General features: G+C 36.6%; 6 protein-coding genes, 1 long non-coding RNA gene, 1 other non-coding gene and 1 pseudogene across 8 annotated transcripts; 5 read left to right on the plus strand and 4 right to left on the minus strand.

Annotated features, from left to right (window-relative positions):
- Positions 1–3,302: 3,302 nt before the first annotated feature.
- On the plus strand, positions 3,303–3,971 carry LOC113290777. The gene has a single exon (XM_026540361.1). The coding sequence runs from the start codon at positions 3,303–3,305 to the stop codon at positions 3,969–3,971; it is 669 nt and encodes a 222-aa protein (XP_026396146.1).
- Positions 3,972–21,113: 17,142 nt separating this feature from the next.
- On the plus strand, positions 21,114–22,189 carry LOC113285692. The gene is made up of 3 exons (XR_003328867.1): positions 21,114–21,244; positions 21,367–21,527; positions 21,967–22,189. It is a non-coding gene; the product is annotated as an uncharacterized LOC113285692 (long non-coding RNA).
- Positions 22,190–29,752: 7,563 nt separating this feature from the next.
- Positions 29,753–37,620, minus strand: LOC113287438. The gene is made up of 10 exons (XM_026536200.1): positions 36,768–37,620; positions 34,728–36,098; positions 33,743–33,969; positions 33,285–33,634; positions 33,045–33,194; positions 32,545–32,949; positions 30,955–32,160; positions 30,632–30,833; positions 30,130–30,460; positions 29,753–29,972 (listed from the first exon to the last, which is right to left on the minus strand). The coding sequence occupies exons 3-7, from the start codon at positions 33,807–33,809 to the stop codon at positions 31,582–31,584; spliced, it is 1,551 nt and encodes a 516-aa protein (XP_026391985.1). The 5' UTR covers positions 33,810–33,969; positions 34,728–36,098; positions 36,768–37,620; the 3' UTR covers positions 29,753–29,972; positions 30,130–30,460; positions 30,632–30,833; positions 30,955–31,581.
- A 23,045-nt stretch (positions 37,621–60,665) lies between these two features.
- Positions 60,666–60,765, plus strand: LOC113292097 (annotated as a pseudogene).
- A 9,755-nt stretch (positions 60,766–70,520) lies between these two features.
- LOC113287439 lies at positions 70,521–78,926 on the minus strand. The gene is made up of 2 exons (XM_026536201.1): positions 77,533–78,926; positions 70,521–76,664 (listed from the first exon to the last, which is right to left on the minus strand). The coding sequence occupies exon 2, from the start codon at positions 76,377–76,379 to the stop codon at positions 75,303–75,305; it is 1,077 nt and encodes a 358-aa protein (XP_026391986.1). The 5' UTR covers positions 76,380–76,664; positions 77,533–78,926; the 3' UTR covers positions 70,521–75,302.
- Positions 78,927–96,589: 17,663 nt separating this feature from the next.
- LOC113287440 (protein POLYCHOME-like) lies at positions 96,590–98,467 on the plus strand. Its single transcript, XM_026536202.1, has 3 exons — positions 96,590–96,701; positions 96,838–97,295; positions 98,041–98,467. Exons 2-3 carry the CDS (start codon positions 96,840–96,842, stop codon positions 98,422–98,424), a joined length of 840 nt encoding a protein of 279 aa, XP_026391987.1. The 5' UTR covers positions 96,590–96,701; positions 96,838–96,839; the 3' UTR covers positions 98,425–98,467.
- A 1,388-nt stretch (positions 98,468–99,855) lies between these two features.
- On the minus strand, positions 99,856–100,527 carry LOC113290778 (thaumatin-like protein). Its single transcript, XM_026540362.1, has one exon. It carries the CDS (start codon positions 100,525–100,527, stop codon positions 99,856–99,858), a length of 672 nt encoding a protein of 223 aa, XP_026396147.1.
- Positions 100,528–101,179: 652 nt separating this feature from the next.
- LOC113287441 (siroheme synthase-like) lies at positions 101,180–104,207 on the minus strand. The gene is made up of 5 exons (XM_026536203.1): positions 103,541–104,207; positions 103,225–103,302; positions 102,941–103,010; positions 102,570–102,847; positions 101,180–101,877 (listed from the first exon to the last, which is right to left on the minus strand). Exons 1-5 carry the CDS (start codon positions 104,108–104,110, stop codon positions 101,734–101,736), a joined length of 1,140 nt encoding a protein of 379 aa, XP_026391988.1. The 5' UTR covers positions 104,111–104,207; the 3' UTR covers positions 101,180–101,733.
- A 27,504-nt stretch (positions 104,208–131,711) lies between these two features.
- Positions 131,712–131,817, plus strand: LOC113292009. Its single transcript, XR_003331687.1, has one exon. It is a non-coding gene; the product is annotated as a small nucleolar RNA R71 (small nucleolar RNA).
- The last annotated feature ends 12,362 nt before the right edge of the window (positions 131,818–144,179 follow it).

Below are 144,179 nucleotides of genomic sequence, written 5' to 3' on the forward strand. Positions count from 1 at the left end.
CTTGATCCCCTTGTTCTCCTAACGTCTTCTAGCTTCTCGAGTACCTAACCAAGATTTATGTAGAGAGATTTAGTGAAAACCATAAACCACGGGGATTTATCTTAGAAACTAACCTTACTCGTGATGCCAGCTTGATACGTATGATCTCTATATCTTGGTAACTATTATTATAGAGGCGGAATTCAGAATAATAATAGACAGAAACTTAGAAAACAGAAAACAGAGTAGTAATTCGAAGAAATATATCTTCTCTAGATTATGAACAAGAAAACGGTTTACAATTCTCTCTTTGTTACGCTCACAATATCTCTAAACGGTAGTTAACCCTAAACTGTTTGCTAAAGCTTTCCTTTGACAATAACACGGGTATTTGTCTACAAGCTTTCTCTAGGTACATGTCTAGTTAACAACAAAACCTCCCTATTTATATACTTTTATCATACTCGGCCGACAAGGTCTTCTATCAGAAATTTATTTCCTAAACTAAGAGTGTCGCCTAAAACAAAATTCTTCCTAACTAGGAATTCTGCTCAAATAAGGTTTCTTCCCTCAACTTAGCTTGAGGTTTACTAGTTCCTAAGAGGAGTAGGGATACACATGTATCAATATCACATCGAATTGGAAAGGCAGTACTAATGTCTGTTCTTATCATAGATGTGCACCGATTTTGTGGAACTTGCACAGTAGTTTTCGGAAATTGATATCGAGAATAAGATTAAATATGAAACTTAATTTGTCTTTATTAAAAATTAAAACCCTATAGATCTTAATAGCATAAAATAAAGGCCTCACTTTATCTTAGCCTTCTCTTAAATATAGCCACACATTTATTAACTATAACCCAAAAAGTTTAAGTTCAAATGAAAATCCAGAAGTTAAAATAAAAAAATCAAACAAGTCCTAATTTTATACCACAATTAAACTTAAATCTCCCTCTTACTCAGCATAAAAAATAAACCCTAACTTTTTTCTTAATCATACTTAAAATCAATTATCATTCTTCTCTTAGGCCTTGTTTGGTAAAATTTATGATTATCTATTTATGATTATAAATAATCATAAATTGATAAATGATTTTGATATAATCATTTTTAAAATAAATTTTTCCAAACACTTTTTTCAAATAATTGATTATTTTAGAATGATAATCTCGAAAAGAAGAGGAAAGAAAAGTGATCTAGGAATTATTTTTAGTCATATGTAGTTTTTTTGTCTCTCTCTTGATAGTTTAGAGAAAATAAGAAGAAAAAAAATTCAATTTGAATAAATTTTCAAAACCACATTTTTATGTTTATGGAAATAATGGATTTTTCAATTATGATTAAAATAATCAATTATTATAATGGTTACCAAACACATATAAAATCCATTATAATCTGGGTAACGGATTATGGGATGATACTCCATTATTTTATTGGTTACCAAACAGCCCTTAGTATTCTCACAGATTAAACAATTATATATATACTCTAATCAGTATTTTCCCCCAAACAAAATAAACTCTAATTCTAATTTTCTCTAAAATAATTTTTCTTAATCATGATTACATTAAAATTGATCGGGGTGTATATTCTAATTGTTCTCTTAAAAATATCCACAACAATATCAATCAAAATGGAATTAACAAAGGGTTTTTTCTTTTCCTATAACCAAAACTCCATAAATATAACATAATCTATAAAAAAATCTCTAAGATAAATTTTTTTCCTTAATCATGATTACACAAAAATTGATTGAAGGTATTGATTATTCTTCAAAAACATTAATAATGTCAAATATCTTACATAAATTTAATTATATAATTAGCTTTTTGTTATTGTTGTTGATTTAGGAATTTAATGATTATCTTATTTTTTGGCTATATACAATAATTGTATATAATTTTATGGGCTATGTAGAATGATTATAAAGGTGTGTTTGATTAGCTTAAACACTTATTTTAGATGGATTATGGTTAATAATTGTGTGGGCTACGTTTAAGATAAACCTTATCTTAAAAATAAGATTAAAATTGAACTAATACGATTAAGATCTTAATAATGTTCTATTGAGGTGGCAGTGGTGGTGACAACGGCCATTATAGGTGATAGTTAGATTGGTGTTCGGTGGCTATTGGAAAAGAATGTGTGTTTTTATCACTCAGTTTAGATTATGTTTTTAGACTGTGTGGTATTTAGGAAAAATGTGGATGGACTTTAGGTAAAACCAAACATAATACTAAAGGCTAAAGGATAATTTAGACCAATCGTTACTGAGTCACTCCATAGCATATATCTTGGATGGGATAAATGGGTGTTGCGCCAACCCTTTCTCCTAATATAAGGAAGCCTATTATTGGGGCGTCACATTCCAATAAAGGGGCTTCATTTGGATTTCTAGTGATCAAAAGATTAGTTATGGGGTATTCTTGATTCAATATCAAATGTTGAAAATAACCTTCGACTAAAATCAAAACCTAAAATCTAAAAATAAAATCAAAACCTAATTCTCATTCAAAGATCTGCTCCTCCTCCTCTTCTTCTTCTTAACTTCCTCTCCTTCATCAACCATAAATCATTCCCTCATTTTTTTTCAATCAAAATCATTTCACCATCTTCGATCAATCGACGGTTTGAGAAACTTATAATCGTCGATTGAATCCTCTATTAAAGGTGCAGAAGAAGCATATTGATAGAAGTGATGGTAATCAACAAACCAATTGCATCTGAAATGGTTAGATTAATTGAAACCGTAGAAAAAATTAGGTTTCAGAACCAGTTACGGTTGGATTTTCCTCAAAAAAAACCCAACCGTAACTGTTTTACAGTTGGGTTCGTCCAAAAAAAACCTAGCCGTAATTGATTTACAGTTAGGTTCGATCATAAAAAACCCAGTCGTAACTGTTTTACAGTTGGGTTCGACAAAAAAAAACACCAACCGTAACTGATTTACAGTTGGGTTTGACCAAAAAACCCATTCGTAACTGTTTTACAGTTGGGTTTGACAAAAAAAAAATCAGTCGTAACTGATTTACAGTTGGGTTTTGATCAAAAAAACCCAGCCGTAACTGGTTTAAAATTGAGTTTTCCTAATTTTACCTAGTTACGGTTAGGAGTTCACTATCACCTAACCGTAAATTTGTATTACGGTTCCGAAAATGCTTACACTGCCAGACACATGGAAATATGATCCAAGCACCTCATACCCTGCTACGTAGCATAGTAATACCCTGGCCGTTCCATAGTTGGGGACTTGATCCCGTAGGACCGATCAACCCAACGTCCTCAAAGCGTCACAAATACATAATAAAAGTCACGGAGTACATGTCCAAGTGGGTTGAAGCAATACCCCTCAAAGATTACGCAGGAGCTACAATAGCCGCGTTTATCAAGGAGCACATCATATGCAGGTTCGACGCGCCCATGATAATTAGAGAAGATAACGCAAAGTCGTTTGTAAACAAGGACGTGATCGAATTGCTCCGTCAATACAACACAAAGCTGCACAGGTCAACTCCTTACTATCCCAAAGGGAATGGGCAGGCGGAAGCAACAAACAAAACGCTCATCCGCATTCTTAGCAGAAGAGTGCATGATCATCATAGAGAATGGCACGAGCAGCTGCCATTAGCATTCTGGGCATATAGGGTCTCAAAGCGCAGCTCCACAGGAGCATTACCTTATTCACTAGTCTATGGAGAAGATGCAATACTACCTGCAGAAATAACGATCCCGTCTGCAAGAAAACCAATGGCTAGCCACACTATGCCCGATGAAATAAGATGCTTCGCTCATTTATACACATTAGAGGATAGGAGAACACGGGCAGAGATATTCGCAGAAGATTATAGAAAGCGCGCAGCTAATTACCACAACCAGAGCGTTAAGGAAAGGACATTCAAGGTGGATGAGTTGGTCTTAAAAATCGCCTCTCACGTCCAAAGAAACGCCAGCGCTGGGAAGTTCGTTGCGAATTGGGAAGCCCCTTCATGATAAGGAAAGTGGCAGAAAGCGGATACTACAAGCTTAGATGTATGAACGGAACCAAAGTCAAAACACCTATCAATGGAAAGTGGCTGAAAATTTTTATGCATAAGTCACACCATGTAAACATTCATCCAGAGCAATAAAAGTAAGTTTGTGAAAATGGTGCATCTAAAAAAGGTCTCAGAGCAGCTAAAGGCGCCTGATTGACTGAAAAATTCACAAAAGGTCTCAGGCAGCCAAAGGCGCCTGATTGACTGACAAATTCACAAAAGGTCTCGGGTAGCCAAAGGCACCTGATTGACTGACAAATTCACAAAAGGTCTCAGGCAGTCAAAGGCGCCTGATTGACTGAAAAATTCATAAAAGGTCTCAGGCAGCCAAAGGCGCCTGATTGACTGACGAATTCACAAAAGGTCTCGGGTAGCCAAAGGCGCCATTGACTGACAAATTCACAAAAAGTCTCAGGCATCCAAAGGCGCCTGATTGACTAAAAAATTCACAAGAGGTCTCGGGTAGCCAGAGGCGCCTGATTGACTGACAAATTCATAAAAGGTCTCAGGCATCCAAAGGCACCCGATTGACTGACAAATTCACAAAAGATCTCAGGCAGCCAAAGGCGCCCGATTGACTGACAACCTTTCAATAAAAAAAAGGAGGTGGGTAGGCGCGTTTTACTAACGTCACCTCACCAACATCCTTTCAACAAAAAGGAGGGGGAGTAGGCGCGTTTTACTAACGCCCACCCCACCCAGTACCCATTCACTAAAGAGGGGGGAGTAGACGTGTTTTACTAACGCCCACACCACCCAAGACCCACTCATTAAAGAAGGTAGAGTAGGTGCGTTTTACTGACGCACACCCCATCCAAGATCCATTCACTAAACAGGGGGGGTGTAGGTAGGGGTGCAAATAATACCCGAAAATACTCGGCCTGCCTATACCCGCCTGAGCCTGCCTGTACCCGAATGAGCCCAAAGCCCGTTGCAACCCGTCACGGGCTGCTTGTCCTGGCCTGATTAGTTTTAATGGGAGGGCTCGGGTTTTTCCTAAAATTTAATAGCCGACCTGGTACCTGCCCGAACAACCCGGCCTGGTGTCTGTTTAAATTTTTAAAAGTTTTTGTTCTAATGTTAAAGCAAATTGTCATGTATTTTGGTTATATTTTTAATTAAAATTCTTATTTTCATTTCTATTTCACATTTAGAAGATTAATTATTTAAGTTCATTTTAACCTACAGTTCATTTAGTCTCCAAATTATAAATGGAAGATATATCAGTTATTACGGAATTTTGAAAACTTAAAAAACACGAAGCCTGTTTGGCCCGCCTGGCCTGGCCTGCTTATAGAATGGGCTTTGGGGAAGTTTCGGGCCTCAAAATAAGTGCTTCTACCTGGCCTTCCCGGCTTGACGGGATTTTTGGATAGTTGATTATGAGGCATGTTTGTCCTGGCCTGCAGTAGAAAATGAGTCGGGTTGCCCGGCCTGGCCCAATTTACACCCCTAAGTGTAGGAACGTTTTACTAACGCCCACCCCACCCAAGTCCCATTCACTAAAAAGGGGAAGTAGGCGCTTTTTACTAATGCCCACTCCACCAAGACCCATTCACTAAATAGGGGGAGTAGGCGCGTTTTACTAACGCCCACCCCACCCAAGACCCACTCACTAAAGAGGGGGGAGTAGGGCGTTTTACTAACGCCCACCCCACCCAAGACCCATTCACTAAAGAGGGGGAAGTAGGCGCGTTTTACTGACAACCACCCTACCCAAGTCGCATTCACTAAAAAGGAGGGAGTAGACGCGTTTACTAACGCCCACCCCACCAAGACCCATTCCCTAAAAAGCGGGGAGTATGCGCGTTTTACTAACGCCCACCCCACCAACATACTTTCAAACAAAAATAGGAGGGCGTAGGCGCGCTTTACTAACGCTCGCCTCAACCAACACCCTCTCAATAAAGAGACGGGGAAAAAAACGCGTTTTACTAGGGCGTCAACCCTCTTTTATCAGTGGTAACCCCCTCACAAAAGAGGGAGGGAGTATGCATACTATCCTCACACACAAAAAAGAAAAACGAGAAGAAAGAGGGAAGAAAACAACACTCCAACTCAAAAAAGAAAAACTATTCATACTGATTCAGAACAAACATAAAAGGATAATAAAGCACCAATAAAAAGACAACCCTACAGAAGGACACACAACCTAATCGTCCATTAATGCCCGATAACGAGCAATGTCCGCATCCAAAGATTCCACCATCAAACGCCCGTCATCACACTAAGCAGTAGACAAGCGAAGATCCTGGTCAACTTCATGCACTAAATGATGGATGTCCTGAATAAATTTACCCTTAGCCTTGGCTTCAAGAGCAAGCGAAAGAGTGTCATCATGATCATCGTACTCTTTACGAGCTTTATCCTGATGAATTAATCGAAGCGTCCACAACAAACCTGCTTCTTCTTTTAAGACTAATAAACGCGCCAATTCGTCCTCGAGATAGGGGTGAGGTACGAGCGTAGATGCAGCCGCCAAGGTCAGTTTGTACCCAAGAAGCGCTAAGGCTATATGATAAAAAACCCAGAGATGGTAATCGGAAATGGAACGATCTATGGTAGCCATCAGCATCACGGAATCCGCGAATAATTGATCAGCCGTGTCATGAGCGGTAGCAGCTTCGTCCAGCGCTCGTTGGATTTCTAATGGTGCGCGGCCCGATGGTTCAGCTTGCCGAGAAATCTGGCACGCCTCATGCTGAAGCCTGAAGTTCTCACGCTTGGAATCTTTATTTACCTCTCTTTGCTCACAAAGCGCCTCAATCTCATCCTTCACCGACGATAAACGCGCCAATTCTTTCCCCTTGAACATCGAAACCAGCGCGGGGACTGATGCCAAAGTTAATACGTATACGTGAAGGGAATGAGCCATCTAGGTTAGATTTTCAATGGAGGAGGGTAAAATTTGGAACGAACCGTTCAGAACCCGTAGCCGGATTAGAAATGCAAAACTACTTATATAGGGAGAGTGTCGTTGTGAATGACGCAGTAACTACCCTGTTTCCAACGCATGCCAAGACACATGGTGACTCAGAGTATAAAGTGATTTGACTACTGGGTCATTTGACAATTGACCCAATAGTCAGGGGACTAATGTTGATACATGAAAAATAATACCCCTTAACGGGTCTGGGTGCCCCCCCCCCCCACCCACAACCAAAGGGGAGGTAATCCAATGTAAGAAAGGGGGACTTGGGAATTAGGCCCAAATCCAATACAAAACACCCATGGAGCAAAAGGGATAAGGGAGGAATTAATACGAAAGGAGAGACCATATTAGAGAAGGGATGGCATTAGTAGTAATTAAAGGAGTTTAGGACACATGACATGATGTCATAAAAGGAAAGGGCTTTTGGAAAATCTATATAAGGAAGGACAAGGTACAATGGAAAGACAACTCTCTCTCTCTTACTATTCTTAGCAAAGTTAAGGTCATTTGGTTAGCTAGGATGGGTCGGACCTAACGAGAATTTGGGTGTTAACAGTTACCATTCAATTGTCAAAAATAGCTTCCTCCGTCGTCCTAGTTACCATTCATTATTATTAATGCTAATACAGAAAGGGAAGATTTGTCATACAAAAAATATTTGGTTAAGGGGCTTTTGGATTTACTATTTATAACCCGTTTTTGTCTTTATTCAGTATGCCCTGAAATTTTTTAGTATGCCTTAAAACAAGGTTCATATTTTAGACGTACTCTAATTTAACTAGAAAATATACAAAAGATAATGATAATATTGGGAGAAACTGGGATTCAGGATTTCACCATCAATCGAATTCAATAGGTACATATAATGATTTTTAACAATTATAACTCTTTTATGGACTCTATTTCTTTGCCAAAAGTAGATTTCTAATACATTAATCGTAAATTATAAGCATGATGTATCAAAAGCTCTTACGTCAAAGCATACACCATAAAACAAGATCACAACTAATTAATGTAAATCGTAAATCAATTAAAAGTAATGCAAAAAGTCAAAAGAATCAAATATAGTTACCATTAAATTGTAAAAAATTGCTTCTTCCGTCGTCCTAGTGATGGGGTTTAGCTCATAATGTCAAACACTCGCTCAAAATATAGATACATAGCTCAAAAAATGCTTGAGAAGAATAAATATAAGATAATTGATAACACATCGAATCTGCAACGTTTATAAGCATTGCAGAATCGACTATTACAGAGATGTACGGCAAAACATAAACGACCGTCTTAACTGCAGCTGAATAAGCGACACTTTCCGTGATGGACCTTGACAGGTGATAGGTGTCCTAAACGCCTTGATTTATTATCTATCGATTATGCTTTCTTTGATATTTTTCTTGTGAATTGTGTATTTTACGTTTACTTTTGAGTTTTATAGGCGTTTTAGAGTTATATGAAGCAAAAAAAGAGAAATATGAGCTTAATGCATCACATGGAGACATTGATTGTTGGCGGAATCAAAGCGGGAAATGACTCAAGTCTGTAATGTGTGAAAACATATTATTATAAGGGTAAACAGTCAGGGCATCCCGTATCTGAATCTCGGGTGCCTAAATCCAATTATACCCTGAACTTAAATTTAGGTCGACAACTCCTCCCCAGTCCCAATTTACAGGGGTGTATTGGATTAAGATTTACATGGATATTTAACAATCCTAAAAACTCCTAGGTACTCAATTAGGATATGTAAGGAAACATTAATTATCAATGATATTCAATTAGGATTGTTTTAGATTCCACAAATATCCTAGGTATTCAATTGGTTTAGGATTTCTTAGGATAGTTATGGGACATGATATATATGGATTCTTATGGATATTTATAGGCAAAATATGTATATTTTTATCTCATATCTTTCTTAACCCAAACCACGAGAGTTTCATGGATTCTTATGGACAATTTTTTTTATCACAACATGTTATGTTTTTCCACCACCACCACCACACATCATCGACCACCACCGCCACCACGTACCATCACCGTCACCGTCACCACCATCATCGCCACACACCAACACCACTACCGCCCACGCCCACCACCTCCCACCGCCGCCACCACCAACCATCGCCACCACCACCACACCACACATACCAACCACCACCTCCACCTCCACCCGTCACCTCAACCTTTTTTTCTTCTTAAGGGAATCATTATGACCTTGATTTTTTCAAATATATTACTAACTTTTAATATACTTCGATTTAAAAAAATCTAACTACTCCTAAGACATCTATTATAATCCAAAATCATATATCTATAAGAATCTTAAATATTCTTAAAAAAACATTATAAATCCACCAAATTCGGGTATAACTAATATCTAATTTTATCTAGATAAATCCTGATCCAATACACCCCCGTTATTCTCTTCCATGCTTAGATCTAGCGACTAGGAGGACTGAACCAAGGGTTACCGCCGGCTAGTAACGGGTTTTCGGTTGGCTGTAGAGATGAGACTATTTTCTGAAACCAAGTTGAAGAATTAATCAGTGTGTTGAGTTCTGCTGATAGATGGGTTGAATTATTGGAGGTATTTCATTTGAAATTGAAGAAGATGAGTTCCAGAACTTTTGAAGGTTGTTGTAATGAAGAATTAGAAGCTGAGATATTGGTTAGGTGTTGCAGGTACAATGACAATGGGTTATGGAAGCTGTGGTGGTCCTGTAGCTGTTGTAACTGATGATGCAGTGGAGAAATGGGTTGCTCTAGGTTGTTTTGAAATTGAAATTGGTGGATGTGATGGTTGTACGATTAGATACTACATATTGTTCAAGGATCTTTAAATCTACTTGCATGTATTAGGTTTTTCCATACAGGTTGTCGAACGACAAAGTTGGTGGTATACTTGGTACCCTCTCCTTTTCAAAAATCACCTATTTATAGACGACAGAGAAAGAACCGTTGGCGGTAGAGTTTCTACCGAACGATATAGACTAAATCAATGTTGAACCCTTTTCCCATAATAGCGTGGCTTGCCAAGACACCTGGTATAACAAATGGAATTGTTTGCTAATCTGCATAGGAACCCACCTCGGGTTGCAGATATAGGATTTAATGGGATTACATCCCATGATGGGAGCCTTTCATGATGGGTTCTTTTAACAAAAGCAGTCTCATTAAATATTTCAAATGAATAAGCGATTCAATTGATTCACCATAAATAAATACTGATTCAATCTTGAGATATGTATAATAGATCGAACTAGCTTTTTTTTGAACCTACATTTAGGAGATACCTCTACAAAATGAGAGATTACTAACTAAAAAAATGGAGTTATTATGAGGTAAAATGAAGACTGTTATTTATGTATTTTTAGTAATGGCTAAATTGTATTTATTTAACTAGTTGTTAATCATTTATATTAGTTGTTAGGTTATATTAGTCATTAGATTAGTGAAATAAACATATAAATTAGGGTTTGGGATTTCAGATTGTGTTAGTTTTTGGGTGAATAGAAAAAACTAACCTATTGTTTGATTAATTAAATACAAGACTACTGCACACGCGCGACGCGCGTGGTGAAATTATCGACCAATCCATACCGTTGAAGGCTAACTTGTTATTATGCAAAACCGAAAAAAAAATTCATTCATACAAAATTCAAAATCCCAATACAATAAAATACAGTATAATTAATTACTCCCTCCGTTCTTTTTTAATAGGTCAGTTTTTTATGAATAAAAGTTTCAAAAAAATATGTCAGTTTACTAATTGTGAAAGTCAAATGTTACTTTAATTTTTTGGGACCAATGTTCTCTTAACTTCTTTTGATGACAAGTGCCATGTGGACCACTTCACTTTACTTCTTTTGTTGACAAGTATTATGAGGACCATTTCACTTCACTTCTTTTATTGACAAGTGTCATGAGGACCACTTTCAATGATTGGTTCTCTTAATTTCCTTAAATTTCTCTAAAAACAAAAACAATAGGAAATGATATTAAGCATATTAACGAAGTCATTTATACTCACAATTATTTGTATATACCCTCTGATAACAAAAATGCAGAACGGGAGTCAGATAGGAGGATAAGCACTTGGTTTGTCTAATTACTTTAACACCCTCTTCCCCTCATTTATTTAGTGGGTGCTATTGTGAAAAACAAATAAAACATAGGGCAAATTTGGAATTAGAAAAGGTCCCCATTGATTTAGTTGCTCACGTCACGTGCAAATGGACTGGGGTCCATTTTGTAAACAAAGTTTTACTTATGGGTCGGCTTTTATAAACAAAGTCAGTTAAAATACCGATACACCCTCAATTTATGTAGGTATTGTGATGAATACAAATAAAATCCACGGACAAAAATGAAAAACACTTTTTGCAGCTTCATGTTACTGTTCATAGGTAGGTTCCCTTTATATATTAGAATAGATGACCAATTCTGATATACATGATCACTCAGTATTTCTATTGTTTGATTATATTGATCAGTTCTAATATGCATAATCTTTTTTTTTTTTTTTTTTTGATATTTTAATTCAATCAAAAGGAGTGTTTGTGCAGTCAAAAGAATTCTTATAGTTGGAGACGATCTAACCTTCGGTGTTTGGGCCCCAAGTGCGATACCATTAAAATGGACGCAATGACATCTCTTAACAGCTGTATTGTAATTATGGTTCCATTAGTTTTTTCTTTTCTTTTTTATATAAGAAAACAGAATGAGTGCCATGAAGAGCAACTAACTCTAGATTACATAACGGTGTTCAGATGGGCTAAGACTAGCACCATGTTAAACAGTCACAATCGGATAAGGGTTTGGATAACTTTTGATATAACTATTTAAATCTTTTTAATGGATGTGCCAATTGAGAAAACAATCCCACTAAAGTACATCGACCGGTATATACGGTACCAGTTGTCCATGGCAATCCATAAATTCATCTATTTTTTTTTTAAGAATAAGAAGACTCAAATCGAACACTAATTCTTCATCATGATAGAGAAAACAAAATCCAACATCAACATGAACCTCCACGTAAGTTCATAAATACAAACATTAAGAATTATGTTGAATTTTCCCTCTTTTTGGGTTTTGATATTGCGAAGCAAAAATTAAAGAAACGAGTTGATCACCTGTGCGATGCACCAGTCAGTGTCGCTTATGAAAGAAATTAATAAATATTAATTATATTCAGAGAATATGTGACCTTATAAAAGGTAATTAGGGTTGTTCATGGTCGGTTTTGGTTCGGTTTATAGCCAAACCAAAACCGAAACCAATACTATTGGTTTCTAAAAATCTAAACCAAACCAATCCATTAACCATTGGTTCGGTTTCCAAATGGTTCCAGTTGGTTTCGGTTTTTTCCAGTGGTTTTTGGTTAACCAATAATTATGTCAAATCAAAAAAAAATACACAAATTTACAGATAAAAAAATCGTAATTGCCGATAGTATTGGTTTACACAAATATACAGACAAAAAAAAATAATCAAGAATAGTTAAAGCTTACTCTAATTCTAGAGATCAAAAGAAGATATATAATATATCTTAATTTAGTTATTGACAAATAAAAAAGAAGGAAGACGGGAAGAAAAAAATCGAGTAGCAGCAGTTGTAGTTGGGGGTGGAGAAGGGAGGCGGCTGAGAGAAAGAGGGAGAGTATCATAATGAAATATTAGATTTAGGGTTTCTATTTATCCTCTAAATCAATGGGTAGAATCTAATACTTTTAAACCGACGGTAGAAACTAAGTTTAAAAATTAATCGGTTCCCCAATGGTTTTTGGTTCGGTTTTCAGGTCAAACCAAACCAAACCAGTAATGTCGGTTTTTCAACTTTTTTTACCAAACCAATCCAAATCTAAATGGTTTGGTTCGGTTTCTTTCTTATTGGTCTGGTTCGGTCGGTTTCCAACGGTTAACCGACACTATGTTCAGCCCTAAAGGTAATAAACATTCAATGAACTAATAAAAATTCAATGCGATATAAAAAATAATTAAAAAGTCATGGCTCTGCATAATAATATCTTCAGACCCTATAATATTGTTCCAACTTCACAAATAAATTAAAAGCTCTTTTGTACCGGCTTTTTTCTTTCATATTCTTTAAATTTCTGGAGCTCATGTTATTTATTTTTTCAATATATATTCTTACCACTTTTGGTTCATCACCCAACTATTTTATGCCTTTATTGCATCAGAAAAAGCGACATCGAGATTACAATGCATCTCAAAGAAAGTCTCATCATCCGCTTGATTTTCATCTCAAATAGCATAAATCTATAGAAAAGTTACATGATGATTATGGGAATTTATATCTACATAGTGTAATGAAATATTTTCTAGTTCGGTAAAATTAATTTTATACAATGGAATATTTTTGTCGTCTTTGCAACCATAGTGATACATGTTTTATTGGCAGGGACGGTCCTATGAATGGGCTAACCCGGACTATAGCCCGTCCCTGAATTTGGCCCAAAAAAATTTTAGTATACATATTTGACTGATTTTCGTACTCAGTCGTATGAATAAACTAAGTAGCCCATTTTATTTCACTGAGTTTGCCTGCTATTATTACTAACCCACTTGAGAAATATTAGTTGGAAGTTTACGGTGAAGCCCATTACCATTACAGTTTTCAATCGAATACCTGAATTTACTTATCCCATAAAAAGTTTAAAGGTTTTATGGTTTTATTCACAAATCTTAATCTCATTTGAGGATATATTGTTAATTGATAAAGAAATCCAAGCATCAAAATCTCATCTTTTGTAGTCAAAATTTTTTCCACCGCCTGCTTTAATGTAGGACATATGAGCCCCTACATGTCCCTCATATACACATATGAGTTTCCTGCATATAGGAAATTGGCCCTATCCTAAGTGAAATTTTGGGTCCGTCCCTGTTTATCGGTGAAGTGGAATCATACATTTCCCGCAACAGGGGCCCATATTTATTGCTAAAAATCAAACCAGAAAATGTCATGATTATCATATTTTGATCCTAAATTTCATAATGACATTTTTGAAATAATAAACGTATTTGTGCTCACTGTTACTCTTTATTGGTTGGTTTTTCTCAAAAGAACCACATAAATTAAGAAAAAATAATAGTACCCACTTATATTCTGTAGAGTAGAATCATATTGAGCGAAAATACTTCAATATGTTCAAGCTTTTTCCCGCATTCTAAATAATCTGACCTTTGAAGAAGCTATATTTGCTCCGCCTGTGATGTCTATTGAAAATGGATTTTTGAGTTTCTTCACATTGTCTTTGTCGCTCAAATAAGCATGCACTATGAAATTAAATAATTGTTATCAAGATTAAATAATTACTATATATTATCATACGTACAATTTATATTTATTTGGATTTTTGATTCACGTACCATGATAAAATTTGAATTATGTCAAAGAATCACGAACTAAAGTTAACAAACCATTGCATGACTTTTATAAATAGTATATTATTTTCATAAATCCATTATTCTAATAAAAAAATATTTTCAAACATTATCCGAGGGAAACTATTCCACAACGATATGGGATCAAGCAAACCGCCTTTTCTTAATCAAATTCTCTTAAATGACTCTAAGAGAATCACTTTCCCCCGTATAATCTCTATTTAGTTCCTTTTTAATATATACATGCTTCAAAAAAAAATTGTCTAAAAAATAACATTAAATAAAAAATCTTATAAAGTGCTTTTCAAAAAAAAAAACAAAGCAAAAAAATGTAATGAAGAGAAAAAAACACTCATGTTCATTATGAGAACTGTTGCATTGATTTCTTTTCTGCTAGTTTCTTGTTGTTCTTTTTAGCATGTTTTTATTCGAGATATTTTATAAAAGGTCGTAAAACATGCACTTGATGCATTAGGATCGGAGACTAACCGAAGACCGTTTGATTAAGCCGTTAGTTGACTTTTAATTAAGGTGAAGCTCACCTCCATTTACTGTCATGATAAACATACTCTTGCGTCATTTGTTGTTCATCAATTTTTTGTTCAATTCGAAAAGTCTCTGCGATACTCTCTACATTCTATGGAAGTACTTCATTCCACCCCTGACTCAATCTTAGCAACATCAACTGAACTCTTTTTAGTAATCTCTTGTTTCCCGTACTCATTACTAATTAAATCTATAAACTCATTAATCTTCTCACCGATATTATTCTTCCAACAGATTATCAAGTATATCATCATTGAGGTGGGTGAATCCGACCAATATACTAGCTTCATCTAGGTCTATATTATTAAGTTTTTTTTTTTTTTTGAAACTTAATCTGTATTGTTAATATTTGCATTTCCTTGGTATTTAGGGATTTTATCTTCTTCATCATGTAGCCTTTCTATTTGTGGTTGTTAATCTTCGATTCTTCATAGTTCAATTTTCCAAGTTCAATCTCTTCCAGACAAACTCTGGATATATTCCATCACCCACTTCATCTTCAACATCTACATGCCCTAAAATAAGAATCATTTCTTGATAATGGTTTCTACCCAATCGGAATCACGGATTCGTATTATATGCCCTTATATATTTGACTTGAATAAAAAAAATGAGTAATTTCATAAGTGGGTCGGATCTAACATACCAAGTTAAGTTATTAACAGGTGTTAGGGCACTATGTCCTTTAAAAATTTCTCCAGGGCAATTTGGTAAAAATTCAAACGGTCAAAAAAGGTCTTCGACCCTGATACATCAAGGGCATGTTCTACGATCCAGACCTTAATTAGCCCATAAAGTTGCAACCCTTTTACAAAAATATCTCTTGTTGTTCCTTTATAGACAACAAAATTTTCTTTTCTCCCATGAGAGTATGTTAAACTCGTGAATTATGAATTATATATGTACTGCTTTCATGTGAGTCATTAAACTATGCTCATTTATGCACTCTATGAAGGAACGCATGTTTCATTTGGGAGCGATAAAAAAATGGAATGAAGTGATTATATACAAATTTAGCAAGTGTATATATGTATGCGTATGTACCTAGAATTATAAGATGGACATCTTAAATATATTAAGGTGCGTCTAAATGTGCCGCTAAATTAAAGGATTAGCGATTCTTGAACATAATTATGACATCCTTAGCACCATGGACAACACAAGGTATTGATTGGAGATATTTAAACGTATCATGTTCTAAATTAATCAAAAGCTATCTAGAATACTTCGTAGTCGGATAATATGCGTTTTTCAAGCATACAAATTTTGTTTTTCTTCCTAGTACCTCCCTGGGGTTGGAAGGTATATTTTGTGAGCATAATTCTTATTTACGATTTCTTAGGCTAAGTTGTCTTACAACCTCTTAATTAGGTTGTGTAGTGTTACGCATGTTGAAAATTGATCATTCGAGACCAGTAGCTAGCAAGTTTTCTCGCTAATCTTACCCGTCAGTAACAGTATTACAGTACCACAAGATGCGGGCAAGTTCTTTTGGCCTGACTTCCTTCGACATTGTATTAAGGCAAGGGTACAAAATCGTCCATTGTTCATTACATGGAGTAATAACTAACAGCTTTGCCTCACTGCAGGTTTGGGACTTCTACCCGTTTTCTAGAGACCACTCTTGACATACGTGAACCTCTATATCTATGGAGTTACGTTCCAGAATAAGAAAATTCTCGGTCAGATAACAACCACTCCTTTACTTTTATACCTTAATGTGTATGGATCACATTAATGGGACTCCCATTGCACCATTTTTATTTTCATTACCGCGGATGAAATTTATGAAATCAACAAAAAAGAAATTTGCTTGATGAGGGTGTATTAATTGGTGTCACCAGAGTAGTTTAGGAAAAAGAAGTTAAGTTTTTTTATATGAAATGGAAAACAACACTCAATATTATATTAACTATAAATAAGATACAATATGGAAAAAAAATTACGTCTTCCTTAAGTTTTTTTTTTTTTTTTTTTTTTTTGTTTATTTTTTCTGAACTTTTTTCTAGTACATCTCACACCTTTGTAACTTACTAAAAATCTTTCAAAAAAGAAAAGGTACGGCCTACGGGTTATTAAGAACCGATTCATCCTTAACTATCCATCTTTTAATTCCAACTGACAAATCACGTGAAACTTGAATAACCTACAATCAGTAACTATAGTCATGACTCATGTTATAATCTAATAAAATATAAATACACAGTATGGATGACATGGTAATCAAGTAGTCAACCTAACAATGTATATCTTCCACCTACACTAAAGGTAATACAACACTGACACAACACCAAAACTGGATATAACTTAAGAAGACCTAAAATATGATACAATTTTATGTTTAAGTCCTTCGTGATGAATCAGGTGAAGGCATGGTCAATCCCTACCATTCATGGCAGTTTCGTCTAACAAACTTTTTTTTTTGAAGCATAACTTCTGTTTTTTGTTCATATTAATTAATCTTTTTATATTTGTCCACTTTTCACTTCTTTAAATGTAATTTAATCCCTATCACTCATCACTGCATAACTTTACCGACCAAAAAAAGAGAAACAAATTTAATCCCTATCACAGAAGATGAATATCGAGCACATGAGATATAGAAACAACAAAAGAGACTTAATAAAAACTTAAAGTTTAAAATCTTAGCCTAGAGAAATATTTTAGCATTTAGTGTCAATCGGTCACATATTTTGAGGATACCTGAATACCAAACAAAAGTAGTAAATCAGTCACCAAAACACCACCTGTAAGATAAAAACAAAGAAGAACAAAATAGTTGAAGAAAGAAGCAACGTGGAAAAATGATCAGTCCTTTGCTCGGATATGCTTTTTATACATAGGCCAAGCTCACAAACTCCAGTACGTAAAATCAGGAAATACATATTGAATACATACTCTTACATTGATAGTGTCCCTTGTACATGGAAAACTCATGGCCAGAAATGGTAGAGATACATACACAAAAGAAAAAAAAACATATTGAAAACTTACACTTACATTGATGGTGTCCCTTGTACATGGAAAACTCAATGCCAGAAATGGTAGAGATGCATACACAAAAAAAACCAGAGAATGGTGGTCAGTAAAAGTGGAGAACTTGAGCGAGAAAAAAAGAACTCGTGGATTATGAAAAATACCTGAATTACTGGCTTAAGAACATCATATCCAATACCAATACATGCACTACTATCATTTATAGCAGATCACGTCAAATCATAAATCAATTTTACTGCTCAATATATACATTCGATTTAACAATGCATCCACAAAATATGAAAAATAAAAAACTGTACAGTCTCAATAAATATTAACTAACCTGTAGAATGTTCAACAGTGTCCACTGATCCACTCTGGGATCCAAGACCACTTTCCTCTAATGTCCTTTTCCTCTTAAGAACCCCTGAAGTACAAAACAACAAATATAAATTTCACAGATTAGTTGTTAACTCACTCATAGCCATTAACAGATACAACTCCATCAAAAAGAATTAAACAGATAAATAAATTATGTACATAATCATCAGCGGAAATAACCTGGAATTGATTTTGTTTTGCAGTTACTTTCCAAAACTATATTTTTACGCCTGTGGCGATTCACCCAAGCTTGTTCTGGTTCACAACTTTGTTGTCCTGACAATGCTATCGATTGTGAACTTCATGTAGGCATTAAAAATAACAATAAAATCAACCAATGTTTTGGAACATGATCTTATTATGTGATCTCATTCGTTAAAACATGCATGTACCTGCATCCGTATTTTCGAGCAATCGACGTATTTTCTTGTTTCTTCTCTCAAGTATCACGTCCTTATTCTTCATACGATCCACCCTTGCCTGCACGGGAGTCGTTGGATCTGTATCTATAGTTGGTTTCACGGTTCAACCCACAGATTTTCTTGCTGCATGGATCATATGTAAAGGTAAACAACGATCATGTTTATAAACCCACAAAATATAAAAGCATGCAGATGCAACACATTCAACCATAAAAGGTCCACATTTTAATACCTGTATTTTTTCTCTTGCGCACTCCACTCCGAATGTTGGCATCCTCATCCATTACCAAGTCTAAAAAATCATTTTGTTTCAATATTACGAAATTCTAGATCGTTAAGAGTACGATTCTAGATTAAATTATCAAGCCATTATATGGAATCAAAAGGATCTTCAAATCCCGTTTGATACATATACACGATCAATTTGCGACTATTATTGAACATCGAAAAAAACATCGTGGTATTACAAATAATAGATCAAAAGTGATGAGTTTCTCACCGTGATGTAGCCTGGGGTTCACGATCCAAAAAATAAACATGTTTATGGAATCAAATCAATGAAACAATAAAGACTTTTATCATATGAAAACCCAAGAAAAAACAACCGGAATAGTGAGAAGAAAAAAAAGTATCACCGTGATGTAGCCTGAGTTGATGATCCAAAAGATAAAACTGTTTCTGGAATCAATGCAATGAAACAATAAAGACTTTTATCGCAAGAAAACCTCAGCAAAAACACTGGGAATTTGGCCTTATATAGTGAGCTACTAAACCCAAAAAATTCCAAAAAAAAAAGCTTCTTCTCAGGAAATAATATAGTATTTTGGTATTCACATTTATTTTGATATCATATTCCAATATTTTCTTCCTTGTTATTTTGATTTCCACATTTATTTTGGTATCTCTGTAAATTATATTCCCATTTTTTTTCCAAATTTATTTTGGTTCTCTGAAAATTATATTCCCATTTATTTTTTATTATTTTGGTATTTCTTTTGGTGCGTCTTTTTTTCTGCTTCCAATATTTTCTTCTTTGTTATTTTGATTTCCACATTTATTTTGGTATCTCTCAAAATTATATTCACATTTGTTTTTTCCACATTTATTTTGGTATTCTCAAACTTATATTCCCATTTATTATTTTTTTTATTTTTTGGTGCGTTTTTTTACTTCTTTGGAATGGTTTTGTATTTTTTTTATTTGTATAGGAATTCATTTTATTTTTTTGTTGTTGATAACGTTTTTCTTTTTTTGGAAATCATTTTCTACAAAAAAAAAAATAGAGTTTTTTCGAGCAACGTGGTTAATCGGAGATTCTGGTTGATTCTGGCCCCACCATTCTAAATTTCAGCCAATAGAATTTCGAGAAAATCTTTTGGTCCAACGAAATATTATTTGGCCAATTATATTCTATAAATTATTTACCTAAAATTATAAAATTTAAATAATCTAAAAAAATTACCAAACAAACATAAAAAAAAATATAACACTATCAAAAAATAGAAAATTTTTTTTGTTAAAATTAACTATGAAGTATTCATCGTGATTTCATCATAAATTTAAATCGATCATAAAAAAACTTAAATTTTTTTTTTCCAAAGTCCAGTGTCCAATAATATAATAAAACTCATCTATTTACAATTCCAGAATACCGATAATTAAAACCCCTATTTTAAAATCGCAGTTACCCGTACAAATGATATGAAATTATCGAATTATTGATCAAATTTATATCAACAATAAAAAGAAGAATACCTGAATGGTCGCCGTTAGATAAGGGGATCTTCTTTCTCCGGGGCTTATAAAAGGTTTTGTTTATCCTCTACAATTATAGAGAGCACAAAATCATTAAGAGGAAATCATGTTGATGGTGTTCGAACATAATAATCAAGCAAATAAGAAAACAAAAAAAAATAGTAATAAGATTGCGGAGAAAAAAAATGATTCATGCCATTTTTTCTGAATATTATCATTGCATAAAAATAACAAAAAAAAAGAAATTCTTAATAATTTCGATCCATAAAAATATTAAGAGAAAATTAAAGAAATTTCTATTTTCGGAAGCGTAGAAGTTATTTTGGAAAAATAACTCAACAAATAAATGTAGCAATTCGAAATATAGTGGACATTCAAAAATATAATATATTGTTTTATGTTTTTGCATGTAAAAATGGCAAAAAATATTGGATGCATGATATTTACGGTAAGATACCTTTGGTAAAAAGTTAAAGGTAGACCCGTGATTTTCATAATCTAAACTTGCCAAAAATAACACAACAGGTAAATGCAGCAGGCCGTAAAAATAAAAATCCTAAACTATATTTTTAGACATTTTATTATTTTTTATTTAAACCAAATCTTTTTATTGTGGGTAATATATCTATTTATATAAAGAATCGAGCATAAACAAATCCCATCGTTTAACGCCGCTTCTCTCTTCTAATGGTGTTTCGTATTTTATTTTTTCCTTTTTCCTGATTTTGTTATCTGATCCCGGTATGTTGTTGTTTTGTAGGTATCCCTAAACGTTGATCGGTATTGTAAATGCTTAATGTCATTTGAATGGTAAATCTCCTCACTTCAAATATTATTTGGCTTTCCTTTTCCCCTTTGTGAAACCGATAAATAATGATTTCATGCAGAGTTCAAGGAAGGAGATAAATTTTTATACCAAGTTTGTTTTGTAGATAAGATGGATGGCGACTTTAAAGTCATAAGAAAAATCTTTTGATGCACCACTGTAAGCGCAGTACTTGATCGTGATGAAATCATTTTTTAAAATGTTGCAACCGCAATTTTTGGTCGGGATGGAATCGTTTTTATTTTCCAGCTTCGATTAAAAAAGAAGGTAATATCAACATCATAATTTTTATTCTTCGTTTTTTTTTTTGTTTTTGTATAACACGTATAACTTACGGGTTTAACAAGGATTTGGAAAAGATCTTGATTCACTTATCCTGGAAAATTTAGGAAAAGGAAGTCAATTTCTTTAAATGAAGATCATCATTCCATCGAGGAGGGAGAAACTAAGTAATTAATAGTCCATTTTCTTTTTTATAACTATATGAGTTAATTATTGGTCAGAAACTTGAACAAATAAAAAAAATTCTCTCTAACTATTTGTATTTATGTCGGAGTATATTTGTCCCTATATTTTCCTTGTAGTGGTATACTGGAAAAGGTAAGTGCCGAATATTATACGGGAAAGCTGTCCCACTTGATGTTTTTTTTGTTAATTAACATTTTTACTTTGAGTAAGGGTCCTAAGTTAATTGTTCACTTTACAGATGACTGGCAAAGATAAGGATTTCAATTTTCAGATATATGGCAACTTCTGATTTGTTGAATGAGTTGTCTAAAGACGGATATAAAACGGATCATGATCTAGAGTTGAAGATTTCGATGACCGTTCAATAGAGAAATAAAAGGAAATCCCTCAAAAAGTTTGCATCCTTCCATAGTTTTGTTAGCATTTTTGTTCAATTTTCACTTAGTCATAGAATAATACAAAATCCGATCATATTTTTTCGATTGTATTCCTATACTTTTACATGATTTGTGTTCATCTAATTCAAGTTTAATCTCAATGAAAAAGTCGATTATGTATTTTTTTTATGTAAATGAAGTGTTATATATCATACGAAAGTAGCTTTTGTTGAGAAATCATCAAGCACATTCTTGTCAATTTAAGAAATAAGTTTTTGTCTGCATTTCAAAGCAAAAAATACCAAGCTTAAATACCTATCCAATACTTGATGTCTTCTAGATTTTTTTTTTATGGCTTACTGTTTGTTGTACCACGGGTATGGAAGAAAATCAGTTTTTGAGAATTATTTTAAGTACAATTAACGGAGGAGCTCAGGCAGTAATTACTACCCGGACATTTCTGTCCACTGAGAATGAGTTTCTCAATGCAGTAATCGCAGCCTCATATGGAGATTTGGTAAGAAATAAATTCAAAAAATAGTACGTCGCTCATGTTGTTATTCTCTCTCTTGAAGATGACAAGATCAATGAAATAAATAAACGCATCACGCCCCTGTTTCCAGGAGAAGGACGTGAATACCTGTGCAGGGATTATGTATATTTTACTGCTAATAGTTACACCGAAGAAGTTCAGTTGTATCATAAAGAATTTCTAAACAAGATTGTAAATGCGTACATGCCGCCTCATGAATTAAAATTAAAAACTGGACTGCCAATTATTCTCTTGAGTGGACTAACCATGGACCAAGACATTGTTGCGTGCACAAGGTTGATTATAACAGAGCTACTAGAACATGAAATTGTTGCAGAAGTGTTAACAGGAGCTGCAGTCGGGGAAGAAGTGGTGATAGGAAAAAGTGTGATGAAATCAAGGGACACCGCACCATTAACTAGATGTCAGTTTTCAGTGAAAATTTCCTTTGCAATGCACACTGACAGATGCAAGGCACAAATCTTACACAGTGTTGGGTTTTACTTGGAGAATGACAATCCGTCATACATTGGCTTTTCAAATACATCTAAGGAACCATCAAAACAAAAATCACTATCATCAGAAAGAATGATTTACCATATGAATACACCAAAACCATTGTCCATCAACACAATCCTGAAAATTTCGGGTCTATAGACCATAGTAAACGGGGATCCGTAGGAAAATTCTATATCATATAGAGAGCTCCTCTGGTTTTGAGGGACCAAACTCCTTGATTCGAACCTTTGCATGTCGGTATCAAAAACCGGTGCCTTGCCACTTGGTTATACTCCAAGTTAAGGTATGAATTCCATGAATCTTTCGGGACCGTTCAATTGTGAACCGATTTAAGAGGCCTTTGCACAGCGATTCTCGCCTTAGCTGGGTGAGGAATATCCTTTCTTAAAGGCTACGCTTTGATAGTCTCTTTCTTTATCGAGGAAAGAAGGAACTTCGGCGAAAGGCTACCCCTTAGTTTCATCTATTCACTTCGAGTGCCTACGACAGTGAAAAACTTGATTCCAGAGGATTGACATCGAAGTCAGAATGGAATCGTGTCTTTCCATCGGAGCGGCTTTCACAAATATGGATAATGTAAATCAGACCTTTAATTGCTGGGATTTAACCTTAGCCACCGACCTACAGTTATCCTTAAACTTCCGTGCTTGGTGGAGAAGAAGCGAAGAAAGGTCCAAACAGTGGCCTATGATGGGAATCATGAATAGAGTAAGATTATAATGATTTGGGTCCTTAATTAGAGTTTTGCTTTATGTTTAATTAGGAAAATGATTTTTGCTTTTATTTTTCTTAGAAATAGATTTGTTTAGAGATCACAAACAATTCCAACTTTGTTATAGTTTACCTTTTAGTAAATGTTATGGTTCCCTTTTAGTAAATGTCATATTTAGCCTTCTTTTATTCATTTTTTTTTTTACACACTTAGACGCATCGCAATTGCCAAACAATAATGCATCTCAGACGAACTTGCATTTCCCTGTTTTTTCAAGGACACACTTGCCTGCTTCTTTGATGAACATGCATTTCCCTCATGTGCCTTCACAAACACATTCCTCCTGAGATTTGCTTCTCTATCTATATCTGCATCGTATACATAAAACTGAGCAAACGTTGGACTTATAGTAGGAAAAAGAGATGAAGACTACAAAGAAAAAAAAAATTACACCATGTTATCCTTTATATATATAAACCAAATGTAAGCGATCTTTAACCCAAAAAATTCACATGATGAAACTAGAAAATCTTCGTAGTATAAACATGTACGAGTATCACTACCTACACGCAGTAATCAAAAACAACATCAAAAAATGGCAGAAAACAACAGATTCACAAAAGAAAAAACACAGAAGACTTGCGGAACAATATGAAAAGGAAAAGTATACCTATCTCTACCTTGAAGAACTTCACGACCAGAAAAAAAAAAAGAGACATACAAAGACGACAAAGAAACCATAGGCGAAAGGATGTGAATCTTCGATTTGATAAGAATGATATGGTTTTATTCAACCAAACAAAACAAGTTTAATAATCGGGAATACAACTAAGGAGCCATCAAAACCATACACGACAAAGAATGTTTGCTATTTTCGATCAATTCTTTGTTGGTTGATGAATCACCAATATTAAAATTTTATTATTATCAATAATTTTGGCCCTTTTTTGTTCATTTTATGTTCTTGCACACTTATTGGGATTATTATGGTTTTGTGATATATAATCTTATATAAAAAGAGAATTCAATATTTCACAAGAAATAAACAGACCCGCGCATTGCACGGGTGACAAACTAGTACTCCTAATGATTTTGAATTATTTTTATTGTACAGGATTCACTTCATTCACGCGTAACTCCCACAAATCAGGTATTTTATTTTAATCATTGATCTAATTATTTTTTTAATCAGGTTCATGCTTTTGTTTTTTTAGGTATTCAATACCAACAGAAAGTGTAAATGCAAGTATTTTTCTTTTACCCGTAGTTTGGAGATGTAATTAGGGGAATCTTATTACAAAAACTGTAAATGGACGTTGGACATTGGTTTATTTTTATTTATTTATATGATATTTTTTTAATGTTTATTTATTTATATGATTGATATTTTCTTAATCATATGATTGATTTATTTTTACGATGAAATCACGATAAACATTGCATATTTTATTTTATCATGATGAATCATTTTTTTTTGGTAATGTTTAAGTTGTTTATAGTATTTGTTTTGATATGTTTCTTAGATTAAATAATATTTAGTAATTTTAGGAAATTAATTTCCAAAATGTGATTTGTTAAATAATATTTCGCAGGTCCAAAAGATTTTCTTGAAATTCTATTGGCTGAAATTTAGAATGGTGAGGCCAGAATCAACCAGAAGCTCCAGTTAACCACGTCGCTCGAAAAAATTCTATTTTGATATAGAGAATGATGAGTGAAGGCGGTGGTTGGTGGGTAGAGATGGAGCAAAATAAGGTGGCGGAGGCGGAGATGGAGAAAAGAAATCTCGATTTGTAACTTAGGTTTTTTAGTTCGTGTAAGAATGAAATTAATATGGTAGTATTTCGCATATTTAAAAAACCATGTGGGTAGTAAATAGGATAATGGGGGTGGTAATTAATACGGGTGGTAAATAGGAAACATGTAGGTGATAAATAAGTAGAACCTTCTTCTTTTTTACATCAACCAAAAATAAAAACTTCATATTTGTATAAGGGACGAGATCCCTTAACAATTATATTCTTTTGACAAAACATTTTGACAAAATTTTCTAATCGTGAGATCCATATATCCAACGGTTTCTATATTGGACAACAAAACTAGTGACAAAACACCTAGGTGACCAACTTTGTGGTACAAAAAATCCAGTCATATTATTTTAATAAATTAAAACGGTTTCATTTAAAAGTGGCACAAAAACCCTAGGTCAAATAATAATGAGCAAATTTAGTTTTGTCTAAATTTGTAAACTGACCTTTGATATAAATTGAGTTGTTTCAAAGAATTTTGTGCGGAAGAAAACAGAAACTGAAAACCATAGCTCCAGTTCCGGCGAAATCAAAAAATGAAAACGAGATTTTCTTTCCGTCGAAATCAGATTCACATCTTCTTCTTAGTTTACAGATTCAGAGAAATATTTTCTTCGTTTTTTTAGTTACAGATCTTAATTCAAATAAGAAGAATCATCTTCTATTGATTTCGATTCAATTCATAGATTTTTTTTTTAGGTTAGAACTGAGTCAATAGGATACAGATTCATAGATTTGGTGTTTAATCAAAGAAGATTATAGAAATCGTATCAACTTCGTTTTAGATTAAGTTGTGTGTTATATTCTGATTATTCATCAACGAATCAATCACTTCGTATTGATCATCTTCTTCTTCAGTTTAAGCTCTGTGTAGTATTCGGATTATTCATTAAAGAATCAATCAACTTTTCAGGCATTCAATTTTCTTTTTTCTGTTGAATTTTGATTTTCTAGTGAATAAACTGAATTGATGATGTTCTTATGAATAAACTGAATTGATGATGTTCATATTTTTTTTTTGATAAATCACATTTTTTTTTATTGATTGAAAAGCAAAAGACAAGCCTTAAACTTTACAGGACTGACTCAAGAAGAAAAGCAAAAAATAAGTCTCGATGATGTTCATATGATTTCTTATGTTTTTATTGATGTTCGAATGAAGGATTCTATCTATTTGGAATGAACTTTTTTATGATTGTTATGAAATTCAAGTTGTTTTTCAATTCTGTTGTTGTTGTTGATATTCACATCTGGTGAAACTATTTTTGGTTTCATCATTTTTTCTGTAGATTATGGATTCTGTTCTCGTAGTTGTATGTCAGAAAGAAGATTGTTTAACTTTTCGTATTGGCCTCCAAGAGTCATTTGCTAATTTGAAGACTAGTATATGCTCAATTTGGTGTGAATTCTCTCCTCCTTCTATGGAGATTTTTCATATGGTTGATGATCAACAAAAGGTCATTGATTCTGATTTTGATCTTCAATCGTTGGCTCTATTTAGTCTGCATAATAAAGAAGGAACTATGGAGTTACATGTAAGTCACAAAGCTGAGTGTTCTGGCTCTATTATAGCTTTTGACCAGCCACGGAGTTCTGTAATTATACCTTTAGAGAAGCCACGAATTGATTATGATGTTCCAGATAAAATTAAGGAACCGTTGAAGTCTGCTCACTGGTTAAATCTTTTTGAGGGAGTTGAACAGTTGTTCCCGGAAGATGTTCAACAAATTCGTTGTGATTTACAAAAGTATCACGCAACATCCGGTTATGAATTCAAGATCTACAGGAATGAGAAGTTGAGGATTGGTGCATGTTGTGCTAATAATAAAGAGGAGAAATGTAACTGGCATTTATATGTTGTGTCTGTTGATGGTGTTGTATGAAGTCCTTTTATTATCAAGTAACTATATAATCAGCATACTTGTGTTGGTGGATTTGTTAACAGACCACGGATATCGAAGAAACTAATTAGTAGCTTTATTATTGATGAAATTAAACGGGATCCTAATAAGAAAACTAGGCTTATTATGGAACAATTTACGAGAGAATACGGTTTTGACATTAGTCGTTATTATGCATACTCAGGGAAGAAGCATGCACTGAATACCACATGGGGAGAGAATGAGAAATTTTTTATGTTCTTGAACTGGTATAAAAACAAGTTGATTGAAACAAATCCTGGATCTCACGTCGTTTTGGAAGTTGAAGAAAGGACTCAAAAATTTCAGAGGATGTTTATCTGTTTTAAAGCTTGTAGTCGTGGATTCAATTTCTGTCGTCATGTATTATTCGTTGATGCGGCCCACTTGAAAATCAAGTACCTTGGTCATATGAACGCATCAACAGGTCTAACCGGGAATGACGGTAAGGTTTTCATCATTTTCTCTTTTTGTTTCGTCATTTTTTTTCTCTGTTGGTTTCATCATTTTTATTTTTGGTTTCATCATATTTTTATTCTTGGTTTTCATTGTATGCTTGTGTTTTTCTTTTTGTTTATGTTACAGAAATATACCCTCTTTCTTATGTTGTGGTTTCATCGGAGAATGAAGCGAACTGGAAATGATTTTTGGAAAATTTGAAGGAAGTCCTTTCTCCTTTGCGACCAAAGCTTACTTTTGTGAGTGATCGAGGTATTGGATTGGTAACTCAAATTCCTGTTGTATCTCCTGAGGCTTTTCATGGTTGGTGCTACTGGCATATGGAATGCAATATCAATACATGTTTACCAAAGAATTGCAAGGTCTATAACAAATATGTATTGGACTGTTTAAGAAATGTGCATATGCTTCTACTCATAAATAATTTACAGAGAATTGGGTTAAGTTGAGGAAGGTTGAAAATCAGAAGTTACAAGACTATCTAAGTAGAGCTCCTGTTGATAAATGGGCAAGTTTTTCTTCAAGGGTAGACGATATGGTAGGTTGTGCTCAAATATTGCTGAGAGTTTCAATGGTTCGGTCATTGAAGATAGAGAGAAGCCTATAACTGTCATGTTTGATGAGATCAGGGTGAAGCTTATGGACCAAATGTGTAAACGTCGCGAGGACTCTGCTAATTAATTGGCGTCAAACTCTATGTCCAGAGTATGAAGCTCTGCTCCACGACAACAAGATGCATGGTTGTAACTACCCAGTCACCAAGTCGTCGGAATATGTGTTTGAAGTTCATGCTTCATTAACACAGATAGTCGATTTGAAAAGAAAAACATGTTCTTGCAATCGTTGGCGTATTGACGGTTTCTCGTGTGCCCATGTTGTCTGTTGTATCATGGTGAATGGAGAAGATCCTTACAAGTATGTTGAACACTACTTTACAGTAAAGTTCTATCGAGAATCATATAAACATGCAATCAATCATGTTCCCACAGTTGAAAAGCCCCTGACAGTGTCTCTGAAATCGATGGTTTTTTGGTCCGAATAATGGACCATAGCCAGGACGTCCATCGAAGAAGAAGAGGATTCCTAATACAGGTTCAGTTCCCAATAAAAAGATGAGAACCTGTGGTTCCTGGAAGGTTTTGACCACACATAATAAATGGACATGCCCTTCTCGTCAGATTTCATGAGAACTTGTATCGAATTTCACTTTTAGCTTCGTTTTTAGACTATAATTTCAGATTTCATGAGAACTTTGTTGTGTTTAACTTAATTTCAGATTTCAGTAGATTTTTGTTTTAGAAGTTAATGTGCTGAAGTGTTTTCATTCTATAATTTTTCAGAGAATAAACAAATTTGATCAGTCTTTTGTCAGATTTTCTGTAGGCATTTGGTGAAACCAAAATAGGTTTCATCTTATTTTTGGTGTAACCATTTTTGGTTTCACTATTTTTTTGCTTTCACTTTTCTTCTGCATCTTTGACAATACAGTAGATGATGTTGTCTATTGTTGATTGTTTGCGACTACATCGTACTTCCATAGACATAAGCTTTTAAGAGACTACGACTGAAATTAGACGAATTTTTGTTATATATAAATTGTAATTTGTCACCATTACAATTACTCGATAACCATTTCAAAAGTACTTAAATCTTCAACTAAAATTGAATGTGCAAGAAGAAATGTATATCATCATTACAATTACTCGATAACAATTTCAAAAGTAATTTAAACTTCAACTAAAACTGAATGTTCAAGAGGATGGGCACGACATGCGAGTATTATTCTATATTGTCAAGGAGTATCTTCAACGCCAACTTTGGTCTCATACTATGCACCTTTTCTTGTATATCATCTGTAGACATGTTTCCTTTCAAGAGGCTCTTCATGTAGTAGCAAACACGCAGGCTACAATTGTTCCTGAAAAACCAAAAAAATGTCTCAATTATTACAAGTGACTAGCTGAAATTGTTCTGACATTAAAACCAATTTGTAAAGCATTTTGGTTTCTAACTGTTTACAAGTGATGAAATGATTTCAAGCATATGTTAACTATAAACTTCCAAACATAACTTACCCCATTTGTTCACAACATTTAGGGTTGTGCATAGTGTATGGTGTTGGCTGACTTGTCTGCTCATCACGGGGGAGCTTTGCGTCGTGCTGTGCAAATGCTAATACTATGCGTTGTCTCATGATTTCAACACTTTTTCTGCATTCTTCTTCTGTGGAATCCAAGGAGTTGTAGTGATAAAATTCTCCGGTTTCCATATCAAAAGAAAGCAATGTCCAATGACATCTCCAATTTTTATCAGCAACGGAACGAACAAAAAATGCACGCTGTAATCCATGTTGTCGATGAAACCTTCTATTACAGCACCACACTTCTTTCCTAACGAGTGACATGTCTGAAACAAAATACGAGAAAACAGCTCCTTAATGAGTTACAGACATGCAAGTTTGATGAAACCAAACTTGGTTCCATCAAAATTAACCATATAAACAACATCATTTTTTGTGTTCCACAACTATGTTTTCTGCCAAAAAAATTACATTAGAGAATTTCAGAGTAAACTTACATAGGCAAATGTGCTTAGAAACACAGCTCTCTTGTACTTTGGAGAACCATCTTGTTTCAACTCGTTTTTTTTATGTTGTTTTGCAGCTTCAACATGTAGAACTCAATGATGTCTCCTGCGATGTCACCCTTTCTCATCAAATTATCCATCATCTTCCCCGATATCCGCTAATTGAAGATTTAAATGCTTCCACGTCGTTGACCTGTTAATTTTTTTTTTTTAAAAGCTAGTCAATGATGGATCAAAAAAGGAGAAACAATGCATAACTTGGAACAAAATTTTGTTGAAACCAGTCTTGGTTTCATCAGTTATTTCCCACTTACCTTTCATTGTTCTTTGTGAAAAAAGTGGTCACGACGGGTTTCTCTTTTCTGTTGAGTACCTTCAAGATCTTCAAGTTATCAACTGGTTTCAACTTCACCCCCTGGACTTCCTGCACCTCCTTGTTCTTCTTGCTCTTACGAGCTGTAACCTTTCTTATTTTCACAGTGGTGTAATCCTGCATTCACTTCTCCTTGTCCTTGCTCTTCGCTGTCACTCTGCGACAGTCCTAAATCGAATCCAGGTTGCTCATTTTCTAAATCAAGTAAATCCTTCGCTATTTTTATAGCTTAGTAGTAGTGTACGCTTCCAACATTTGGCTTTGACGAGGAACAACCTTTCTTATTGTATTCGGATTCCATTTTCCTAATAGCATCTTCGTCAATCACAAACTGAGTTTCGTTTTCTTCATATTCAATAATTTTCTTCGACAAAGAAGATTTCTTCATTTCAGATTCCACCCGCTCTGCCACCTTGATATACTCAATGGTATTTGGAGTCAACTAAGTACCCTCTCCTTCTTGTTCATCATTCTTGACTGGCTTCGACGAAGAAGCTTTCTTCATTTCAGATTCCACCTGTTCAGCCACCTTGATATCCTCAATGGTATTTGGAGTCAACTCGGTACCCTATCCTTGTTGTTCATCATCGGTGACTGGCTTCGACGAAGAAGCTTTCTTCATTTCAGATTCCACCTGTTCAGCCACCTTGATATCCTCAATGGTATTTGGAGTCAACTCAGTACCCTCTCTTTCTTGTTCATCATTGGTGACTGGCTTCGATAAAGAAGATATGACCTGTTCTTTTGCTTCCCCTTCTAGTTGTTTTAACAAATTTGTAAGGTCAACATCTGAAAAGACACTATCTAGAGTAATGGGATCTTCACCTTTTGCAGATTCGTGTTGATGTTCCGCATCTTGTTGTGTTTCTCCATGGGTTGAACCCTTTTCTGGTTGCATCAGAAAATCTGCAAGAGTTTGAGCAGCATCTTCTTGTGTTTTGGATGAAAACTTTTCTTGTCCCATCGTTGCATTGTCAAACACTTGAGCAGAATTTTCCCGTGTTTCAAAACTTGAAACCTTTTCTCCAAGCAGCAAAACCCCACCTTGTTCCATCACAGCATTGTCATCATGCAACGAAACTGTTTCTTGTTCTATCACGCGATCCACCACCGATGCATCTATCATGTTAACATCCCTTGTTATCACCTGCAATATTAAGATATCTAAGTCATTGTGTTTCAAAACCTAATTTTGTAAAAATCTAAAACTTAACTGGCCAATTCATCAAACAAATAATGAAACAAACATTAACTTGAAATGATGAAACCAAATCTGGCTACAACAAAAAAAATCTTGCAGAAATGGTACATAATACCACACAGTTTATGGAAGACTACCAATAAACTGAAATTTATGAAAGAAGTTAGAAATTTAAACTTTCTTGTCAATTTAACTCATACAAGTTTCTTGAATTTAAGAGTCAACAATGTTATTCATAGGCAATGAAACCCTTTCTGGTTCCATCAAAAAAGAATTTTCATAGCAAACAACGCACAAAGAAACTTAATAAAACTAGATCTAACATATTACCTCAACATCTTCTTCACGGTTCGAAACCGCTTCAGGTACTATTGGAACATTCGCTTGTTTTCTTTTACGTCTCAAATAAGTGCTTTGTACCGGTTGTTGTGCCCTGTCCTCGGCATCATATTTTGCTAGCTGTGATTCTTCTTCTTCGGAAAGAACATTTGGAGCATTGGTCCTAAACTTTTCAATCAAGGATCGTGCCCATTGGTATTTGGCTTTGTAGGAGTTATTAGCTTCACTGCTAGCACCAACATTTTCTTCAACTGGCGCAGGCACTTCATTTTCAGGCACTTCAGGTTCAACATAGTCTTCAACAACAATATCCACTTCATCTATGGGTTCAACCAAGTGCATTTCCTTTTCGTCATACTGAAGCAAGAATGATCCCTTTCGGTGAACAATATTCTCCTGCAGTACACAAGAAAAATTGGTTTCAGCTAAAAAATTTGATGAATCCAAAACTGGTTTCATCAAAAAAGTAAATCTTCTAAGTAAATATTTACCTCAGACCAAAGTTCTGTTTTTTCGAAAAGATCCTCGAAGTTAGACAATACTTGTTGGCAGATGTTGCTAAGGTTCCATCTAGCAAACCTCGGATACTTGTCTAGCCCATCCTTTCTTTGTGCGATCTTTGTCATCTCTGTCAACCAATACTGAAAAAAATAATCAATATTCAAATTAGTCATCAAAAACATTATAAAAATAGTTAACTTATGAATCAAAAAGAACAAATCTTAACTTACCAGCGGGTAGATGACGCAACCAACTACATTTTCTACGTCTTTTCTGTTTGTCATTAGCGAATCAAGTAGATAGTCATGAAAGACTTCCGGCCAACACACCTTATTCATATCAAACACCATGTACAAGTAATTTTCTGCCAGAGTTTGCCCACATTTGTTGGGGAAAAATACCGAAACCAAAAGGAACATGAAGAAAAACTTGACAAAGTCATCCGCTCTGGTTTCATCAGTTGCGGCTTCCAACATATGACGTTTAATATCGCCTTTGTTCGTCTTCTTATTTCCACTAAAATACTCAGGTACGAAGATGTTAACCTTTTTAACCATCTCTTCATCTATGTCGTCTGCTTCTACATGATTCACCATTTGTAGACCAAAAGTCACATCAAAATGTCCGGGAATAGTCCACAGAGTCATGTTCCTTGATCTAGTTATCCTGAAACAATATGGGCGCTTACCATTTTCAATTGAACTTAAAAACATCATTACTGCTTTTGTCTTTTTGATGAGCTCTTCTTCGTTCATTACGCCATCATAGAACGGCTCAAAGAAATACCATAATGGACATGATTTAAGAGCTTTCAAATGCAGTTGCTTGTTTTTTGTCAACACCTTAATTTCGCTGCTAGCTTGCACAAATGATGCAACGAACACCTGTACGGGTCTGTATCTCTTTTTTTACCTACTGTGAAACCAAAAGTAAACCATAGGAGAATAACAAATAAAAATGATGAAACCATAAGCATAACTGAAAAATGGTGAAACCATGAGATTACACTTGTAAATGATGAAACCATAAGCACGAACAAAGTGATGAAACCATAAGCATAATTTGAAAAGTGATGAAACCATAAGCACGAACAAAGTGATGAAACCATAAACATAATTGAAAAGTGATGAAACCATAAGCATAAGTTTACACTTGAAAAACGATGAAACCATAAGCACGGACAAAGTGATGAAACCATAAGCTTAATTTAAAAGTGATGAAACCATAAGCATAAGTTTACACTTGAAAAATGATAAAACCATAAGCACGAACAAAGTGATGAAACCCCAAATTTTGGTTTCATCAAGAAACAGAAAATGAAATGTAGTTTCATCACAAATCTGTTTACTCCAACAACAATAGAAATCTGTTTCTCACCATTAACTGAAGATGATGTAACTTAAATTTGGTTTCATCAAAAAGAAATAAGAAATAAACAAGGCCAACAAAATACACAAGAAATAAACACACCCAAAATTGAATTCCAACAGAAGAAAAATAAACACACCCAAAGGATCCAAAATTGAAATTAGTTTTCAATTGAAACCTAAACGAAACCTAAAACTAACAGATGAAACCTAAAATCAAACTGGAAACCCAAAAAATCAAATAAAACCTAAAACCCAAAAAATCTGGTTACATAAGCATTGAAGAATAATGGTAAAATTTCTTACCTTTTGGAGGTGGTTTCGCAGTTTTCATAAGCTTATCATCTTTCTTTTTCTCTTGTTGATTTTTTTTCTTCGCCATTTTTGTTGTTTTTAGACAATTTTGGTTAGAAAAATGAATGGAGTTAGGTCAGATTTTGCTTCAATGGTTGAAATACGTGACCATCGAAGAAGAGAAGAAGGTGAAATCGAGAATCTCGCTACGGGATAAAGGAGTTAGAGCAGATCTGAGAATTCTCTAGGTTGCTTTTGAAGGAGTTGCGGAAGAGAGCGGAGATTTTTGAGATTTTTGTCCGTTATGAAAATTTATAAAGCAATAAATTAGTGGAGGTGGTTTTGTCGGTTTCTTTTGAGTTGAATTGTAGTTTAGACGGTTTATGATATTTGGGATTTTTGTGTCATTTTTATTTGGACGGGATTTTTGTGGACGGGTTATAACCTAAAGGGGTTATAACCCGCGAGCTGATTGGACAATGTAACAATTAACTATATGTGTTCGGCTGTAAGCAGAGACAAGCCAACCGTGGTTGAGTGAATATAGGAAAGTAAATAGAGTGATGAGAAGTTTTAGGAATTGTAGAAAATCAATCATTGCTGTTTTCTCATCTTATGTTCCTGAACTCTGATTCCGGTCAAAGCAAAACCAAGTAAGGACAACCATACTAATAGCCCAGCGAAATAGATGCCTTAATCAAATCAGTAGTAATATAACTTATCTTCCGATGAATAAAAAGAACCAATTTTATGTTTCAGAAAAAAAAAAAAAAAAAACCAATTTCTAACAGAGAGATCGCCTCACAATAATACTTGCTAGAAAACCGTAGCAGAGAATAATTACCCAATTTTCTGAATGTTGAAATAACTCTGTTTCTCTCTCTCGCATTACTGCTTTACTCCTGCTTTACTAATAACAGTAGCTGTTGCTTTTGATTCTTCTAGCGGTAGTGGTAGTGGTGGCGGTGGACTAGGTTGCCCAGAGCCTACACAATCTCTGCATTTCCTGTCCACCCATCCTTCTATGTCATGCTCTCCTAAATGTTGTCCACCACATATTCGGGCAATGATACCTGCTATGACACCAACGATTGTTATGACTGCTAAAACAATCAGCAATGTCTATATAGACCGCTGTGTTGATGAAGGGCTACTTGTAACTTGAGTCAAGACTGCAACAGGAGGCGCCCCCACTAGCGGTGGTAATAACCTTTCATCTTCTAGCCTAACCACCATGTAGCACAGAAAAATAAGCATGGACTTGATGAAAGAAAACCCCTGGAAATCTACTTCATTCTTCTTCGCAAACTAAGAAGAAGGCATAAAGCTTAATCAAAAGTCATCATTGTGATGACAAGAAAGTCATCATTGTGATGGAAACCCCTGGACATAAAAAAAGTCATCATTGTGATGGAAACTTTATTATGAAAAGGCATAAAGCTTAATCATGAGTACATGTACACCAATACTCCATCGGATGCCCCCCTTCCTCCTATTCCCTTAAGATAGGGGGTATTACAGTCTATAGGCTCCGGGGAAGCGTTTATTTATGGATTTATGGAATGGTACATTTTTTCGTTTTTAATTTGATACAAACAGGATCAAGGAGACCCTGAAGCTTCAACAAATCTACTTGAAACCCTTCCGAAGCTAACCATACAACTCTAATGCCTATATGAATCTTCTGACATCATCAATACGTGGGTAAACAAAGTTTCATTTATACAATGGACCAAAGGAGTATCCCCTAAAAGCTTGGTTTTTATCAAAACTAGTTTCTCACCCGTGCTACGCACGGGTTTATTTTTTCTTCTCTAAAGTATTTTCGTTAGTTGGCAGAAAAGATTAAAAAATAATTTAATCTCATTAAAACCAAAACACACAATTAAAAAAAAAAAAAAACTCATAACGTTAGAAAAAACTAATAAATCATTCATAATCTAATAAAAATCAAAGGCTAAAAGTGCAACATCTTCAAAATGTTGACTAATATATTCCTTACTAATGTTTATATTCGTTACTAATATATGATTAGGATAATAGTAATTATACCATGATTATAAATTGACAGAAAATTATGTAACTCCGGTCTTTTTCCAATTTTTGGTACGCTTTGAATTTCAAGAGCACATCTGCCGGCATGCTTTGTCACTAAATAAAAGAAAACATCTCAGTAATTTCAAGAGCACATGTATCCATTAGTTAGTCAAGAAAACAAACTAACATCTCAGTGATAAATTCTCACCCATCAATGCATAGTCGCAAAAGAAATAAAAGAAAACAAAAATAAATAGAAGTTTTGAAGTTTTTCAAATAAAAAGGAAGTAAAAAGGAAGCAATTGTATACTAATTAAAAGCCAATGGATTAACTGGAGTAAAGTCTTCAGCAGAAATTCAATCGGAATACCCATCCCATTCAAGTATGTCACCTGCAGATAAGCTTTTGGAACAAAAAGAGAAAACATTTCAAACTACATATGAGGTATGTACTTCTGTTCAATGTTTTGAAACCGGACCGGTCATCAAACCAGTAAATTTACCGGATCAGGGTCAATTGATTTAACCAGTGGTTTAGTGGGTCAACATATATATATAAATTTAGCTAAGTGTAGTATGTATGGCAATACACATACTATGTATACCTAGACTATTGGATCTACACGTTTAAAGAGGGAAGCCTTAATTGTGGCAAGTATTCAAGGGCAAGGGTAACTTTGGACGTCTCATATCCAAATGCCATAATAACCTCCCAAACCTAGTATATCCTGTAGATTGCATTCTTAGTCGCATGTTCTCTACCTCTCTTTTCTTCCGCCTCTTTCTCCGTCTTTTCTTCCTTCAACGCAATCCATGATCTTCATCTTTATGTTAAAAATAATAGGCGTAACATCATCAAATCCATGCATCTTCTCTACAAAATGATGCGATTTTACATTTCATAGTAACATCAACTACACCGTATGTTCTAACCGATGAATCAAAGCATGTTGAATGAAGATCTACTATTTTGATTTATTTTTGGTCAATTTTGTAGCATCTTTCAACTGCCATCATTGTATACAAGTGTAGTTTATAGTTTTGGTTCATGTTAATTTTGTTACAGCAGTTAGGTTTGATTTATAAATTGAATGGTTCTTTCATTTGCTCTTATGAAAGTTCGAATTAATGATAATTTAAGTATGGTTCATGAATGGATACATTGGAGATCAATTTTTGATGTTTAGTAGAAATCATTTTTCGTTTTCTTTTTTGTTAATACTATTTAAAATATCCGGATCAAACCGGTTTCAAATCGGACTGGGTTAATGGGTTGTTGGTCTAACGGTCCGGTTCACCTTATTTACTGGTTTTTTAACATATTAGTGAGTCAGTATTGAACTGGACTGTTTTTATGACTGGTTCACTAATTTATCGGTCCAACCTGCTGGTCCGGTTCTTAAAACGCTTCTGTTATTATCATGAGAATTTTTGGAACATTTCTAATATAAGTGTTTGCCTTCACTTTTATGTATGCATCAACCATTGGATATTAGAAGTGGGCCGAAATCCCATTTGTTTGAATGATTTGGTTGAAAGCTTTCTTAAGCAAAGAGAATTTTTTCAGTCGGTCTCCATCTGTAATGATCACTTTTAATGGATTGGTTGCCCGTGAAGTAGCATGCAACAGTAGGAGAACAACCAAAACATATAAAAACTCTACTGAAATAGAAACCTTGCTAAGTCATCAAAGGTTCGAATTATTTATTTTATCTCTAAATGATAAGATGAAGATTCAGTTTATGCAACATTTTTTGAATTAATCAGTGTTTATCAGGGAGATGAAGATCAATGAGAAATTTATTTTAGTCACCAAAGGGTTATGCTCCTCAATGTTCGAGACACGGATCCTTCTTCAATTATTGTAATTGTTCTTCCTTTTTTTTACCATCAATATACCTTGAATAGAATGAACATTTTGTCATTGACTAAGACGCAAATCTTAAACCCCATTGATATTATTTCAGTTATAACATGTAACCAGTCATTAATTTCTACTGTCGAGAATAAAATCGATTTTTACAGATCGATCAGTTCCTACATAAGAAGGTTGTGTCGATCCTTAAACAAAGAAAAAAAATCATGATCTAGAATAACCAAAGCACAGTTAATCAGATTAACATGGTTAGTAGTGAGATTGATCAAACCTTTATTTTCTGATTTAGCAACAGGTGAAGCAACGACGATTTAAAATCTAGATAAAAAACAATATCCGTTTTGTGCATCATTTACACAAAAAACAACGACGATCTAAAACAAAAAACAATTATAGTGTTTGATTTGATATTGCAACAATATTTGCAAGAATGAGTTTATACCTTGATATTGTTTGACGTATGTCGCGGTTATAACAGGCGCTACAGTTCACGATCCGAGGATGCCTGAAAAACAAATACTGAAACAACAAAAGTAGATCATCAGCCGGAAAACCCCTAAATCGCAAGAAGAAAAGAACAAAGAAACCAACAAAATCGTAGAAGAGAGATGCAACAAAACAGGGGGTTCTGCCGTTTTGGGTTTTGCACGAATGCTTTATATAGAGACACCAAACCCACCAATTTCATAAAAACAACATGGTTTTGGAAATAATATTAATCAATATCTAACTATTTCCATAATATTTATATTTCTGGATAGAAAAATCTAATTATTGCAATTTTTTTGAAGCAATTATTACAACACACTTTTGACTAAAAAAAATATCTGAGTATTTTTTCATTTTTTCTATAAAAGAAGAGGCAAGAAAAAACCCTCAAACTGCATACATGTTTTGGGTCTGGTGATGCTGAGCAGTCTGCCAGAAATCCCTTGGTTTGCATTCAAACCATATAAGTCAGTTGCAACTGTTACATTGTTACCATGATGGTGTCTTAAACTAGAAGAAAAAACATTGTCAGAGATGTTTGGGATGATATTGATTACAGAAACTTGATCCCAGGACCTATCCAAATTACAGTCAATCAAGGTTGTGAGATCGTAAATCGCGGAGCACAATTTGTAAATCGAATCGCATATTAAAGCGTGAATCGAAGATTCACGGTAGATTATCAAATCGTTTGTGTTCTTGTAAATAATATTGAATTAAGCGGAGCGTTTAACAAAGTTCATATCTTTTAACAAAGTTTTGGTCGATGATCTTATATATAGCAATAAATTTCGATAAACATCAAAAACATCTAAGTGAAACATTGGTTATAGGCCCTGTTATGACTCAGGAGGTGAGAAGTTCGAACCTTAACCTTCGCATTTTTGAAAATCCACCTTTAACTTTTCAGTTTAGTCTCAAGAATCATAGTCAAAGTTGTTTGACTACACGATTTTGAAACAAAACGATTCAAATGCACGATTTAAATCGATATGGTGGAAAATGAATCGAATCGTACGATTCAAATCGTGAATCGTACGATTTTCAAAACCATGCAGTCAATGTTATATCTAGCTAGGTTTACTGCTAAGTAATTTTCCCTATCATTTGTTGTGCTCCACGTACCGATTTCAAAGAGTTCCTTTCCATCATAGTCTTGAGAGAAACGAGCTCCTATCTTCTCTGCATACATACTCCTGATCAGCTTTATTATTTGGCAGGAGTTGGATTCCAAGTTCATTCTGCCTCCTAGGTTCACTGCCCAATTGTAAGCATCCAGAGACGCTCTTTGTTTAACTTCATCATTCGAGCTTTGCCCAAGCACTACTCCTCTTTCTCCCCTGTATTTTCCTGTGTGGTCAGAAAGGATTAAACCCATTCCATGTATCCCTGAAGTAGAGTCTAGGAAAGTTGCCACGTTGATTTTCAAAGTGAATAGGATGGGTGGTTTCCTTCTCATTCCGAACTCAATGGGTTGTATTTCAGCTTCCTCTTTCGAATATAAGACATTCATGAGATTGAGGTGTTTCCTTTTGGTGGCAGCTTTCTGATAATTGATATAACAAATAATGTCTTTAGCAATTTTTCCAGCAAATGGTTTTTGCTTTTCGAAAGTCAAGTTACATCTGGCTTTCTAAATGTGCCATAAGACAATTATACACAATTCTGCCCATCCCATGGAATGAATTTTGTATCTTCTGATGCTTAGAAGATGAGTTAACAACTCATGAAAACCTTCCATATTATTGTAAATTTCATGTGGATCAAAATGTAGTTCTCTCCACACCTGTTGAACTAGAGGGAAATGTATGAACAAATGAGAAATGGATTCCCTCTGGAAGGTACATATTTTGCAGATTTTATCTATGTAATTCAAGTGTTTTCCCACTCTTTCTCCTGTTGGGAGGATTGAGTGAGCCGATTTCCAAAGGAAGACTTTTATGGATGGGGAGACTTCTAATTGCCAGATTGCAATCCAGTTTTTTGTCTCATGTCCAGTGTTTAATTACATTTCGAGTATCTTTTCATATTTAACAATTAATGTTTTTTCTTTATATAGAGTGAACAATATCAAGAAAAATAAAATATCGAGCATCTCCTCCATTTTTAGGAATAAAAATCATTATTGTTATTATTTTATTTTTAATAAAACTTTATGCTTTTGTTTTTGTTCTTCCATGCTCAATATTTTGTTGAATATGATGTTTTAGTATCTCCACGATTTTCTATTACTGAATTTGTATTTCGAATTTTTGTCAGGATCAACTATCAAGCTTTTTGAGGAAGAGATGCAAGCGTTGATCGGTAAATATGTACAACTTTATGTATTTTGATTTTAAAGTTTGATCAAATTTGTTTTAATTTGATGGAAATATAGTTGTAAATTCCAATCAGGGTGACTTTAATAATTAGTATTTTGGAATTGTAATTAGAGTTTATTTAGTTATAAGAAATGTAATTAAACACTGGACATTGGACTTTTTTTTTCTTTTATAATTTTATGTTCGATTTATTTTTATGATGATCATGATGGATGCATAGCTTGATATACTCTTATTTCAAATTATTATTTGGATCTTTTGGTATCCTTGTAGCCGAGAAATATATTATGTGGCTATTATTTTTCTCTTTTCCTAACATTAGGAGATTTTATTAGATTTTTCTGCTTCAGGAAATATTTTTATTGAATGTGACTGGTTGAAAATATATATTGTGGTTATAAAGATTTCTACTACAATTCTATTGGTCAAAATATTAAATGGCGGGCCAGAATCAACCCGGTGAATGAGACCGCTTTAAAAAACTGTGTTATTATATAGAGAATTCCCAAAAATCCCAAAAAAAAAAAAATCCCCCCAAAAAAAACTGTGTTATTATATAGAAAATTCCCAAGAAAATTTAAACATTTAGGAATAGATCATAACTTAAACATAATTAAATCAATGTACTCGCGCAATAGATTGCAAACTTTCTGAGAACACCTACTTTAAATTCACATAGGGTTGAGGAACACAACATAATTATTGAAATAAAAGACGTGCATGGACATATTCAAGGTTTCATTGTTCCAGGACTCTAGCTTGTAATATGACCAGATAACAGTAGGTAACAGTAACTACTTCGCTACCAATATAAAAAAAAGCTACTTCGCTGATTACTAGGAGAAACACTAACCGAGGATAGATCATTAGTTCGACTCTCTAACATATCAGTTTGGTCCATCTCATTATACGTCTAGCTCCTCCTCCATATCCGAGTTCCTTTCATCTTCGGGTTCGACATCAATATATTTGTACCACCTTGCAGAAAGCAAATAACAGATGAAATTAACAGCACTCAGTCCGACAAGGAGGAAGAAGAATCTGTCAACATGGCCTTCATTGAGATTGCCTGGAATTCAACCAGGCTTACTGTCTCCAGCTGTGACTCCCATTACTATGTTAATGATAAAGCTGCTGACGAAGTTCCCAGACGAGATAGAAGCCATGCATAGAGAGCTTCCGAAACTCTTGAGGCCGTCTGGAGCTTGACTGTTGAAGAATTCTAACTGACCAACATACATGAACACCTCGGATGCTCCAACTAACACATACTGAGGTATTTGCCAGAAAATGCTTAATGAACTAGACTCTTCTCCAGGATTTACACGTCTTAGCCTTTCTATCTCGGTGAATCCAGCAGCTAGCATAGCTAATAACCCGATAAGAAGCCCTACTCCCATTCTTTGGAGCTCAGAAAGCCCCTTAGGATTTCCAGTTAATTTACCAGTGACTGGCACGAGAAGCTCGTTATATATGAAAGTACAGAGCAGAACACTAACAATATCGAAGGCCGACATGCTTGCAGCACGGCTGTGAAAATTGCCAACTTTAGTGTTCATCACAGCTCCTTGTTCATCAAAGAGTGAGGCCATTTGAGTGAACACTGCAGAGTATATTATAGTCCACAGCCAGATAGGTAACAACTTCAGGAGTGCTAACCTCTTCCACTTGTGTTACTGTACAAAGTCTCCATGGATCCTGTTTAGCGTTTTCTACATTCTTGTCCTTCACTGTTATAGTTGCTGCCTTGTCAAACCACCTAAATAAATTAGAAAAAAAGTAAAAGAATATTAATCTCCAAACATTGGTCGGCTTGGAATGGGAGCCGCAGGCATTGGTCGGCTTGGAATGGGAGCCGCAGGCGTTGGTCGGCTTGGAATAGGGGCCGCAGACGTTGGTCGGCTTGGAATGGGAGCCGTCAGCATTGGTCGTCTTGAAATGGAGCTGCTTGCGTTGCTCGGCTTAGAGTGGAGCTAGCTTGAGTTCCTTGGAAGGATGACGACTGTTTTCAGTTCCGTGGAAGGATGACGACCGGCTTCAGTTTCATGAGATGATGGCAACTTTGTCTGAATTAGGGTTTGGCATGCCGAAACCCTAATGAGCGCCCTTTACTAGAATCGCTGTAGAATTCTCGTACGAACTCGAATTTTTACGGTCCGACCCTCCATTCTGAACGGAAAATAATTTTCTATCCTCCTTCGCGGGAATATTTAGGTTTTGAGCTCGTGAGGGAGGTGAAAACAGCTCGATAGTAAAATTCAGGAAGAATTGCGGGTTCGTGGAATGATGGAAGCTTGCTTTAGTTCCGTGGGAGGATGATGACATGCTTTGGGAAGATAGCAACTTGCTTCAGTTCCTTGGGAAGGTGACGACTGGCTTCGGGAAGATAACAACTTCCTTCAGTTCCCTGGGAAGGTGACGACATGCTTCGGGAAGGTAATGATAGACGCATTTATGTGTCTATTTTGTTCTCAATGTTCTGTATTGTTAGACTCGATTAAGTACTTATTGTGTTATTTTGTGTTCTTGTAGGAAATTTTAGAGAAATAAGCCCTTGCGGCGAAATGGGCTCAAAAAGCAGTGTTTTACACACCAGAGAAATGTACCGTAGGCACCCCATAAATGCACCGGAAGCGTCCCAGAAATGTCCCGGAGGAACCCAGAAAATTTACTATTTCCACCCCAATTGATATTCGCACCCCAGCACTCTGGATAAGGGGCACCTTCTTCAACAATTTGAATTTGTGTTTTTGGCGGGAAATGAAGTTTTCAACTGGCAGAATTTTTATTGTCAAAATGAATGGGTTAGAATGCGATTCAATCGCTTAAAATTGGCAGAAAGATGTGATTTGGCATAAGGAACAAAGTTTGGGTGGTGGTTTCGATCAAATTTGGATGGAATACGTGTTTTGATTCTCGAGTTCAAAACAGGGCAAGCATGCACTGGAGGATGATAATCACGCGTCATGGAGAGTTATGGACGTGTTCTGATGATGTGGAATGGCTCGAGCATCACTTTGGGTCGTGAAGAATCGATTTGGAGCGTGGAGGGAGGAAGTTTACGCAAGAAATTCCAAGTTTGGTAAGAAAATATTCGGAAAATATTGTTATTCACTGACCGCATAATGAAGAATTATATTGGAGTTATTGGCGAGATTTGGAGCTGTTGTTGGGTATAAATAGGCTCTTTGGGTCTACTAGAGGGGGTGTCGAGAGTTTTGGGAGTCGATAGGAGGGCCAGAGAAGCAGAAATCAAGAGTTTTCAGAACTCTGCTGCTGCTGATGATGATGATGAAGAACGTGAAGAACACGAAAAACGGACCTGCCAGAGCAGTCGTTCTTCAACTATAACAGCGACAGCGGAACGTGGGTCGTAGTTTTCCAACGACTACAGCACTTAAGAGATATCGTTCTTTGTAACGGGTTATGCAACGATTATAAACGTTGCAAACACCTGATTTTCACCATTTTCTCTCCGTTTCATCATTGTGAACATCTTTGAGCCATAATAAATTATTTTGAGAGCATTTTTACTATGATGAGTTAATTCCCTCGTAACCAAGGAAATGGAGGAAGCTATTCACGCAACATAAATGGGTAACTATTTCATTTAATTATATAATTCACCTAATCGCTGCTTTTGCAGAGTTTTAAATTGTTTGAATGATTGTCTTAATTATTTGTTATTCAGTTTGATAGGTTATGCTTGGTTTAATCTCTTGATAATCTATGCTTAAGGTTTACAAATAATGTTTGAGAATCTGTATGATTGATAGTGAATTAAAGATAAAAGAGGACTTCAGAATTGAATAGAGTTTTGAAATATTTATCATTCAATTTTGCATAATAGTGGAATCTAGTGTCTTGGTTACCTCTCGCACCCATTGTTAATAATTTTGTACATAATTTTATTAAATCTTTAAATTTAATCTTCACAAGTCCGAGAGTTTGAAACTCATTACTACAACCCCAGAAAATCTTAAAAATCAGGTAACAACTTTCTTCAGTTCCCTGGGAAGGTGACAACTGGCTTCAGGAAGATAACAACTTGCTTCAGTTCCCTGGGAAGGTGACGACTGGGTTCGGGAAGGTAACAACTTGCTTCAGAGTTTAGCATGCTGCAACCCTAATTAGCGCCCCTTACTAGAGTCGTTGTAGAATTCTCGTACGAACTCGGATTGTGATGGTCCGCACCTCCATTATGAACGGAAAAGAATTTTCGATCTCCCTTCGCGGTAATATTTAGGTTTTGAGCTCGTTCGGGAGGCGAAAACAGCTCGACAATAAAATTCAGGAAGAACTAAGGAGGGATGTTGTGGGCCCGAGGTGGTATAGTCGCGCCTAGTCATCCGTTTCATGGAGCAAGAAGGAATATTTATTTTGTTCAAACTCTAGAAACTCCGTCCGCATGAAAAGAGATATTGACCTTCTTCTGTTTTCTGTTGCTCGTCTGGATTCATGCTTTCGTCTGCAGTGTCTCTCCAGTGGATTCCAAAATTTATCAAACTCCATTGCATTCTTGAGAGGGATGGATGTGGTTGATTTTTCGGTCCATCCTTGATTTTAGGTTGTTCAGTGCCTGGACCCTCTGATTGTGATGACAATATGTTGTGGATGCTTGTATTGGTCGAAATCTTCCGGAGACACTGGATGAAATAGATGAGTTGGGAGACGTTTCGTTGGCGATGTGCTACTATCAAGTATTGGTTCCAAGTGGCATCCTTCGAACCATCTTCCGAATCTTAGACTATCGTATGGAATGGGATGTGGTGAGCAGTCCCCATTTATGCTTCTGTTAGATCCGATGGATTGGCCGAATATGTGAATGTATCTTTGTGGCGTGCATTTGGAGTCTTCGGTGCACATGTACGGCTTCATGTTGACAAATTCCTGCGGCTCGTAAAACTTCGACAATGATGATGTTGAAATCAGAAATAACCTGGTTGAGGGGAGTGAAAGCATCCCATGTTGGTAGTCCCCATGTGTAGCCTACTTTCATTGCACCGCTTTGAATCCACGTCCACGGGATTTGATATAATCTTATCGTACTCTTTTGGATGTGACGCTGGGGTGATCAGAATATCACATGATGAAATATCCTGGATAGTGAAGTGGTAGGAATGAGAGAGTTATGTTGTTTATCATGTCTCCCTCCGTTTCTTCAAGAAAATGTTTCAGCCGCGTCTCTGGGGTTATCTCATGAGTCTTTGATGGTCGTCGGGATGGACTGTGATGAGCAGTCCCCAGTCGCATTTTTCTTCAATTTCTGAAGTTGTTTTCCTCTGAGCAGGCTTGGGATCCTCCGCGTGATTGTAAATTTTTGAAGGCGTCTTCTGGACAGATAGGTGGTGATTTTCTTGCGCTACACCCTTGAAGAGTAGATGACCTTGTTGTGGATATGACCTTTTGGTTGAACGTGTCTTCTGAGCTTTGACAGTGAAGGGATTTCGTGTATATCCTCAGTCCCCAAGTATAGTTTACATGTTTCCATCTTGTATAGTCAGTGGGTTGACCATGATAAAGACATCACCATCGTGCGTTCGTACTGGTGATTTTGTTACTTCTTCCACGTGGAACTTTAAATATAGAGGAGTACAGGTTACTTTTGTAGTGATTACTGTTGTGGTGAAGCTCTGACTGGTATCAACAAATGAGCGGCAACAGTTCTTGGTATCATATGTAATCAGAAGAGACTACATTGTTGTGGTAACAAAGTAGGTTGGATGGAATTTTATGGGCATCCATTGAAGTAAAAGGATTGGATGGACGCGTAAGCGAGCAAACTGTCCATGATCACGAGTTTTGGCAAGATGGATCAAAAGGCGGTCATGACTACGAAGGTTGGCTGGCTGTGATCATGATCCCTGACATGGGGAGCGTGGTGGTACGACCCTTTGCAAGAAGAAACGGCGTTGAAGCAGCTTAGGCTCTTGGAAAGGATGTTGAAACTTAAGGAGCCAAACGTTGAAGCTTCGTCTTCGGATTCTGGAGCATCCTATGGAGAGAACGCTGAAGCGGAGCGGCTGTCGGAGCGAGCGTTGAAGCGGAGCCGCTGCTGGAAGACGTTGAAGTGAAGCGGTTGTTGGATCGAACGTTGAAGCGGAGCGGCTATGTTAATCAGTGTGCTGTCAAATTGGACACCCTTCAATCGAACAATGGTTAGGAGTCCCTAGTTCCATCTATCAGTCGTGATTTCCATGAGAGGTTGGGGTTTGGGAACGACTTCTCTGGTTGGAAACAACTGCTTCCATGATGCAGTTCGGTTGAGGGCTGCGAATATGTCTTGACGTTGTGCCTACAGAATCTCACATAAGTGTTTCATCATAGACTGCACGATTTTGTGGGCGAAGTCCCCAAAAATCATGCAGCTCCTGACAGGAAGGGAGTCTTTGTGAACTCAGGGGGGTTGCTTATTTTCTTTGCTTCGATTTTGGAGAAGTCGTTCCTGATCTTTACGTGTAATGAAATTAGATTGTTGATTCCCTTCTATTGGGCGTTCAAATGGCAACGCTGAAAGGATACAAGCTGCTGGCGCTGGAAAGATGCAAGCTGTTAGCGTTGGAAGGATGCAAGCTGCTGGCGCTGGAAAGATGCAAGTTGTTAGCGCTGGATCAGCTTGGAATGGACGCTGGCTTGGCGTGAACGCTGGCTTGGATTTGGTATGGTGCGGACTGTTGGCTGGGCATGGCGCGGACTGTTGGCTTGGCAAGGCATTGGCTTGGTACGGCGCTGGCTTGGCGTGGCGCGAACTTGTTCTTGCGGGCCCAGTTGCCTATTTTCATGCGTAGCTCAAATAGGAAATCATTTCCTTATTCATATTCCAAAAGAGTTATGCGTATGAAAGGGGTTGGCTCTCCTTTTTATCTCGTATCTTTGTTCTCACGTCCTGGTGTTTAGCGATAGCGTGGTAGCAATAAAGTGGGCAAGTGTATTCCATCTATGTACTCCAGCATTTCTCTTTCAATTTGTTTTCTTGTTTTGGGGTAAATCCTAGCCATAGGTATGCCTTCCATGAATCTGTAGAAATATTGTTCTTCTCTTCACATATCACTATAGTAGCGTCGGCTACCTCATGAATAGTGACTGGTAATCGTTATTATGCAAAGTAGGTACGTACGGGTAAGTGACTGATTCCACGAGGAACTGGGCGTTAGGGTTTCTCTGAGATCCAAAAGTTGCAGGCCAAGGTGACCGAAGGTCCTTCTGCGGACGTGGTCAAACAACAAGAGGCGGAGGTCGAAAGGCTGTCCAAAGAGTTGGAGCTGAAATAGGCGGTCCTCCAAATGACGAAGGACGCCTTCTTCGAGAAGAGCAAAACACCGTTGAACGGCTTCCTTTGAATGCACTTATGTCTTCTGAAATTCTTCTGTTTCGTTTTTTTTTTTTTTGTGAAAGGCAAATGAAACACCTGGCTTTATGGTTTTGATTTTCTGGATTTTTGGGTTGATAGACTAGTGTTACCTATGAGGGTTTTGGATTATTATTCGGGATGAACTGTTTTAGGATGATGCCGTTTTTGGTTATGATTGTAAGTGACACAAACATCCCAGGGAAGATATGGAACCGTGAACATTGTGTGTCGGTAGATGACATGGGATGAAACATAACATGGCTATCGGTTTTATCATTCCCGTGAAAACTTGAAATATTAAACCATGTATTTTGTCTAGGCAAGACTTACTCGGTTTTTTGGATCTGCTAACGAAAAATGAGTCAGGTGCAAGTCTGAGTTTTGTGAGAAGCACCGCAATCGTGGAAAGTCCCCAGTCGTCCCTGAGTCACTTGATAATCAAGTCGTCAATCCATGGGCGAATCGTTTGCTTTTAACCTCTGGGAAGTCCCCAGTCGCCTGTTGTCGTGTCATGACTGGTAATTGGGGCGTCTGGTAACTGAGTCGTCGATCCCTGAGCGGATCGTATTGGGCCGTCTGGTAGCTGATTCGTCGATTCCTGAGCGGATCGTTTGCCTCTACCGTCCTGATGTCTGGGTCGAAGTATGAGATCGAGGATTGAAAATTGACATTGTAACTGAAAGACCAATCTCCCACTGTGGTCGCCAATTGTTTGAGGGTGAAAACAGTTTCTGCTGGTTTCGGTAATTTCGTGTGATGTGGGTGAGAAACAAATCTAAACCTTAAACAATGTACTGCAAGGGAGTACTTTATATTCGAGAGATAAATTTGTACAAGTCCGGCGTAAACCAAGAAATGGCCGTTCCAGACTTGCTTCGGTCACAAAATGGAGGAGAAGGGTTGGTTTTGGGGAGGGAAGCAAAGAGAGTGTTGAGACCAGAATAGTTGATTCTGGAAGAGTAGTTGTTTTGTGACTTGTATAAGAAAGTGGGAAGCTAACAGATGGGAAGCTAGCAAACGTTTTCTGAGTGTTGTATGCTCCTGACCAGAACTTGTTGTTCGGTGGAAATAGGTAATGCCTATTTATACAAGTCGAAGTGAAACATACTCTGGTCTCATTAAGAAATGGAAAACGGGTGAGTAAATGGGAGGAGGTGGTAACCGGTAACGCTTGGAATTGATGTTCCATAAAAGAAAGCGTTTCACCATTACTCCCTGTATTTACTAACCGCCTCATCCTTATGACACTTTCTTATAACGGGCGTAGTGTACGCCGCATGCTGTAAACCGCCAAACTAATACCCAATGAGCATCCCCCAGTTTGTGACATGTGTTGATGTCTCGAGTGTTTTCGTGGAAAACATGTAACACGTTGTTGTTGTCTGGCAAGTTGAGTTTGGGAGACTTGCCGGCTCGGTGGTGACCTTCGAGAGTCGAGATTTTGCATCTTAAGAGGAAAAGTAGCCGTTGATTATTGCAACCCTTCGTTTGGTAGCCAGTAGCATGAAAGCATGATCCGTATGACTTTAATATGGCCTAGTTTAGGCGCGGCCAAAAGTTAGGGCCAAAGGTTGCCATGCGTTAGCTGGTAACCTTGGACGGCTAAGATCTGCACCTTAGATGAAAAAGTGGTCGTTGATTGTTGCAGGCCTTCGTTTTGGTAGCCGCATAGGGAAGGTCTTCATGGTATGGCGCAGCAAGGTGGTTGGCATGCCATTGGCACATGTGGCATGACATGCCTTGGCGCGGTTTGGCGTGGCCAAAACTAGGGTTTTTGGGCCAAAGGTTACCATGCGTTGTATGGCGACCTTGGACGGCTAGGATTTGCATTTAGGATTGAAGGGTGGCCGTTGATCGTCGCACGCCTTCGTTTTGGTAGCCGCATAGGGAAGGCCGGCATGGTATGGCGCGGCAAGGTGGTTGGCATGCCATTGGCACAAGTGGCATGCCATGCCTTGGCGCAGTTTGGCGTGGCCAAAACTAGGGTTTTGGGCCAAAGATTACCATGCGTTGTCTGGCGACCTTGGACGGCTAGGATTGAAAGGTGGCCGTTGATCGTCGCACGCCTTCGTTTTGGTAACCGCATAGGGAAGGCCGACATGGTATGGCGCGGCAAGGTGGTTGACATGCCATTGGCACATGTGGAATGGCATGCCTTAGTGAGTTTTGGCGTGGCCAAAACTAGAGTTTGTGGCCAAAGGTTACCATGCATTGTTTGGCGAACTTGGACGGATATGATTTGCATCCATGATGGAAGGGTGGTCGTTGATTGTCGCACGCCTTCGTTTTGGTAGCCGCATGGGGAAGGCCGGCATGGTAGGGCCAAGGGTTTGGCATGCCATTGGCGCATGGTGCGGCTAGCATGATTGGCATGCCTTGGCGCGGTAGACGTGGCTGGCATGGTTTTCCATTGGCACAATGATATGATTTGTAGATAGTGGTAAAAGTGGTTCGATTCTCAGACTTGTGAAGGATATTAATTAGACTTAAATCCTAATATTAAAATAGAAAACTCACTAAAAATTATAGCAAACTCAATCAAATATGATATCAATACTAAAAGAAACACTGAGGCTAAGATTCCACTATTTTCCAAGTTCAAAGTGATTAAACCAATACTTATATTTATGCAATTTTCTTGTTTAATTTGATTCTAAAATATTGCAACAAGTAGATTTTCAAAAGTAATAATTGTAAATACCAAGTAAGAAGCATCAAAAGTATTAAAACTAAGCATACTCCATCAAAATAGATCACAATCACTCAAATAAAAATCATATTCAATAATAGTTCAAGGCAAATAATCATATAATTATTGCGACTAAAAAGATAAAATAGAATATACCACTTTTTGTTGGAAAAATAGCTTCCTCTATCGCCTCAGCAATGTGGTTTAGCTCCTCATATTAATCATGATCTCAAAATATGTGTTTGTTGCTCAAAAGATGATTAAAAGAGTGAAAATTAAGAACACAGACTGTTTGCAACAGTGTATTGGTGTTGCAAAACAGCTGTTACAATGGAACTGTTACAGAAAAACTGTTGTTTTGTCGTTGATTTAAGACTGCCCTGAAATAAGACTGCCCTGAACAACTTAATGTTCTTCAGCTGTTAAACAGTGACACTTTTTTGCGACTGTCTACCGAGGGTCAATGTTCTTCACCTGTTCTTCTTCTTCAACAGCAGAAGCAGCAGAAACAGAGTTTGGTAAAGCTCTGATTTCTTCTTCTTTGCTCTCCTTAGGTTCCCAAACTCTCGACACCCCTTCCCAAACTCTCGACCCCTTCAGGCATACAATAGAATTTTCTAAATTGGAAGGGTACGCAAACACAGATCAAGGCTGACTCAACCAAATCAAACCTATTGATTTCTAGAAAACAAAAAGCATGATGGCTCCACTTAGATTGTTTCTAGACCAGCTTCTAATCCTTCGAACGGGAATTCGTTACAATTTAAGAAAACTCCTCTGGAATCAATCCGAGTTAACGTAAGTTGAATAGAGGCGAGGGAAGCTCGGTGGAGCTTTGATACCCAAGGCCTCACCGGTATTACAAGGCGGCGCAGTCACGCATTCAACTTACAGAAACCGTCAAGAACTTCGAAGTATGCTTAAAAGAGTAACCAATATTTTTCGAATGACTTTCTTGTTAAGCTCGTTACCCTTTCGGTCTCGTTCTAGTCAAAATTTTAGGCTTAGGTTCGCGTAGGTTACGTGTTCCTAAAGCGAGCAAGAAGAGAACGGTGATGAAATCCGAACCCTTATCTTGTATGGCCAGGCCTTGCCCTTTACTAGAAAAATAAATGTCTGTATTCAGTCCTCAACATATATGCATACGAAGGAGTCCAGTAACTCGCTGACAGGGGATTCGCGAGTGTTTAGAATCTTACCTCTCGTTCCAGACGGGGGATGAATCGGTTGTAATTGTCCTCCTTCTCTGCAAACAGTTTATATTTAAAGTACCCTTCCGTAGGGTGATAAAAAAAATAATGTCCCAAAGTCCAAAAATCCAAAAGTCCAAAAAAATAAAGAAAAATTACAAAAATAATAAACCCTAATACAGTTTTTTTTTTAAATAAAATAAACAAACCCTAAACTAAAATTGTCTAAAAAAAAATAATAAATTGTCTTCTTTTCTGATCTTTTTGCTTTAATCTTTAGTTCCAAGTCTTTATGAAATCACCAAACTCCTTGGCTCAATTTTCTTTATGATCCAGAACCTGTAGACACAAGATAAATACCCAAAATCATAAAAAAAAGACAAAAAAAAAAAAAAAAAAAAAAAAAAAAAAAAAAAAATCTAAAACCCTAAAAACAAGTCCGCGTCGGCGGCGCCAAAAATTGATGTGATTTGTAGATAGTGGTAAAAGTGGTTCGATTCTCAGACTTGTGAAGGATATTAATTAGACTTAAATCTAATATTAAAATAGAAAACTCACTAAAAATTATAGCAAACTCAATCAAAGATGATATCAATACTAAAAGAAACACTGAGGCTAAGATTCCACTATTTTCCAAGTTCAAAGTGATTAAACCAATACTTATATTTATGCAATTTTCTTGTTTAATTTGATTCTAAAATATTGCAACAAGTAGATTTTCAAAAGTAATAATTGTAAATACCAAGTATGAAGCATCAAAAGTCTTAAAACTAAGCATACTCCATCAAAATAGATCACAATCACTCAAATAAAAATCATATTCAATAATAGTTCAAGGCAAATAATCATATAATTATTGCAAATAAAAAGATAAAATAGAATATACCACTTTTTGTTGGAAAAATAGCTTCCTCTATCGCCTCAGCAATGGGGTTTAGCTCCTCATATTAATCATGATCTCAAAATATGTGTTTGTTGCTCAAAAGATGATTAAAAGAGTGAAAAGTAATAACACAGACTGTTTGCAACAGTGTATTGGTGTTGCAAAACAGCTGTTACAATGGAACTGTTACAGAAAAACTGTTGCTTTGTCGCTGATTTAAGACTGCCCTGAACAGCTTAATGTTCTTCAGCTGTTAAACAACGACACTTTCTGCGACTGTACCGTGGGTCAATGTTCTTCGTGTTTCTTCTTCAGCAGCAGCAGAGAAACAGAGTTTGGTAAAGCTCTGATTTCTTCTTCTCTGGCTCTCCTTAGGTTCCCAAACTCTCGACACCCTTCTATATGACCCAAGACATCTATTTATATCAAAAATACCGATTAAATCTCTCCCAAATCTTCCAAAATCTCTTTCCTTCTCTTCACGGCCAAGTTGCGACAATTTCTTGTTTTAGGATTTCTACGCGTTTCTGAGCTTTCCTTTTTATTCTAAACTCTTCCTTAGATAGATACAAATCTTTGGGAAGGTTTACAGCGTTTTAATCTCTCTAAAATTCCCTAAAACAGGTCACACACGTGACTTTCCATATTTTTGTTGTGAGAAAAATCCGTCGATTGAGCCCATCTAATCGATTTAAACACCCATATCAGATTCCTAGACCCATAAGGAGTCTATCCTATGAAAATCAGAGGTTTAATCGACCTCAAACTCCTCCAAATCACGATTGCCAAAACTGTTCTTTAACTGCACTTTTTCCCGCCAAAACCTGTTTTTGAATGTTGAAGATGGTTGCCCCTTATCCAGAGTAGGGGTGCGATTAGCAACTGCCTGGAAATGGGATGCCCCTTAGTAATTAGGTTACCCCTTATCCAAAGTGAGAGTCCGAATAGCAAATGTCCTCCGGGTGCTTTCCGACACTTTTCGAGCCAATTTTTTCCAAAAATGTTTATTCCAAAATACTACTACAAAAAAAAACACCATAATAAGTACAAAAATGAGCCCTAACAATATATAATCGAGAAATCGGACACAAAAATGTGTCTATCAAATACCCCCAAACCTATTATTTGCTAGTCCTCGAGCAAAAATAAAATAGAAATAAAATCCTAACTCACTGTCGCAGGCATCGTCGATTGCATTTAGCGTATGCAATAAGCCTTTAAACCCCTAGGTGTCCCTAGTGGCGGAGTGTTGTCTCCGGAGGGCTTACCAGAGGTATACCCACAAAACCTTTATACTCCAGACCCTAGCTATCTACACAGAACCTTGGAAGGCACTAAAGAATCTCCTTGGTTGGCATACTTATTGACTACAGGAGGAAGTACCCTGATGCGAAATTCCAATTGTTGTACACGAGTTTGCACTCAAGCATACTAAAATTCATATGAAGTGACAGAGCTCTACTCAGATAGTCGCACTATGGACATCAATATCCGGAGTCAAAACTAATCACATGGATAGATCAAGAAGATGGATATAGAAAAACATAGATGGTTTTGATGTTTACTAGGTGAACGGTGTTTCTCATATCTGTCTGAAGGCCTCCGCCAAAATGAACCTATCCTAATGGACTGAGATACTAGTCTGACTAATATCAACACACTGGCATATACAAGGGAACCAGTGATTGATAATCCTAACTCTAGGTCAACACAACTGGCATATACAAGGGTTCCAGTGGTCGACTTTATTGAATTTATTCCAGTTGGTCTGATGGTCGTCTTTTTTTTTTGTATCTCAATCACTCTAATTCACCCTAGCATTGGTAACAACTTGAATCGTGAGCCCCACCTAATCACTTAGAGAAACATAGTTTAAAAACAAAACAAAATAAAAACAGAAGTGAAAAGGACTCAACGAGATATGGTGAAACTATCATGTTATTTCTAACACCTGAGCTCTGTGCTTTTATGAATAGACTCTTTAGATGTTGCCATCTAGTCAGATTGGTTCCTCAACTCCTACAACCAAAATGCTTCCATCCACTTAGATTGGTTAGTGCCATCCTTAATAGGGATAAATTTCTAGGCTCTGGAGTTTATTTATTGCAACGAAAAGGTAACAAAAAGTTCTACCCCACCCCCAAACTTAAATCTAACATTGTCCTCAATGTTTCTAATCAAAGAACAGTACCAAAAATATAAGTAACATGAGGAAATAGTAAAGAGAGAAGTCGGAAAGATAGTACCTGGGTGAAGTGTAACCAAAAACCTACAAAAATATTATACAACATACAAAATCGCCTCGATGGTCAATCAAGGTAAACAGGGTCCTCCAGAGGGACCTCCTCAACATCACCTGTAGGAAAAGGCTCTAAAAAGGGCTTCAATGACCGTTAACCTTCGAAGAACTACTACCATCTGGTGTCTCAATCTCAACAGCGCCATGAGGAAAAACAGTACGGACCACAAAAGGACCGGTCCACCGAGAGCGCAACTTCCCGGGGAATAGATGCAAACGAGTGTCATACAGAAGAACTTTTTGACCTGGAGAAAATGACTTTCGTAAAATATTCCTATCATGCACAAGTTTCATTTTGTTCTTATACTCCTTAGCACTATCGTATGCATCTCTACGAATCTCGTCCAACTCATTGAGCTGGAGCTTTCTTTGAGCTCCTGCCTTGTCAAGTGAAAAGTTTAAGTTCTTAATAGCCCAATAGGCTCGATGCTCTAACTCAACAGGCAGGTGACATGCCTTGCCAAACACTAAACGATAAGGTGACATTCCAATGGGTGTCTTAAACGCAGTACGGTAAGCCCATAAGGCATCAGTAAGCCTCGACGACCAGTCTTTCCTATTTGGATTAACTGTTTTCTCTAGAATACGTTTAATTTCCCTATTGGAAACCTCTACCTGACCACTAGTCTGAGGGTGATATGGGGTTGCTACTTTATGGGTAATACCGTATTGTTTCATTAAAAGAGAAAACGGTCTATTACAAAAGTGTGAACCTCCATCACTAATTATAGCTCGCGGCGTACCAAAACGTGTAAGTATATTCTCTTTCAAAAACTGGACTACGACCCTGTGGTCATTCGTTCTACACGGAACCGCCTCAACCCACTTAGACACATAGTCTACAGCGACAAGTATGTAAAGATAACCAAACGAAATAGGAAATGGACCCATAAAATCAATGCCCCACACATCAAAGACCTCAATCACTAAAATAGGGTTCAAAGGCATCATATTTCTACGGGAAATGGTTCCTAACTTCTGGCAACGCTCACAAGAAACACAATGACTATGGGAATCTTTAAACAACGAAGGCCAGTAAAATCCACACTGCAAAATCTTAGCAGCAGTCTTCTTAGCACTAAAATGACCCCCACATGCATGTTCATGACAAAAGGAGATAATACTAGACTGGTCACTCTCAGATACACATCTCCTAATAATCTGGTCCGGACAATACTTAAACAGATAAGGATCGTCCCAAAAGAAATGCTTAACCTCGGCTAAAAACCTAGAACGATCTTGCTTACCCCAATGTTGAGGGGTTCGACCAGTAACAAGATAATTCACTATATTTGCATACCAAGGTGATTGGGAAACAGAGAACAATTGTTCATCAGGAAAGCTATCCCTTATAGGAAGGGAATCACTAGGGGAACTAACAACTAGCCTAGACAAGTGATCTGCTACTACATTTTCTGCACCCTTTTTGTCTCTAATGTCTGGGGAAAATTCCTGTAACAATAGGATCCATCTAATCAATCTAGGTTTGGTATCCTTCTTAGATAAAAGGTATTTCAAAGCAGCATGATCTGTATAGATTATGATCTTAGAACCTAATAGGTAGGACCTAAACTTATCCAAGGCAAACACGATGGCTAAAAGTTCCTTCTCGGTAGTTGTGTAGTTCATTTGGGCATCATTCAGAGTTTTGCTAGCATAATAAATCACATGAAGTAATTTGTTTTCTCGTTGTCCTAAAACGACGCCTATAGCATAATCTGAAGAATCACACATAATCTCAAAGGGTAGGTTCCAGTTAGGTGCTGGACTATGGAGTATGGGGAGTAGTGAGTAAAGTTTTAAGCTTCTCAAAAGCCTCTAAACAAGCATCATCAAAGACAAACTTAACATCTTTTGCAAGCAAATTGCAAAGAGGTCTAGAAATCAAGCTAAAATCCTTAATGAATCGACGGTAAAAACCTGCATGCCCTAGGAATGACCTAATATCTTTTACGGTTTTTGGGACCTGTAAAGTCTTAATAAGGTCAACTTTGGCTTTGTCTACCTCTATACCCTTTGAAGAGACGATTGCCCTAATACAATTCCTGATTTAACCATGAAATGGCATTTTTCCCAATTAAGCACTAAATTTTTTTCCTTACACCTAGTCAACACTAATGTCAAATGATGCAAGCACTCATCGAAAGATGAACCAAACACTGAAAAATCATCCATAAAGACCTCTAAGAACCGTTCTACCATATCAGAAAATATGCTCATCATACAACGCTGAAAAGTTGCAGGGGCATTACATAGCCCGAAAGGCATGCGTCTATACGCAAAGGTACCAAAGGGACAGGTAAAAGTGGTTTTCTCTTGGTCTTCTGGGGCAATAACGATCTGATTATAACCGGAGTAGCCATCTAAGAAGCAATAGTGACTATGTCCAGCTAATCGCTCTAGCATTTGGTCGATAAAAGGAAGGGGAAAGTGATCCTTCCTTGTGACCTTGTTCAATTTCCTATAGTCAATACACACACGCCATCCCGTGGTCACTCGGGTTGGGATTAATTCATTATTATCATTCTGGACTACAGTGATACCTGATTTCTTGGGGACAACCTGAACAGGGCTGACCCACTTACTGTCTGAAATTGGGTAAATAATACCCGCATCTAACAACTTAAGCACCTCTTTTCGAACTACCTCTTTCATGTTAGGGTTCAGTCGACGTTGCATCTCCCTAGAAGGTTTGGAGTCTTCCTCTAAATGAATCTGATGCATACACACAGTAGGACTTATACCCTTAATGTCTGCTATAGTCCACCCTAAAGCTTCCTTATTGTCTTGAAGTACATTTACTAGCCTACTTTCCTGATCACTATCCAAATTGGAAGCTACAATCACAGGTAAAGTCTCAGATGGGCCTAAAAACACATACTTTAGAGTATCGGGTAGTGGTTTAAGGTCCAACTTTGGGGGCTCTTCTAAAGAAGGAATTAGGGTAGTCTCAGAAACTGGTAACGGTTCGAACCTAGCTTTCCATCTATCAGTGTCTAACACAGGGGTAGAATCTAATAGAGCATTCACCTGTTCAATAGTGCTATCGTCGTCAAAATCTAAACCAAAATGGGATAGACAACTTTCTAATGGGTCTTCAGACAAGATGTTTGGTAATGACTCCTGAACTAAGGCTTCTATCATGTTCACCTCCTCAACACATGTGTCATCTAGCTCATGAGGTTGCTTACTGACATTAAAAATGTTCATCTCCATAGTCATATTACCAAAAGATAAACTCATCACACCATTTCGACAGTTAATGATCGCATTAGACGTAGCTAAAAATGGGCGACCTAAAATCACAGGTATCTGGTTCTCTGGGTCAGGGACAGGTTGGGTATCTAGGACCACGAAATCCACTGGATAAATAAACTTGTCGACCTCAATAAGAACATCCTCGATAACACCTCGAGGGATTTTAACAGACCTATCAGCTAACTGCAGTGTCATCTGAGTAGGTTTCATTTCACCAAGTCCTAGCTGTAAGTATACATGGAATGGCAGTAAGTTCACACTGGCTCCTAAGTCAAGTAAAGCTTTTTCTACCCGGAAGTTACCTATTGTGCAAGCAATGGTAGGAGAACCTGGGTCTTTGTACTTTGGAGTTGTGGTGTTCTGAATGATTGAACTTACGTGACTAGCTAAAAAGGCTTTCTTATGGACGCTAAGTTTTCGCTTTCGCGTACACATATCCTTAAGGAACTTGGCATAAGCAGGAATTTGCCTAATTGCATCTAATAAGGGAAGGTTTATGGTAACTTGCTTAAAAACCTCCACTATGTCATTAAAGTTCGATTCCTTCTTTGTTGGTACTAATAGCTGAGGAAATGGGGCTCTAGGCCTAAAATCAGACCTTTCAGGAACCGAATTCACATCATCAGAAACTTTATCAGTCTCTTCAGCTACTGGTCCTGAGAGGTGAGATCCTGAGGGGTGAACTACAGTATGTTCACTATCGGGCATGGTTACCTTATTGTCTACAACTCTACCACTTCTAAGGGTTCTAACACATTCAATTGATTCGATGGTTTTGCACCTAATTCATGAACTCCTCTAGGGTTGGGTTGTGTTTGACTAGGAAACTTACCTTTTTCTCTCAAAGAATCACTTATCAGACCAACCTGGGTTTTTAACTCGGAAATAGCCTGACTATTTTCTTGTCCTATCCTGTTACTAGCTTGTAGACTCTGTTCTACGGATAACTGGAATTTTGCAGTTTGCTGAGTTAACAAGGCGAGAGATTCCTCTAAACTTAGGATTTTCTTATCTGACTGATTCTGAAACTGAGCTAGTCCTGAAGGATTCTTAGTATAGCCAAAACCTGGGGGAGCATTAGAATTACTAAACTGACCTTGACTTTGGCCCTTAGACCACGAAAGGTTCGGATGGTTTCTCCAACCAGGATTATAGGTTTCTGAATATGGGTCAATCTTTTGACGGTTATCAAATCTAGTGTTATTATAAAGAGCATTGGCCTGCTCTTCAATATTCTGGCCTTCCCAAAAAGGCTCCACTCTACCACTAGTCTGGCCCACTTCTAAGGCTTCTAACCTTTTTGCTATAGCAGCAATTTTGGCATCTGATTCATAGCCTCCTTCTACCCTATTAACGTTTCCTCTACTTAAAAGAATTGTTTTCTGGGGTGCCCTACTATTTTCCCATTGCTGGGTTTTTTCGGCGATTTCATTAAAAAATTCCATCGCCGCATCAACAGTTTGGTTTTCAAATCCACCAGTGCATAGAGACTCAACCATGGTCGTTGTGGAATAATCTAAACCCTCATAAAGGATCTGAACTAGCCTAACCTTTTCTAAACCATGATGAGGACACTGGGATAATAAATCATTGAACCTTTCCAAATACCTATATAAAGATTCTCCCTCTTGTTGTGAAAATGTGCATATTTGCGTCCTAATAGACGATGTTTTGTGCCTAGGGAAAAACTTATTGAAAAAGGCAGATGTAAGTTGTTCATATGTCTCAATTGACTCGGAGTCCAAACTATACAGCCACGACTTGGCCTTATCTTTCAGGGAAAATGGGAATAACCTAAGTTTCAAAGCATCATCATCTAAGCCTCTAATTCTTAGAGTACTACAAATTTCCTCAAAATCCCTAACATGGTAATAAGGGTTTTCATTTTCTTTCCCTAAAAAGATTGGGAGCATCTGTAAGGTCCCAGGTTTCAGTTCATAGGGTGCCTCCGTTTCAGCTAACTTAATACACGAAGGACGGGTAGTCCTAGTTGGATTCAACAAAGCTTTCAAAGTTGCCATTTCTGGCGCTATCGGAGCAACAGGATTCTCTCCTCAGTCAAAGAACGTTCAAAAACAGACTCTTCAAAAGCCGGACTTTCTAGATTAAGGTAATCGAGACGCTTCGAACTACTAGGTTTCTCTTTAACAAATCTACCTAGTGCGTCTCTTTTACGTTCAGGCATACAATAGAATTTTCTAAATTGGAAGGGTAAGCAAACACAGATCAAGGCCGACTCAACCAAATCAAACCTATTGATTTCTAGCAAACAAAAAGCATGATGGCTCCACTTAGATTGTTTCTAGACCAGCTTCTAATCCTTCGAACGGGAATTCGTTACAATTTAAGCAAACCCCTCTGGAATCAATCCGAGTTAACGTAAGTTGAATAGAGGCGAGGGAAGCTCGGTGGAGCTTTGATACCCAAGGCCTCACCGGTATTACAAGGCGGCGCAGTCACGCATTCAACTTACAGAAACCGTCAAGAACTTCGAAGTATGCTTAAAAGAGTAACCAATATTTTTCGAATGACTTTCCTGTTAAGCTCGTTACCCTATCGGTCTCGTTCTAGTCAAAATTTTAGGCTTAGGTTCGCGTAGGTTACGTGTTCCTAAAGCGGGCAAGAAGAGAACGGTGATGAAATCCGAACCCTTATCTTGTATGGCCAGGCCTTGCCCTTTACTAGAAAAATAAATGTCCGTATTCAGTCCTCAACATATATGCATACGAAGGAGTCCAGTAACTCGCTGACAGGGGATTCGCGAGTGTTTAGAATCTTACCTCCCGTTCCAGACGGGGATGAATCGGTTGTAATTGTCCTCCTTCTCTGCAAACAGTTTATATTTAAGTACCCTTCCGTAGGGTGATAAAAAAAATAATGTCCCAGTCCAAAAATCCAAAAGTCCAAAAAAATAAAGAAAAATTACAAAAATAATAAACCCTAATACAGTTTTTTTTTTAAATAAAATAAACAAACCCTAAACTAAATTGTCTAAAAAAAAAATATAAATTGTCTTCTTTTCTGTTCTTTTTGCTTTAATCTTTAGTTCCAAGTCTTTATGAAATCACCAAACTCCTTGGCTCAATTTTCTTTATCCAGAAACCTGTAGACACAAGATAAATACCCAAAAACAAAAAAAAAAAGACAAAAAAAACAAAAAAAAAAAAAAAAATCTAAAACCCTAAAAACAAGTCCGCGTCGGCGGCGCCAAAAATTGATGTGATTTGTAGATAGTGGTAAAAGTGGTTCGATTCTCAGACTTGTGAAGGATATTATTTAGACTTAAATCCTAATATTAAAATAGAAAACTCACTAAAAATTATAGCAAACTCAATCAAAGATGAAATCAATACTAAAAGAAACACTGAGGCTAAGATTCCACTAGTTTCCAAGTTCAAAGTGATTAAACCAATACTTATATTTATGCAATTTTCTTGTTTAATTTGATTCTAAAATATTGCAACAAGTAGATTTTCAAAAGTAATAATTGTAAATACCAAGTATGAAGCATCAAAAGTATTAAAACTAAGCATACTCCATCAAAATAGATCACAATCACTCAAATAAAAAACATATTCAATAATAGTTCAAGGCAAATAATCATATAATTATTGCAAATAAAAAGACAAAATAGAATATACCACTTTTTGTTGGAAAAATAACTTCCTCTATCGCCTCAGCTATGTGGTTTAGCTCCTCATATTAATCATGATCTCAAAATATGTGTTTGTTGCTCAAAAGATGATTAAAAGAGTGAAAGTTAATACCACAGACTGTTTGCAACAGTGTATTAGTGTTGCAAAACAGATGTTACAATGGAACTGTTACAGAAAAACTGTTGCTTTGTCGCTGATTTAAGACTGCCCTGAACAGCTTAATGTTCTTCAGCTGTTAAACAGTGACACTTTTCTGCGACTGTCTACCGAGGGTCAATGTTCTTCAACTGTTCTTCTTCTTCAACAGCAGCAGCAGCAGAAACAGAGTTTGGTAAAGCTCTGATTTCTTCTTCTTTGGCTCTCCTTAGGTTCCTAAACTCTCGACACCCCTTGTATATGACCCAAGACATCTATTTATATCAAAAATTCCAATTAAATCTCTCACAAATCTTCCAAAATCTCTTTCCTTCTCTTCACGGCCAAGTTGCGATAATTTCTTGTTTTAGGATTTCTACGCGTTTCCGAGCTTTCCTTTTTATTCTAAACTCTTCCTTAGATAGATACAAATCTTTGGGAAGGTTTACAGCGTTTTAATCACTCTAAAATTCCCTAAAACAGGTCACACACGTGACTTTCCATATTTTCTTGTTGTGAGAAAAATCCGTCGTTTGAGCCCAATCTAATCGATTTTAAACACCCATCTCAGATTCCTAGACCCATAAGGAGTCTATCCTATGAAAATCAAAGGTTTAATCGACCTTAAACTCCTCCAAATCACGATTGCCAAAACTGCTCTTTAACTACACTTTTTTCCCGCCAAAACCTGATTTTTTAATGTTGAAGATGGTTTCCCCTTATCCAGAGTAGGGGTGCGATTAGCAGATGCCTGGGAATGGGATGCCCCTTAGTAATTAGGTTACCCCTTATCCAAAGTGAGGGTCCGAATAGCAAATGTCCTCCCATGAACGCAAAAAACACTTTTCGAGCCAATTTTTCCACACATGTTTATTTCTCCAAAAACACCTACAAAGACAAAAAAAACCATAATAAATACAAAATCGAGTACTAACAATATATACAATTGAGATTATATCATACACAAAAATGTGTCTATCACACAATGATGCGGTTGGCATGGTTAGCATGCCTTGGCGCGAAGATGTGGCTGGCATAGTTTACCATTGGCACAGTGGTGCGGCTGGCATGGTTGGCATGCCTTGGCGCGGAGATGTGGATGGCATGGTTTGCCATTGGCACAGTGGTGCGTCTGACATGGTTTGCATGCCTTGGCGCGGAGATATGGCCGCCATGGTTTGCCATTGGCACAGTGGTGCGGGTGGCATGGTTGGCATGCCTTGGCGCTGAGATGTGGCCGGCATGGTTTGCCATTGGCACAGTGGTGCGACTGGCATGGTTGGCATGTCTTGGCGCGGAGATGTGGCCGGCATGGTTTTCCATTGGCACAGTGGTGCGGTTGGGATGGTTGGCATGCCTTGGCGCGGAGATGTGGCCGGCATGATTTGCCATTGGCACAGTGGTGTGGCTGGCATGGTTGGCATGCCTTGGCGCGGAGACGTGGCTGGCATGATTTGCCATTGGCACAGTGGTGCGACTGGCATGGTTGGCATGCCTTGGCGCGGTAGCATGAGAATTAGAGTTTGGCATAGATGATGTCGGTCAATGTTAAGGGTTCTGCCGAGAAACATGACGCATAAAAAAAGGTGCCCTGGTAATTCTTACATAGGCATGCTTACCGATTCAATAAATGTGCTAATGGTCATAATGACGTCATGTCAGATATGCGGTTTTACGATTTTAACCCTAAACTAAAAACCACCGTCAACACCTCGTTTTCTTCCCTGTAAACGGCCTCCCTCCATTCGTCTCTGCCTTTCGTTTATATATGCATCTCAATTCTCTCTTTGTGACTGCTACCAGCTCCTCCAAAGCCCGGTCCAATTACGAACACCAATAGCCAAATCCAGGTCTTGTAAAGAACCCATCTCCCAACCATTTCAAATCTGAATACTCTTTCCTCAATCCAACTACAGCACTGGACCATCTGAACGTCTTCCTTCACAACCAACTCAACCACAATCGGCTAACCCACTGATGCATACCTTATTTCTCTCATCTTCACCCAGTGATAACAGTAGCCTCATAGAAATGTCAACACATATAGACCATCACTAATTCCAGTGTGCACAATACGGATTACCACTAACCCAAGCTTCATTCCATCTTCATTCACATCTCCACTTTTGTTTCTTGCTGTTGTATGGATGCACAATTCCCCACTGCTATGAATGAGAACAACACACTAACCATCATCATTTCCATAGAAGCCTGATTGGCATCTCCATTGCCCATCGAAATCTCCATCTTTTCTTCGCAGGCACAACATCTCAATTAAGTCTAGTTTCTCAAATGTCCAATTAAACCCAGCTGCAATCGACTGCTGCTCTCAACCCCATACAAAACGGAACAAGTTCAGTTAACAGACAACTCCTCAATCTTCTGTCGTGTCTTCCTAATGTACAAATCAACAAACCCCAAGCTCTCAGTTCACCACCGTGTGTACCATACCCAACAGATTCTCCTTCATTTGATACATACCAGCAGACCCGAATTCCATAGTACAACTCCATAGAAAACCAATTAAACCAGAACCCATTTCAGCCTATGATTACATGTCGAGAACCCCTTGTCACTGAAATAAATCAACACCCACAACTCCATTGCCGCTGTTGCAATTCAGTTCCATCTTCATTCTCTCTTCACCCACTGTCATTTCTCAATCACATATTGCAAAGCAATCCCAAACTCAGCCGCTACCTGCTTAAGAATCAAAAACTCACAGTAGATCCACTCCATCTCCAATCAATTCGTCTTCCAAATTCTAGCACCAAAAACATAAACAATCAATACCCATCTATTTGATTCACCATCTCAGATTGATGCCGGCAACCTGAAGATTAACGAATTTCGGATCTCCTTTTCAAAGAGCTGCTTCCATGAATTGCCTCTGTAACTCCCAACATCAGATCCCAATTCCGTATTGTCTCGATCTCACACCATAGAAAATGGTCGCAACAGTAGTTAGGAGAAATGAAAAACCATCCAACGAAATTAAGCTCGGATCCATTTTATTTTTGAAGAACATCACCAGCTTTATGAGGAAATGAAAAGAAAATGAAAATCTGTTTTGTTTATGAGATGAGGTGGAGGAAATGAGGCCACGTTTATTAATCCACCGTAGCCATTAGTGGGCCGGGCTTGAGTGGTGCTGATATATAACATACCAGGCCAGCCACATTTGAAGCTATAATGACATGAGTCATTCTGATGCTTTTCGCCTCATAAGCCATTTAGCTTCTATATTACCCAGTCCTTCGCCGGATGACGGAACTTACTTGTAATTCCTGTAAAAGCTTTAAAAGATAATTATTAGCTAAATATTGAAACCTAGTTAGTGTAAATGTGGGTATAAAAGTATCGCATTTACGTGTTTATCAGGTTTCCCCACACTTACATTTTGCTAGTCCCGAGCAAAACAAAAATTAGACCCGCTCAACAGTTGATCATATATAAAACTTCAAGACCCGCTCAACAGCTGGTCATCATGATTTTTTTTTTAGAGACCCGCTTTACAGCTGGTCATAATATGATAAGAAAACACAAAGAAAATAGACCCGCTCCACAGCTGGTCATGAAATGCAATAGACTCAAATAAACCACTTTTTTTTAGAGACCCGCTCCACAGCTGGTCATAATATGATAAGAAAACAAAAAAATAGACCCGCTCCACAGCTGGTCATGAAATGCAATAGGCTCAAATAAACCACTTTTTTTACAGACCCGCTCTACAACTGGTCTTGTTGTGCAAATAAATTGTTAACAGACCCGCTCAACAGCTGGTATTATCTTCACGAAAGTGATCCATTTTTATTTATTTATTTTGTAAGAAAATTCATAACGAAATTGAATGCCTAGCATAAATATATATATACTTCACCACTCCCCTACACTTAAACATTACATTGTCCTCAATGTAATTGAGTCATCCAACATAGAGCTAAGGTGGAAATTGATATGCAAGAGACATACAAAAACAGAAGATAGAGTAAAGGGAACAAAACTGATGGGTTGACTCCCACGAAGCGAATGATAGTTGCTCCCAGCTTGCACGCAACAAGTAATCTCAAACAAAGTGAAGAATGATGCATAACAGCAACCTGCCAGCATATATATAAAGCCTGAAAACTTGGGGATCAACCCAACACACAAGTTCAACTGCAACTATGAACCTGTAATAATGATGGTTAGTAGCCAGAGAACTAACCAAACTCAATTCAACCCTGTAGTTATGAGGAACACAGTTCCAACCTGCCCCCTCATGTATGTTCATATGAAATAAGTCAGATTCATGGATAACAAGCAGAGATATGTCAACACCTGTTGTATACCCTAAATCTGGTTCTAAGTCCCCTGAAATGACTTCTACATTTGAGTTTTCTTCATTAACAATTGGATTACGCAATTCATTGACAATGTCAATTAGCATGGGGTCATCGGAATCTGCAAAATGGTCTAAACAAGTGCATATTATTTCAAAATCAGCAGTCCAATTCAACTGACTTGTATCGATTGGTTCCATATTCATACATGCATCTAGAGAACTATTAGACACATTAATGGAAGAGGGATTTAATGCAGCAACAATATCATGCATAACCAGATCATTAGAGTCAGCAAAATGAGTTAAGGAAACACCCAACAATTCAGTTTTATTCAAATTTGTATTCCCTGCAACGTTTTCAAAATCTTCTCGAAGATCCTCTAAATAAGAATCACTACAATAGTCATTCACACATACAATCATGCAAACAGATTAACAAGCATCGGAAACCAAAACAGGATTAGAAGGGTTAAAGATATTTATTTCCATTTTCATGTTGCCAAAAGAAAGCTCCATAATCCCATTTCGACAATTTATAATAGCATTCGAAGTGGCAAAGAAAGGCCTACCTGATATGACTGAAATCTGTGCACTAGGATTAGAAACGGGTTGTGTATCTAAAACGATAAAGTCGATAGGAAAGTAAAACTTCTCAACCTGTATCAACACATATTCAATTATCCCCCTAAGAACTTTCACAGACCTATCCGCAAGCTGAAGAGTAACATTAGTGGGTTTAAGCTCACCTAACCCAAGCTGCTTATACACGCAATATGGAAGAAGATTCACACTTGCACCTAAATCTAACAATGCATGTTTAATGGTCTGGTCGCCAATAACACACGATAGAACAACCAGGATCTTTATACTTCGGTGGTGTATTATGTGTGATAATGGAACCGACCTGTTCAGTGAGAAAATATTTCTTCTTCACATTCAATTTGTGTTTCACAGTGCAAAGTGATGAGAACGTAAATACTATATTTGATACCCATATTTATATTAGCTGGGACTCGATATTTTGGCTAATAACATTATTTAGTGCTTTTGTAGAAAGTACAAGTGAATTCGATCACCCGGTAAAATAATAACTAAATGGAAGCTAAAGAAGCATTTGCAACTCAAAGCATCAATTATGGGGTGTGTTGTTATCCCTTTGTGATTGAGGCAGCCACTAAACAAACTCACTTGGAGTCAAAGGAAGGGTTAGAGAAATAAAGAGACATGGTGTTGTTGAGCTAAGAGATAGTGCAGTGGCTATTCTCACATCAACTCTCATTTTTTATTAAAACAAAATGATTCTGAACCACATTCTAAAACTATTTGTTCTTCACCGGCAACACCAGTACGTGAAGCTTCGAGTCAGGCGAGTAACGACGAGAATGGAGGTGGACCAGCTAACAACAAATGAAGATGGGCACTGATTGTGTTTATTTTGGGGATTTAGCTAGGCAGCAACGAGAGCTATGGTTTATGGGCATGGACTGATTTTGGGGCTGTGATGCAGTTGCAGTCGTTTGGAACGAGAGATGTTGTACTTCCGGTGATTGAATGATAGCTGTGGCAGTGGAGTGGTTAATTCATTTGACAGAACTCTTGGTCTCGGTTGAAAGTAAGTCAGTAGCAAGGATGGTCTTGGTTCGGTGATTCGAACTTGTTGTGGAGGTAATTTGCTCGAGCTGCTAAAACCGATGGAGGAAAGTGCTGTTGTGATAGAATTTAATGAAGCACGAATGGTGATCTGGTCGTCTAGGGTTCATGTTTGTGAGCCTGTGCAACTGGAGAAGTTTAGCAGAAACATCAATGAAGAAGATGCCAAGAAATGTAGACGTTGGAAGAGCAAGTTGCAGTAAATATGGTCAGAGGTGAACTTATATGGCCAGTTTTGGACTGAACAGACAGGGAATGGAAACTGGTGACATGGCCTGAGTTTAAATGGAGATGGAGATGAACGATGGGTCTGTTTAATAGGTTGGTGTTAATGGCAAGGTGTTGTACGTATATGAAAGAAGTAGTCTGAGTTGTTGCTGCTACCATGGCAGCGAAACAAGCGCAGCTAGTGATCGGACTGTTGGGTTAGGGTTTCGAGTGTTCTTGGGAGAAATCGGTGAGCTCGTTTTGGGTTTTAATGAAGGAAGGTGAAGTACGACCGCAATGGACTCAAAGAATGGATGAACCTAGGTGTCGTGGTTAGCCTGTGGACGAAGTGAGTCAAACAGACTGAAACAGACGGTTGGACTGGGCCTTGCAATGGGCTAGGTCTTATTTTAGAGTTTCTTCGCAGCAGACAATAAAAAGGAACAGAGAACAACTTTGAGAGAGGTTTCGACAACTGAAAAGCTGCTGCTACAGAGCTGACGGCGAGAGAACTGGGAGAACAGTGTGTTCGTAAGAGTTTTGGAGCAGACAAAACAACGCGAGAAGAAGAGGATCGATTGCCGGTGACGACGGTGATACGGTTTAAATATCTTTTTATTGTTATTATTTTTGATGGGTTTTGAGAATCCCACAATTATGTTTTGCTAGACATTTATAACAAGGGTTTATTGGGTGAAACCACCTCGGGTATTACGCTATTTTTGATTGAATCGACTTATGAAGCAATAGACCATTATGATTTGAATAAATTTAATTCCATGATTTTATATACTGATTTAATGATGAAATGAGTTATTTTTTCACCGGCTTTGTAACACTTGTTCCATAATTGTTAGGATCACAAATATATTTGTCTCATTGTCTGATATTTCATGCTTGGGTTAAATTCCTTTGATGGGATATGTTTAGAATAGTCGGGTATTATTGGTGAACCTATAATTAGTTTTGTATAACTTTCTCGCTAATGCAATTTGATGGTGCATGTTTTGGTTTAGTCTTTTGATGTGTCATGCTTAGGGCATCCCGGTGATATTTGCGACTCTAATACATATAATAGATGATGTCAATAGAACGAACAATAAATAATTCATGAATTATGTTTCATCTCAGTAATTGAATAGAAATAGTGGTGGATACTCTAAACCCTGGTTACCAACTTTCTCATTGATTTTATTTTATCAGTTTAGTTTTATTATTTCGTTTTACTTTTCTCATTCTAAAAATCCCAAAAATCAATTCAGATTAGTTCATTAGAAATATTGATTAGAGTGTTTCCACCGCTCCCTGTGGGTTCGACCCGTACTTGCCTCTGTCTACTAGTTAGACACCATGCGACTGCGGTTATTACATATAGGGTTCTCAAAAATCCTATCAATTTTTGGCGCCGCTGCCGGGAGCAGTTGTGGAATATTATAATTGGTATTTTGTACATTTTTTTTATTATTTTTTGTACATTACTTTCTTTTTTTTTTCTTTTTTTGTATTTTCTTTTAGTTCTTTTTACGTAGCTTATTGATTTTTTCTTAGGTACCTTAGTCTGAAGAGCGGCGATTGGAGTCAACAACAGGCCTAAAGTAAGTACTTGATATTCTCACAAAGCTTTTGCAAGGTGAGTTATTGGGAAAATTTTACTTTGTATAATGGTTTCCAGTGAGTTGACTTCTTTTATAGCTTTTTGGAATCTTACAAAAAGAGCCGAGACAGACGAGTCATTTTGATATTTCACCTGAGGAGTATGCATATGCACCTTCTCATTATTAAGAACCTGCCGAGTGTGTAAATAATGATTGGAATTATTCTCATAGGTACGATCATTCCGGACCTTGTGAAGGTTATGATCATTACCAACCTTACCCTGGTTATGAGCCGCAATTTGTTGATTCCAATTATTATTCGCACATTTCTCCGTCACAGTATGAGAGAGATAATTAATCTTACTGTGACCCATCGGCATCACAACTATCTTTGTTAGAACGCCTCAATATTTACATTGCTGAACAGACCAAAGCTAATGAGTTATTTTTTGCTGAGCTGAGTGAAACCCATGCTTATATTGCTCAACTTTCTGAACAAACTGATTTATCGATTGCTGAATTAACGCAGTCGGTAAAAGATTTGGTCTTATCGAGGAGACAAGTTCTAATTTTTCTAATACTCTTGATATTTATGATGAAATCGCTTTAACTAATGAATCAATGTGTACGGAGAATGATGATGAACTTGATAGTTGTGATCATAGGAATAGAGACATTGTCATACCAAGTGAAGACGGTGTATTTAGTCCAACTCCTGATCGTGTTAATGATCACTCGCCTATTCAAAAGGATAAGTTTAGGATTGAGGACACCATTCATTTAGACGGTGTGACATATAAGTGTTATAACAATGATGCTTATGAAGAATGTGTTAGTTCTGAGAAAATCGTAGTTAAGTCTAACGACTTAGAGACATTACACTTTATCTATAAGGTTTCTTTTAATCATCTTTATTGTGATATTCCTATTGATTCCTTGGTTGATGATGATTATGATGAAGATTTAGTACAGGGTCACAAACCCAGTTGAGAAGTTAATATGCCTAGAATTGTTAGCACAACTTTTCAAAAGATTCCTAATTTTGGATTAGAACTGCGTGCTTCTCCAGTATTACTAGATTATTTTGCATCTCGTGATTTCTCTTTACATGTGCATCACTCCCAGATCATTTCAGTTCCCATCCCTAACGAACCTTTAGACTCGGTTATTTTTGATCAAAATGATACATCCTTTGCAAAAACCAAGTTTGGGGATAGCTCTTTGCCTTTGATAATCTCTATATCTTTACGTTGCTACAACGAGAGTGTGAGGTTATCACTAATTGTATATATTGTGTTTTGGGTTGATCCTAAAATATTTAGGTTGTTGATAAATGGTGAGTCTTATTTGTATATTCCAGTAGGTATTTCTATTTTCTTGTTTTATTTTTATTTGTTTATTTTCGCATATTATGAATTTCCCATCTTAATTTTTACGTTGGATGACTCAATAACGTTTAAGTGTGGGGGAGTGGTTGTGCATTTAGATTTTTATAGGTTTTCACTTTTATTCAGATTAAAAAGAAAAAAACAAAATTCATCCGAAAAAAAATGCATCAAAATAAAATTAAAAAAATGATCAGCTGTTTAGCGGGTCTTTCTGTCTAATTATTTAGCAGACATCTCTCGATCTTGCTGTTTAGCAGATCTAAACCATTGTTTAGTGGTTCCTTCTCGCTGTTTAGAAGATATCGTCCCGTAGTTTAGCAGACATCTAAACCTTTGTTTAGTGGTTCCGTCTAGCTGTTTAGCGGACATTACTCTTTATCCAGCTGTTTAGTGGGTATATTTTTTGTTTTGCTCGAGGACTAGCAAAATATAAGTGTGGGGGTGTTGATAAGCACGTAAATACTATATTTGATACCCATATTTATTTTAGCTAGGACTCGATATTTTGGCTAATAACATTATTTAGTGCTATTGTAAAAAGTACAAGTGAATTCGATCACCCGGTAAAATAATAACTAAATGGAAGCTAAAGAAGCATTTGCGACTCAAAGCATCAATTATGGGGTGTGTTGTAATCCCTTTGTGATCGAGGCATCCACTAAACAAACTCACTTGGAGGCAAAGGAAGGGTTAGAGAAATAAAGAGACATGGTGTTGTTGAGCTAAGAGATAGTACACGTGGCTATTCTCACATCAACTCTCATTTCTTATTAAAAAAAATGATTCTGAACCCCATTCTGAAAGTATTTGTTCTTCACCCGCAACAGCAGTAAGTGAAGCTTCGAGTTAGGCGAGTAACGACGGGAATGGAGGTGGACCAGCAAACAACAAATGAAGATGGGCACCGATTGTGTTTATTTTGGGGATTTATCTAGGAAGCAACGAGAGCTATGGCTTCTGGGCATGGACTGATTTTGGGGCTGTGATGCAGTTGCAGTCGTTTGGAACGAGAGATGTTGTAGTTCCGGTGATTGAATGATGGATGTGGCAGTGGAGTGGTTAATTCATTTGACAGAACTCTTGGTCTCGGTTGAAAGTAAGTCAGTAGCAAGGATGGTCTTGGTTCGGTGATTCGAACTTGTTGTGGAGGTAATTTGCTCGAGCTGCTAAAACCGATGGAGGAAAGTGCTGCTGTGATAGAATTTAATGAAGCACGAATGGTGATCTGGTCGTCTAGGGTTCATGTTTTGTGAGCCTGTGCAACTGGAGAAGTTTAGCAGAAACATCAATAAAGAAGATGCCAAGAGATGTAGACGCTGGATGAGCAAGTTGCAGTCGATATAGTCGATATGGTCAGAGGTGAATTTAGATGGCCAGTTTTTGACTGAACGGACAGGGAATGGAAACTGGTGATATGGCCTAAGTTTAAATGGATATGGAGATGATCGATGGGTCTGTTGAATGGGTTGGTGCTAATGGCAAGGTGTTGTACGTATATGAAAGAAGTAGTCTGAGCTGTTGCTGCTGCCATGGAAGCGAAACAAGCGCAGCTAGTGATCGGACTATTGGGTTAGGGTTTCGAGTGTTCTTGGGAGAAATCGGTGAGCTTGTTTTGGGTTTGGATGAAGTAGGGTGAAGTACGACCGCAATGGACTCAGAGAATGGTTGAACCTAGGTGTCGTGGTTGGCCTGTGGATGAAGAGAGTCAGACAGACTGAAACATACGGTTGGACTGGGCCTTGCAATGGGCTAGGTCTTATTTTAAAGTTTATTCGCAGCGTACAATAAAAAGGAACGGAGAACAACTTTGAGAGGAGGTTCCGACAACTGAAAAGTTGCGGCTACAGAGCTGACGGCGAGAGAACAATGCGTTCGTGAGAGTTTTGGAGCAGACAAAACAAGGCGAGAAGAAGAGGATCGATTGTCGGTGACGACAGTGATACAGTTTAAATATCTTTTTATTGTTATTATTTTTGATGGGTTTTGAGAAACCCACAATTATGTTTTGCTACACATTTGTAACTAGGGTTTATTGGGTGAAACCACTTCGGGTATTAGGCTATTTTTGATTGAATCGACTTATGAAGCAATAGACCATTATGATTTGAATAAATTTAATTCCATGATTTTATATATTGATTTAATGATGAAATGAGTTGTTGTTTCACAGGTTTTGTAAACCTTGTTGCGTAATTGTTAGGATCACAAATATATTTGTCTCATTGTCTGATATTTCATGCTTGGGTTAAATTCCTTTGATGGGATATGCTTAGAATAGTCAGGTATTATTGGTGAACCTATAATTAGTTTCGTATAACTTTCTCGCTAATGCAATTTGATGGTACATGCTTTAGTTTAGTCTTTTGATGTGTCATGCTTAGGGAATCCTGGTGATATTTGCGACTATAATACATATAATAGGTGATATCAATAGAACGAACAGTAAATGATTCATGAATTATGTTTAATTTCAGTAATTGAATAGAAATAGTGGTGGATACTATAAACCCTGGTTACCAACTTTCTCATTGATTTTATTTTATAAGTTTAGTTTTATTATTTTTTTTTACTTTTCTCATTCTAAAAATCCCAAAAATCATTTCAGGTTAGTTCATTAGAGATATTGATTAGAGTATTTCCACCGCTCCCTGTGGGTTCGACCCGTACTTGCCTCTGTCTACTAGTTAGACACCGTGCGATTGTGGTTATCACATATAGGGTTCTCCAGAATCCTATCACAAAGATCTTTCAAAACTTTAGCATAAGATGGAATCTGTCTAATGGCATCAAGCAGAGGAATGTTAACTTTAACTTGCTTAAACACTTCTAGAATCTCATTGTTGTGAGTATCTTCTGTTTTAGGTAACAATCTTTGAGGAAAATGAGCACAAGGAATGTACAAAAACTCAGGCTCATCCTTCTCGTTCAAACTGGTTTCATTATTGTTAGAAGGAGTGGCCTAGGCAGTCTATGGCGAGTTCCTGATTTGCTCAATTTCCTCAAGAATCGAATCCTGATTACCTAAAACTCTACCACTTCTCAAAGTGGTAATGGCCTGGACATGATCCGAAGGTGTAAATCCAGATTGGTTCACCTCAAATATACCTTTTGCATTTGGGTGAGGCTGATTAGGGAAGGTTCCCTTATCCATGGCACTCATCTGGCTAGACAACTATCCTAATTGATGTTCCAAGTTCGTTATCGATTTTTGGGTAGTCTGTTGGAATTGAGGCACTTTGCTAGAATTGAGCAAATTGCCTCATGTCTTGACGAAGTTGTAAAGTATTCTGCGTCAACAACTTTAGACTTTCTACCGAACTAGGATCTGTTTGTGTGAAACCTGACAACATGTTGCTACTTGATTGGTCTTGATATTGACCCTTAGACCATGAAGACTTAGGGTGTCTCGACCACTCAGGGTTATATGTCTTTGAGTAAGGGTCAAATTTTTGGCGATTGTCATGATAGGGAGCATTGGCTTGCTCTCTGACATTATCATCAAAGGAATGGTCTACAAACGGTCTAGAACTAAACTGACTTTGTTCTAACGACTCGATTCGCCTTGCGATAGCAACAATTTTAGCATCAGAGTCAAAATCAATATCAACTCTATGCACTTCACTCCTATTAGGTGCAGATTTCTTAATGGGTTCCTTAGCATCCCATTCCTGAGTTTTTTCAGCTACTTCATGAAAAAATTTATACCCCTCATCAGCACTCTTGTCTTGAAATTTACCCCCACATAGTGATCCTACCATCGTCATAGTTTTGTGATGTAGTCCTTCGTAGAGAATCATAGTGAGTCTCACGGTATCAATTCCATGGTGCGGACATTGCAACAAGATATCATGGAATCTCTCTAAGTAATCATAGAGAGATTCTCCTTCTTGTTGCGAAAAATTGTTAAGAATTTGACGTAAAGCCGTGGTTTTATGTCTAGGGAAAAATTTATGCAAAAATAACTTCGTCATCGCATCCCAAGTGTAGATGGAAGAAGACGGTAATGCATCAAGCCACGATTTTGCTTTATCTTTCAAAGAGAATGGGAATAATCTCAATCTCAAATACTCATCGTTCAAGTCTTTAATTTTCACAGTACCACATAGTTCCTCAAAGTCCCTAATGTGGTAATAAGGGTTCTCATTTTCTCTGCCATAGAAGTTTGGCAGAGCCTGGATGGTATTAATTCTAATCTCAAAATGTTCTTTAGTGGCCGGCAAAACAATGCATGAGGGTTGGCTCACCCTAGTCGGGTACATATATTCCCTTAAGGTCTTAACAGGAGGGTCTACCTTATCATCATCGGTTCCATACATATGTCAATGCTCTATTTATCCCAACCAATAGTGGGATCCTTTAGCACAGACTAGGCAGAAAGTGACAAAATTCAAATCTTAGCTTGGCAAACAAATGCAATGCACAACAAGCAAACAAACAAGTATATAAAAGTATCTCTACTAGTTTACTTACTTGCACACACCACGACAGCAAGAAAATTCAGCACACACAAAAGTTGCAAGTAACTTACTCGCGACGCTCCTGGATTTACACTTTAGTTCACAGAACTTATTTGGATGAGCAATCTTTAGCTCCTAAGGTACCTGAAAATCAAACAAACTAAAGAGATAAAAAGGATTTAAAAAGATGTATAAAAACAAAATAAAGCTAAAAATATAATACAAACCAAAACAGAAATAAATCTAAGCTATAATCAGATATTTAAAAGTATCAACTAGAGTAGTTAGCCGCCACTCCCCACAGCAACGCCAAAAACTTGATGGGTCGGAAAACCGACTTTATTTTACCGCAAGTGCACAGTGTCCAAATTGTAGACAATAGCAAATGTGGTTCGTTCCCACGAGGAGTGTTTCTAAACTACTTCTAAATAATACAATCAATTCCTAATCAATACCAATTCAAGTGGAAATTTTCTGAAATGTATACTAAGGAAATAAACAAATAAATTGAATGCAAACAAAACTGAGAAGTGTCAAGCACGATAAGAAAAGGTTAAGGATCCAGGAATCCGTCATAGGCTAGGTTTTACTTATGTTCTTTCACAAGAGTCTCTATTTAACTCATGTAAAGTGGCAGCACCTGGCTACTTATATATGGAAGATATGTCATTAAGATTTCTTGATAATTGACAACGATTGTTTTATCTCGACCTAAAAGTAGAACCCCTAATCACTATGTATACATCGCATACAAAGTAGAAGAGTATTCATAAATCTAATATCAATCAGGTCACAATGGGATTGTCTATAACTTCCCTATGTAGTATACTTGGCATAAAACATGAAAAGATTTATAAAACAACAACCAAAATGAGATACTCAAATATAAATTTAAGATTTTGATTAAAGAACCTCTTGTTCATGAACATAAATAATCTAGCCTACAATTTCATCCTTTCACCCTAACAGTAGTTTAGCAAATCATATCAAGTAGAAAAGTAAAACAACAAACCCTAGTTTTCTTCCCTGTAAACGGCCTCCCTCCATTCGTCTCTGCTTTTCGTTTATATATGCATCTCAATTCTCTCTTTGTGACTGCTACCAGCACCTCCAAAGCCTGGTCCAATTACGAACACCAATAGCCAAATCCAGGTCCTGTACAGAACCCATCTCCCAATCATTTCAAATACGAATACTCTTTCCTCAATCCAACTACAGCACTGGACCATCTGAACGTCTTTCTTCACAACCAACTCAACCACAATCGGCTAACCCACTGATACATACCTTCTTTCTCTCATCTTCACCCAGTGATAACAGTAGCCTCATAGAAATGTCAGCACATATAGACCATCACTAATTCCAGTGTGCACAATACAGATTACCACTAACCCAAGTTTCATTCCATCTTCATTCACGTCTCCACTTTCGTTTATTGCTGTTGTATGGCTGCACAATTCCCCACTGCTACAAATGAGAACAACACACTAACCATCATCATTTCCATAGAAGCCTGATTGGCATCTCCATTTCCCATCGAAATCTCCATCTTTTCTTTGCAAGCACAACATCTCAATTAAGTCTAGTGTCTCAAATGTCCAATTAAACCCAGCTTCAATCGACCGTTGCTCTTAACCCCATACAAAACGGAACAAGTTCAGTTAACAGATAACTCCTCAATCTTCTGATGTGTCTTCTTAATGTACAAATCAACAACCCCCAAGCTCTCAGTTCACCACCGTGTGTACCATACCCAGCAGATTCTCCTTCATTTGATACCAGCAGAACCGAATTCCATAGTACAACTCCATAGAAAACCAATTAAACCAGAACCCATTTCAGCCTACGATTACATGTCGAGAACCCCTTGTCACTAAAATAAATCAACACCCCCAACTCCATTGCCGCTGTTGCAGTTCAATTCCATCTCTATTCGCTCTTCACAGTTTTCTCTTCACCCACTGTCATTTCTCAATCACTAATTACAAAGCAATCCCAAACTCAGCCGCTACCTGCTTAAGAATCAAAAACTCACAGTAGATCCACTGCATCTCCAATCAATTCATCTTCCAAATTCTACCACCAACAACATAAACAATCAATACTCATCTATTTGATTCACCATCTCAGATTGATGCCGGAAACCTGAAGATTAACGAATTTTGGATCTCCTTTTCAAAGAGCTACTGCCATGAATTGCCTCTGTAACTCCCAACATCAGATCCCAATTCTGTGCTGTCTCGATCTCTCACCATAGAAAATGGTCGCAAAAGTAGTTAGGAGAAATGAAAAACCCTCCAACGAAATTAAGCTCGGATCCATTTTCTTTGTGAAGAACATCACCAGCTTTACGAGGAAATGAAAAGAAAATGAAAATCTGTTTCGTTTATGAGATGCGGTGGAGGAAATGAGGCCACGTTTATTAATCCTCCGTAGCCACTAGTGGGACGGGCTTGAGTGGTACTGATATATAACATACCAGGCCAGCCACATTTGAAGCTCTAATGACATGAGTCATTCTGATGCTTTTCGCCTCATACGCCATTTAGCTTCAATATTACCCAGTTCTTCGCCGGATGACGGATCTTACTTGTAATTCCTGTAAAAGCTTTAAAAGATAATTATTAGCTAAATATCGAGACTTAGCTAGTATAAATATGGGTATAAAAGTAACGCACTTACGTGCTTATCAACTTCCTTTTTTTTTCTCTTAAAAGCATGAATCATCTCATGAGATATCACTATATTATCTGAAATTTGTAAGAGGGAAGGAATGCAAACTGAAAAGGCGAAATTAGATTATCCAATAGAGGTTTCATCCTATTGGCAAGAAGCTTTGTTATAATCTTGTAAGTTGTATTACAAAGCCCAATGGGGCGAAATTCAGTAGGATTCTTAGGAGCTTTGGATTTAGGAATAAGAAAAAGATGAGTCTGATTGAAATCCTTACACATGACTTTAGTTTTAAAAAACTCTTGGATCATATCTACAATCTGAGGACCAACAATGTTCCAATTATGTTTGTAAAAACTAACCGAGAATCCATCTGGCTCCGGAGATTTGTTGGGTTTCATCTTCTTAACAATTGAAAAAATCTCATCGAAAGAAGGGATCCTTAATAAAGAAGAATTCTCTTCCTCTGAAATGCAATGAGGTATATTTTCAAAAATGTCAGCAGCTTGTCCATCGACATGAGATTCATCTGTAAAAGGGTCTTTGTAAAATTCAGTTAAAACAGTGCTAACATGCTTTATATCATTTACTACATTCCCCAACTTATCATTTATACGGTCAAATATTGTTTCTCTTCCTTCTTTTTAAGTGAACACATGAAAGTACTTAGTATTTTTCTCCCCTAAATTGATTATGTTGTCTCTAGATAGTTGTTTGGCAATGGTCTCTTCAGTATCATGTAAATCCTCCAATTCTTTACTCTTCTGTATAATTAAATTGTGATTCGGATGTACATTAGATTTCAATTTTTCTAGGAATTTCAACGTATTATTAATCTTCTTAGGAGGATTACCAAAAACATGTTTTCTCCCATCAGATAATTGTTCCCCTAAAGTCACCAAGTTTCTAGCAATAGTTGCAGCAGAATTCTTAAGAGAAGTGTTCCAGAAATGTTCAATTAGTTGAATGCATCTAGGTTCTTTCAGCCAAGTGTTAAAAATTTAAAACTAAAGGTTTAAAACTTTCATCGAACAACAGAACTCTAACGGAACTCTAACGATTTCTAGACCTTGGAAACGGTCTCTAATGATTTCATAGTTGAGTTGATTAGGGTTTTTCTTATGTTCTTCCATGATACTCCCTCCATCCCAAATTAGATGAGCTAGTTGGTTTTAAATTTTGTCCCATAAATAGATGAGCTATGTCACTAATCAAGGAGTATTTCTAAAACTACCCTTTTAATTGATTATAGTTACTATAAGAAATATATACAATTTGATAGCCATGTTTATATTGGTTACGAAAAACCGTGGTATATCTTAAGAGATAAATCATTTCTAAGTTTTACCAGTTACTATCTATAAGGGTATAATTGTAAAAGATACTTAAAATACTCCCCTTTCCTCCTTACCTTACGAATTCTGCAAACTACAACTAGCTCATCTACTTGGGACGGAGGGAGTACAAATTATGTTTTCTGAAACAATTTTTTTTTTGTAAAGATTCTTTTTATTCGCATACATATAGAAATTATTTCTTTTACGGCTTTACATACGGTTATTTAGTAAAAATTATAAAGAGGGTATCCCTATCAAAAAAAAAAAAAATTTAACAAGCTCATTATAGGGACGGCATTGTGATAGTAATGTCCCTTTAGTTGGTTAGGAGATGTCCTAAAAGAGATGTAAACTGACTAGATTACCCTTTTCACCTTAAATCAACCAAAATCAAATCAACTCAAATAAAACCTAATGAATCAAATCAGTTTTTTTTTTCATCTTCTTCTTCATCTTCTCTTCTCCTCCATCAACCGTAACCTCCATTAAAACTGAAAATTTCATCGTCTTCGATTAATCGGCGATTTGAAAATTGTTTTGGAAAAACCCAGTTAGGGTTTAGTTTATCATGTTGAATTTAAGTTAATTTTGTGTCAAAAATTATGGTTTTGTATGAAAATTGAAATTGGAATTTCTGGTTGCATGTGAGTTACGGTTGGTAATAACTCAAATACGAACCGTAACTGTAGATTGGGTTGATGTTACAGTTGGTTTTAACTCAAATACCAACAGTAAGTTCTTAGTTTTGAGAAATATGTTCAGTTACGGTTTGTACTTGTACCATATTTATCAATCGTAATTGAGTTATGGTTTGTTACTCAAACAACCATACCAACCGTAAATAATCATGTGTCTTAAGAATTTATCAAATAATGATTTACGGTTCAAAAGTTAAGTTGACACACCAACCGTAGAGTATTTACGGTTGGTCTCGATTCATTAGTTACCAATCGTAATTTAGTTACGGTTGTTGTCCAAATTTAATTACCAACTGTAACTGATTTTACGATTGGATCTTCCCCAAATTTAACCAGTTACGGTTGGTATTCGATAACTTAAGAATCGTAACTCTTAGTTACGGTTGGTCACGAGTAAAATTGCAACCGTAAGTTCTTCTGAAAATTTAAAAGTTTTGATTTTGTTACGTACTTTAGATAATTTTGAGCGAGAAAAAGCTAATGGGAACTAATTTAGAAGTATACCGGGTCACTGGAATCACTCATTTTGGTTGAGTGAATCAAAATCTAGGGTTTCACAAATATCACAAAAGTTTTTCTTTTTCTTCTCCTCTAAACTTTTTTTTTAGCTCTAAAAATATGATTTTGTTTTGATTTTGAGTTAATATAAGTGAAATTAATCATTAACACTAAACTTGATTATTATCACTAAACTAGGTTATCAATAATGAGGGTTAATTTATCATTTCCAGTTTTTTTTTATAAGGGACACCTTGAATGATCATGTAATGACCCTTTTTGTCCTATTAGAATGCCACCCCTCTAATAAACCATGCCGCCCCTATAATAAGCTTGTTTTTTAAAGATTTTCATCTTAATCAAATTAAAACTAACATAACTACCTAAAAGGGGTGCCGTTAGTATTTTTTGGGGTATATATAGGAGCACCCTTTTTTTATTTTTGTATAGTGCTTCCAGAAAAACTAACAGCAGACTGAAATCCCAAGGCCTAGGCATATTATTCGAGGACTATAGATCTCTTCATCTACCCAATAGAGAAGGATAAGGGATGTCTAAATTTGCTGAAACTACCAATTTACGCTCTATTAAATACTCTTTCCGTCTCAAAATAATAGGCTTGTTTATGTGCAAAAACGGAGGGAGTATTAATACTACCAATTTATCCCCATTAGATCCTAATAATAAAACCTAAAACTAAAATCAAATTTATTTCTATTTCTATTTCTTTCATCAACTAATTCTTGTTATCTTCTTCCCCCTTTTTTTTTCATTTTCAAACGAGAAAATCGTCGATTATCGACGATCACTGGAGTTACTTATCCTAGTGAGAGTAACCCCAGAATTTTTCAAGTAATTCGAAACAAACCGAAGAAAAAAATGGTTGAAGAAGATGAACCAAGTTTGACCGCACTACAAAAGGAGGAAATGGCTCGAATCATGTATTTTTCTATTGAACCAATCATCCAAATTAGGTTTTAATAATATGTTATCGCTCAAACTTTGATTTTTTTTATAATCAAAGTTTCTTGATTTATTAGAATCGGTTTACATCAATGTATTTGTGAACCGATTGCATTTGGAAACGGTTGTTGTTCATCCCACAAAGACCGATTGTCCTGGATGTGTCTTCTGATTCGCGAAAGTTCAATTAGAATCGTTCCATGTTTATTCCCACATAGCCTGATTCTAGTATGGTAGAGATAACCGTTTTTCTGAAAGTTGTTTTTGTTAGAATCGGATTACATGAGTGTCCACATAAACCGATTATAGACTTTGATTTTTTTAAATTCTTATCCCATAGTTGGTTTATTTTAGTGTCCACATAAACCGTCCTTGGTGACAAAAATCCTTAATTTTTCTGTATGTTTTTTTTTGTTAGAATCGGATTACATTAGCACTTATATATACTAATTATTGTTGTCAGTGTTAGGAATCGATCTTTATATGTGTATCGTGTAAACCTATTATATGCCTTGAATTCATAAATATACTTTGAATTCCATTGTTATTTATCGTTTATCCTCAGGTGTTGATTTCATCCTAAAAAACAATGTTTTATAACATTTGTTTAAAGGAAGTACATATACGAACTTGTTTCGTAATCGAAAGGAAATCATGATTGGTCCAGTTCTTTATTGAATATCTATTGGATGACCAATACAAGATGACAAGGTAGAACCTATCTTAACCTATGTTGAGAATTGAGGTATAATCGGTCATAACCTATAGTGTGTAGCATGTTGTAATCGGTCACAAGCTACTTTGAGGAGCAACGTGTAACCGGACACAAGCTACATAGGGAAGTTAGTTGTAATCGGTCACAAGCTACTTTTGGAAGCAAGGTGTAACCGATCACAAGATAATTTTGGAAGTAAGGTGTCACCGATCACAAGCTACCTTTGGGAAGCATGGTGTAACCGGGCACAACCTATCTTGGAATTAGGGTTTGCTGAGAGAAACTTCTAGGTGTCGACATCATTTGACCATGTACATAACTCTTATCATTAATTGTTCAAAGATATTCCTTGATGCTCAAGGTGATCCTACAACGAAATATTGAAAAGCATTTAATTATAACTTTCATAATATATGTTTTAATTACCAGCAATTAAAGTATATCCACTGGAAAATGTTTTAATGTGTTACACTAATAATAGAAGTTTTATAAGAGAGATTTCAGAAATATGGTTTGAAATTTAAGTGGACATAGGAAAACCGCAATTAGGTACTTCAATGCATATCTTGAGAATATTTTCGGTTTTTTATTTCCTGCAAACTATCCTAAGAGCCAAGCAAATTTCATTATTATTGTTTCTGGTGGAGCCGTCTATCCAGAGAAGAAAGTACCCTAATTAAGCGAAATCTCTTACGACCGCTCGTTTAAAGACTTCTATGGGATCAAGAAGCTTTACGAGTACCGTTGGTGGGAAACCAGATAATTGCCTTGTTATTTTAATTTTATGATTATTGATTTGATTGACTAACGGTTGTTGAAACTTTGATTGCACCTAGTTTGTTCATTCTTGAGAAGCTTCTCTTCTGATATAAGGCTCACTCAAACTAGATCAAAGTATTGACGGGATCTTTAAAACCATTTTCGGATCTAAAGACATCTTCTGATAATCCATTGTCAAAAAACTCCGTTATGTGTGTGATTGATCACAAGAGGAATCAACATGTGTTGTGCAGGTTATTGAAGGAAATAGAAGATTTGAAGACGAAGAAGAGTTTCTTATTAGTTTTTGTATCTTGTGAATATAGTGTACAAACCTTGATCAGCTGGGATCCAGCTAGAATCGTGTTTATTTTTGATAGACTTGATTGTCTAGTTGTGTCAGACAGGAATCGCTTTATAGTTACTCTTTGAGTTTTATATTGATTGATTGTGAATGTAGAAATTGGTTATTTCGGTAATCTAATGAGTTTAGATTGATCTAACCAGACAAAGGAGTTTATTAGTTTAAACGGAAGAGACTTTGTCAACAACTCATACATATCTTTTACCAAAGAATGTTAGAGTGGTTACCAAACAGATTCTTCCTTTGTTGTTTGGAATACGATACAATGGACTTGCTATTCACGTACGTGACTTTAGAAGTCGAAGGGGCAAGGATACTGAGGAAACTAAGTAGCTAGGGGTAGTCTACTTGGTCTCAACTATACGAAGTTGGTATTTGAATTTGTATAGCGGCTTAATTCTGAGAATGTTCAAAACTTGACTAGGTCCCGGGGTTTTGATGCATTTGCGGTTTCATGGTTAACAAAATCTTGCTGTGTCATTTACTTTATTTCCGCATGTTGATGGTGGATTTTCGACAACGGCTAAAATCGTAAAATTATGATCTTGCATATTTCTGACACGGCTTCAGACACGTATGTGAAACTCATATTTTAGGATTCGTGAAAGCTCATTTCACAATCTCTGATCGACCGTACACCCTCTCAGAGGATGTATGAATATGTGACTCGTAAAGCCTCTCAACTGAGCTTTCAACACTTTGCATATTTCATCGATATTTCTGTACAGGAATCGATAATGATTGGACGGCTCCTAGACATATCGCATGCTAGTATAAAACGTTAATGTCTTCAGGATGTCTCGATGGTCCCTGACTATACATAATTCATATTCAGAACGAGTATGATGTCTCTACCATCTCATACCTCGATTCTCGAATAAACGCTCATGGACTGCTAGTATAGAGCAATTCATTGATCAACACTAGAGCAACATTCATCAATTGAATTCCTAGAAAATAATCTATTTCATCTCATTACTCTGTTTCATGACTTATTCTCACCTGAATTCCATGAATTAGTAATAGATATTCAATCTATCACATTCACATTACCCTGTTTCATGACTTATTCTCAGCTGAATTCCATGAATTAGTAATAGATATTCACTTTTCGGGCATTTAGGCCAGCACCGAGTAAGCCCCAAGAAAATGGTGCGAGTGTACTTAACAATAATGCACGAACGAGCACCCAAATATGCATAAGTGAGCACCCAAATGCATAAACGAGCATTCAAAATATGGACGAATGAGGAAACCTATGCAAAATAAGGAAAGAAAATATTATAATATAAAATAAACAAGAGGCGCACAGGACCGAGCCCACCGGACGGCCAGCCATGCCGCGTGGCCGGTCCCGCCTCTCCTTTTTTTTATTTTAACCTATTTTATTATTATCCTTGTCTCATGAAAACTCCTTTTTTGAGCAAACTTACTCGTTTTAGCAAAACTCTTAGTTTCTCCATATTTCCTCACATAATGAAAAATAATAATATAAAATAGGGAAGAGCACGGGACTGGACACACGATACGGCTGGTCCCACACCTCTCTAATTTCTTATTTTATTATTATTATTATTTGTTTTCTCATCTCATGAAACTCCCCCGTTTGAGCAAAAAACTGGTTTTTCCATATTTCTCAAATATTGCTCAAACTACCAAAAAGCCAAAAAATCAAATGGTCACACGATCATCCGGACTTCTCACAACAAATATTAAAATATCATTATTTTAATATTCTCAAAATATTGGTCGCACGAGCAAAGTTGTACTTGCTCATTCAAGCAAAATCGAGAGTTTCAGTCAAGATCAAACTCTTCTGAAAATCCAAAATATTGCTCGAACGCGCACCAGAAAACATCAAAATTCTCAGGATTGAGTCATGGACAATATGGTGATATGGGTATGCCACCTTGACCGACCAAGGTCGGACCTTTGGCTTGCAGAAGCCGGTCCCACACTCTATTATGATTTTGACCTGATTAATCTTCCATAATTCATATTGGGCTCAAACTCTTTCCAAACAACTTGGAATTTGATCAATCGACCATCAGATGGTCTCACGACCACTAAGGGCCTGTCTCATATCCCTTGGTCAGTCGCTCTCTCCATAATTAGGTTTTACCACCTAATGCTCAAACGAGTACTATTTTAATAATGATTAAACGAGCATTTAATCATCCTTTCATCAACTGGTCTACAAAAGACTTTGGTACATGCCCATTCGAGCAACTGGGAGCTACACGGTCGGCCTATAATCCCATGTAGCCATTCCCTCTCTCATTCATTTGGTTGATTTTCAGTAAATCATCATTTGATCAACAATCGATAAAAATTAGGATTTCAAACCAAATGCTCTGCAAATCATAATTCTGAGCAAGTTCAAACACTAATAGTTTTATGTTGATCCAGCAATCAACATCCTAATTAATTATACAATATTCGGTCTATCTACCAATATTTTTAATTAATATTTTATTTGGTCCCGCTACTAATAATTCATGAAATGAGCAATATTTGCTCAAACGAGCAACATTTGCTTAAACTAGCAATATTTATTTTGCTCATATATCAACACTAAATTGCTTAAGTTAGCAAAATACATGATCAACTAGGTTCAAAACCCATTGATTCAACTATCAATTGCTCGACCAAGCAATATTCCTCATGTTGATTCAACTATCAACATTCGAGAATTCGAACCAGCAATCAATATTCTAATTTATATTTAATGTTTAGTCCTGCTACCAACATTTTTTCTCGACTGAGCAACATGGTTCGAACGGACGACCATCCAATATTTTTGATTCTTACTATGTCATTTGATCATTCGAGATATATTAGATCAGAAATGAGCATTCTGCGTAATTCAACAATACCTTTGATTTCCTATCGAATACTCGACATATCAAAATAAATACTTGATCGAGCAATATCATTTGACGCTCAATCCAAATTATCAAAATATCATTATTACCTCGACTAGTAAAATGATATATCACAATTCATCAAGACTCAACGTCTTTCCATTATTCTGTCTCAACAGACACCTTACGCTCAATCCATGAGTCTCCGAGAATACCACATCCGTTCATTGTGCTCGACTCATAAAGGCTAAGACTCGTCGTATAGACAAGGAAACAACTGACTAATTAAATACATGCCTGCCTTGCATACTCCACATTCATGAGACATCAATCACGTTACATGGGGGGATATTCATTAGTATTTGGTCTGGAGGCCTACGGCACATGTGTACACCCATGATGAGAAATATGAGTAAGTTGTGCAAGCAGTTGAGGGAGTTATAAAAGTAGTGGATGGACAATCAACCAAAGTCTCTGCACGACATGAAACTGGTTTAACCATGATTTCCCACTTTTCCACTCTTTCACTCCAGCAACCATCACACTTACTGGGATCAATGTGTCTACTATTGTTGCAATATAAATAAGTTTACGAATCCACGATTGAACAACAACAATTTCAACCCACAATAACTTATCATTTGGTCGATCAAACTTATCTGATCCAAACTCAACAGTTCAAAAACTTGCAAAAATTATCAACACATACACAATCCTAGATTGTCATTGATCTCACACATACTTCTCAGCTTCCTCCTACAGATCGACCCTCATCCCTCTTTGTGACCGAATTGACTCTGGAACGACAATTTTCTTTGTTTAGGCCGGAGTCCTACAAATTGATCTCTTGAACTCAAAGCACTCACGTGCAGTGCATCTGTTTGAAAAATGTTTAGGCAATTTGCTTGGTCGAGGAGTTTCATCACGTATGCTCAAGTCTCCACTTTCCCAAAAAACCAGTAAATTGTTTTCTCCCATCAACACCGCATTATAATTGTTATTATAATTAAGAAAATTACACACGTATGTTAATCCGAATTACTTGACGTTGATCCTAAAAGTCAATCGGTTATTACCGTAACTATTGTCAAGTAAATATCTTGTTCTCGTATTGTACGGACCTCATCCATAGAAAATCACACAAGATATATGACTTAAGTTGTATTGTTTCGACTTTGTCCATAGACGATCACTTAACATACCAGACTTATAGGTTGATATTCGAAAGATTGTGGTGTATTTGGGTACCCTCGTCTTTTCAATTGGTATTAGAGCAGGCAAACACGAAAAATATCTAACATTTTTTGTTTGGTGCGATCCAACCTATAAGAGATGAGTCAAGGTAAGAAAATTAAAGCTAAACTTATAAATGACTCAGTCATCGTAACTCAAGATTTAGAGAACAATCTCTCAAAATGGCCACTGGTAATCGGTCTATTAATCCTTCCTTGTCAAAATCAAGTTCAAAGTATATTACTAACAAACACTTACTTTTGTACAGTAAAAGGGTGCATCAAAACATAAGGGACAATTACCTTATTCGAAATCTGTTTTGGGTCCGATTCCGATTATTGGTGAAAAATCTCATGTTACTACTTTCTCGGATTATAAGGAAGATTCAAATTCACCATCATGTTCTAATCCTGAAAATATGTCTGTACTTCAGTGCTTTTTCAATAAAGTCAAAGTATTTTCAGAAACAGGAAAATCCATTGATTGTCTGGAAGATGTCTTAGAACTTATTGTTCAACTGAATGTAAGAATCTGTGAAATAAAGCGAGAAACATTTAGCCTCCAAAATAATCTTACATATTATCCGGAACAGAAATTAGCTTTGTGTACAAAAGTAAATCAGAAAACTTCAGAGTGTGAAAATCTTACATAATCGCTAAATCTTTCACAAGTACAGAATAAAATTCTTGAAAGAGAAATTCTTACAGAGTATTGTCAAGAGGTATGCTTTGGTAAATCTTTAGAAAGAAAATTTTCAACAAGTTTTTGATACCTTGAGTATACATATCGAAAGTCTTAAATCAAAGATTTCTGCTATTTGTAAGATTTCTGATCAAGACTACGTGGATTCGAATAAAAAGGAACTACCATCCTGGGCTCAAAAGCTGATCATGAATATAGCATCTCGTAATAATCATGATAAGGAGAATGTATCAACCTCTTTTGAAACCTATACAAGGATACAAGATCATGTTCTTAAAGATGAGAAGGAATATATTGCTCCAAAGGTACTTGGTGAGAAAGATCCATCTCACCCCAACACGTAAAAATATTGGAAAGTGAATCCTTACAATGCCAATCTTTTGATGTAAGGAAGCACAAGTATCAGGGCATCTAGAATCCTGTTAATATCTCTTATTCAATATAGAGAGAAATACACAATTTACTTGAAGATATTTAATAGTCTTTTTTATGTAGAAAAGTTGTCTTACAACAACTTGTGTAAACAGGATGAGTTTTCTTGTCTAAGTATTTTTAAAATATATGATTTTGAAAATTGATTCTTTTCCAAAAAGGTCTTTAGGATATAAATACACATAAGATACGAATTTATTTTCGAATCTGATCAGAATTATTTATTTAAGGCTGGCACCTATATTTGGTATGTGTTGAAAACCATTGGTATATGTACTCATCTTGTTTGAGAACTTATACTAAAAGATGCATTCTCAAACCAAATCTCAAGATAAGATTTTGAAAGCCCTGAGTGATATGGCTTCTAATGAAACTATTGATCCTGTTGATTCCTTCAAGAAATATGGTGGTGAGTATAAGGGAAAGAGAATAAAGATGTGACATCTCATGTAGGAGTTACTAATCTTCTTGCCCAAAACATTTTGGATGCTAAGATTGATATTCTTAATCTTCGCCAAGTCCTCTTCAGTACTATTGAAACTCATCCTAAACAGACAGCATTACTAAGAACTGTTATCCGTAACTGAAGAAAGCTGATTAAACTTGGAATCGGTAATAGGGAGTATGCTCGGAATATTAATCGAAAGGTTAATGCTTTAATCTGTGAACACAATCAAGGTACTGTTTGTCATATTCGGGAAATCAGTCTTGATGCTGCAGATGAGGATCCTGAAAAATTTGAGCATATTGAGGATGATCTTTGAGAAAGACTATTCAAGGATCTAAATAGAAATAGACTATTCAATTTTATGGTTTATTACGATATCTTGTATAAGGTCTATTCGAATAAAACTATCAATTATCTATGAATGGATAATTTTTTTTTTTAAATATTTGTTTCATCATTTGATAGTTCCAATTCATAGCCTGCTTTGAATGATTATATTTTATGCTATCATTTTCGGTTTATGAGATGTTAGTTTCGGTTTTTATTAACCTAATTATTCGATCTCATATGATGGTAACCCTCATGATTTGTGTGGCTTTTTTATTTAGCAGGATTAAGTTCTAGCCCTTGTTGCACGCATTATTTAAAACCGATTCAACCTTTCTCTGGTAAAGGTTTCTCTTGTTGTTGTTCTTTTGTTCTTGCGAGAGGATGACAACAAACATGGGAAGAGTTCTTATTTGAACTTGCGCTTAAATGATATATATTTCTGGGGAGAAATTGCTGCGGAATTCGAGGTAACGATTTTAATTTGTTAGTTAATCATTTCTCCTGTTTAAGAAATGCTTGATTTTATTGCATATATTTTGCTTTTACTTAACAAAATTTCAGTACAATCGATATGTTGCGTTATTATGTATGGATTGATTATTGTGATTCAATGTTTCCCGTTAAGAAAAACTGTGTCAATTCTATTGACCTATGATTTGGTATCTTTTTTATTGTTTCGTATCAAATGTTTTTGTTTAACAAAATTCGGTGCAAATGCGGCACTTACATTGATTATATTTATTTCAATTTCTTCCGGTTGAGAAAAACTATGACAAGTCAATTCATTTTCGTTTGTATCTATTTTTTTTGTTTAAAAAAATTACGGGGTCATTTGTTTAGTTCATTTGTTTCCGGACAAGATAAACTAAGGTAATTTTGGTCTTAGTTAGACTTATCAAATGAAGAATTCGGTTATTCAAGTCAAATCGAGATCTTTGACAAGAAAAACTAGTTAAATAACCTAGTGTTTGTCTTGTATAAAAAAAGGTCTAAGTTATATTATGGAATTAGAGCCTGATAAGAGAAATGGAGTTAATTCTGGTCTCTATTTTTGTCTTATCGAATGAACCGATTTGTCAGACTAAAGGAAAATTGCTTTGGGAAATTGTTTCCTTGATAACATACTAAAGCTAGATTCCTTTTGTAGTTTCGGTTTTGGTATTGGTTATCTAAAATGGTATGTGAAACCTTCGCGATTAACTCTTATAGGTTGTACAAGTCTTAGAGATTTGTAAAATCCTTTCGGTTTGCCCTTTTGTTTGTTCGTTACTTTGTCATTTTTGTGACAAAAAAGGGGGAGAAATATATGGAGTAAACAAGTGATTTATGATCACTAGGAAAGGACATATGTGTTTAAACGTTATATCTAATGAAAGAGTAGATAGACTAAGGGGGAGAAACATATCATCATGTTGTGTACTATTTCATAATACAAAAGGGGAATAACAAAGATGTTCGGATTAAATATTTACATAGATTTCCTTTAAGAGGAGTAAAGCTTTTGTTATTCAAATGTCAACATCGGAATTTAGTTTTTGAATATATGCAGGTTATTGTGTTGTTGAAACTTGGAATCACGCGTACGAAGAATGAGTTATTTTGTAATTCGTTTATCTCCATATGTGATAGAGTTTTGTCACTAAAATTGACAAAGGGGAGGATTGTTAGAGCATAGATCGGTTGAACTCACCAAGCATTTGTATGTCAAGTTTGGTTGTCATATTTTAGTATCAAAACTCATCTAGAGTCGCTTGATTAAATATTAGAGTCAACTTCGTTTAGGTTAGACTAGAAAGTATAACCTTGTTGATACGTACAAGCATTACTCCGAAGACCTGAAGAATGAGAAGAAGTAACAACTTCAACGAAGACATCATCCTTCCACTTGAGGTTAGTAATACTGACTTGACTTGTTTCCATTCCTAATGTATCTTTCAAGTCGTATTATATTGAAAAAATAACATAAACGCTTATCTTTTGGAACTTCGTAAATACAACATCAAAAAAATATTTCTATTTAGTTACTTGATTATGTGTATGCTATTGGTGTTGATTTCATCCTAGGAGACAATGTTTTATAACATTTGTTTAAAGGAAGTACATATACGAACTTGTTTCGTAATTCAAAGAAAATCATGATTGGTCCGGTTCTTTAGTGAATATCTTTGGATGACCAATACAAGATGACAAGGTAGAACCTATCTTATGTTGAGAATTGAGGTATAACCGGTCATAGCCTATAGTGTGTATCATGTTGTAATCGGTCACAAGCTACTTTGTGGAGCAAGGTGTAACTGGTCACAAGCTACACTGGGAAGTTAGTTGTAATTGGTCACAAGATACTTTTGGAAGCAAGGTGTAACTGGTCACAATCTACATTGGGAAGTTAGTTATAACCGATCACAAGCTACCTTTGGGAAGCATGGTGTAATCGGTCACAACCTATTTTGGAAAACATGGTATAACTGGTCACAACTTACATTGTGAGTCATGGTACAACTGATCCAAGGAGCAAAACCGAGTTTCCATTATTCACATATGTCTTTATGTTTTGTGTGATCTTGGAATTAGGATTTGACTAGAGAAACTTCTAGATGTTGACATCATTTGAACATGTACAGAAGTATTATCATTAATTGTTCAAAGATATTCTTTGATGCTTAAGGTGATCCCATACCGGAATATTGAAAAGCATTTAATTATAATTTTCATAACATATGTTTTAATTACCAACAATTAAAGCATATCCTCTGGAAAATACTATTAGTTAATGTGCTACACTAATAATAGAAGGTTTCTAAGAGAGATTTCAGAAATATGGTTTAGCATAAGCGGAAATAGGAAAACCGAAAGTAGGTACTTTAATCCATATCTTGAGAATATTTTCGGTTTTTGAATTTCCTTATTGTCCAAACAACCTTGGTCTATAAATACTTGAGTTTGCATTTCTTGCAAACTATCCAAAGAGCCAGGCAAACTTCATTCTTGTTTTTTCTGGTAGAGCTGTCTATCCGGAGAGGAAAGTACCCTAATTAGGCGAAATCTCTTACGGCCGTTCGTTTAAAGACTTCTGCGGGATCAAAAAGCTCTACGAGTACTGTTGGTGGGAAACTAGATAATTCCATTGTTATTTTAGTTCTCAATTATTGATTTGATTGACTAACGGTTGTTGAAACTTTGATTGCACCTAGTTTGTATATTCTTGAGAACCTTCTTTTCTGATGTAAGGCTCATTCAAACTATATCAAAGTATCGACGGGATCTTTAGAACCATTTTCGGATCTAAAGACATCTTGTGATAATCCATTGTTAACAGACACCGTTTTATGTGTGATTGATCACAAGAGGAATCAAGTTATGTTGTGCATTTTATTGAAGGCAATAAAAGATTTGAAGATGAAGAAGAGTTTCTTATCAGTTTCGTATCTTATGAATATAGTGCACAAACCTTGATCAGCTGAGATCCAACTAGAATCGTGTTTATCTTTGATAGACTTGATTGTCTAGTTGTGTAATATCAACATCGTTTTATAGTTACTCTCTGAGTTCTATATTGATTGATTGCGAATCTAGAAATTGGCTATTTCGGTAATCAAAGTTTAGATTGATCGAACCAGACAAATGAGGTTATTAGTTTAAACGGAAGAGCCTTTGTCAACAACTCATACATTACCTTTTATCAAAGATTGATTATAGTGGTTACCAAACAAATTCTTCTTTTGCTTTTCGGAATACGATCCAAAGGAATTGCTATTCACGTGCGTGACTCTAGAAGTCGAAGGTGCAAGGATACTAAGGAAACTAAGTATCTAGCTAGGGTAGTCTAGTTGGTCTCAACTATACGAAGTTGATATTTGATTTTGTATAGCGGCTTAATTCTGAGAGTATTTAAAACTGGACTAAGTCCCGAGGTTTTTCTGCATTTGAGGTTTCCTCATTAAGAAAATCTTGCTGTATCATTTAATTTATTTCTGCATTATAATTGTTATTATAGTTGCTACTATAATTAATTAAATTACACAGGTACGTCAATCCGAATTACTTGACATTGATCCTAATAGTCAATTGGTTATTACTGTAACTATTGTCAAGTAAATATCTTGTTGTCGTATTGTCCCGACCTCGTCCATAGACAATCACACAAGGTATAGGACTTAAGTTGTATTGTCTCGACTCTATCCATAGACGATCACTTAAGATACCAGATTTATAGGTTGATATTCGAAAGATTGTGGTGTATTTGGATACCCTCGTCTATTCAATTGGTATCAGAGCAGACAAACACGAAAAAATATCTAACAATGTGTGTTTGGTGCGATCCAACCTATAAGACATGAGTCAAGGTAAGAAAAGTAAAGCTAAACTTATAAATGACTCAGTCAGCGTACATCAAGATTTTGAGAACAATATCTCAAAAAGGGCCACTGGTAATCGGCCTAGTAATCCTTCCTTGTCAAAATCAAGTTCAAAGTCTATTACTAACAAACACTTGATTTTGTACAAGAAAAAGATGCATCCAAAACATAAGAGAAATTACATTATTCGAAAAAAAAACTGGGTCTGATTCCAATTATTAGTGAAAAGTCTCGTGTTACTACTTTCTCAGATTATAAGGAAGATCAAATTCACCATCCTGTTCTAATCCTGAAAATATGTCTGTATTACAGAGATTTTTCAATAAAGTCAAAGTGTTTTCAGAAACAGGAAAATCCATTAATTAAGTAAATTACACACGTATGTTAATCCGAATTACTTGACATTGATCCTAATAGTCAATCACTTATTACCTTAACTATTGTCAAGTAGATATCATGTTGCCGTATTGTCTCGACCTCGTACATAGACAATCACACAAGGTATTGTCTAAACTCTTTCCGTAGACGATCACTTAAGATACCAGACTTATAGGTTGATATTCGAAAGATTATGGTGTATTTGGTACCCTCGTCTTTTAACAACTCAAATGTCACCCATATCTCTTCAGACACCATAACTTCCCAAACAACCATCCAACAACTCTTACATCAGATAACCCCAACCTCAACCATTACCTCATTTTGTTTTTACGGATAACCAGAATTGAGCTTATATGCCGTTCGAATTGATCCTTAGTGTAGGATTTAAAGAAGCGGCAGGAGTACTCATGGGCAAAGGATACCCTACCTCATATACTACATACCTGGCATTCCACCATCTAGTATTCTAATAAGTAACGCAAAAACAACAAAAACCATCTCATTCGGCGGGTTTCGTTTGCAGGGATTCGAAGGAGAAAACTATGATAGCTCTAGCGCAATCATTAAGAATAACAACGGGTTTAACAACTGAAATTTGGGTAATACTAATGACTAACATAACCGCGACAAAAATACATTGCCAAAGGTTCTTTTCAAGACAGATTCAGAAAATCTCATGGGTTTCACAAGCTCTACCACTGAATCGTCGTGGTATATGTCGGGATGACCGTTGAAATAACGCTACGAATGTGCCAAATACCATATTGCATTATCCAACACAACTATAAAGAACTAAACCAGGCGCCAGATGACCCAACCAGTTACAGAGCAGATGGAAGTCAAACTGAAAATCTTTCGACAACAACCTAAAACCCAATCCTATACTTTTTTAACCAGATTATTTTATATGATTTAATAGGCGCTTAATACCCAAGTGTGTAATCGTTTTCTAGTTGATTAACAAAATTGATGCTTAAAACAAAATTCATCATTGCCGATTGAAATCATTTACTGCAATTACTAATTTACTATTTAAAATTGTCCACTCACTGATTGGACAACACAGAGTATAACGAATTTACTACCAATCAATCAACAATTCTACTTCTACTGCTTCTTTTTTGTACTAGTCAAACTTTAACGACTAAACAGTCAAGGATCCCACATCAATAAAAAGTAGCAAAATAGGAGTTTTACTAAATATCGACATTCTGAATTTTGAACCTCTTTGGAGCTTTTTTTCGTTTTGAAATTTGAAAATTTCAATTTCAGAAGAATACCGCTCCTCTTACATAAAGATAAGGGAACAAAACATTTTTTATATTATTATTACTAGTTCACTTCCTCTCAGAAGAACTTCTCTTTCTCTCTCTCCTTTTCTTCCCACAGAAACCCTAAAAACCTTAAGAAATCAGATGTGAATCGGAAGGTAAAAGAAATCCAAACTTCCTCTCAGAAGAACTTCTCTTTCTCTCTCTACTCTCCCTCTCTCTCTTCTTTTGTTACTTAGTTAAGAAACAAGATCTAATTTTGTTGTTGTTGTTTTGTGTGAGTGTCTGTTTTAGATATGGCGTATTCAAGAGATAGATTGGTAAGAGAAGATCCAATGATGATAATGTCTGGTGGTCGAAGATCTAATAATAATGGTATTTGGCAAGATTTATTACAAGAAAGAAGAAGTTCATCAAGATTAAATATGAACACTAGCGGTGGAAGGAATTTGTTTGGATCGCCGATTCAATCTTCTTCTTCTAGATTCGTAAGAAGATCTACTACAGAAATGTCTCCTTCCATTAGACGAGATGCTGGTTATCATGGTACTCCTGGGATAACGTCTAGGTTAGGAAGTGAACGGTATAGGAATAATCATCTATATGGAACTCCTTTGATGAATGTTCAAGAAAACCCTTTTTCTGGTATTGGTAATCGACGAAGAGGAGGAGGGCGTCTCAGGAATAACAATAGTCAGTTGCCTAATTGGTATCCAAGAACTGCTCTAAGGGATATTACTGGAGTTGTCAATGTACGCATCTCTCTCTTTTTTTCTTTCTTTTTCTTAATGGATTCTTTGTTTGAATGATTCCTTCTTTAGGGTTTTATTTTTTATTGCTCTATCCATGTCTTGAAGTAGAAAGCTAAGAAATTTATAAAAAGGGATTTGCTTAGTAGATGGGTTCGATCTTAAATGTCGGTTTTTATAGAAGATCAAGTCATGTCTAACCTTTCGTGAAAATTCAATTGTTTATTTTCTTCTCTTCTTTGTGAAAGCAGTATTGGGTACCATCAAATGAAGATGGTACTAGCTAGGGTTAGTAAGAAAGTATTTGCATAAAAGTTTTCAGTGAATCAGAACATTGAATCCTGGAGATAAGTAGTTATTGAGTTTGGGGTATTAGTATCTTTTACAGGGTTGTTGGGTTTTGGTTTAATAAGGTCTTTAACATGATTGTGGGTCTGTGTTAATGTCTTTCGCAGGCACCAGCAACTTGCTAATGTTAGCCAGTTTTTAGGAATATTTTCTTCATGATTTTTGTGTCGATGAAATTGGTCCATCGAAAAGTGTTTACATTGTTGCTTGATGTTGAGATGGTGAATCAGTGATATACTTTGCTGCACCATGATGAGATAAATGTAATATAATCGGTGATCATTTGACTTTAATGTGATATTGGTTTCAAAGTTGTGGTATGACTTTCTTAGACATACATTTCCTGTATTTCTGCACCTGATGTATTTTTCATTTGGCATGAATTCTTTTTGTAATTTAGGCAATTGAAAGGAGAAGAACTCAATTGAGAGAGGGTGACAGCCATCTGACTTCAAACCCTGAACCACTGCAATCTAATGTTCTAGGCTCCAACCTATCCGATACTGGGGCTCACCTCGAGCCTGAGTTCACTTTGGCCACCCCAAATTTGAAGGCTGCTGCAGTTAAAGCTCACATGACGCCTGTCCAGCACCTGCCGAAGAATTTCCTCGGCACTTATACTACTGATGAATCTGATTTCCTGACTCCCCAAAAGCAATTGTTAAACTCAATAGACCAAGTTGGGAAAGTTGTACTGGAGGAACTCTTAAAGATGAAGAGGACACCTACTGCTAAAAAGGCCGAGAGACAAAAGAAAGTACGTACTTTGATGGCCATGCGTTGATACTCAGTTCCATTTTTTAGTTGCATAGAGAGAAATACTGGAATGAAGTGATAACAGAGGAAGAAGTAGCTGAGTAACTGAGAAGGAATAGCAACTGATTGTGTAGAATAAATCATCCACTGATGATTTTTACCTTTTAGAATTTGATTTGCTTAGGGAGCTATATTTTGTCTTTTTCAGTTTTCTATATTGATGCATCAGCTGAAAGTCCGAGTAAGACTAGTAAGCATCATCGATGTCTAATGTTTTCTGCTGAAAGTCTCGGTGCAAGACTAGTAAGCATCATCAGTGTCTAATGTTTCTGCTGAAAGTCTCGGTGTAAGACTAGTAAGCAATATCAATTTCTGCTGAAGAGCTCTCTTAGGATAGTAGTGACTGTTGTTGGTTAATGTCTTTCGCTGAGCGTCTTGGTAAAGACTCGTAAGCATTCTTTTGTAACTCATGTACAGCTAAGGTCATAAGGCTCATGTATGGTTTCTGTTGTAGTGCAATAACAGATGAGTGCTTTTCCTTGTTCAATCTTTGTTGTTGTTATCTCCTTTTTTTGGCAAAAGAAAGCTGTCTATTTTTACAGATCATTGTGGGTGATGGTATCAACACCTGTTGTGGTCTTATGTTCGAATGATGGTAGGTTTCACCAAAATTACCAAGGACAGGTACCCCACCAAGTACTAATAGCTTATTTGACTCGCTATTGAACTCTCAGGTTTGTTCAGTTTTGGCAGTACGACTGGCAGGTGGTAGTTTATCTGAAGTCCTAACTGCAAATGACCAGTTGTGATACTCTGAAACTAGTTATGGGATTGTATAACATCATATGATAGAACAGCGCAAATATTAGAGATAAGGGATGAAACTAGTGGAATACAAGGCACATCATATGTTGGAACTAATATATGGAGTAACTGGAGTCACTTCCTCTGATTAGAGTCATGCTTGTCAGGTTCTAGGGAAAGCTGATCATACAATGGAAAAATAAGCAAAAATTGGTTTGATTTGTTATTTTAAAGTGACAATTGTGCGGTGCAGTATCTCCACCGGGGTATAGTTGAACTGCAGAACCCCAGTCATATGACCTAGGAGTTCTATACTTCTGGCCAGTTGCAATGAAATGCTGATATCGCATTTCTCTGGCATCTTAGGCGCTACTGATAATAATCAAAGATATCTGCCATAAATTAGAAACGGCAGAATGAGATGACATTTCCCAGATGTATGTATTTCTTATCATCATTACTTGTTACAGTAGTCCTGATTGTTCTTATCATTAAAAGTTAAACCTAGTTTTGTAGATCACCTCAACTGCTAGTCCTACCTCCTACTCCCAAATTATGAAGCCTTGCCATGTAAAAATGAATCAGCAAAGAGTCTACTTACTTAACTCTTTTCTCGAATAGAAACACAAATAGATCTGTTTTGGTAACCTTGAACTTAGCAAAATGTAATCAAATAATTAGCTCCAGTACATGTTACGATACTTGTTGAGTCATCAAATGCATAACTATATGCATCCGGGCAAGCTTCCTTGAAGAGATTTGAGTAGTTTGTTGGTTTGCACATTGATGGTTGTGCATAAGCACTTGTGCAACAATATTCAGGAGTATTGAACACCATGCATGCACTTTTACATGCCATAACCCGTTTCTTATACAAGACTTGTAAACTACTAGGGCAATTTTGGTTCAAATCTGAAGCACAACTTAGTGATTTACACATCCCTGTTCCACCTGAAGGCGATATAGATATGGGAACGTTAAAGCCATCGACAAGGCTAATATCGTAAAAATCATTGGGACTATTGACTGTGAACTCAGCAAGTGAAGCAGGTGGTGCACCGCCTGCGCCAGAGCATTCTAATACACCTCCACAGTCACCTGTCAAACAAGAACCCTTACCAGTTTGGTCGAATGAGCAACCAACTCTACCCCAAAAACGACCTGACCAACCATAGGGTGCATTTATGGTAACAACTTCATTGGGTCTTAACCAAAACCCGCCATTTCTTAGATTGTCTTTGCCTGCTCCTGGTTGAATACCTGGCCAGATATCGTTCTCACATTTGTTTTGTAATGTAAAAATCGTCGCGCTAACTCCTACAAGCATGAGTTTAAGTCGAGAAAATTAATATAAGCTAAGTAAGACAAAGCGAAACAACTGTCAATTAACTGCAGAAATTAATCACAATGATTTTTCGATTATAAGTACCTGACAAGAACAATAAATAGGAGATGATGATAAGGAGATGAAGATTACAAAATAAAGCCATTGAATTTTTCAGTTTGGATGTGTTAACAGACATAACAAACTGCAAGGAGGAGGAAGGTCTAAACTCTAAAGAGAAGTACCCAGGCTTAAATAGTATCCTCTGATAGGTCATCCAAGCACCCACATTTTGCGTGACAGAACTAGGCAAGAGCAATAATCTAATTAAAAAAAGATGCTTTCAAGGGCAACCTGCATGGTTCTAATATGCATAATTAAACGACAAAGTATTTTATCAGGGCACGAGGTGGATCAACTGCTACTTCGATTTGCCTGTTTGTTTCATTTTTTATACTGGGAAGTGGAAAAAGAGGTAGTTGACCCAGCTCCTTTAGGTGCATCTGATGTTGATTGCTTTCTTGCTATTAGTTTGATACCATCTTAGGCATCTTAGAACTAGAATAGATATCCTTATCCTTCTGATCACCCACTATAATGGTGAAACCCTTTTATCAACGATGGAACATTAGCTATAGGGAGGGATCAACAAAACTCTGTGAAGCTCAACACCTGATCATTTTCCTTGAATTGAATGAAAGGCAATTGCGTCTTTTATTCCCTGAAAGAGACCACCACTATGTATCTTGGACAATCACAATAGCCAAGGACAATAACAGACTTTTCTTGGCCATGTGCTTACATTTTCTTTATTAGATATAGAAATTAAGACAACAAGAATCAAACGAGAATTACAATGAGCGGGAAAAAACAAAATAACTCCGCAGATTTCTTCCACAATATATCCCTTTCTCTGGCGATAAGTTAGTTTCCGTGACTGCACAATTACAGATCCTGCTAGCCCTTAATCAAATAGTCTCACTCCATGGCGACATCAATGGTTACTTTCTCTGGCGATAAATTAGTTTCCGTGACTGCACATTTACAGATCAAATAGTCTCACTCCATGGCGACATCAATGGTTACCCCTCAACTAAGCATGCCTGCAGACCCTCGCAAATTTTAAAAATCAAGGCTCAGTCATCCGAAGAACATGCTTAAGCAGAGGATAAGTTCATGAAAATATCTTCAGTCTTGAATCAAAATTAGTCATGTCTCTGCCATCATTACTGCTTTTGAAGAAAGTGGCCATAGCGGTGAGAGCGCAACGACTTTGCCGATGACAATTAGGGTTGGTGATAAAAGCTCAGCAGAGGTAACTTTGTCTACAAGATCATGCAATTCTGCAAATACCTACATTCAGACAACCACCAATAAGCAGGGACAGATGTAAAACAAAGGGAAACGGGATATTATTCGTAGTCTCTTCTTGAAGAAGGCTTACAGAGTTCAATCAGCTAAGCTGTACTCTTATCCCTTTTTATTCTTCGTCAAACCCCCTCATATTGTGGAAATATAATGGAGAAATGCTTATACTAGTGCCGGGGAATGTAAGGCCGGGTGCTTTGCATTTGCCTAATTCTAAAACCCAACAAGTATTGCCATATCAATAAAGTACTGGTTTAAGCTTTTCTTGTTACCATAGATGACAGCCAAGACAACCATGAAATTGCAGACAAGCCAAGTACACGTTTAGTTTATGATAACAAAAACCAGATTCGAAACCTACATATTTTGAAATTTGGGTTTCAGACAAGTTGGATATTAAAACCAAAACTGTTTACAAAGCCAGTATTGTACGAACAAGATTCTAGCTTTTCTATCAAAATTGTCACAAAGAATTTGGTTAAGGAAATACCAAATTACCAATACATAATTTGGGTTTATTTTGCATCCCATACTTTCAGCCCAGTGAATCCTATTAAATAATGATCCCAACAAGACTAAGGTTCATCCAGGGAACTAATTATTAGTAACAAGATACGTCATCATAGCACGAAGGACTGAACAAGAAAACTCTTAACCGAAAACAATCATTTGCTTACCATCCGTTGTTGAGGAGTTGTCCCCCGTTCAACCGCAACTGCGGGTGTATCAGGTGGCAAACCTTGACGCATCAACTTCTGAGCAAGTGAAGGAAGGGTCGATAATCCCATGTAAACAACTAAAGTACAATCTTGGTCCGCAGCATTCTCTGCAACAAACAATGGGTCTGTTCCTCCTTTCCTCGAGTGCCCAGTCAGAAACCTAACACTATTGGCAACACCACGATGAGTCAATGGTATTCCAAGCTCAGCTGCTATTCCTGAAGCAGCAGTTATTCCTGCAGTCATGAAAATGCCATTACAGTTTTAGTGTCACGATGATTGTATTTACTCCATCAATGAATAGAAGCCTAAAATGATAAATGTTATACCTGGGATCACCTTCACTTGAATCCCTTGTTGTTGCAAAAAATCCATCTCCTCGCCACCCCTCCCAAATACCTACAAATCAACAGAAGCGATTTCAGGAGATATATCTCTTCCAGGTTGAGCAGGTAGTTTGCTTGGACAAGGAACCTCCCAAAAGAGCTCAAAATTGAAGATACTCAAATTGAATAACATTCAATTACTTTTGAGATATAAATTTAGATAAATGAGAGATTGCATTGGAGATACTGAGTTAAATGTAGTTCCTAAATGGAAAATAGAAACTCACCAGCGGATCCCCTCCTTTAAGCCTTACAACATTTGCACCAGCTTCAGCAAAACTAAGGAGCAATTCATGAATCTCTTCCTACATGAAGACGCAATATTTCTATTAAGAAGGAAGCCCAATTCTGTAATACACATTCTGAAATTCATGTCTGAAACCCTAAGAATTCACTCCTCAATCTTTCAGAGAAGCACAAATAGTAATTATTTTCGTTTCCGGGAAGACCCAGTTTTGAAAAAAAATAAAATCAGAACCCATAATTCCCCATTAGAAAAGCAAATCAAGCAACAGATAAAAAATAACAAAAAAAAAATCTCACCTGAGTTCTGCTATGGTATCCAGCAGTTTTGCCAACATAGAGAAGCCTTGCATCTTGTCTGACTAAATTCAAAACATCATTAGAAACTAACCTATCATACAATAGAAGATCAGCACTCTCAATTGCCCTCAATGCTTTCAAAGTCAACAACTCCGGATCTCCAGGTCCAGTCCCAACCAAGAATACGTTCCCAGGCCCTTTATTTGAAAACCCATTTCCATTTTCTCCTTGTCTCTTTTCTCTCAAAACCTGAAGCAATTTCTTCAACTCAGGTAATTGAAGAGCGATATCTTCATTTCTAATATAATTTGGATCAATTGGTATTGAACAACAAGTAGTATTATCAAATGACGAGTCTTCAGAATACAACCAATTATCTCTTTGATATCTCTCTACAGAGTGCTTTTCAGTGAATGGAGAAGAATTAGAGGAATAAGTGGTGGAAGGTGGGGTGTAGGATAAAGAACAGTTAGAGATTCGTAAATGATGAAATTTATGATTATGGGTTTTTTTAGAATTAGAAGTAGTTCCAGATAGTAAAGATGGGAACTTGGTATTGAAAACCGCCATTATCGAGCTTACAACTGAAAATGATATCAGGCTGCTGTGTTCTTTTGTTATATATATATATCTGAAATGTATGAAGACAGAAAACAGGGAAAGGGGTTTTGTTTGGTTGCGTTGTTTAGAGAGACCCAAGGGGTACCGTAGTAGTATTAGCTTTTTGATAACCAGGAGGGACGGTTTCTCACACTTTATTTAGCTTAGTTTGAAGAGGGTTGTCAAGTTGAGTTATAGGCGGTTTGGATGTTCTCTGAGAAGCTACTTTTCAGCTTATTTAAATCAATAAGTCAAAAGCTTGGTTGGATTGACAAAAATAAACGACTTCTATAAGTTACTTAAAAGCCAAAAAGTAGTATCGTCTTTAGTCAAAGAATCAATCTACCTCTCTCTTGTGAGCTCTGCAACGTCATCCTGGCGTATGCATATTAGTTCTTCATTCATGTTTTCTGAAAATCTCATCCTGAAATTTAATCTCGCCAGCACTCATCAATCTTTCACTATCTTTGTGTTTCTCATTAGCAGTTATCTCACCTACAAATCCCTGTTATTTCTTACCACAATTTTATACAGAAAATCAGTAGTAAACATAGTTGTTTCAGACATTAAGAACTGCAATTACTTCATAAAGTTGCTTGACATAAACTGCATACACTTCATTAAGTTCAACATTAAAAGTTTCCAGAGTTTCACTAGACATTATAACCTATCAAGCTTTCCAGTCACTGGAATTTCAAAATACCAAAATACCAAGCTAAACTTCAAACATATGGACATCAATATTCAAGCCCCATTTACTACGAATTCCCATAACATCCATCAAAATACCTGCAACCTATCCAGCTACACATCCACAAAAGAAAAAACATCCCTGAACATCAACACATATCTTCTTCACCAACATCAAAAAACAAGAAACAAAGCCGACCAAACTTCAAAACGACAAAAGAAGAAGATTACCACCATCAACAACAGATTCAAAAAGGATGGATTAAAGAAGAATTACCAGAAAAACCGTTTTGTTAAAAACTTGTTAATCGTTTTCAAGCTTTATGCGCATCCTGAAAATCTGGCATTTCCTAGTAATTCTGAAGAGATTACCACCAATCATCTTCATCAGTATCCCATCCTTCTTCTTCATAACGTTCGCTATCATCACTGTCAGATGGAGCAGGTGAAGTTCCACTGGAAGACGATGCATCATCACTGTCCCCATCATCTTCTCCCTCTCCGTCCTCAGTTTCCTCATCATCTGAACTGGCAATATGCCTACTTACATTTACTCTGCTTGGCTCACCCTCACTCATGGTGCGTGCAAAGATCCTGGGGTTGGAAAGTTCATACTCGAATAGGCTCCTTAACTTCCCCTCATGTTAAGCCTCCATCTTGCGTTTATCCTCTGCAGCATCAGAGTTAAGGTCACTGGTGTTCACCTCATCTACATCATACTCAAATCCGTCAAAAGCCTCGGAATCATTCTCAGTTGCACTTCCATATTTTGGGGCTTTGGCATGCTTCTCTGCCCATTCTTCATCTTTTCTATCTCTCCTTGCAAAGTATTTGGGTATCCATGCAGTATAGAGAGCCTCGATTCTCCTCTCTTCTCGTTTACGAGCATCTTATTCTTCTTCTCTCTGACGTATTTGCTCTCGGATATGACGATCAATCTCAGCCTAAACACCAACTCCCAGTCTCTGTAATTCATTCAAACTCAAAGAAGGAAGAAGTGACTTGGCTTGTGAATATTTAGGTGTTTCTGGTGGTGCAACGGGAAGATTTCCATCAACATTCGCTGAATTTTGGCCAGAAAAATCAGCCATTTTCTCCAATTAGTTTCCTTAATTTGAACATTTCCTCTTCTGTAAACCAGTTAAGAATAAACTACTTTGAAAATGATAACCTCTCGGCTAATCACCCCTTTAAAAACCCATTTACATCTATTCAATTCCATTTATGGCGTTTAGTTAACCGTCAAGTCGCTTTGTTTACCATGCCCATTCAAAGCCATGCGTACCCTCTTCATCCTAATGGCCATCATTACCCTATCAAGACTTATTTTCAACACCTAATCTTTATTATTACCATTACTCCTCTTGGAACTGCCATAAGGGAGGCTTTGGTGGGTCACCAAACTTTGAAATTTCTCTTTGAGGTCTAATTGAAATTTTATGTTTTATGCAGACTAGAAGAATGCAACATCAGTTGGGAGGCACAATTGCGGTATGGGGCATGTCTGACAGATGTGTTACTAGCTCTACTACTGAACCAAAGCACTCAATGGAACCTCTACAACCGAACCAAAACCATCCACCCCAACACAAATTTTCCCTCCACTTTCCTACAATTATTACATTTGACAGTTTACATCATGACACAAACGTCATCCCAAGAAAGGACAAATCTGATAAATATCCAACAACCTCAATCTACATCATGCATCCCCAATCCAACCTATATCAGAAGTGCCAACAATGTATTATTGGGTCTGTCCATATGTGGTTTTATTTCCACAATACTCACGTGAATACTTCAACTCGAAAAATGCCCATAAAGCATGGATACGAAAGTGACATTCCATATGTTAACTCTCTTCCCCAAAACAAACTTTGCAGCACAACAACAACTATATTACACCAATTTTCTCCTGAAATTTTCCCTGTCCATAGTCAACAACTTTCTCATTCCTTTTTTTAAGGTTCGAACTCATATACAAACAAACCCCCCATGTCTCTCCTTCCTTTATATTGTCTGTAATCAATATCAAAACAATACCAACAAGAGATTCTTTTCTCTATACCTGTATTTTATATTAGTTACTTGGAAAACTGATCTCCATCAATCCATATTCATATATATCCAATTCTCTTACATGATGGAAATCCCATACTCCTCAGAGAATACTCAAAATTTGAACCAAGAGATTCAAACCCTTTCTACTCAAATGACTGAGAAACTAACTTTACCATCTACACTTGCAAAACCAGTCTTCATCGATAAAAAAGTTGTTCTAGCTGAAGCTGATACCAATTGGAAATGGTGTATGGCGGGATATGTTTGCTGTAAAACTTTGATCCCAACCTCTTCAATCAGGTTTATATCTGCAATAACTGGCCTTTAGCAAAGCACCCAACCATAACCACCTTCAATGGTCAGCGAAACAAAGTTCTTATCCATTACTTATCTGAAGAGGACTTCAACAGAATCAATTCTCAAAAACCTTGGTTTGTCTGTGGTTATCTAATGGTGTTAAAAGTTGTACCTGTTGAAGGCTGGACTCTAAACTATCAACTTATATTTGATGAAGAAATCATGTGGTTCATCTTATGCAACATCCCTAATGAATGCACAAAATTTGAGGATCTTCAGAAACTCACTCTCAGTATGGGGGAACTAATTGAAGCTCAAAATCCTTTCGGCAAACATCCTCTTAAGAAGAACGTCAAAGTGTGCATTAGAATCCCAGTTGAGAAAGCCTTACCAACATGCATTCCTCTCTTCACAAGTGGTAGAAGTGAACTGATAAACATGTATATGCTACATTTTATACCCATATTTATATTAGCTATGATACAATATTTTAGTTACTAATACTATTTTAGTGCTTTTGTAGAAAGTACAAGTGAATTCGATCATCCAGCGAATAAACAACAAAATGTGAGACTTAATGGTGTTTGCGACGAAAATGGAAAAATGTGGTTGGCCTGGTACTTCCATATATCATCAACCACAATGATGAAATGTGGTTGGCATGGTATTTCCATGTATCAGCAACCACAATGATCAATTATGTTGGCCCGGTATTTCTATATATCAGCAGCACTTATTATGCTGGCCTGGTATTTCCATGTATCAGCAGTCGGGTTGGCCTGGTATTTCCATGTATCAGCAACCATAATTATGAAATGGGGTTGGACTGGTATTTCCATATATCAGCAACCACAATGATGAAATGAGGTTGGCCTGGTATTTCCTTATATCAACAACCACAATGAAAAAAATGACAAAATGTAGCTGGCATGGTATCTCCATATATATCAGCAGCATAAAATTGTTTCATAGGCGAGGCACAAACGCAACAAAGGAATTGAAATCAAAATGGGTTGGCACATGCAAACTGAAAATGAGAAGTATTTTATCTTTCTTACTTTATTACAAATATATTCCACCGGGAAAGATAACTTATTTTCCATGTGAAGAATTAATTGAGGAATATTTACACGTGAGATTATTTTGGAAATAAAATAATTTTTTCTTCATTTGGGAGATTTTGGAAATAAGGAGAGTTTATTATTTCATTGGAAGAACGGGGTGGCAATACTATTTGGGGAAAGATACTGATGATGACATCAACTTGTGTGCAAGTATTTCATAGAATAATTTATTTTGATACTTTGTTTAATGAAATAAAAGAAACGGAAGGTGTATAAGAAGGATGTCAAATATTTGAGAGAGGAGGCCGGCTGGAGGCGGCTGCACAACCGTGAAGAACAGAAGAGAAGGGTTTGCGATTTTTGTTTTCTCTTCCATTTTGATTAGCTAGGGGTTATTTATATTGATTTATGGCTTTTGAGAAAGCTATGTCCGGATAATCCATGTTAGGTTGAAAGTATGAACTTGTAGTTTGATTTATTTGTGTTTTTGAGACAAGGTTTTTTTTTAATATGAGCTTAATGATTATGGTTTTGTTTCTCTATCAATGATTTAACTTGTAGCTAGATTTTTCATGTTTTATGCCATGTAAAGTACATAGTTAGATTACTGGAAGGACTCGTTGAACCTTAGCAATAATCGTCTTATGAATATCTCTTGACTATTTATGCCATATATACTTAGTGCTTTGGAATTCTACTTTAAGGCGAGAACAAATGATCTTTTTGATAAATCTTGTCGACCAATCGTTAAATGAAATATCTTTGGTGTTAAATTACCCTTTGTGATTGAATGCAATAATTTACCTACAACGGATTCCCGGAACCCTAACACCTTCGTATCATTGGTTACATCTTTACTATTTTGCTATCATAATTCCGTGAATTTCTAAATCCTTGAAGTTGATTGATTAGTTATTGATATTAATTAGTAGTAGTATTTCACACTCATCGTGGAACGACCTGTACTTGCCATTGTTCTGCTAGTTAGACACTGTGCACTTGCAGTATTTTATTATAGGTTTTCCGAACCTATCATGAACCTTTCCTAATTGAATGTAGACACATCAAAATTCCAAGGTATTTCTGCACCTCCTGTCGCATCCTTGATCATAAAGATCAAAATTGCCCTGCTTGGAAACTAAAGCAGAAAAAGATTAAAGAAGTTGATGCTTGCTGCAGTAGTTATACTCTCCCGGCTGTCTTAAAGTTAATGATGCCTTCTACAATCAAGCAAGTAGACCCTTCCTCTGCTGCAATCACTGATACTATTATGCAACAATCTGAGGTTATACTAGAAACACAAATTGAATCAGCTGGTATTGAAGTGTGCAACAAAGGAAAAGCAGAAGCCATTGATCAAAAAATAGAAAATACTATCCAGAAGAGCTTATCAAACACTTTTCAAATGGGCCATTTTATAAACAGATCCACTACTCTGAAGATCTTTGATGTTGGTCCTGTTCAGAAACATTTGACCCAGTTGGAGAATGGTCTGCCAATCGTTCTAAAGCAAGTTACCACTCAAAATGTTATTGTTGCTTCCTCTATTTCTGGTTCCGAGTCAACCCCTAGTGGCCCGATCCGTACCACAAACTCATCAAGAAGATTCAAAACTGTTATTATCCCAAATACCAGTTCAATCATCACTAGACGAACAATTAACTCTGCTGAACAAGATGCTCTAGCGAATCTCAAAAGAAAGATTAATCCCATGGATGATTTACGGAAATGTACCAGAGCTAATTCTAGTGTGGCTAGTATAGTGGTTATCCCCGAATAAAAAACCTCTACTGAACTTGATTATGCTCAATTGTGTCCTCCAATTACCAAATTGGGAGAACTACCAGCCATTGACCTTTTTACATGTTCTCTCAACACCCAACCAATCTTTAACTCTTTTGGGAGCTACAATATACCTGCTGATAATTCCCCAAGAAACAATCGTTTACGCAACAACTCTCTTCACAATGATGCTAGTTCTAGTCTCTATTCCTCCCAAATTGCTTCTTAAAGTGGTGACGGTACCAGTGCCGCTCTTGGTGGTGGATCTGACTCTACCGCTCAGGTAAACCATCCTCATCCATCCCCTTTAATTGATACTGCTCATAATTCCATAAGTCAATTCCCTGTCAATAATATCAACATGATTACTTGGAATCTTCGAGGTTTTGGTAAAAAATCTGCTAATAAGGAGCTTAGCTTACTATGTAAGAATTTCAACCCTGACATTATTTTCCTCTCGGAGACTAAAATGAACAAAGACATGGCAGCTAGAAAATAAAAAAACATGGGATTTCCTTGTACTTTTAACATACCTTGTGTTGGTAGAAGTGGTGGTATTGCTCTTGCTTGGAAGAAGGAAGTTCACCTCAACATAATTTCATACAATATGAGGGGCATCTATGTTACTTCTACAGACATCATCCATTCTAAGACCTGTCATATTAATTTCATGTATGATGAACCTAATAGTAGTCTAAGCAAGCCTTTTGGGAACAACAATGTCAGCAGACTAACGCCCCTTTAGATGAACCAGTTTTCTTTATAGGAGACTTTAATGCTCTTCTAGGAACTGAAGATAAAAATGGTGGTCTCGAAGTAGATGACCCTGATTTTGAAAATCTTAGAAATTTTTATTCTGTCTTTAATCTGCATGATCCTGGTTTTTTTGGACCCAGGTTTAGATAGATGTCTTATTAACCAAACTGTTGAAAATCTTTTTCCTAAACTTTGTTAACAACCTTCCTAGGGACTTTTCTGACCATTTCCCTATGCATATAGAATTTAATTATGAGGATACTTTCCTGCCTAGACCGTTCCATTTTATGGCCATGTGGATAGAGGATCCTACTTGCAAAGACATTATAGCTAACTCTTGGTCTGTTAATGTGGTAGGCTCCCCTGCCTACAAACTTAAAGCTAAACTTTTAAGTACTAAGAAAAGTCTAGGAGATTGGAATAAGTCTTCCTTTGGTAATATTCAAACAAACATATATACCATTAGGAAAGAATTAGTTGATCTCCAAATTTCTAATCCAACTGATACTAGTAATACGTCTAGACTTAAAGCTAGGCTAGAGTATCTGTATAATTTGGATGAATTATATTGGAAGGACAAATCTAGAGAAGTCTGACTCTTGGAAGGTGACAAAAATTCACCATATCTACATAGAGTAACTCTCTTTAGAAGAAAAAGAAATGCTATTAGCTGGATAAAGAACTCCTTGAATACTATTCTAACTGATAGAGATAGTATTGGAAATTCTTTTGTAGATTATTTCAAAAGTTTTTATTCCTCCCATCCTCAACAATTTCAAGATGAAATTCTTGCTGATCTCCCTGTTAAGTTCTCTGAAGAAGACAATGCATCCTTAAATATGCCTCTGACTCCAGAGGAAATAAAGAATGTTGTCTTCCAAATAGGGGGGGTGGGGGGGGGGGGTGAGAGATGTTGTTGTTGACATGACTCAAACCTGCTTTACAACAGGTAACATTGCTAAGGTTTTTAATCATACCAATATAGCTCTCATTCCCAAAGTCCCTCTTGCTGAATTGGTAACTCATTATAGGCCTATTGGCCTCTGTAATTTTATATACAAAATTCTTTCAAAAAATTTGGCTGATAGACTGAAACCTTTTATGAACAATATAATATCTCAATATCAAAGTGCTTTTATCCCTAAGAGGAGCATTTCTGATAATATTTTGCTCTCTAATGAGGCCATATATGCTGTCAATCATAATGATAAAGTTGAGGGCATAACTGCCATTAAACTTGATATGTCCAAGGCCTATGATAAGCTTGAATGGGATTTTCTTGAAAAAGTTTTAACTAAAATGGGTTTGTCTAACCACTGGGTTAAACTGATAAACCAGTGTGTCTCTACTGTGTCTTATTTTGTCCTTCTTAATGGTATCCCTACTGGTTTCTTCCAACCTGAAAGAGGGCTAAGATAGGGAGACCTACTTTCTCCCTATCTTTACATCATCTATTCTGAAGCCCTATCTTCTTACATTGATAGCCTCCAGAAGAAGGGGATTTTATGAGGCATAAAAGTCTGTAAAGAGGCTCCTGAAATGGCTCACCTTTTGTTTGCTGATGATTCTCTCTTGTTTTCTAAAGCTACTTCAAAAAAAAATTCAAATCATAAAAGACTATCTTCAAAAGTATTGCCTAGCTTCTGGGCAAGAAATCAAGTTTGAAAAATATGGTATTTTTTTTTAGCAGGAAGATTCATGAACATATGAAAGCTCTTTTGGATAATATCTTAGATATCCAAAGCAGAGATTTAGAAGAAAAATATCTTGGAACTCCCATAGTTTTCCAAGCTTCTAAAATCCAGACCCATATAGGTATTCTCCAAGCCATTGATGCAAGGATTTCTATCTGGCTTCATAAGCTCTTATCTCAAGCTGCTAGAACTACTCTAATCAAGCACATTGGTCAAGCTATTCCTCTCTTTCAAATGAGAGCTTTTCTTATTCCTAAACATCTTTGTAAACAAATGGATTCTCACCTCTGCAAATTCTGGTGGGGTGAAACTTTAGATCCTAAGGATAGAAAGCTTCACCTCCTTGGTTGGGATATTTTATGCTCCCCCAAAGCTGAAGGAGGTCTGGGGTTCAGGAAGGCTGAATTAAACAACCTAGCAATGATTGCTAGGAATGCGTGGAGAATCTAAGAAAATCCTAATTGTTTACTGGCCACTGTTCTTAAGGCCAAATACTTCCCTAAAACTGATTTTTTGAATGCTAAGTGCACTGCAAGTTGCTCTTGGACTTGGGAGTGTCTGCATGCCATAAAGGAACTTATAAAACCTTTCATTTCCTGGATTGTTGGGGATGGTCAATTCATTGACCCATGGTGTGATAAATGGATTCCTTCACTGGGGTCTGCCACACCCAACCCACTTGTTCCTCCTGATCCTAGTATTAAAGTTGCTTACTTTATTGATTCCCAAACTAGAAGTTGGGATGTGTCTAGACTTAACACCCATTTTGATAATGCTTCTATCCAGAAGATTATCTCCATTCCATTAAGCCAGCTCTGCACTCCTGACAGGAGGGCTTGGGATCTTTCAAAGAATGGAAAATTTTCCTATAAATCTGCCTACTTGGGGCTCAGAGGCCTTAGGCCTTCCCCTTGTAAAAATCTTTGGAAGCGTATTTGGAAAGTTAGAGTACCTTACAAAATTCAGGTCTTTCTATGGAGAGCAGCTAGAAATGCTTTGCCCTCCAGAACTGTCCTTCACACTAGAATGCCTATGCATAATGTGGACTCTCCTAGGTGTTCTGATACTCAAGAAACTATTATGCATGCTTTGGTCACTTGCCCCCTTTCTAGTAGGGTCTGGTTCATATTTGACTTCAACATAAACACTCATTTTTTCAGAACAAATCTTTTATAGACTGGATTCTTTTCTGGTTAATTGACCCTCAATCTAAACTGTCTGAGGATGATCAATGTCTCTTTGTGGATATCTTATGGTCTCTCTGGACTAGTATAAACAACTTCATTTTCCAAAACATTAAGGAAAACTTCACTGTTGTCCTAGCTAGAGCTAGAGTATGCTCCTCACTAGGAAATATAGGAATCCTAGTTTGACTATCCCTTCAACCATGCATGTCAGTATTAGTGATAAATGGATGCCCTCCTATTTTGGTTGGATTAAATGTAATACTGATGGTGCCTTTGATGATATCTCTGGAGAAAATGGTGCAGGGTATGTGATGCGAGACTTCTCAAGAAAAGCAACCTTTTGTGCTTCCTTAGTCTTTGATGTTCACTCTGCTGAAGAAGATGAAGCAAGAGCCATCTGGGAAGTTCTGAAGAAAGCTGTGGAACAACACTTAACTCACATCATCATAGAAAATGATGCGAAATCTCTCATCGACCAGTTTTCAGCTGGGAATTTTGATGGAGATTCGTGGACGGATGATATCTTTAAAGACATTCTCTTTTTTTCTTCCAAGTTATTTGCTTGTATTTTTAGTTTTCAACCTAGATGTTGTAATTATGTAGCTCACGAGCTTGCTCAGTGGGAAAAACAAAACAATTCTACCATGTACTGGTCTAAACCCCCTGTTTGGATTCTTCCAACAGTTGAGGAGGACCATTAGCCTTTTTGAAGGCCTTTGCTTATTTTTTTAAAAAAAAGCCAAAAAGTAACTCCCGAGAGAAGCAAAAAGTTCTCAAAGAAGCAACTTCAGGTGGGACCCGCCTTCATCCCATCGGTTATTTCCATGGCTGCTAATTGGGGGTATCATTTTACTTGGGGGTGTACCAATCCCTTACCAAAGTATGTTTTGTCTTACTTGCAATTTGGTACACCCTTAAACAAAATGCTACCCTCCATTAGCAGCATTGGTTATTTCCATTTTTTCTTCTTTTCTCCCAACTTTAATTTTCTCTCCTTCTGTGACATTAAAATCTCAAGTAGAAAATTGAAAATTAGATCAATTTGCTGTACTGCATTACCATTACCATCCCCTCGATTATTTCCATTACCATCTAATACTACTAAATTCAATCTTTACTGAATTTACTATGCAACCTTAAATGCCATTGTGATGTAATAATCTTGCATTACAAGATGGATCTGGTTGGGTTCAAACCTTGTACCATTGTACTGAACATTTTGAGTAACAGTTGTTGTAAATCCAATAATAATGATATTGGGTTCAGCTTGTCTGCGGGTGTTCTAATTATTTGATCAAAGGGTTGTGTTTGCAGACAAAGGTTCATTGTGCTATTAAGCTGTTTGACAAAATGCTTGAGATGGGAATTAAACAGAATAATTACATGTATTGATTTAAGTACTAGGCTGTTTAGAATTGGCAATCTGGGTCTAGCTCTTAACCTGATCTATCTATGTATAATTCACTGATGGGCGTTTTATGTTTGATAAGTAAGCTAATAGAAGGCACAAGGAATGTTTGATTCAACGGTGGCAAAGGGCCTTGAACATAGTGTTTACAACTTCAGTGTACAGATTAATGGTCATCGCAAGAAATCTAAATTGGATGATGCTAATCAACTCTTCAAGGAAATGAAAAATAAGGGATTGAAACCCAAATGAGTTACTTACAGTACGTACTATACCAGGTTGGAAAAGTTAGATCTGCATAGAGCTTGGTAGTTGATAACTTTTCAAATCTTTGTTGCCAAACTATCTTAATTTCTTAATAACTTATAAGTTATGAGTTTGCCAAACGATCTTATTTTGAATGTAATACTTCAGAAGTAACTTGTGCCCGTCCAGGAGGAGAGAATAGACTATAGAGGGGCAATGACTAAAACCCCTACCATAGGCTTAAATCTGGAGCCCCCTGCACGGATAACCCACATTAAATTTTGATTATCGGCGGAGTTTGCATTAACCCCAAATAAATAAATAGCTATTTTGCATTATCCCTCTATTATTTGAAATAGGTGAAACCTACTGTAACTTGGAGACATCGTAACTGAGTTCAGGGTTCAACAATCATTTTCCTTCCTACTTCTTATCGATCATCGTCCATCATTTCCTAATTAAGCCTATTATATGATATAGAAGACAACAACAAGAAATTTGAATGATTCCACCGAGTTAGAGAAGAAACAAACAACACAAAGAGAAGTCTGGTCGAGAATGGGTGGTGGATTTTCGAATCTCGACCGCGAGGTAAGTCAAGAATTCAACAATGAAAGGGGATAATGTACATTATTATATTTACGACGAGGGGGTAATACAATTTTTTTTTTAAATTTTCCAGGAAACCAGTGAAGATGAACTTTCAAGTGATGAAATTACTTGTCAAATATGTTTTCAATCAACACACTCAGCAATAAATTTCAAATTCCTGTACCCCAAATGTAGAAAATGTGATTGGATTAGAAGAGGTTCGGAAGGAAACACTCAAGATAATCCATAAAAAAGATTTTTGAGGTGTTAAAACTTCAACTTTGGTGAATTCTAGTGGTTGGATGAAGCTTTGAAGTTGTCACCGTCCAAACAACATCAAGTAAAGGGGTGTTCAAATTGTGGTAGTCGTACACATTGGTCTAAAGATTCAACCGTAGGAAACATGAAACGGATTAGTGCAACTACAATTGTTGGTGAATTGTGTAATCAGTTTCAAGGATCACTAAAGTTAGATAAAGGCCAAATGAAAAGAAATTCAATGTAGCTAGTGAAACTGAGTTGTAATAAACTGATTTAAGTCTTTAATAGTAGTAATCTCAAGTCTAAACAAGAAAGTGATCTGGCTAATAAATAAGCCTAATCAAGATCATAAGGATATAACAGAGTATTTTAGTAGTTTTCCCCTGCAAGATTAGCCTTAACAGAAGAACATCTCTATACACAAAAATAGCAACTACCCGGCCCTGCACAATGCTGAGCTAAATCATAGTATATTCTCTGTACAAAAGATTGACGGCATGCACATAGTAGAAGAAGAAGAAGAAAAAAAAACACATGTATATATGCAATTAATGCCTCCAAGCTGGCTTGAAGATATGTGATGGGGTTTTAAACATGCCCTCGTTCCATCTGCTCTAAATCCATTCTGGTGTTGGAAGTTTGTTGTTGTTGCCGCTCTTCCAGCTGCACCAACACTTGTATAAGGAGGAGGCACATGTCTTGGCTTGCTTCAGCTGCACTTCTTGTTGTAGCTGCACCTCTTCCTCTTTGTTGAGCAGCAACACCCATTGTTGTTGGTTGTGGTTGTGCCACAATTGTGGCTCTTCCCATGCCCATAAGGATAAGAAATCAACATTAGTAGTGTACTAATAATGTAGATGCAAATAAAAAGTGCAAGGACATTAGAAATGCACCTGCCATCACTTTGTCTTATCTCAGTTGGAGGATTTCCCCTTCATCTGCCCCTTCCTCTAGCACTTGAAGATGGTCCATTCTTTGCCAAGAAAGTTCTGATATTGTGGTTTGAAGAACCACATTAACGACACTTTCTATTACCTTTATTTGGGTTTGATCTGCTGGTAGGCTTAGAAACAATACCTACAATTACTAACCGCAAGTGCACAGTGTCAATATGCAACACAAGGCAAGAACAAGTCGATCCTCAGGCACAAGTTAGGTGTAAATTGAAGCCAAAGTCTTACTACAACTGATTCAATCCAAACAATAACAAAAAGGGGTTTTGTTTGCGTCAATACGACAAAGTGATTAAGAGAGTTCTAAAGCAATAAACAAATGCGAAAGCAAAGAGCAAACTAAACAAGCAGATAACTAGGGTGTTAGGGAAATCGAATCCACCACTTAACCTATACTAAGTCAATCCATTTTCAATACTACTCTTGTCCCTTGTATGGACACCGTTGAACTTCTAGGCTGTGCCGACTATCCAGATAACAGTGAAGATTTTAATCCGCTGTACATCAAAGGGTGATTTCAGGAGGATGGTTTAGTGTCACTAAGATAATTACCTAATCTTAGTATTAGTTATCCTCTCACAAAACAACTAACCGAAGATCAATTACTTCGATGATTAAACAATCCTGATATAGATATTCTAATCGCAACTAAGGTGTCCCTCCAAAGTACTAACTTTCTGAAAGAACAACTAGTCAAAGGATCGAACAACAATCAGCTAAACACGAGTTGCAGCACAATCAACATAGTGTTGTTCTAACTACAATGGATACATGGCATACACTGTGAGAGAAAAATGCTGAAGTACTCATATTATATTTATCCAAAACATTATAGCACAACAAGACAATATCAAAACTTGAATTAAACTTAGTAATAGAGTAATGGTTTCATTTAAACCCTAACTATGAAATCAGAACATTATGAAGATAATGAAATCAAACCTAAACTACTGCTTGGTGCACTTGCTAATCCGGGCATGATTTTTACATCACAACTTATTCTCTATTTATACAAAAATTTCTCCTCAATCACTTTAATTCGATAACTAAAGAATACCCACTCACTAAAACGCGCTTTCTGACAGTTCCTTTCTCATCTCTGCAACCTAATTTTTCAGCTGTGAAGATAACTCTAATATTATCTCTCTCAATCCTAGCTTCTAGGGTTATTGTTTTTGATAAGGAAGAAGATAAGATGAAGAGAGATAGATATTATGTTAGATATTCGGGTTGGATATGAATATGGTCGCCCATATGTATGTGGCAAGTCCGGTAGGGTTCCATATTCATTTAGGGTTTGGACCCTATATAAGCATCTCTAATATGTGTGTAGAAGAGTTACGTGATTCCCACCAATATCACACAGAAGTTTTACCATTAGAAAAGTGGTAACTCTAACCCTAAAGAGAGTTACCATAAGAAGAAAAGGTTTCAAGTTCTTAGCCTGTAAATCAAGTTTGTGCTCATCTTTGGTGATTGTAATACCTGCTGATCGTCGAGTTGAAAACGTTGTTGTTGTTGCTGCTGCTGCTCGTGTTCCCTGTTCTTGCCAATCGGAGTTCAACAACAAGGTATTTACCAATACCCGCTTCTACTTAATCGTATAATCTCTGATATTGGTATCGTGAGCTATGGTTTGATGCGTTTTCGTGCTTGAAATCACATGCTTTGTGTGCTTGAAAGTTGCTGATAACATGATAGTATCATGATTAGGGTTCTTGTTTTTTGGGTTAAAAACCATTAATGGATGTATAAATATTTCGGATCTTGATATGGGTGTTTTTCTTTTGAAATATTTAATTGGGTATGTTCATTATTGATTAAAATGATTTCCTGGAAAGTTTCGTATCGTTTGAACGTGTGGTTTGAAAGATATAGGTAAAACCCTAGTTTTATATCATGTTTGTGAGCAGTGGTTTGATGATTGTTCTGATGTATATATGTGGATCTATATTAATTAGAATTAATGTAAATAGATAGTCCTCTCTGAGAGCTTTCATTTGACATATTACTTGCTTGAATTGGAGCTTGTATGTGTGAGATATCGTCTCCCAAAGCTGGCTATGCACGTCTATATGCTGCTGGAAATTTAGAGAAGATGATGAACAATAACCGAGTCGACCCAGTCCAGATCGGCGAGTCAACCCATTCCAGATCGGCGATTCAACTCGCGGTCCAGTCCAGCTCACGGTCCAGACCGGTGGGTCAACTCGCGGTCCATACCAGCGTGTCAGATCGCGGTGCAGCCCAGACCGGCGGGTCAGCTCGCGGTTCGGCCCTGGTTATTTGTTTTTCATTTTTTCTCTATTTGTGTTTGTCGGATCAACTCCAATTTTGGTATCCTAAGGTTTTTCGACGTTCCGGATTCAGTAAAACTATTTTCAAAACCTAATTAGATTCACATGATAGAGTTTCTTTGAAATTATATGGTTAATCGCTTTATCCATGATAACATGTGGATGGTTTTATGTTGTGATTGTCTAATTTCTTTAATATACAACATGTTTGGTGTTGGGTTGAAATCATATATTACTTAATTGTGTGTCTAGATAACATGTTGATTGATTAGATAATCATCTTGGTTTGAGAACATGTTTGACTGAATTATTATTTTGATTGAATAACATGTTAAAACAATTGAGTGAGAGGTTGTTTGGTTGAGTTTGTTTAACTCCCAAAAACCATTAACTTGCGCATATATTAAATAGATGTAGAAAATATTACTTGTGGCGCGAGAGATGATTAGGAGTTTGACGATTTTTCGATCTTGCGACTTGTAATGTTGTTTTGCTATTTATTTAGATTAATGTTGCAAAGTTATTTTTGAATATGTGTATAGTGCCATAAGTTTAATATCCTTTTCTTTTATTTTTCGCCTGCTATGTTAGACTATATGGCTTCCAAGAACATCATTGCTTATTTGAACAAGGGAGAAAAACTTGATGGCGACAACTATAACATATGGCGCCGAAAGATCGTTTTTCTCTTGCATGATGATGGGCTGCAGGAAATAACTGAGCATGTGATGCCTTGGCCTGAGGAGGGTACAACGGCTCAACACCGTCGCAACCTCGAGGCTTACCAGAAATGGATTAAGAAGGATCGCAGTGCTCGTCATATGATCTTGAGATCAATGCACAATGATCTCATTGGAGAGTTTGAGAACCACCAGTTTGCTCATGACATGCTAGAGACAGTCAGGCAGAAATTTGGAGTTACCTCTGTGGCTAAGTTGCGTGCTTTAACTATGAAGTTTGACACTTGTCAAAAGAAGCTGAATGTTACAATGAAGCAAAATTTGAGGACAATGTCGTCAATGATACGCGAACTTGAGGCTGCAGGTCATCACTTGACAGATGAACAACAGGTACAAGCTGTTATTCGTTCGTTGCCTAACTCTTAGGATCAGATGAAGCAAAACATGACACATAATGACAATGTCCGCACTTTTGAGGATATTTCTCGTCGTGTGGAACTAGAAGTCGAGCGCTTGGAAGCTGCTAAGACTGACAGTTCTATTTTCGCTGCTGAATCTGTTTCGCATAAGACCAATGGGTCTACGCGCAAGAGGGGCAAGGGTTCTTCTGCTAAGAATTCTCGTGATGAATCTGGGAAAACCACTACCAACGCTCCTAAGCGCAAAAGAGGCAAGCGTTCTGGCAAGAAAGACAAAGCATAGATGAAATGCTTTAACTGTGATAAGAAAGGACACTCTGCTCGTGAATGCACTGAGCCAAAGAAGGTGATTTCTGAACCTATTCTTCGCTATGAGTGTTTTGTTTCTAATCAAGCATTAGTTGCTCATTCTCCTCATTTGTGGGTTGTATATTCGGGAGCAACCGACCATGTAGCGACGGACCGAGATGGGTTCCTAGATTATCGTCGAGTTCCTGCTGGGAGCATGAGAGTTTATATGGGGAACACATCTAGCATAGAAGTACTTGGCATCGGTACTTATATGCTAAAACTGCGACAAGGGCGCACCTTAATCCTCCGTGATGCACTTTATGCTCCAGATATTCGACAAATTTAGTTTCAATTAATAGTATGTTGCGTCTAGGCTTTAGTTTTCTTTTTAAGGGTAATTCTGTTAAGATTTGCTTGGCAACTGAGTTTTATGGCAACTGAGTTTTATGGTTTTGGTTTTATGTCGGATGGTTTTATGGTTTTGGATATTGACAATTCTAGTTCTTATGATGCTAATAAATCTATTTCATTAGTTGCGTCTTCCTCAGATGTTAATAATGATTCTGTGATTTGGCATGCTAGATTAGGTCATATAGGGCAAGAAAGGATGACTAGGTTAGCTAGAGAAGGTCTTTTAGGCCCCATCGCTAAAGTCTCCTTGCCTACCTTGAACATTGTCTTGCAGGTAAAGCCATTAGAAAACCGTTTTGGACATCCAAAAGGTACTTTGAGCCTTTGCAATTAATTCATTTTGATATATGTGGCCCAATGAACGTTAAGGCAAGACATGTAGCCTCTTATTTCATCACTTTCATAGATGACTTTACGCGATATGGTCATATTTACTTGATATCCCACAAGTCAGAAGCATTGGACTGCTTTAGACGCTATGTATGCGAAGTGGAAAATCAACTAAATAAGAGCATTAAGGATCTCAGAACTGACCGTGGCCGCGAGTATCTATCTGACACATTCAAAGGGTATTGTGAAGAAAAAGGGACCCTGAGACAATTGACTATTCCTGGTACTCCGTAACAAAATGGTGTAGCAGAGAGAAGGAATCGTATTTTGTTAGACATGGTTAGGTCAATGATGGCGCAAGCTCATCTGCCTATTTCTTTTTGGGGAGATGCGTTACTGACTGCTGCCTATGTCCTTAATCGCGTGCCTTCGAAGTCAGTTCCTTCCACCCCGTATGAATTATGGACCGGCAGAAAACCTGAATTGGGTAATTTGCGGCCATGGGGGTCAGCTGCTTATGTACACAACAGTAGCGAAAAAGTGTATCTTTATCAGATATTCTGATCACTTAAAAGACCATGTGTTCATTGGTGAGCAACCTGATGGAAGTGTAACTGAGATTGAGTCACGTGATGCAGATTTCCTAGCACAGGACTTTTATAGAAGGAACGAGGTAGGGGGAGATCTTAGCCTCTTTGAGGTGGAAGAGTCAATGGAAGACACACCAATTCGTCTAGTTGAGAATAGCGAAGAAATTCCTCGTTCTCCTAGGGAAAGTGGGAGTGTTCCACCTGATAATGGATTGGCTCCATCGAATCAGGATCCCCAATATTGTAGAAGTTAACGTTGAAAAGTCCCTCGTCGTCGTTTTCAGATTGAGGGGGAAAGTTTCATGGTTTGTTCACATGATGACGCGGAGCCTAAGAATTTCAAAGAGGCTATGTCATCTCCTAAAATGGAAAAATGGATTATTGCACAGAAAGAAGAGATAGAATCAATGAGGATAAATGGTGTGTGGAAATACGTTGGCCTCCCAAAAGGGCATAAGGCTATTGGAAACAAATGGGTTTTCAAAGTCAAACATAATGCAGATGGTTTAGATGAAAGATATATGGCTCGCCTTGTGGCGAAAGGATACACCCAACATGAGGGTGTTGACTACGAGGAAACTTTCTCCCCTGTGGTGAGAATTGCCTCGATACGCCTTATGCTATCTATTTTCGCACATATGGATTTGGGACTTCATCAAATGGATGTTAAAACTGCATTTCTCAATGGAGAACTAGATGAGGAAATTTACATGGAGCAACCAGAGGGCTTCGTGATTAAATGTCAAGAGCGCAAAGTTTGCAAGCTCCAAAAATCTATTTATGGCCTAAAACAATCATTTAGACAATGGTATTTAAAAGTTGATCGAGCCATTGTTTCCAATGGGTTTACAATGATAGAAAAAGACCATTGTGTGTACGTTAAACGGTCCGATAAAGGTTTCTTTATTCCGTCCTTATATGTTGATGATATCCTTATAGCTGGAAGTAACATGGAAATTGTTGTCGCCACAAAAGAGTGGTTGTCCTCAACTTTTGAGATGAATGACATGGGAGAAGCAAGCTATGTGCTCGGGATTAAGATCCTTAGAGATCATTCAAAGAGACTTTTGGGTATGTCACAAGAGACTTACATTAAAAGGGTTCTTGAGAGATTTCACATGAAAGATTGCAAGCCCATAGACACACCAGTTGCTAAAGGTCAGAACTTAAGCCTTGATATGTGCCATAATACCCCTGAAGAGAAAGACAAGATGTCGTGGGTACCCTATTCCAACGCAATTGGGATCCTGATGTATGCTATGACGTGTACTCGACCTGACATATGCTATGCTATTGGATTAGTTAGTCGGTACCAGTCGAATCCTGGTTTTGAGCACTGGCAAGCAGTCAAGAAGATACTAAGGTATCTCAAAGGGACGAGTGACCTCATGCTATGCTACAAGGGTCCATATCTACGTCTCAGTGGTTATTGTGATGCTAACTGGAATGGAGAAATATGAGAGAAAAATGCACATCAGGGTATGCTTTCTTGCTAAATGGCGGGGCCATCACATGGAGTAGTAAGAAACAATCAATTGTCGTTATGTCTTCAATGGAATATGAGTTTGTAGCTTGTCAAGATGCAGTACAAGAATCTAATTGGTTAAGGAGGTTCTTTGAGAGTTTTGAATTTTTCACTCACGCTACTGATGCGGTGAAAATTCACACTGATAGCACATCAATGATTGCTTATGCAAAAGACCCAAAGTACCATGGAAAGACTAAGCACATTGATAGGAGGTGTTGCTTTATTAGAGCTGCTCTTGCAAAGAAAGAAATAGTTGTGGAGTACATGCCTACATAGTCGATGATAGTTGATCCCCTTACTAAACCTATACCAAGAGATGTTTTCTTGTCTCGTGTTATGGAGTTAGGTTTACGTAGGTGGTAATGGATGTCTCTTTATTTTTATTTTTTTAAGACATAATGATCGTAGATGCGTATGTTTTATGGATATTTATTAATAATCAATACAATTTGATAATGGATCATTTTTGTGATTAATTATTTACTTATGGGCATGAATATACACGCCGAAATTGGTGCATAGAGAATTCATTATGTCAAAACTTGATTGATATGTCACCAGGTATGGACTGGCTTACTCACATAAGCAGTCACCTTTTGGCGCTAAGGAGAGCGAGCAAAGATGAGATGATGCATCGCCTTGGCAAAACCAAGATGAGATCTCTATAGTTAAGATCGATGATGAATGTACCTACTGTTCATCATACCTTAAAGGATAGCCAAATGAGAAATCTCTTTCACGACGCTTGTTGAAAGCGAGCAGTTAGAAATTTCGGATTAGGACCAAGAGTTGCGACTAAGTCAAGATTTGTAGAGTGTAGAGTTTGTGACATATACTTGTATAGACAAGTAAAACTCCACTCTAGCGCATTTTCATATTATGCGTGCCTGCGACCACTACGGAGGTGTGAAAATGGTTCCCTGCTTTTCTCACCATGTGAGTCCTATGATAATAAGATTATACAAAGGTAACCTTATGACTTTTGACTATGTTATTAAGTAAAGATTCGATGAATGCTACTTTAGTATGTGTCTTATGGCCATGGATGATCCGGCTTAAAAGGTACATATCTGGGAAAACAGTGGATTCTGAAACTTTATGACAATAGGGCGAGAGGAAGGTCATCAAACTCATGGATGTTTTATATTCACAGTCGACAACTTGAGTTTCCTTGCTGGAGTTGCAACACAAGTGTGAATGTATTTACAAGAAGCTATCATGAGGGTTAGACTAGCTCTTCGAGGTATCAGAGTAGTCTAGACCAATGAGATTTTGATGGACCTAGGATACTACGAGATACAAACATTTTTTCTTAAAGGGTTGATGTCTCTGTGCTGACTCATATTGAGCTGCTAGTATGGAGCTCCCAAAATGCAGGTACCTCGACGGTCGCACGGGCTATTTACTAATATGAACTTTTCTTTCTTCTGGTACAATGCACACACACTATGTGCGAGTGGGAGATGTTAGATATTCGGGTTGGACCCGAATATGGTCGCCCATATGTATGTGGAAAGTCCGGTAGGGTTCCATATTCATTTAGGGTTTGGACCCCATATAAGCATATTTAATATGTGTGTAGAAGAGTTACGTGATTCCCACCAATATCACACAGAAGTTTTACCATTAGAAAAATGGTAACTCTAACACTAAAGAGAGTTACCATAAGAGGAAAAGGTTTCAAGTTCTTACCCTATGAATCAAGTTTGTGCTCATCTTTGGTGATTGTAGTACCTGCTGATCGTCGAGTTGAAAACGTTGTTGTTGCTGCTGCTGCTTGTGTTCCTTGTTCTTGCTAATCGGAGTTCAACAACAAGGTATTTACCGATACCCTCTTACGCTTAATCGTATAATCTCTGATATAGGAGTTTGATTGTGTGTATGGAGTGGTTGTGAGCAAAGATGGTCGGGGAGATATTGATGGTGTTGGTTCTGTGAAATGGAGAAGAGGAAATGAATTTGGTCTGGTTTTGATCGGTTAGGGAAGAAAATGGGAGGCTAGGGTGTTAGGAAATTAAATCAACTTTGATATATCGGGTATAGAAAACGGGTACGAGTCTTGGATGGCTTAAGCCCATATCTTCTTCGAAACAGTTTCTTCTTCCAAGCCCATTGTTAGGTTTAGTTTGCAAGTGGCTTGCAGATGAGTTGCAACCGGATTGTAGCTGCTCTTTGCGTGATATTCTTCCACGTTTCTCATTTCCTTTACGCCTTTGGTGACCAAATTCCTGCTCTTTTGGCTTCCCAATTCATCCAAGCTTTATTTAGTACCTAAAAACATAAAATTAATTAGTACAAGTATTTATTCTTGAAAACAATGAAAACTCCGAATTTGGGATAAAATAGAGAGTTAGAGCAGAAAAGATGAGTTAAATGCCAATAAAAACATGTAGAAATATGCAATATTTGGCACTCATCAAATACCCCCAAACCTGAATTTTACTTGTCCTCAAGTAAAACAGAAATTAAGAAATCCTAACTATACCACTGTCGTCGGTCTCTTGATTGCATTTAGCGAATGCAATAAGCCTTTAAACCCCTAGGTGTCCCTAGTGGACGAGTTGTAGTCTCGTGAGGGTTTCCCAGAGGTGTACCCGCAAAACCTTCTCCAACGTCAGAGCTTATCAGAGTCCCAATCATCCAAGGGGCTATGAATACATAGAGTTTCTGTATGCTAGTAATAAGAAGTTAGAAATGCCAAAGAACGCATTCTCATCCTTAAGAGTTGAGCGAGAAATAACCACACCATATGAAATAATTCGGGTTCGAGAGTGATCACAAGCCTCGACTTCTGCCTCACCAATAGGGTTTTATAATAATTGCACTCAAAAAAAGATCGCTTTTTTAGTCTCTCATGTGTGCAGGCAGGAATAAAGAGACAAATCCTGCACACGTTGAATGGTGGGAAGGAGAACCTTCCGATATAATTTCTGGAGACTCCACAGAATTGTGGAGAAAAAGAATATTTTTCTGATGATCTCTAAGAAAGGAAATTAAACATTAGCGAGGATGGGAGTATTCACTTACCTTCACATCCGATAGGAAATCAACACCACTTTCACAGCATCCATAGAAACGTATTCAATCTTCGGTCTTCGGAATCCAACTATTGATGATGAACTTCGTAAAACCTTGACAATTTCTAATTCTTCTCTTCAATTTCCTTGTTGCTTGGAATTTCTTCTTAAATTCTTCTTCTTTACCATGGTGTCTATTGAACAAAACTAATAAAACTACAATTATTGATTATTTATTATTATTATAAAAAGAGGGCCATTGAGGCATTTATTAAGAGAAAAACATAAGAGTAATTACAAAGATTTGGTTGGGAGTCGCGCAACAAGCTGCGACCCAACACCTTTCTGAATAATAATACCCAGCCTATGAAAAAGAGTACTGCCTAAATGGTTGTTAACATCATGATACGCCATGCAGTTCTTCAATCTCTTCAAGAAGTCAATAACATCATCTCCTAACTCAAAGTTGAAAATTCCAGGACACCAAAACTATACCCATGAGACGAACATAAATCTTCATAATTGTTACGCTTACGGGTAATGGTCGCAGCTATAGCATGCCCTGGAGTGAAACTACGGTTGCCCCCTTTAGAAAACGGACAAACACCGGTGACATCAAAGCAAATATCACGTCCATTTTCCCAATTATACACCATGATATCTGTCGGTTTAAGTGGAGTATGCCTGTCGGTTGTGTGACCAATCGACATTTCTTTCATCGCTGCCATACCTGCTTTGTAACACAGCTCGACAAAAAAGTCTCGTACCATATCATGACGATACTTCAAACCCACTGCACTTGCACAGTGAATAACATGATCGCCAAACTATTTGGCAATATGAACATACGCTATCATCATGGAAGAGAGGGATACCAAGTCTGTATTGAAGGACTACCCTGAATTGTCGCGGCCCCACTGCTTGGTTTAAGCCCTGGATGGGTATAGCTTTAAGATAGTCTTGCGCGTGAGCTTTCTTATTGCACTGCCAAAGAATGGAGTCCCTTTATGACATATCATAAGTGGTTGGTATCTTCTTCGTAATAGAATCAAAGTAACAATTCGCCAAGAGGTGCATGGTCTATGGGGAGAAGTTACTAATATCAAACGAATATGGAGACAAACCACATGATTGTATGTAGGTTCTCAGGGCGTCTTGAAAATGAGGGTCGGGATCATCTGAAGCCTGCAATAATTTGTTTTGGAGGTGCCTGGTTTGATAACACGAAGCAATATATCAATATTGGATGGTATCAGCCATCGTATATACTCCTAGACCTCTATATTTGATGGGTAGAGTCGAAATCCGTTGTTGGAACCGTCCAAAACCCGCGCCATCAGCTGCTATTATGTAACGCAGGAACTGTAGGAGGTGTTGATCAAACCTTTGTTGAGCAGTCTTCATAACCTGAGGTCGAGTTGTACGCATGGTAAGTACAACTTGGAAACTCCAGCACATCTAAGAAGAAGTAACAGTTATTATTATTATTATATCCGCTCCGAGCTCACCTAAGGTGGAAAACGCCAGCACACCAAACCCATTATTATTATTATTTAATTATTATTATTATTAATTTATTATATTATCGATAACGATTATTACATGAAATTAGTTGGAAGCCTAACAAGATAAGATCCAACGACATACTACTACATTAATTGAACATGTTGTTGTGCTAGCCTACCAGCGAGCCTCATGGGTAACCTAACCAAAGTAGCCGAAACGGATGGAGGGGGCTGAGATTGTGCCACAAGGGGGGCAAACTAACTCTACCTTCCATGTTAATTTCTGCAATATTATTATTATATTATTAGATAACGATTATTACATGAAACTAATTGGAATCCTAACAAGCTAAGCTCCAACGACATACCACTACATTAATTGAACAGGTTGTTGTGCTAGCCTACCAGCGAGCCTCATGGGTAACCTAGCCAAAGGAGCCGAAGCGGATTGGGGGGCTGAGATTGTGTCACAATGAGAGCAAACTAACTCTACATTCCATGTTAATTTATGGAATATTACGCCATTGGGGGCTCAAACCTGGGACCTCCTGGAACGCATGAAACTTTGGGGAATGAGGATGACCAGCTGAGCTGGGTGCCCGTTGATTTTTTTTTAATTATTATTATTATTATTATTTTTGGATTAAAACAAGAAAATATATAATAAAACTACTGAATCCATGGATGGAGGACTTTATCACTCAATTCTTCACAACCTGTATTGTCTTGATTTCATAAACTTCACTAATTCTTATCTTATTTTATTTTCTTAGCTCTCGTAAGATAAGTATTCAATATTGTATAACGAATTCTTCTCTTTGTACTATATCTTCTCTTTGAATAAGAATTTTCCTTTTCCTTGTATTGTTGCATGTTAACCTTGGACTATTTTAATCTTTATTCATAGAATCTGGCGTTGCTATGCTCGTTGATGATGGTGTGTTTCCATGGATCTGTTGATGTTGTCGAGAGAGAGAGAGAGAATGGTGCTAACTAAAAATCAAACTACAAGAAGGAGTTTTCATCTTTAGACGACATCCTCATGATTGACAAAATTAGCACTCGGGAGATCAAAAATAGTGCTGAAAGAGGTGTGAAGTTGGGTAGCTCACTATTCCTACCCGGAATTGACGTACGGTGACACACACTCTAAAAGGACTTTTTAGATAGTCACAAAAAAAAGGAAGGTCGGTGCCTCGCTTTATGTAAAAATAGGTGGTCTCCACTAAAGGTAATCACAACTCTAATACCAAATATCTTTGTTGCACCTAATTTGCCCACCGACATGGTTAAATCCAACTTTAACGCTTTAACAACTAAGAAACCCGATTGTGTTCTCCAGTTCTTCCAAGTTCAGTTATTTCGGTCAGACTCTCTATGTAAACATAGCTAGAAACATGCTAGTGACTCTAAAATCTCTACAAGATGGAGGTTTTATGCAAATATTTACAAAGATTTTAAAAAATTTATCTAAAAAAATAAAATGAAAAGGCTAAAAAATTTATATACACAACACTCCCCCATACCTAAATCTAACATTTTCCTCAATGCTTCAAAAGATGATGAGAATTTAAACAACATCATACCATTAGAACCATGCTGATTAGAGAAAAGGGAAGAGATTACTAGATGCAAACGAGAGAAATATCGGAGCTGCGTCATTCAAGACTAGAATCCAACAGGAATCAGCAGACGTCACATTGGATTAGCACACATATATACATGAAGATCTAGAAAATATAATTACCTACTAGATTATACGGGAAAAACTCACCATACACCAACAATCGAAAGAGTTGAGGATCAACCTAACAGACAGAATGTAAAGATTTTAGTAGCCTCTCACAATTATAATATGACAAAAATGCAAGCGAGGCTGCCAGACAAAATGAACTACCCCCAAACCTAGATTTTTCAACACATATACTTTTGGGCACAAAATCTAACAATTTCAGGGGTGCATCATGCACAAGATCTAGTTCAAAGTGAATTGTTTTAGGGACAGGCAGAGATACACATTTCAATTGTGGCTCCTTGAAGGTATTATACTTGGATGCAAAATAGTCCAAGAGGACTTTGGAGGCACACAGTTCCAATCCTAGATTAGGTCCTCTTAGAAAATTTGGCTTTACAATTTTGTTACAAACCAAATATAGGTTGGGTGCAAGATTAACAGTTTGTGACATGGGCAGGGAAGTAGGTACGTCTAAGTTGTTTTCATGTATATAATCATTAGTACCATTACACACTCTCCTAAAGCAATAAACAAGTATATCATGTTCATTTTCATTGAAAAATTAATCAAGCCCCAGTTCATAATCATCATCATCCAAAACCTTTGTGTCATTCATGAGAAAATAATAGGGAGCAACATACTGTGTTCTAGGCAGGGAATCAGATGCATTTAAGTTATATTCATTTTTAGGCTCAAAAATGTCACTATGCAGTCTAGTTTTTCCCGAGTCAGAAACAAATAGTTCTCTATCATGCTCACAATCATTGAACAAATCAGCAAACCCCAATTCAGTATCATCATCATCATTCATAACTGTAGTCTCATACATAGGCAAATCAAAAGAAACATCATACTGTGACCTAGGTAGGGAATCAGACACATCAAATATATTTCATACATAAGAACATTAGTGTCGACAGAAATTCATCCTTCCCTAAGTAAAATAAGAGTTGTGCATCATGCTCACTTTCACAAAACAGTTGTTCAAAACCCAAATCAGCACCAATATCATCCGGATTGCGATAAATATCAACATTAGAAGAAACAATGTAGGTCTCTACACTATGGTCTAGCATTTCAGAGTCATGTGACTTCAAAATTGAATCTTTAGGAAGAACTAGCTCTTCTAACATCATATCATCATCAGAGTAACATGCATATTCTTCCCTATCAACATATTTGGAGTCCTCAGTCCACTCGTTCACCTCTACATTAGGTTTATATTCAATATCAGTTATATGAGTAGGACTAGACACACTGTTCTCAAAATTTAATTCATTATAATTATCATAGTAAGAGGGATTTATATTGCAAGTATGCTTCGAGCAGGGATGATTATCTTGCATTTGATTGAAGCCAGCAGTATGATGTGTTCTGGACACCTAAAGGCATGCAAAACAAGGCAGTTTTCAACAGGATGGCCTAGGCTATTACACAAGGTACAAACATGGAGTTCAGGTTGGGTACATGACTTAGGGACATCAACATGTTCAATTATACATTTTTCTAGAGCTTCGACTCTCCTAGTCATGCAATTTATGTTTGTATCAAAGTCAAAATCAGACTCTAACTCACGGGGGTTACCCATATCATGTGATACTGTCCTGGTTTCCCTAATGGATTCCTATTGATAGGTTTTATCTGCAATCTCAGCTAAAAATTTCCATGCATCATCCACAGTTTTATCAATAAATTCATCATTACACAAAAATTCAATCATGGATCGAGAATTAAAGTCTAGTCCCTCATAAAGGATAACGACCAATCTCCACTTCTCAAAGCCATGGTGAGGGCATTCACTCAACAAATCATTAAACCGTTCAAAATACTGAAAAAAATCTCTCCATCTTGCTGGAAAAAACAAGCGATACTTTGACGGAGAGCAATGGTCCTATGATGTGGCAAGAATTTTCTAAAAATTAGATTTGTGAGTTGTTCCCAAGTGGTGATTGACTGCGGTTTCAAACTGTAAAACCATGTTTTAGCCCTTTCCTTTAAAGAAAATGTAAACAAAAGCAATTTCAGAGAGTCTTCGGACATATGATCAGGTTGTATAGTCCGGCAAATTTGTTCGAACTCTCTTACATGATGATATGGATCTTCAGAATCAACCCCTCGATATATCGGAAGAATTTGTATCATGCTTGCGTTCAATTCAAATGGGCCATCAGTCTGGGGTAAGACGATACATGATAATTAAGTTGTTATTTTGGGGTACATATACTCATAGAGACTATGGAGTATATTCATGATATCACCCATTGTCTCAAATTGGAAGGGTGTGTCAACTACTGGGAATGGGTTTCAAGCAGGCAGTCTTGATGAAGGATATCTAGACGATCAGTTTGGTCACATAACTCCTATCAAAGCCTAGGGGACACACCATTTAACATGTTTCAGAGGCCCAAAATAGCAAACTCAGGCCAGAGATGATGCTGATAGAAATGATAAACAGATTCAGAGATGCACACACACGTAGTATTTTTCTGAGGTCGAAAGAAACACAGTGAATCAACAATTTCAGCAAGCAAAAATGGCATTCGACTATCACAAAATCATGCTTATAGGATCCAAAGCTAGTTTTTGAAATTGTATACACATACTCAATATGTTGCAGAACTAGATAGTACCCAGTACAACATATTCAGCAGGTAAATATGTGACTCAGACGTCACATGTTCATGCAAAAAAACACTCTATGTGGCAAGGGTTTTGACACGCATCAGTAAGCACTAGTTCAGCAGACAAGCATAATATAGCATTCATACATTCATCAAAGCCAGAAAGTTTAGAAAGCGATACAGGATCGGGTGTAACCACGATGCTCAGGTTTTCTTCGATCCTTTTCCTTATCCTCCTTGTTGTTCGCAACAGTATTGCAGATACCGCGGGTACAGTACCGGGTGTGACCACGACAGACAAACGTGTTTTGCTCCTTTTTTTTCTGGTCTTGCACAACAATATGGAAGGTACCTGGTTTCTCAAGAAAAGATTTTAGTACCCAGAATTGTGCATGTAAAGCAATAGAAACACGGAAATTGGCTGTTTACCACTGGTAGTTAACAACTAGAATTGCGGGACAAGTGTTCTGAACTAACTGATGTATTAACTAAAAAATTATGTAATCACTAATTGGATGATCTGAGCATGATAGAATGGAGTTTAAACATCTGACGCTAATACAGACAAGCTACAAATAGGTAAGGTAATAGATAAAATGCAAGAATGAGTGAGATGATAATTTACAGGGAGATGATGATTACACTACCACAGGGTTACGTGAATGAGAACTAAACACAAAATGCAGTTACAGACATGAATGAGATACGAGAATGATAAGATGTATATATTACAGGGAATGAAAGTCTAAACTAACAATTAACCCAACAAAACTAGATTGTGCAAATGCTTAACCTACAAATACATATTACATGAGAACGCTTCAAAATCTAAGTTACGACAAAATACTTACAACTATTGAAATAATTTGAGTATACTGGAGGATCACAGATGCAATAACCTTACGGATGCATACAAATCAAACTAGATATTATATGAGACAATGATGCAGTTGCGAAAGTTAAAGCTACATCATGCTAGAAAGCTACATCAGGAGATGACTGAAAGCTTGAAATGGAACAAGACACTAAGTTACACTAGAAGACAATAATGCAGTTGATTGTGACAGATAGACTAAAAGAATGCAGACTGAAATGGAACCATTGAAATTAAAAGTTACAACCAATATACAGGTCTAAGATGCAGTTATCTATATGAAATAAAAATACACAGCAAGAGATACAAATTTGTAATGATATTATAACTATATGCAAGTGATTAAGACAGAAATTGAAAGAATCTTAGATAAATGCAGCCATGAGAATGCAGTGACTGAAAAATGAAAAGATGCAATTAACACTAACTACAGGATGCAGATTATATCACATATGGATTAATACAACTACGTTATAATAATAACAACAGAAGGACTAAAAAAATCTAACACATGTATACAACACAAACTGAAACCAGTAAAGTAAAGATGGAAACTTCAGCTACACCGCTACCGAGTCCCCGTCATCGGCACCAAAAACTTGGTAGGCTTAGAAACAATACCTACAATTACTAACTGCAAGTGCACAGTGCCAATATGCAACAGAAGGCAAGAACATGTCGATCCTCAGGGACAAGGAGGATGTAAATTGAAGCCAAAGTCTTACAACAACTGATTCAATCCAAACAGTAACAAAAAGGGGTTTTGTTTGCATCGATATGACAAAGTGATTAAGAGAGTTCTAAAGTAATAAACAAATGTGAAAACAAAGAGCACACTAAACAAGAAGATAACTACGGTGTTAGGGCAATCGAATCCACCGCTTAACCTATACTAATTCAATTCATTTTCAACACTACTCTTGTCCCTTGTATGGACACCGATGAACTTCTAGGCTCTGCCGACTATCCAGATAGCAGTGAAGATTCTAGTCTGCTGCACATCAAAGGGTGATTTCATGAGGATGGTTTAGTGTTACTAAGATAATTACCTAATCCTAGTATTAGTTATCCTCTCACAAAACAACTAACCGCAGATCTACTTAGATGATTAAACAATCCTGATATGGATATTGTAATCGCAACTAAGGTGTCCCTCCGAAGTACTAATTGTCTGATTAAAACACAACTAGTCAAAGGATCGAACAACAATCAGTTAAACATGATTTGCAGCACAATCAACATAGTGTTGTTATAAATACAATGGATACATGGCATACATTGTGAGAGAAAAATGCTGAAGTGCTCAGATTATATTTATCGAAAACATTATAGCACAAAAAGAACAATATCAAAATTTTAATTAAACTTAGCAATAGAGTAATGGTTTCATCTAAACCCTAACTATGAAATCATAACATCATGAAGATAATGAAATCAACCTAAACTACTGCTTGGTGCACCGGCTAATCCGGGCATGATTTTACATCACAACTTCTTCTCTATTTATACACAAATTCTCCTCAATCAATTTAATTCGATAATTAAAGAATACCCACTCACCAAAACGTGTTTTCTGACAGTTCCCTTCTCATCTCTGCAACTTAATTTTTCAGCTGTGAAGATAACTCAAATCTTATCTCTCTCAATCCTAGCTTCTAGGGTTACTGTTTTTGATAAGGAAGAAAATAAGATGGAGAGACATATAAATTAAGACTTTGATTGTGTTTATGGAGTGGTTGTGAGCAGAGATTGTCGGGCAGATATTGATGGTGTTGGTTTTGTGAAATGGATAAGAGGAAATGAATTTGGTATGGTTTTGATCGATTAGGGAAGAAAATGAGGAGGCTAGGGTGTTAGGAAATTACATCAACTTTGATGTATCGGGTATAGAAAACGGGTACAAGTCTTGGATGGCTTAAGCCCACATCTTCTTCAAAACAATTTCTTCTTCCAATCCCATTGTTAGCTTTAGTTTGCAAGCAGCTTGCGAATGAGTTGCAAGCGGCTTGCGGATGTTGCAAGCGGATTGCAGCTGCCCTTTGCGTGGTATTCTTCCACGTTTCTCATTGCCTTTACGCCTTTGGTCACCAAATTCCTGCTCTAATGGATTCTCAATTCATCCAAGCTTTGTTTAGTACCTAAAAACATAAAATTAATTAGTACAAGTGTTTATTCTTGAAAACAATGAAAACTCCGAATTTGGGATAAAATAGAGAGTCAGAGTAGAAAAGATGAGTTAAATGCCAGTAAAAAGATGTAGAAATATGCAATATTTGGCACTCATCACATGCCTTCAATATAAGACCTAATCATGTTCAGTTGTGGTCTTACAACCCCTTTCTTTTATTTAGGTTTCCGCACATTCATCTCATGTTATGTTTCTGTGGTTTATATTAGAACATAAACTAGTCATTCAAGTAACTGTTAGAGAATAGCTCGGTTGAACCCACCAACTGTTGGTATGTCAAGTTTGGTTGTCATATTTAGTGAATCAAAACTCATTTAAAGAGTCGCTTGATTATTTAATAGAGTCAACTTCGTATAGGTTAGCTAGAAAGTTACTAGGATATGAGACTTACAAGTATTATGTGAAGACTTGAAGAATGTGAATAAGTAAAGAGCCACATCGACGGCATCATCCTTCCTCTCAAGTTTAGTAATATTTGACTTGTACTGTTTCAATCCTAATGTATCTTTCAGGTCGTGCATATTGAAAACATAACTGCGAAGCTGTGAATGATTATACTCTAGTTAGACATAGTATTAAGGAATTACAATACGAAGTATAACGTCTATCTTTTTAACTTCGTATATAAGACATCGATATAATCGTATGAATGCTATTGTGATTATGTATGGGTATGGGTGAATATTCATCCTAGGAAACAATGTTTTACATTCTTTTAAAGGAAATACAATTCATAAACTTGTTTTGTAAATCGAAAGGGAAATCGCTAGGCTTATTGGTATTGTTTTCATTGCAAATCTTTGGATTACCAATATGTGTGTTTAGTATAACCGCTCATAACTTGTTTATGTATCATGGTAAAACTATTCACAATGCCTGACTTTTGTATTGGTATGACTTTTATTAGTGAAACCGATCTTAAGTAATCACCTGAGATGGTATGATCGATATGTTGTAATTGGTATGACCAACTCTAGACATTGGGGAACCGATCCTAGTAATAGGTGCAACATGGGTTGAACGGACGCTCCATTTTTTGATCCGTGTCCGCGTCCGAATCTCGTCGGACACAGGACGCTCGTTGGATGCCGACACGATGCGTGTCCGACGCACCAATATGCGCGTCCTGGGCGCGTCTTATTTGGACGCACCGATGACTCGAGTTTGAAACATTTTTTTTTCATTTCATTTAAACTTCTTCCTTTATTTTTACTATTATTAACTAAATGAAGAAAGACAAACATTTAGATCAATCATTAAATCTTTATTTTAGGGGTTTTGTAATTGGAAATGACATCACATATATGATAGGTTGGGAATATGTTGTTCTAAGAATGCATTTTGATTATGCCATGTGTTTAATAGTGATAATTGCTTGACATTCGGCGTGTATAAACAAATGATCTCTCTTTTTCTTTTGAAATTTATACACATGTATCATTATTTTCTAATATTTAGGATCACTTGACTTTGCTGTATAAATCCATAATTATATACATAAATAATATATAAGTAATATATATATATAGTGTTCGCGTCCTAGTTTTTTGAGAATTTTGTAGTGTCCGCGTCCGCATCTGTGCAACCCAGGGTGCAACCGATCACAAGTATGTGGAATTGATCCTTGTAAGAGGTACAACAAGTTTTAGTAATTGGTAACCGATCCTATGACTTGTGCATCCGATCACAAGTAAAATACCATAATAATGTGGTAAACGATCCTAGTACCTAGTCAACCAATTTTTGGAAATCTAGTGTGACCGATCCTAGTACCCACATGGAGGTAGAACCGAAGCCTTGTGTTTTGCTAGAACCGTGAAACCCATTAATGGTGATTTGATAGGATAATCAATCACATAGTTCTTGGAAGTCAGATGAACCAATTCTAAACTTGTTTGGAAGTGTGGCTAATCGGTTCCAAGATTGTAAATATGAAAAAGAATTTACAAATTAAAGATGTCAACATACTTTGAACATGTGCAGTAATTCTTATATTTTATTGTTCAAAGATATTCCTTAATAACTAAAGGAGAATCATGGATCGAAATAAAGGGAGAATCTTTTAATTAAGGTTTTTAGTTTTATATGCTTTTAATTTCCAGAAATTAAATGCATATCTTTAGAAAATAAAAATTGGTATTACTAATTGGAGATTTTCAACTGAGATTTCAGTCAATATTTGGACAGAGCATTTCCAGGAATTTTAAAAACCAAATTTGGAAATATATTGCATATCTTGAGAATATCTTCGGTTTTGGAAATTCCTTGGTGTCCAAACTTCCTTGGTCTATAAATATTGAAGTTTGCATTTCAAGCAAACTAATCCTCAGAGCCAACAAAACTACTTAATTGTGTTGCTACTGGTGGAGTCATCGATTCGGAGAAGAAAGTACCATAATTAGGCGAAATCTCTTGCAACCGCTCGTTTTAAATACTTCTTTGGAATTGGGAAGCTCTACGACTACCGTTGGTGGGAAACTAGATAATTGCAGTTTATTATTAGTTTTCCATTGATTTGATTGACTAACAGTTGTTGAAATTTGATTGCACCTAGTTTGTTTATGCTTGAGAATCTTCTCTGCTGATATAAGATTCACTTAAACTAGATCGGAGTATCGACGGGGATCTTTAGAAATGTTTGTAGATCTAAAGACGTCTTGTGATAATCCATCGTTAACAGACTCCGTTCTGTGTGTGATTGACCACAAGAGATTCAAGTTGTTTGTGTGCAGGTGTTTATTTAAGATCTAAGAAGATTTGAAGACAAAGAAGATTTCTTATTTGAGTTCTTAATATTTGGTGTGCACAAAACTTGATCGGCTGGGGATCCAACTATAATCTGTTTATCTTTGTGATAACCTTGATTGATTAGTTGAGTAGATCGGCATCAATACATTTATTTGTGATTAAGAGTATTGACTGCATAGTCTAAAAAATTACTTTGGTAGTTGTTAATAGATCGATCTAAGAACTTGACAAAGGAGTTTATTGGGATAAACGGAAGAGCCTTTTGTCAAACTCATATCACGTTGTTTGAAAAGAGTTGTTACCGAACAGATTTGTTATTCCTTTACTGTTTGGAATATGAACCAAAGGAATTGTTCCAAGTGCGTGACTTATTACAAGTTGGAGGCGCAGAGATACTGAGGGAACTAGGTGACCTATAGGTTTAGTTGCTTGGTATCAACTATACGAAGTTGGTTTTAATTTTTATATAGCGGCTTAATTATGAGAGTATTCAATTCTGGACAAGGTCCCAGGGTTTTCTGTATTTGCGGTTTCCTCGTTAACAAAATCTTGCCGTGTCTTTTAGTTTTATATTTCCGCAATTATAATTGTTTTATTATAATTAGAAGTAAAATACACAAACGTTTATTCATAATTACTTGATAGCAATCCTATTGTGTTTAGTTAAGTCTGAACCTATTATCAAGTAATTATACTTCGTTGTTGTATTGTCTCAATCTTGTATCCATAGTCAATCACGCAAGTTATCTTATTGTCATATTGTCTCGGTCTCGTATCCATAGACAATCACACGAAGTGTGACCGATTAGGTGTATTGTATTGACTCAGTCCATATGCAATCACTTTCGGAGAAAGGACTTATAGGTGGAAAAGTTTTAGATTTAGGTATATTTGGGTACCCTCGTCTTTTCAATTGGTATCATAGTGGGCAAACACAAAAAAATCTAACAATCTGTGTTTGATACGATCCAACCTATAAGAAAATGAATCTTATGAATGATTCAGTTAACGTACCACCAAGATTTAATGGGATGAATTACCCATTTTGGAAAGCTTCTATGAGAACCTTTCTTCAATCCCGAGATTTTAATACTTGGCTATTAATCGAAGACGGATATCAAATACCAAGAGTAGAATATCCAGAAGCAGAGTTTAAATGCTTAGCATTCTACAGTTATGAAGAAAGAGATCTTGCATAGCAGAACTCTGATGGTCTTAGTGCCATCATACACGCAGTAAGTGATGATCTCCTTCATTATATTCTGTCCTGTGAAACTTCTAAGGAGGCATGGGATACTTTTGAGACCGTATTTGAAGGAAATGATTCCGAGAAAGAAGCACGACTTCTGTCCCTTTCTTCTTAATGGGAATATCTTAAAATGGATGATAACGATACCTTTGAGGAGTTTAACTCTAAACTTTCTGAGATTGTCAATGCTTCTTTCTTACTTGGAAAGGTTATACCTGAAAGGAAATAGTATGCAAAATTCTCAGACCGTTACCATCCAGAAACGAGTCTAACAAACATGCCATAATAGAAGCAAATGATCTTTCTATACTTTCTCGAAGCTCTCTCATAGGAAAGTTAAAGATCTTTGATAAAGAAATTCTGCTGAAGAATCAAACTGAGAAACGTTGTCAAGAGGACAAGGTGCTTGACTCAACAATTGTGCTTCTTGAGTAACGAATTAATGAATTCTTATCTAATGATAAATATGTTCCTAATACACTATGTTTTTGTCATAAAAAGGATAGTGAATAAATCCAATGTTTCAAGTGCCGTAGATTCAGACATATGGCTAAACATTGTTCCAGCAGATGAGCTCAGAAGTGCAACAAGGCTTATGTCTTTACTCTTCATGATATTCCGGAGGAAGAACCCTATGAAGGAATATCTAACAGTAATGCACTTCTTTCCAACTCTAACAGTGATGAATCATGTGAGTCTAATCAACTCCAAAGAACTGTTTAGAAAAACTTGAGTTGGGAATTAAGGAAAATAAAAGGTTAAGCCTAGATCTTGAAAACCTTTTGAAATTCCTGTCAGATAAAACCCGAAAGGTGAAATCTGAGCAAGAAAAATTGGTTGACAAACCAAAAGGGTCAGAAACTAGTTGTTCTGATAATATACTAAGTTCTTCATGTAGAGGATATAACCACACTGCAATCTTCCATGGAAATAAATTTATCAAGGATCTTCACAAGGGGATAAATATTTTGAAGGCTGGTAAATTTATTAGATCTCAAAAAGAAATTGCAAACTCTTGCAATTACAAGAGGAAGAAAGAACATAAGGAAACACAGTCTATTGTGTTTATAAGTCATCCTAAGGATGTCTTTGTTACCTATGGTGAGAATAATTCTCATCTCAACACACACTGATTGTGTTGAAAAATGCATCCTCACCTGTTTCCAAAATTATGATTGTGAGGAAGCATAAATCTGGGCAGGATGTACATATTTGTTCCTTAAGTAAAAATAGTCTTAACCGATATCTTTTACTTTTGGGAAAATATATTCGGCATCCATAAACCAAATTTTCCATTGATTTTCTTCCATTGTATATATATATATATATATATATAGTGTTCTTGTCTGAAAGAACACTATATTGTGTCAATGGAAAATTCGGCAAAAGAAGGATTGTCTCTTGATGATTTAGCACTCTGTGCATCAGTTCTGACTGAAACTCATGATGTATCTCTGCATGATAATCCTCAAGATTCTCTAAGAAAACAGATTCTTATTGTTAGAAGTTGCATTAGACATCATGGGTTGATGATAAAGGATTGAAAAGAAGTACTAGCTGATCTTCATTCTCGACTGTTTGAGATGAACGAATCGTATATTTGGAAAGGAAATGCTCAGAAGAATTTGAATCCAGTTTTTGAAAGCAATCTTCACAAAACTTGAGATTAGAAAGACAATAGACATCAGTTTTTTATTTATTTCAATAATTGTATAAGGTCTATTTTGAATAAAAATATCTATTATTTAATGAATAAAATTATCATTTTATAATTTTTCTTGTGATAGTTTTTTCGATTACATAGCCTGTACTTGAATGCTTTATATTATTGCTATGTATGTTTATGGGATGTTTGATTTCGGTTTTTATAACCTTAATATTCAATCTCATACTGTGTGAACCCTTATGGTTTGGGTGACTTTTTGGTTTAGCAGGATTAAGTTCTAGCCCATGTTGGGAGGCTTTATCAAAGGATCATAAGGGGTTCTGATTGAAACTGATATGTGAAAAAGTCACAATATGTTGAATCCTTTTGGTTTAGCATAAAAGCATATGTGTTTCGTGGTTTCAACTTTTGCATCGCATTAGTTAAAACCGATTTTCAACCTTGCTCTGGTAAAGGTTGCTCTTTGTTGTTGTTCTTTTGTTTTGCGAGAGGATGACAACACAACAGGGGAGAGTTCTATGTGAACTTGCGCTTAATGAAATATCTTTGGGGGAGAAAAGGATGCGGAATTTGAGGTAACGAATTTTTTAGTTAATCGTTTTCCTGTTTAAGAAAAGCCTGATTTTATTGCATATATTTATTGGTTTTGCTTAAAAAAATTTCGGTACAATTGATGTTTATTCCATTATTTGTGTATGGATGTGTGTGTGATTCAATTATTTCCGGTTAAGAAAAATTATTGTTATCTTGCTTTATTTTTTGGTGTCAATTGTTTAGGTTTACAAAATTACGGTGCAATTGCGGTACTTTAATGTCTATATTTGTTTCAATTGCTTCCGGTTGAGGTAAATAATTATGCAAGTTGATTTATTTGGTTTGTATGAATTGTTTATGGATTAACAAAAGGGTTTCCGGGATTGTTTAGTCCAATTGGATTCTGGATAAGAGAAACTAAGTTAATTCTGATCTTAGTTAGACTTATCAAAGTGGAGGTTTCGGTTATTCAAGTCTAATCGAATGCCTTAAAAAGAAATGCTAGTTAACTAACCTAATACTTGTCTTGTTTAAAAGTGAAAGGTCTAAGTTATTATTTGAATAATTAGAACCTGATGAGAAAGATGAAGTTAATTCTGATCTTTATTTTGGTCTTATCGAACAAGCGATTGTATTTGTACGATCGGTTTAGCAAAAGAACTAAGGTTCTTAGTCAATTTTTAATTTTCTAAACTATTAGGGAAAATTGCTTCGGGCTATTGTTTCTTTGGTAACATATCAAAACAAAATTACTTTGTAGTTTCGATTTTGATATTGGTTATCTAAAATGGTGTGTGGAACCCTCGTGCTTAACTCTTATAGGTTTTGCAAGTCTTTTAAGATTTGTAAGATCCTTTCGGTTTGTCTTTTATTTGCTCGTACCTTTGTCATTTTGTGACAAAAAGGGGGGGAAATATATGGATTAAACAAGTGATTTGGTATCACTAAGGAAATGACAATGATGCTTAAACGTTATATCAAATGAAAGAGTAAAGCATAGAATAAGGGGGAGTAACATATCATATTGATACTTGTGGTTATCTTAACTGCAAAGAAAATAACAAAAACGTGCGGATTGAAAATATACCTATCTTACCTTTAGGGGGAAGTATTATCTTTGTTAGAGCATAGCTCGGTTGAACCCACCAAGCGTTGGTATGTCAAGTTTGGTTGTCATATTGTTAGAGTCAACTTTGTATAGGTTAGCTAGAAAGTTACTAGGATATAAGACTTACAAGTATTACGTGAAGACTTGAAGAATGTGAAGAAGTAAAGAGCTACATCGACGACATCATCCTTCCTCTTGAGGTTAGTAATATTTTACTTGAACTTTTTCATTCCTAACGTATCTTTCAAGTCGTGCATATTGAAAACATAACTGCGAAGCTGTGAATGATTATACTCTAGTTAGACAAAGTATTAAGCAATTACAATACGAAGTATAACGTCTATCTTTTGAACTTTGTATATAAGACATCGACATAATCATATGAATGCTATTGTGATTATGTATGGGTATGGGTGAAGATTTCGTCCTAGGAAACAATGTTTTACATTCGTTTAAAGGAAGTACAATTCATAAACTTGTTTTGTAAATCGAAAGGAAAATCACTAGGCTTATTGGTATTGTTATTCATTGCAAATATTTGGATTACCAATATGTGTGTTTAGTATAACCGCTCATAACTTGTTTATGTATCTTGGTAAAACTATTCACAATGCCTGACTTTTGTATTGGTATGACTTTTATTAGTGAAACCGATCTTAAGTAATCACCTGAGATGGTATGATCGATATGTTGTAATTGGTATGACCAACTCTAGACATTGGGGAACCGATCCTATAAAGAGGTGCAACCGATCACAAGTATGTGGAATCGATCATTGTAAGAGGTACAACAAGTCTTAGTAATTGGAAACCGATCTATGACTTATGCAACCGATCACAAGTAAAATACCATAATAATGTGGTAACCGATCCTAGTACCTAGTCAACCAATTTTTGGAAAGCTAGTGTGACCAATCCTAGTACCCACATGGAGGTAGAATCGAAGCCTTGTGTTTTGGTAGAACCGTGAAACCCATTAATGGTGATTTCATAGGATAATCAATCACATAGTTCTTGGAAGTCAGATAAACCAATTCTAAACTTGTTTGGAAGTGTGTCTAATCGGTTCCAAGATTATAAATATGAAAAAGGATTTACAAAGTAAAGATGTCGACATACTTTGAACATGTGCAGTAATTCTTATCTTTTATTGTTCAAAGATATTCCTTAATAACTAAAGGTGAAAAAGTGGGGGTATAACAACCTCATCCAATATTTCGCGTAGAAATATGTATGGACTAACTCCAATATACTTTCAA

The sequence above is a fragment of the Papaver somniferum genome, chromosome 6 (assembly GCF_003573695.1).
Source record: "Papaver somniferum cultivar HN1 chromosome 6, ASM357369v1, whole genome shotgun sequence".
NCBI lineage: Eukaryota > Viridiplantae > Streptophyta > Magnoliopsida > Ranunculales > Papaveraceae > Papaver > Papaver somniferum.

Bases quoted from the DNA above. Each gene is read 5' to 3' on its own strand.
- LOC113290777 (XM_026540361.1), top strand. From the start codon at position 3,303: ATGTCCAAGTGGGTTGAAGCAATACCCCTCAAAGATTACGCAGGAGCT.
- LOC113287438 (XM_026536200.1), bottom strand. From the start codon at position 33,809: ATGAACGAAGAAGAGCTCATCAAAAAGACAAAAGCAGTAATGATGTTT. The intron at 33,195-33,284 runs GTAAGTTAAGAT...TATTTTTTTCAG, and splicing joins GTTGCGTCATCTACCCGCTG to TATTGGTTGACAGAGATGAC. The intron at 32,161-32,544 runs GTAATATGTTAG...TTAATATTGCAG, and splicing joins ACCGTGAAGAAGATGTTGAG to GTGATAACAAGGGATGTTAA.
- LOC113287439 (XM_026536201.1), bottom strand. From the start codon at position 76,379: ATGTATGGAACCGATGATGATAAGGTAGACCCTCCTGTTAAGACCTTA.
- LOC113287440 (XM_026536202.1), top strand. From the start codon at position 96,840: ATGGCGTATTCAAGAGATAGATTGGTAAGAGAAGATCCAATGATGATA. The intron at 97,296-98,040 runs GTACGCATCTCT...TTTGTAATTTAG, and splicing joins ATATTACTGGAGTTGTCAAT to GCAATTGAAAGGAGAAGAAC.
- LOC113290778 (XM_026540362.1), bottom strand. From the start codon at position 100,527: ATGCTTGTAGGAGTTAGCGCGACGATTTTTACATTACAAAACAAATGT.
- LOC113287441 (XM_026536203.1), bottom strand. From the start codon at position 104,110: ATGGCGGTTTTCAATACCAAGTTCCCATCTTTACTATCTGGAACTACT. The intron at 103,011-103,224 runs GTGAGTTTCTAT...GTTGATTTGTAG, and splicing joins TTAAAGGAGGGGATCCGCTG to GTATTTGGGAGGGGTGGCGA. The intron at 102,848-102,940 runs GTATAACATTTA...TCATGACTGCAG, and splicing joins TCAAGTGAAGGTGATCCCAG to GAATAACTGCTGCTTCAGGA.